This window comes from Camellia sinensis, chromosome 3, assembly GCF_055761805.1.
Source record: "Camellia sinensis isolate YWXY chromosome 3, ASM5576180v1, whole genome shotgun sequence".
Lineage (NCBI taxonomy): Eukaryota > Viridiplantae > Streptophyta > Magnoliopsida > Ericales > Theaceae > Camellia > Camellia sinensis.
Genome location: NC_138963.1, coordinates 176,989,970 through 177,134,148, shown reverse-complemented (window position 1 = coordinate 177,134,148; position 144,179 = coordinate 176,989,970). Strand labels below are relative to the sequence as shown.

Genomic DNA, 144,179 nt, shown 5'->3' with positions numbered 1-144,179 from the left:
AACTTTACACCTTTTCTTTGTCCATTTTTTCTTTGTCAAACTTTTGCAGGCAAGTCACTAAGATTTTGAATATAAAATTCAATTCTTACTCATATATATATATATATATATATGCATATCATATAAAAACATATATATATATATATATATATCCCTTCTAAAAGTTTTGTAATTATTAAAGAGATTATAAATATACTCAAATAAAAATAACGAATCATCCTATATGAGTATATCAAAAGGAAACAATTCATCAATATTATATTTGTCAAAATAATATAACTAATCAATCAATTTTGTCAAAATAATACAATTAATCAATTTTAAATTTGTCAAAAAGTGAATAGTGACCAACCAACCAACCAATCAATTAATTTTGTCAAAAAGTGAATAATGATATTTTCAAAATATTTCCCTTTAAATAATATTTATAACAAATATATCATACAATGTATATTTTAAATAGATAATATTTTGTGTCAAATAATATAGAATATGCATAAAAAAATTTCAAATAATATTTTAGATATCATCAAAATTAAACAGCATAATTAACATGTAGCATGAGTTAGATTTATGATTTCTTATTCTGTAAGATCAATTTAATTAATTATGAATCTGTTTATTTTGTTTAATTATCAAGTCAATTAATAATTTTTAATGATATCAAAAATATATTTCAATCAATAATTCATATAACTTTATTGTTGTATAGGAAAGTAATCAAAAATTTCGTATTTTTTTATTAATTTTGTTAAATAAAAAAAGGTAAATTACACTTTGCCCCCTCTAAAGTTTCACCTATTTCCCACTTTGGCCCTTTAAGTTTAATTTTTCTCCCTTTAGCCCTTCATGTTTGCAATGCTTCCCACTTTGGCCCTTCAATTTTAATTTTTCCTGCTTTAGCACTTCATGTTTACTATCCATCCCACTTTAGCCATTCATATTTGCAATCATTCTCACTTTATTCCTAGGCTAACTTCCATCCAAAAAACTAACAGAATCTGTCACATCACTAACACATCAGATCCATGTATGATATAAAAACTTCACTAAAAATGAAAAAAATAAAAAATAGAAAACAAAAAAATTGAATTTACATTATAGATGCATCTAGAATAGATACAGCTAAAAAAAATAATTAAAAAAAGAAAAAAGTTTGCTAAAAATGAAAAAAATGAAAATATATTGACTCAAACACCTGTATTGTTAATCTTCAAATGAAAAATTTACTATCGTTTTTTTTGCTTATAGTGAACTTTTTTATTTTTTAAGTTAAATTTGTTTTCATTTTTTTAGCTAAATCTAATCTAGATGCATCTATAATGTAATAATGTTTATAAAAAATTTGGGGAAAAAGTTCACTAAAAACTAAAAAAAAAATTCAATTTTTTTGTTTTTTATTTTTTATTTTTTATTTTTTGCATCTTTAGTGAATTTTTTACATCACATATGGAGCTGATGTGTTAGTAATGTGACAAATTTTATTACTTTTTAGATGGAAGTTAGTCTAGGAGTAAAGTGAAAAGGATTGCAAACATGAAAGGCCAAAGTGGGAAGGATTACAAATATGAAAGGGCAAAGTGAAAAAAATTAAACATAAAAGGCCAAAGTGGGAAGGATTATAAACATAAAAGGCCGAAGTAGGAAAAATCAAACTTAAATGGCCAAAGTGGGAAATTGGTAAAACTTTAAGGGGGCAATATGTAATTTACCTAATAAAAAATTATAACAAGAGAGCTTATAATTGCAAAATCACATAAAACAATTTATATTTTAAATAAATCTTAAAAGATAGACCCTCTAATTAAAAAATCTTAAAAGGTATTACCCTTTTATTTTAAGTAAATCTTAAATGGTTTTACCCTCTTATTTATAATTTACCCTCTAATTAAAAAATCAAACAATTATTAAAAAAAAGTCACTTCTCAAACCATTCTTGTCTTAGTGTTGAAAATTAAATAGTTAATAAGACAAAATATTATATTTAAATTATAATTATTTTATTTTTTCTTAAAAAATCAAAAAAATCACAAAAAAAAACAATCCAAACGAATTTTTTAATCCCAAATTAAAATAATCAAAAAACGAAAAAAAAAAAAAAAAAAAAAAAAAAAAAAAAAAAAAAAAACATTCCACTTCCCAAACCAACACTTAATTCTTTAAGAAAAATGTTTGAGGGCCCGAAATCAAGGCTCAAATTTGGCTCGAAACGCAAAACGACGTTGTTTTGCGTTTCAATTTTTTCTTTTCTTTTCTTTTTTCTTCCTTTTCTTTCTTTCTTTCTTTTCTTCTTCTTCTTCTTCGTTTGAACACAGGCGAGAGAGAAACAGAGGCAAGAGGCAAGAGAGAGAGTCGTCGTCGTCGTCGTCGTCGTCGTTGCAGCTCATCGACCGAACGTCGCTCGTCGCTCGTCGCATCGCAGCCCCGCCTCCGCTTCTGCCTCCGGCCCCATTTTTATGGCCCCCTCCAGTTCTGCTTCTCCTTCTTCTTCTTCTTCCTCCTTCTTCCTTCTCAAATTCGAGCCAAATTCGAGCCCCGGTTTTCGGGCTCTGTACCGGGGCTGATTCTTTAATATTCACAAATGAGTTTGGTAATATACTAACCCATAATACACCGAATATTCGGTGCCACATAAGACAACTGGGTCCCGCCACTTAAAAAAAATTAATAATTATGCTACGTAATTTAAATAATCTATCAAATTTTTTATTAAACCTCTCCCATCGCACACATGTGAATTTGTATGGATCTCACACAGATGTGAGAGATTTGATAAAAAATTTAATAAATTATTCACGGTGTAATATTTTAAAAAAAATTGTAAATAAATAATAAATTTAATAAATTATTTACGGTGTAATATTTTAAAAAAAAAATTGTAAATAAATAATAATTTTATACACATTAATAATTAAAAATATGATATTGTTAATAATTTTGTAATAGAGCCACTAGTAAGTAGTTTTTTCGAAGAAAATCCCAAATCCCATCTTCGTAGTCGTGACAAGGCACGGAACAGTTGTAGGGTTCCTCTCAACATCTCTGAAAATCCTTCAATTTTTGTGGAAGATCACAATATTGAACATGAAGAAGAAGGAACTAACCAATCTCATGATTGAACAAACAAAAAAAAAATAGCAACTGAGGTTTCTCAAGTAGCAGCACAATGTACATGTTTTAGTTAGATTTCCACGAAAGTTCTCTGAATCCCTAATCTTTCTCGGCAAACAAACAGAGTTTTGACACAACGCCAAAAGAAGACAACACACAAGAAGATAGATAAAGCGAGAATGAGTTCCATTCTACCCAGTATTAGTGGCTCAATCAATTGATGAGTGAGAAAATCAATTAAAGTTGTACACAAAAATCAAAATATAGATTAATCTGTTACTAATCACAACAAATTAAAATTAAAAACATTACAGAATTGCAGATACAAACTCCTACCAACAATCAAAGCCGACAACCGATTAATCATATGAAAGCTGATTTCGTAACAGAGCCCGGTGGAGCTCCTGCCGGGTGAATTTTCTTAAACATGTTGGGAAGACAACCACTAGAATTTTTTTCATCATGATCAGCAGCAGCAATTTTATTAATAATGTTCACTTGTTTTTCTTCTTTTTCTTTTTCCATTCTCTTGATCATCTTGTCCTTGTAGAGCTTTCGCATCACGTAAACTTCGACCAGACCAGTTGATCCTGACATGGCTAACCAATATGTTATGTTGTGATGAAATTTAAGGTTGGGTGTTCTTAAAACAAGGTTGTATGAGCTTTCTTCAAATTGAATTGGAAAAAAAATTTTGAAGGTTGGGTGTTCTTAAAACAAGGTTGTATGAGAATTTCTATATTTATAGAGGGAGAGAGGGGTTTGTGTTTGTGTATGAATGAATGGGCTTGGAGAGCAAGTAAACCTGAAGGAGACTAGAGAAGTTTCTGGGTTGTACATGGATGCTAACTACAAGTTTCAAGATTAGGAAACACACATAGAAAGAGTTGTGTTTTTCTTCCAAAAGCAAATTTTGACCGAGTCTTTCTTAAGTCCATGACTCATTCTAGTCCATTAACAACGTTTGCTTTTTACTTGGGAAGAAAAGAAGATTTTTAATGGTTGATAAATACACATGGGACCACCCACACTTAGAAAAAAATATAATTATAGGGAGTATTAGGAAATCTAAAATCCAGATAATAATAGGTTTGGCTAACAAATGCCTTGGGAGCACAACAAAGATAAAATAAGTGTAGAACTTAATGTATTTTCGATTAGTTTTATCACACTTTTCACTCATTTTAAAATAATTTTTAACTTTTTTATCATTTTCAAAACACTTTTTACACTAATCCCAACATTAAACAATGCATATGGGGCACTTTTTTTTTTTAAAAAAAAAAAAAACATTGCATATGGGGCACTTTTTAGCATTTGTTATTTTTAATTACAAATTCTAAACATTTTTCTGATTTAATTACTAAAACTACTGTGTGTGGTATTTTCCTTGATGACTGGGTTCAATAAAGGCAAGAGTTCCTTTTTATTTTTATTTTTTTCTTTTCCTTTTGGTTTTTTGCCCTCATAGTTTCAAATAGTCAATAAAAAATTAGTTGGGAACATGTGATAGAATTGGGTTATAGAAACAGCTAATTTGAGCTCAAACTCCGCTCTCAAGCAAGGTCAATTTTCTCCAATGAGAAATTTTCATTTTATCCTAAATTAATTATATTCATTTTACACTAAAATTATTTGAATTGTGATCAATTTAATTCATGTCATATTTAAAATAGTAAGATAGAATGACTTGACCCTAAAATGTTTTCTTGTACACAACCACCCTACATGTGAGAGGCAAGTGACTGTCATCTTCCTTTAAAAAAAATATTTTGGGTCCAATTTAAAAAATGTTTTCCTTTAAAAAATATATTCGTCTAAATAAACAAAGCGTAAGTGGAAAATTACCACTCCATACAACATTCAATCAATTTTGCACCCTTAAAAATACCAAACTTTTATGATTTTTTTGCCAAAATTATGTAACGATGACACTTTTATAACTAAAAGACAATCTTAATAAGTTATTTGTTTTAAAACAATAAGTTCACACAACTCAATCACATTATTTTGTATATATTTTCTTCCCTGTTGTTTATATAGTGATTATTATTCTTCTTCTCTTTTCATCCGAACAAACCAAATTTAATTCTGCTTAGTCCAAATACCAGTATTGCCAAAGAAATCAAAACTGAAATTACTGAAGTTGACATATAGAAGAAGAAATTTATCAGGAAAATGTAAATTTTATTTATTTGAAAAGATTTCTCAGTCTCCTTGAAGCTTCAAGTACACCATTTTTATCTCCAAATGCACTAATTCTGATAAACTCTTCACCACCAGGACCAAAACCTCTGCCTGGAACAGTGATTACATGTGTTTTCTCAAGAATCTCAGCAAATACATCCCAGGATCTCAATCCTGGAAATTGTACCCAAATGTATGGTGCATTTTTGCCACCATATACCTTGAACCCGAGTGAAGCGAACGTGTCAAAAATTATTTTTGCATTTTCTCTGTAGGTGTCAATTACACCATTCAAGGCCTGCAAAACAACCACCAAAAAATAATAATAATAATAATAATAAAAGAAGAAGAAGAAGAAGAAGAAGAAGAAGAAGAAGAAGAAGAAGAAGCTGCATGCTGTAACAAATTGTAAAGGGAAACTGGTTGGATAGAAGAACATTATTGTCGCTTGAAATGGTTGGGAAAAATATTGTGCAAAGGGGAATTTTAGTAATGACAAAATTCACATCTTTAAGTCCTAGTTTCTCTTCTGCCGACTAGATTGGGATTGGAACCAGTGGACTAGATCCAATTTACTAGAGCGAAGCAAAACCCTCTTTAATTATTTTTAAAAAAAAAAAAAAAATTCAATCAGAGATTTTGTTTTAAATTTTTTTAATGAAAAATGTTGCACATAAATTGATTTTTTACATAATTTTTTTGTCACTAGACACAAAGGCGGTATATTTCAATGTATTTATAATGTGAGCTCTATTATATTTGTGTCTAGCAGCATAAAAATTAAGTAATAAATTTAATTTGTTTAATATTTTTTTAGTCAGGAGCCTTGAAGACCATACAAATAGTGAAATGTTAAAAAGACACTAGGAAATAAAAGTTTTTGAAGCTGGGCTCATCTTCAGTTTGAAACATGTTTTGAAAATTAGAGAAACAGAGATAAGAAATGAAATATTTATGTTTTGAGAAGTGAGAGAGAGAGAGAGAGAGAGAGAGAGAGAGAGAGAGAGAGCCTAACCAGGTAGCCCTCAGGGGAAAGGCAAGCTAGGCCACCAGCCTGGGCAATACTGGAAGCACCATTGAAGCAGGTGCACACTACCCTATTGAAATCCTTTATTACTGGATACTGGTTCGAATATAACAGCTCCTCAGGTACCACTGTCCAACCAAGTCGGACCCCCGTGAACCCGGCAAACTTGGAGAAAGATGAAATTTCAATTGCAACCTGTAGTACATGAATCAAATTCATTGTTTGGTCTTCTTCTATTCTCCATTATTAAAAATAAAAAATAAAAAAAAACACTTGTTCGACCAACGGTTTAGACAAAATTTCTGAAAATACCCTTTTTAGAAAACAAGGGCAATACTAGGTACAAGCATATAAGCTTATATGGTCACCTAAGGCATCAATTGAAAAAAAAAAAAAAAAACTAAAGATCTTGTGATCAATTTGATTTATTTTTTTATTCATTTATCATTCGAAGTCAATTTAATCTTCTTCTTCTTTCACTATTTGGGAGTCAATATAAGAAACAAACAAAATGACAAATTACGGTTTAGTTTTGTGAAATTGGAATTAAGTTGAAATTAAACACTTTCATGAATAATTTCATTCAAAAGATTTGAATGACCCTTCTAAAAACTGTGAATGTTTCCAAACTTGCACTTGTTTTTAATTTTCAAAAACACAAAAAACAAAAATAAATTTTTTTAAAACAATAACATATACCTGTCTGGCACCAGGAATTTCAAAGATTGATTTAGGGCTATCATCAGTGATATAAGCAGCATAAGCAGAGTCATAAATAATAATTGACCCATTAGCCCTTGCAAACTCCACCAGTTGCTCCAGTTGCTGTTTTGATGCTGCATTACCGGTTGGGTTATTTGGCGAGCAGAAGAAAATTATATCGGTCCTTGGCGTGTTAGACAGGTCGGGGAAGAAATTATTTTCTGGGTTACAATTCATGTACACTATGTTTTGGTATTTTCCAGTTTCCTCCATGAATTTTCCAGCTTGACCTATTATAACTCCGGTGTCTATATATGCCTGTTGCATAAACATGTTTATAAATGAAATTTGAAGCTTTTTAGTATTGAAATTGAGAACATGTCATGAATCTAAAAAAATAAGTAAGAACAAAATGTTTCTAAGATTATCCAAAAATGTTTGGACATTTCATTGGGCTTGTTTGATATTGTTTTCATTTTTATACCAAAAAATAATTTTTAAATTTTGGTGTTTGCTAAAATGTGGATTGTTTTTATTTTTAATTTTTAATTTCTCAAAAAATAATTTTGGAAAATAGTTTGTCAAACAAGAAAAAAAAAAATTTTACCGGAAAGGATGGGTCTTGAACTGCCATCATTACATCACATCCCATGAGCATCTGCTTGCCCAAAATGGGGAGAAAAGGAGAAGACAACACCAAATTAAAACCCAAAAAATAAATAAATAAATAAATAAATATCAGGATTCTCTACTTTTTTGTTTTTATTTTATTGAATATTCTACAAATTTTATAACAACCTGAAGGCGAGATATGTCGCATTGTGCCCCATCTGATACAAAAATCTCACTTCCTTTTACACCCAAGTCATTGTAGAATGTTTCTGCAATTGCCTTCCTTAATTCCTGGAAATTTTAGAATAAGATCATAGTAAAAGTTATATCAACACGAATATAGAAACTTAAAACATAAATTATGAAAATTAAGTGTCATTATATATTTTATATGTACCATGTTGCCTTGCTCGGCTCCATACCCTCTGTAACCTTGGACAGTTGATAATCCATAGACATGCTACAAGCGATAAAATGAATAAATAAATAAAGAATAATAAATAATCATATCCATCAATATAAGTATTACGTATAAAAATAGGAAAAATATCAAATAAGTGGTGTTTACAAAAAATAATTATAAATTAGTGATAAATTTTATAAATATTAATAATTAAAATCATAAATTTTTTCATGAATTTGTAATTATTTTTTGAGAAGTAGACTGAATTGAAATTTTTCCAACAAAAAAAAGCCAGATTATTCAAATAGAATTTATTGTAATTATGTTTAAATTGTAGGATTTATTATATTTTTCAAAAAACACAAGGGTGACGATTGTAATTTACCCATAAGAAAATTAGCTTGAAATGGGCCGGGTCAATTTTCAAAACTCTCGGCAGCTTTATTGTTGTGAAATTTTTCCCCAAAACATCTGCCCGAGGATGGGCCAGGCCCAAAAAAACCCAGACTATATTTGGGCTAAGGACAGGACCTGTGCTAATCGATTCAATCCCTAATACTGTGTTTAGTTGAGAGATTTCGTAAGAAATTTGGAAAGAAAAAAAGAAAAAATGTGAAATTATATGAAATATAAATACATTTTATTCATATTTTACTTACTTTTTTCATTTCTCTTTCCAAATCTCTCAACCAAACACAGAATAAAATTCGAGCTAAAAAGATTTTGGAATTACTATTTACCGAAAAAATATATACTTCTGTTTGATTTGATTTTCAAAATCAATTTTCTAATTTTTTTTAAATATTGAAAATTAATTTGGTGTAAAATATGAAAAGAAATTTATTATTTTCACATGATTTTATCTTTTGGGATGTGGAAATAAGTTTTTAAAAATATCTTTTAGGTGCTTTTTTCTATCAAACTAATTTCTATTTTTATGAGAAAAAAAATTCTGAAAACAAATATAAAAAATGAAACCAAACAAATTTGTAATAATGCTAATTTTAACAATTTTTAAACTTCCTATATAAATCGACACAAGGTCAAGATTTTGGAATTACTATTTACCAAAAAATATATACTTTTGTTTGGTTTGATTTTCAAAATTAATTTTCTAAAATTTTGTTAAAATATTAAAAATTAATTTGGTGTAAAAAATGAAAAAAAAAATATTTATTATTTTCACATGATTTTATCTTTTGGGATGTACAAATAATTTTTTTAAAATATCTTTTAGGTGTTTATTTCTATCAAACTAATTTCTATTTTTCAAAAAAAAATTCTAAAAACAAATTTCAAAAATGAAACCAAACAAATTTGTAATAATGTTAATTTTAACAATTTTTAAACTTCCTATATAAATCGACACAAGGTCATATGTAATGTAAAATTTATCATATTCTAAATAAGATTTCATACGCACCATGACGTTTTTTGGAACTGAAAAATGAAATTTATTTGGTATATCATTTTTGTTTTTAAAAAAAATAAATTCAATTCCATTTTTTTTTTATTTTAAAAAGTGTTTCTAATTACATAATTTCAAAAAACAATTTCACTCTCTTCTCTCTCTCTCTACAACCACCTCTAACCACTACCAATTACTACCAATTGCCTAACAACGACTTCGGTGACCTTGTGGCCACCCTCATTGCCCTTTGATGACTACTTAAGACCACCTCTACTATCAGTCACCACATCTATTTGCCTTATAACTTCCAGTCACCACCCCTAGCAACTCATTAAATATTATTTTTATTTTTTTTTAACTTATTTTCATAAACATTTGTATATATATATATATATCAAACATTATTTTTTTTATTTTTTTTTAAACAAAAACTTGTTTTCTTCTTTTTTATAAAGAGTGACTGGAAAATCATATAAAACCACTAGGCCAAGTTTGGCAACCCAAAATAAGTACACACTTTTTATCTTTTTATCTTTTTTCCATCACATCATCTCTTTATTTTTCTGTGCATCTTTTCATAAAAAGACAAAAAATACACTTATTTAAATCATTCCAAACAACCCATTAATTGAACTAGTTAAAGGAAGCCACACTTATTGGTAAGATACCTGAGCCATAGCAGATGTAATGATGGGTGGTATAGGGTGGGTAGTATCACCAATTCCAAGTCTTATCAACTTTGCATGTGGATATTTCCTATTGTGCTCCAACTCTCTCATGCATATCTTCGTTAAAAAAAAGTTTTTTAAAAAAATTGAAATAAAAAACACCAAAGGAACTTAATTATATGAGATTTCCTCAAATTTTTTAATTTAAACACAACAATATACTAAACTTTAGTAGATTTTAGAAGCTACTAACCTCAGGAAACAAGTAGTCATTTTGTAGACTTTCCATATTCACGTTACGCGGCACATTCGTGCAATGACCTTTATGTGATCATGTTCACGCATGTTCGTCATAATGAATCATAATAATAATAAATGAAAATTATTCACGTTAATATTTATAAATTTTTTTATTTAAAATGAAATGACTACAAAAGGTGAGTTATTATGAGCAATGGCTTTTACTGAATGTATTCCAAATACGTACCAAGTCTTCTTTCAGTGTCCCATTTGTTTGAACTGAGGGGAAAAAGATATATGTAAAACATATGCAGTGAATCAAAATGATGAAACTGAACAGAGTGAAATATAGATATGAAAGTCAGTGAGTCAGCTCACCTGGTCTGGTGGGGTTGCAAAAGAACAGCAAGAGGCATGCAAATGCTGGACAACATTTGTGAATGATACATATTATATGTATATATATGATTTCAAATAAAGATAGTGTTCCCTCGGTTTTAAGAAGCTATATATATACACTCAAGCACTGGGTAGTGAGTAGTATTGCATGGCGTAAAGCGTTTCCAAAAAGCAAAGTCATTTTCAAAAACATGGATGAATGGAAAGATGGAAAGATGGATCACTAACTAGAAGACACTTTCTAATCACATTCTCAACAGAACTTTCTATGCCACTTCCAACATGTAGACAAATATAGCCAACAGGCTAGCTGCCCATGCAAGTTTTATATAATCTTTTAATATATATATATATATATATACACACACACATTAGAAGTGGGCCCAAATGCAATGCGTTTGTTGTTTTAGATCTAAATTTTTGGACAACTCAAAGAATGAGAACTGAGGCCTCGTTTGAAAATAGGTTTTTTTAAGTAATTTTTTAATTTTTTGATTAAAATGTGATGTAAAAAAAATTAGTATATTTGGAATGATTTTTTGACTTTTTACGAAATGATATGCAAAAAGTAGAGAGAAAATGGAATCTTTGACTTTTTTGTATGAGTTATTGGCTTTTTGATTTTTTTAATGACTTTTTAACTTTTTGGTTAAAAAAGTCACTTGCCAAACAAGACCTGAATTAATAAATATTAACATTGAAGTTTTAACAGTTACCAATTTTAGAAGTATTTTGAATAATAAGAGCAAGACTTCTCTCCAGAGGTCCAGTTTTATTCACTATGAGCCCATTTTGACAATTCAAGACGTATATCTTATGAAATCTATTGAATAAATCATTTATGTAAAAAAAATGAGGTTAATATGATGTCAATAGTCATTTAATCATATCACATTTATTTTTAAAATAATAAACAAATATTTTTAAAATCATATTTGTCATAATCACATCCAATAATCCCATACATAAGAAAAAGTAGAAAAAATATATATTTCCATATGTGAAACGAATTTGGCTTAATCCAAACATATTAGTGCAACTTTAACTTCAAATAGATAGTTTTCTAAAAAGAAAGTGAAAGTCAAATTAGAGTACAGTATTCCCCAGATAAACCTTTCTTGGATGCTCTTTTATCTCTCACAAGAATAATGTTTGAGAGCCACAATTTCTGTGGCTCAAATGGCTCAAAAAATGACGTCGTTTTGGCATGTTTTGTGCTTAAAACGACGTCGTTTTTGCAGTTTTGAGCCATTTGAGCCACAAAAATTGTTACTATTCATATTGTCTCTTTAAAATTGAAAGTATAAAATAACAATAATTTGCTCAAATTAATGAAAATTGAAAGTATAAAATTCAAATTGTTCAAATTAAAATTATAATAACTAAAATAACAATTTAATTAAATTATAGAAACTAATAGTGTAATTTATTATCCTATTTAGTTTAAGACACCCTGTGACAATTCTTTGAAATTATTGATAATAAGATATTTGCCACAATTGAAAAGATTTTATCAATAAAATCTGCATTTATTTGCCATCTAGGGGTCGGTAGCAATCCATTCTATGAAAAAATGATATCACAAAGAAAAGATTTGTACATTAGAAAATAGGAAAATGCCACACACCCATTAAAAGCCTATGTAACTGATTTTTGTAGGTTTAATTATTACTGCGTCATAATTCAATTTTATAACAGTTATAACTAAAATAAATAAATTATAACCAAACCATATAAGGTATAACCAAAACGTTTTTGGATTATAACTAAAATAATATCATAACTAATATCACAATAAGGGGTTGTTTGGGGTGTCTTAAATAAGTGCACTTTTTATCTTTTTAGACTAAAAAGTTGAGGGAAAAAATATGGATGTTTAGGTTAACTTTTTATGAAAAAATGTGTAATAAAAATTTGTAAAAATTGGTTTGTAGAAGAAAATTAGGATTGAGAGTTGTACAGCCGTAATTGTTAACTTTTGGTGAATAGTGTTAACTTTTTAGCTTTTTGAGTAATTTTTTGACTTTTTGACTTTTTTTAAGTATCCCAAACTTGGCCTAAATCATAATCAAATATTACAAAAGTCATAATTAAGAACACATAGTGTGTTTGGTTTGAGTTTTTTTAATTAAGTTTTTTTAAAACTCAGTTTTTGGGTTTTCGTATTTTTTTGTTTTTAGTGAATATTTTTAAATTTTTAAATATTTTTTTTACTTTTTTAGATGCACCTTACTTAGATGTATCTAAAAAGTAAAAAAATTGTGAAAAAATATTTTAAAAATTTAATAAATACATAAAAATATAAAAAATGTATTGAATTCTCGTATTTTTGATATTTAGTGAATTTTTAAAAGGTTTTTTTCTCAAATTTTTTATTTTTTAGGTATATTTATGTTAGGTATGTCTAAAAAGTTAAAAAAAAAATTACTTAAAATATTAAAAAAATTCAGTAAAAATAAAAAAATACGAAAAATAAGAAAGTAAAATTTTTTGAAAAATATTTTTGAAAAAGCACAACTAAACAAGCTGTATAGTATTCACTCAAAATTTCCCTCAAATATAACAAAAAAGCAGATTAAAATGGACAAAAGAAAAAAGGAAAGAGACTTTCTTTCTACTCAAATTGTTCTTTTCAAAGCAAGAATTGATCAAAATAAGAGATATCAAATAAGTTGTACACAACCTAATTTTCTTTATTAATCAAAGGGAGGAGTGGCAATCAAAAGGTTTCATGCGTAAGAGGTTATAGTGTCGAATCTCATGAAAGTCAAACATTTCAAACTTTAGGATTACTGAAAGTTTGCTCCGTTATTAACTTCAAAACTCCAGAATTAATTGAAATATGCATAAATTGACCCCGACAATCAGTTTTAAAAATTTTAAAAAAAAAAACATAATTTTTTTTTTTTTGTTCTTCTTTCTTTCTTTATTTTGTTGTGAATTTGGTTACTTTATGAGCTTTCTCACGAATCAAGCCAAGGACTCCCGAGTTTCCCAAGAAGGTGTCCACGATACGTTTTTCCAATACAAAGAGAGATATGTGTATAGCCGCGGAGTCAAAAAATTAAGATAGAGCGGGTATTTTATAATTTAAATTTGTTTTGATAATTAACAATAAAATAATAATGATTTTATGAGTTAAATTTAAGCATAAAATTTTAATTATTTATTATTAATAGCAACTAATCAAAATTTTATAATAATGTAGAATAATTCGGACACAATAGTAATGTAAGTATGTAATTTTAGCACAAAAAATTACAAATTAAAATTCTTAATTTTAGAAAATAGAAGCAAATTATTTATAGCACAAATCATTATAAAATTTCTATAATTTTTATTTGATAGAAAAATATTACAGATATAGTATTGATTATAAAAATGTGTTTTGAATAGAAATTATTCGATAATCTCAAAATATTATGTGGTGTTGATGACGTGGTATTTTGGATATAAGAAATCGCAACTCACACTAAATGATTCACCTATTATCTTCTAATTACCTAACAATAATGAGTTACTATGTTCTATTCATAAAATTTGGCACTATATTATTGATTTAGACTACCACATAAATAACATCATATGACGCTCCAAGAGTACTAAATAAACTATATATTGTATGTGAACAATGCAACAACAACAACAACAACAAAAATATATATATATATATATATAGCAAAAAAATATATCAACCCCACTCGTCCTGCCGTGGCTCCGCCAGTAGTAGTTATAGTAGGACTCAATGACAAAAACAACAACAAAAGCAAATCACTATCTGTTGAAAGCAACAGATGCAATAATGATATGTGGAATTGGAATGGGAATGGAATGGGAAAGACATGACATAGCTTTCAAAAGGATAATTCTCCACGCAAACATATAAGAGAATGACTTGGGCAGAGAAGCCCATGTGATAGTGTGGAGTTGGACTACTGGCTGCTTCTCTATGAACCTTTTTAAGATTATATATCTTACATGATTTATTATTATTATTATTATTATTATTCATTTTAGTAAGGATAAATTACACTTTCAACCCTTAATGTATGGATTTTGATCACTTTGGTCCTTAAAAGAAACTGTTTTTTTCCATTTTGACCCTTAAATTGTTTGTCGTTTCCCACTTTGATCCAATTATCAATTTTCATTATGGTTAAAGGGCAATTTAAGTTTAATGGTGGGTTAAGAAGGAGGTGGTCAGGTGTGTAGTGGGAATGTAATGTGCATAAAGGACAGGAGAGTGGGGAAATTCAGAGGGGGAGAGAAGGTTCTCAAGGAAAATTTTACTCAAAATTTTTTAACATTTATTAAAAAAAATTATTTTTCAAGTTCTTTTAATTTAGAAGGATCTGAAAAAATAAAAAATAAGTTTGTTAAAGATAAAAATAAAAAATAAAAAATCTCAAACTATAGCTAAACTTTGTCAATAACAAAAAAGAAAAAAAAAAGAACAATTGTCAAGCGAATCAACTTTTTAAAAAACAACATTATTCTAATTAAGTGAAAAAATAAAAAATATTTACCAAACCATCACTCATATTTAATTATATTATAATATGACAATCATATTTTGATAGTGTAATTTTTTTTTTAGTTTCATATGATTCCATATAAATAATCTTGCCGACAATGCTATAGTTTGGAAGCAAAAGTTGAGCTTTTGACAAATTTTAACATTGATAGCTCAAATTGTAGATTACTAAAAATATTCTAAGAGAAATTTGAATGATGCTCCCATCGAAGTCAACCGGTTTGGGCGTTGTTACCTTTGGTGTTAAATTTGGCATAAGTTTTAGTATTTATTAATAATGATTTCATTTTATAAAGATCTAACGATGATTAAAAAGATGAGACGATGATTATATCAAAAATGACACAAATGTTGGAGTCAAATTGCTAATTTTTGATATTTGTATATTGTAATATAATTAAAATTTAATAATAACATATTAAATTTGACATTTAACATTGGAAATGCTACGAGGAAAGAAAGTTTGAATATTGAAGGAGCCAAGCTGCCATACTATTGGGGGAGAAAACAAATTTCTCCATGATCACGTGGGTTCAAAATGATGCTGACTGAAGAGTAAATTGGCCGAGAAAATTTATGGAAATTTTGAAAATCAACACCCCTTATACAACATATTTTGAAATTGGATGTTGTATATATTCTATTCTAGAATACCACCCAAATAATTTTAAAACCGAAATTTCTCTGCACCCACATACTAGTCTCAAAGCTAATTTCCACGAAATGGCTTAAGTTCTAGCGGTACTGGTGCAAATTTATGTGGTGTTTCAATTAATTTTTCGGCGGTGCTACATATACTAATTAGTCTATTAATTAGTGTACCAATATTAGTTATGACATTATTATTAACCCCACTCATTAATTACATTACAAATACCAAAAACCTTTTAAATTATGTCACATCATCAATTGGTATACTAGTTAATATACTAATTGATGCATACAACATTATTCTTAATTTTTTATTTGATATTGATTGAAATAATAAAATTTATCACTATCATGTTAACTTTTGAAAAATAACTCAACAAGTATTATTTATTGAATAGTGTAAAGTAATACTTTAAGATTATCAAATAACTTTTATGAGTTATGTGTCTTATATCAAGGCACTAAATATAATATCATAAAGATCAGGCACTAATACAGTAGTTCTAGATCCACAGGGAAAATTATATAATAGTCTCGAAAGACGACGTGACTATATTCCCTCACCAATCACCATTCAATATGTCCATTCATTTTCCTCAATCACTAAACACAAATAACCAATACTCACTTTCTCCACCAATCATATTATCATGGACCACTACGTGACCGTACTCCCGAACTATTGAATAATCACAAATAAAAAAAACACATAATGGAACACAATTTATGTTGTACATTTTATGTTTTGCTTACAAACACCTAATTTTAAATAAAAAAAAAAGCCTAAACAAATAGGGATAACCTCTAGGACTAAACCCTAAAAAGAGTCCAGACTTTAGAAATCACTCTTAGATGATGCTACATAGCATAACTATTAAATCTTATAGCAGTAAATTACAAACTCGCACATAGACAAATTTAAAATCACACTCAGGTACAATTCCCCCAATCATGGAAGGTTAGTCTAACCAACCTTATGTGCTAAGTAGTTTTCATGATTTTCCAATGAATGGTCATTTTCTGTCATTAGGCACCATATTGGAAGAAGTAATGGCTTTACTCTGTCAGGTTGTAATTAGTCCACAATATGCTGAAGGTAGAATAGTCTTGGCTCTCTAGTTTTCCACAAACAATTTTGCATCCCCCAAAATTACTTTCACCTCTTTTTCTTTATTTTTGTGGAAAAAACAGATTAGCCTCTAACCAAAAAACTTATAAAAAAAATTAGGATATAACTCTTTCATGTGTTAAAAAACACAAGAAAAGTTGTACCCCAAAATATTATCACCTTCTTCTTTTTCTTTTTTTTTTTGTTCAGTAAAGAACAGAAGAATAAAAGAACAAAGCAAGAACAATATAGCAAGAAAAGATAGGGGAGAGAGAGAGAGAGAGAGAGAGAGAGTTAAACAGTACCCTGAAATATAGACCATTCATACGAAAATTACATCAACTAATTTTTGCAATCTTTATTCACTCACTTGGCAATCTTGTGTCAAAGCATACTCATTAGTTGCACTGGAAAATTGTTTAAAAAAATAAATAAATAAAAACTTTATCAGGGGCCATCCATCCCTCCCTGGCCAATTTCAAGTGTTATAAAAATTCGGAACACAGGTTTCTCCTTTCCTTTTTCATTTTAGGCCCCAACACACAGTATGCACAACTGAACAGCAAAGGAAAACAATCCGTCACAATAGCAATTTCAAAATGAATAAAAAAACAATAGCAATTTCAAAAACAAAAACAAAAAAATCATCACAAAATCTTACCAAGGCAATCCAGTTACAAAATTGTCATAGAATTTAGCAATTTCCCTTGTGATGTGTTATACATTCATGTTATAAAAACAAATAAACAAAAACAAAAGGCCGATGCATGGTAATGGTACAGAGAAAATAAGTTGAAGTACCTCTCTGTATGTAAAAGCATCACAAAGAAAACAGAAAGGAAAAAGGGAATTAAGTAGAGACCAATGTTATCACTAAGTGAACCCCTTGATATTCGAGTACAAGGCCGCCATACCTGACAATAAATTCTAGCATGTGCCTTTGCCGGCCAAGTAATCTGCATAATATGAGCCGCCTTCTCTTGAAAATATTTGCAGTGCCTATGCCTAGCCACTAAAGATTGAACCATCTTGCACAAAAAATAAAAATAAAAAAACACTGGTATTGGCAGGTCCAATATCTCATATTGTTTTCTGAAGAACAATACACCAGTTTGATTTGTCATAAAATCGATCGACAACAACTGCATTACCCATATCAGACACTAACCTGCAAAGTGTGATGTGGACAAAAACAAGAGGATAAGGACAATGAATTTATAGCATAGACAAAAGCATACTATTCATAAACCAAATCCTTCCCCCTTCCCCACCAAATAAGGTTAAATAAACAGACACACATTCACAGTTGAGTGCACACAACAAGAAGCCAAAATTAAAATTAAAATTATTCATTAAGCAGCCCTTGCCTCCTTGAGCACCCTTGAGAACCTAGGAGAACTAGTTCATGTTGATTCGGATAAAAAAATTTGTTTAGCTGATGCTATGGAAATGATTTGAGAAAACCCTTCTATGATATATTGGAAAGCTACATGCACTTTCATCAAGTTCATTGTACATCAGTTATCCTTGCCAACTGGTTGGTTACAATTGGAACCACAAAGAACGAAGATCTAAACAAGAGAAGACAAAAAGCAGTCTCAGGGCCACTTGTGAGTGTGGTTCGAGCTTGCAAGTTTGAAGAGAAGGGTTGACAGCTAAACGCATCTAGAATCAGTTTATATGTCATTTTACTTGATCTTGTATTTGAACTCTTGTTTAGTGAATTGTTTCACCACAGAGTGACTCACTGTTTTTAATCCAAGGCAATTATTGTTTCCAAGGGTTCTCCACATATGTTGTTGTGTCCTATTATCTTGATTTATTTACTGTGATATTGAGTGGGATTGCTTCTGTTTAATTGATATATTTGAACTAGCTAATTGAACTGATTAATACACTTGGGCTAAGTTTGGTTAGGATGAAAATGGGGAAAGTGAGGGAGATGGAAAAAAATAATTTTTTGGTGGAGTTTGTTTAGCATGAAAGTGGTGGAAGTTACATTAAAGTTAATTTTCTTGTACAACTCATAATAGCATGATAACTAAACTTTTAGTTTCTTGCAAAAACCACAGGAAAATAAAAGAAGGTTTAAGGGCTGGTTTGGCAAGTGCAAAAAAAGCCAAAAAGTTACTAAAAAGGTTAAAAAGTTATCACTATTCACCAAAAAAATATAAAAAAATTAATATTAAAATATAACATCAACTTTTTGGCCCATCAATGTCTGACGTCAAGCCAATTGCAGGGAAAGGGAAAAAAAAAAATTTATATGTGTACATTCACTAAGTTGGATGGTAAAATTGGGCCCGTGGGGCCCACCATGGGTCCCGTTTTGATAATCCGAACCGTTGAAGATGTAGAACTCGTCTAGTACTATATGCTTGTAAAAAATCACGTCTATCGGACATCGCTAACTACATGATCAAATCAGTTTTGTATAAAAATTGAATAGTGTTATAGTTAACAGTTGACCAAAAAAACTAACACGATCAGATAGTTATCGATATCCAATCAACGTGATTTTTTACAAACATATAGTACTCGACGAGTTTTACATATTAAACAGTTTTGATTAGAAAAACGGGACCCGTGGTGGGCCCCTACGGGCCGAACAACACCGTCCAATCAAAGTCCAAAAATGAGGCAATTTTTTCTCATGTATTCACCCAGCCGACTGACTGCCAATCCATACGGTGTACTACACTATCTTCTCCTACACACTTATTTATACAATTTTTTAATACACATTTTTTCATAAACAGTCAAAAAATTAACCCAAATATCCATATTTTTTTCCTCAACTTTTTAGTTCAAAAAAACAAAAAGTACACTTATTTAGGACACCCCAAACAACCCGTAAATTTGTTATAAAAGTTGTTACTTATGATTATAATTCCTATTTTCTTGTAAAATTTTCATCATAATCAAATTCATACAATAAATTTTGTTTTGCTTTTCTTTTCTTTTTTTTTCATTTCACTTTCTACCATTTTCACTTTCCATCATTTATTTCTTTCTAATCAAACAGAGCCTTGATAAATTTTAATTGGAAACATAATCAAGAATTTGGCATATACATGCCCTCTAGGCACAAATCCACCAAGCACCCTTTTTTAAAAATAAATTGTACATATGTGTTTAATTGGGGAAAAATGAAAGATGTGCAATAATAAAAGAAAGAAAATTTTTAGTTCATAGTACATATAGATTTTCTTTCCTCCAAATTTGTTACCCCACAAACACAACTGAGAAAATCCCATATGTACCACTACATTGTGCCCATGAATAAAAAATCTTAGTTTAAAAAAAAAAAGGTTTAAAAAAATGTGTAGCACTACTCAAATGTACATATAGATACATATACAATATGTATATTTCTCTCCTTAGGTATATATTATCATTCATTGTAGATCAATGGATACTAGTTACAAGACTGGATCATGCTCCATAGATTCTCAATTGTTCAAAGGAGGTTTGCATTTGTAAGCTCTCAAAGTTGGATCTTCCCTCTCATTTGGTGCAGATAACTACACAAAAGAATCATCCTGTTTACTCCAATGAAGGTGTTCACATGAAAATAAAAGGGACAAAAGAGGTTCAAGGCTTGAAATCTTTTATCCATCTTTGTTTTAGACAGGGCAAGAGAATTCTATGCATCTGTAGAACCCAATCCTAAACCATAATTTTTCTCCTTGTACAACTCAGAAAAGAATGTCTACACAATACAGACGAAGCAATGCGATGACTCAAATGCCAAGAAAAAGGTCAGTTCAAAATTCAGTAAGAGAAATAGCAGTGTAATAATAACAGTAAAACTAGCACTCGAGGAATCCTCACCATTAATAAGTGGCCACTCAACTCAAGTTTGATGGATGACTATGTCTATCAGCTACCATTGTAATCCCATAGGGTGAAATATAATTCCCACTGATATGAATGCTTACTGGGAATTATCTATAGCTCCACCTCTGTATGGCCTTGGCTGTATGCTTTTGTTGCAGTTTATATCTGACCAGTGTCAACTCACCAAAAGTAATAACTTTTATCCCAGCCTATCCGTATATAAAATATTTCATTGTCCACAAGCATGGTCAACTTTGATCGATGAAGCACGGGTACTCTATAAATGTTGCCCTAAAATACAAGGTACCAGGTACGGGGTATGCGTACCAAGTATAGCAAAAACGTACCTTACATTTTATAGGTCTGTATACGTCTGGTACGCGGTGGGTACTCCATGGGTACGCAGTTGGGTATGCCGGGGTCAAAACCAAATTTTGAGAATTTTTTAGGGGCACCGGAGCAATTATTTTTGCTCATTTTGAAAAATTAAATAAATATGGGGTGTTTAGTAATAATGAAAAACATAAAAGCAGATTGTATCTATCATTTGAAGAAACCATATCATTCGACGAACCAGAGAACATTTAGACTTCCATTCAAAGAACAAAGTTCGTGGAATCTGCTCTCCATCGAAGACGACACTAAAGCTCGAGATTCCAGTGAGTCCCTCTCTTTCTTCTTCGATCTTCTTCCTCTTTCTTCCTATTCTTCGATTCCTTCAGATTTTTTTCAAACTTTCTTCGATACTTCTTTCTCTCTTTTTATTTCAGATTATTATTTTTTTTTTTTTCAGATTCTTCTTCCTTTTTTAGTTCTTTTTTTTTTTTTTTTCAAATCCCCAATTCGTTTCAGATTTTTTTTTGATCTATTTTTTTGTTTTTTTGTTTTTACATTTTTTTTCCACAGCAGCAGGAATTTGATGCAAGCCACAGCCTTATCCCTTTTTAATCATCTTAAAAAACAATTAGGTAATGCAAAATCACCCACTCTGTGCCTTTTCTTACTGTTATAGACTTGTAGTCTATAGTAGATATTCAGAATTATAAAATAAAAGATAAAAAAAAAAATATTTACTTTCATCATAAAGTATTGATGTTTTTAAAATGTTATTTGAATATTTGAAAATTAGTATTGGTGGTATTGTTAAAGATTGATTTATCTTTTGGTTTTGTAATTTCTCTTTTTAATTATGATATTAAATTTTGATGCGTATGTTAGATGTTTAACTATAAATTTATAAAATTAAAAAAATTAAAAAAAAAAAATTGACGTACTCTAGCTGTACCCACACACCTTACTTTTTTTAAATTTTGCCGTATCGGCGTATCCGTATCTTACCAGTACCCGTATCTGCACCCGCACCCACACCTGCACCCGTGCTTCCTAGACTTTGATTCACATAGGTCACTGGTCAGTATCCGATATTTGATCCAAATTTGATCAAAATTCTGCCAATAAGCGTATATGCTTTTACTTCTTTTTTTTTTTCCCCCTTTTTGGGTTGCTACAACCTACATCACATAAATTAGCATGTCTCCAAAACTAACACCCCCACCCCCACCACAAAAGAAAGAGAGATCCCTGATGTTAGTAACAAAGTAAAATACACAATGAGACTAAAGCAAAGTTGCCACATATTACATAATAAAAGCATGGGGGAACATGTAATATTAATGACTATCAACTTCAATTATTTGAGAGCTACCATTAATAGCAAAGCAATGAAATAAAAAATGGCTTTATTGCAAAGGCAACAATTCAAGAAGAAATAACATGTTTACCTTTCAAGCTCGCCTTCACTAAACACGTGGTAATATCTGTTGTACACTACTGCACCCTTTTTATCATCTTTCTTTGCCAAGCCATTTGCAAGGGCGCAAGCAGAAGCCCCACTGACTTCAGCACGATGATAAGGTAAATGCCAAGGGACAAAAAATTCTTGTTGGTTTTCAAGATTTTGTCCATTTTCAGAAGTGACCAAAGGATCTTGGCTTTGAGAGGTTAAGTCCTTGAAACCTTTTACATGTTCCCCCAAACTATTTTCCTCGGCTTCTGGGATGCTTTCCAGGGTGATAGATGGAGAGCTGCGTGCATGGGGGCTACTTGATCCTATCCACTCCTCAAAATATTTTTCAGTCAGTGGAGTCCATTTGTCAACCAATGACCTATCCTCTTGTTCCACAGCCCAAACAGTAATCAGAACAAGACCACCCTTTTTAACAACCCGAACTAATTCATCTATTGCTTTCTTCCTTCTACTCCCCGTGCTTAGGTGATGTAACACAGCAATAGAAATTGCAGCATCACCGTAACCACTTCGGTAAGGAAGATTTACAGCATCAGCGACCACAACTTCATGACCTCTATCTGCACAAATATTGATAAGAGGAGCACTTATATCACATCCTATAAAAAAACAGCCAGAATTCAATCCCAAGTACTTTCCATTTCCACACCCTGCATCCAAGACAAGAGACCCTGAAGGCAAAGAATTCAAAAAAGTAGCAACTTTTGGCCACTTAGCATACCGTGTGGAACTGAAATGGGGGGCAATTGCATCATAAACACGATGAACATACTTCTTCTCAATTTCTGGGGTGTATTGAACACTTGAAGATGAACACCTCTGGTCTGTGCTTACTAATACAGATTGCGGAATGTGAGATTCTCCATCAGAAATGGGTGTACAAAGACTAGAAGCACCACATATTTTGACTTCATTCATGGTACTGAAAATTCTTGGACGATGGACAATATTGACCACGACAGTGGAGAGAGTCAAGCCACAAGTTCCATTGAAACATCTCCTTGCCCTTGTAGCATTAAATCCATTGAAACATCTCGTTGTCCTTGTAACATTAATAAATACCGCCAGTTTGAACCATGGAATCTAACTAGACACAAGCCTGATAAAAATAATAATAACAAAAGGCAAAAATGAGAACAGTGTGTGGGCCTGTTTGATTTGCAGGATTAATAATGAGAGGATTAACAATCCAAGAAATTAGAGTAAGATTATTTATCCAACTGAATTAATGAGATACAGAATTCCCTCTTGTCCACATTTGTTTTGCAATAGATATGAAAATATATAATCTTAATTATATGTAAGTTTTTCATTATTAGGTGTAGGGTTAAAAAATCCGTTAATTTTTGTTGAATAGAATAGCCATTGAAATTTAATCCAAATAATAAAATTTGCAACCAAACAATGGTACGTGAGTCCCATAGATTAATAATCTCAATCCCATACTATAATCCACCCAATCAAACAAGTAATATAAGTACAGCAAGGGTTCACTCAAGATGGATAATAGCAATTAAATAAATAACTCATTTCTTTTTAAATAAAAATGGGCCAGCTTTTACATAATTTAGATCCTAAATTGCAACCAACCACTACTTAAAAATAAAAATAAAAATAAAAACTAGGTCGCAATTTTCCTAAACACAGAGACAAGTAAAGTGCTCTATATTCACATTCATGACAAAACAATTTAAGCTTAAGCTTCTTACAATTGCGAACATCTTATCGATTTCCAATAGCAAACACACTAAAAACCGTGCTCATTCATCGAATCTACGCATACCATGTGATTTATTGCAAAGTTTCACATTTTCTTTTATCTCCACCCTCTAAATTTCCAACAAAAAAATTTTAAAAATTAAGCCATCGTTTGCCCTATCATTAAGCTTCATTCTGTGTCTTCCAAGCAACAATTGAAGCTTAAATAAATAGTATTCAAGACTTACTAGGGATAAACATAACAGCAATCTGGGTTTGAAACACATGTATGTATGAACATATAGATATACAAATATAAAAATCTATATATATACAGAGAGAGAGAGAGAGAGAGAAGGAGGACCTTCAATGCCGGAGTCGTCACGGCGCTGCTGCTGAGAGCTGGAGTTGGCGTTCTTGGCAAGAGAAGAGTGAAAAAATTAGGGAGGGTTTCAATGTATATGGGTAAAATATTTTGAAAGGTTAGGAATATTTAAGTAAAAACAGAGGTCCCTTTGGGGAAATTTGTATTTCCACAAATATTATACTTTTTAAGTGTATTTATATTAGGTGTTTTTAAAAATTTAAAAAAAATATTTAAACATTAAAAAAATTCATTGAAAATATGAAAAATAAAAAAGTAAAATTTTCTGAAAACCATAACCGAACAAGCTGTATATATTTTTTAAATTATTAAGGGTATGAACTGAGTAATGGTGTGCCTTGAGACTAAATGTGATGTGTAAATAGAAGTACCCTAATGACAATTATATTCTAATTAAAAATCACTATAATAGCCATTGATCAACACTCTTAATATTATATACATAAATTCTCTATACACATCTTTTAGGAATAGAAATATCTCAATATACACCTTTTGAAACAAAAAAATTAAACTCTAATTTTTCTATTGTGGTCATTTTACTTCTTACACACTCTATTCCTCTATGTTACTTGCAAACAAAACATCTCTCATATTGCTTTAATCTTTAAGTTTATACTCGATTATTAACATCGTTTAATTATTACTTCAACAATTTTTACTTGATTTTGATATGGAAAGTTGCAAACCTATAGAAGTTCAAAATCAAGCAATGGTGACAGCAAAATCAGTGATGAAAAAGTAAAATTGTATTTTTTTTTTTTTTTTTTTTTTTTTTTTTTTTTTGGGTTTTCTAGTCGGAACTCAGTGCCGAATTTTGCAAATTAGCTCGGAAATCAATCACCGGAATAACATGAATATTTCGTTACAAAAGTACCCATTGTTTTTACATATTTCGAAACTTTAACTATGATTTTTTTTAATTTATTTCGATTTTTAAGGGCCGAATAAAATTAATATTTTTGGACATAGAGTTCCGAAATTTTTTTGTTAATATTTTTTAAAATATTTGAGTTGTATTTTTTTAATATTAACAATTTAAAAAAATGTATATTTTTTATTTTAAATATTTTATTTTATTTTATAAATTCCTTTTAAATATTTAATATTTTGAATTTAAAAAAATATATATATTTTTTTAAATATTTAATTTTTTATATCTAAATCATAACAAATTATTTAGTCAATACTTTAAAAAATAACAAATATTATTTTTCAAAAAAATATAAAATAAAAAATAATTTTAAAGAACAAAATAAAAAATATTTTTTTGAATTTTTTTTAATAGAATTTTGAAAACAGATTGTTTATGAGTTTTGAATTGAGTTTTGAGTTATGTGTTTAATGAATTTTGAAAATAGTTTTTGAATTGAGTTTGAATTATGTGTTTGGTTATGATTTAAGTGTGGAATTGTGTTTTAAATTTAAAATATTAAAAAAATAAAATATTTAAAATTCAATTCAAAAAATTTTCTAAAATTCAAAAACTCAAAATTATTTTTAAAACTTGTAACCAAACAAATTTTCTATTTTTAAAATTCAACTCACAACTCCACACTTAAATCACAACTTCACACTCAAACCATGATTTTAAAACTAAATCAAACGGAAGCAAAAAGATTGAATACCGGGTGCTTCTATTTACACACCACATTTGGTCTCAAGGTATACCACTATTCAGTTCACACCTTTAATAATTTAAAAAAACATAATTTTTCTCAACACACAACACAACGTTCCATTTTTGCCCTTAGTCCCACACCACTTGGTACACACCTCAAATTCAAAAAAAAAAAAAAATCTAACTATTAGACACTTACCACCGACGGCAGCAGCCATCACTAGCAACCACCATCAACACCAACCATGGCCACCGCTGTCAACCCTTCCTTCCATCTTCGCAACGTCGCTGCCCACTTCTCAGTCCCATGAGTCGCCTCCATTCCCAGGGACCCACCACTTTGCAGATCGCCACCACACTCTTCAACCACTCTCTCCTCCCTTACATTTGTCGCTACTTCCCTCTCAGCCCCGTCGTCGCCTCCTTTTGTAGATCATCACCGCTATCAACCCTTCTTCTCACTTGGCTTCGCCGATGTGCCCTTCCTAGCCTAGTCACGCCTCCCTTCCATTACCAACCCCACAACCCACCACCTTGCAGATCGCGAGAATACAGATTGCGAGATAGAGAGAGAGAGAGATCGCCGGAGAGAGTTTGTAGTGATGGGGATTCACCGGAGCTAGAGAGGAGCGACGAGGCAGCGGCGGTGAAATGGCGACGACTGCAACAATGGTGGCTAGGGTTAGGGTTTGGATGTTGTGTATTCAACTAAGGTATGTATTGATATTCTTTTGTGGTCATTTTGATCATTTTAGGTAATATCATTATTGTAATAAAAAATAACCAATTAATTGTGTGCCTTGAGACAAAATGTGGTATGTAAATAGAGACATCCTTAAATACTTCATTCTAAAATGGGAAATTCTACTTACTCCACCAATTTAACTCCTTACACTCTTAAAATTTAAATTTTTTTATGTTTTTATTTTATAATTTCTATAATTCATGTATTACCTTTATCCCTAACCTTTCTCCTTACACTCAAAACCTAAAAAACCCTAACACCCACAACCCTCCCCCCCCCCCCCCCCCCTTAAGATAAAAATTCAAGCCATTAAAATGTGCATAATCAATAACCAGACACTTACAATTCTATGAACTAACTAGAACAATATTATTGTTTAACACAAACTTGGATTGCTTCCAAATAGGACGAGATCCTCACATATGAATTAAAATGAAATTTAACAATGCCAAAAAAATTCAAGCCATTAAAATGTGCATAATCAATAACCAGATACTTACAATTTTATGAACTAACTAGAACAATATTATTGTTTAACACAAACTTGGATTGCTTCCAAATAGGACGAGATCCTCACATATGAATTAAAATGAAATTTAACAATGCCAAACCACCAGCTTCATTGGTGCTTTGTGCCTTCCCAAATAATGAAAACAAAATATTTTCCCGTTTGATTGCCGAGAATTCATAAAAAATAAAAAAATAAAAACAAAACAAAACAAAACAAAATCTGAAAGGAATTTGAGTCTCGAATAATCATGTACAAGTATCATATCAGAAAATCGATTGATTTGATGAAGCTAAATTACCTTTTGTGTGTAAATCTATGATTAGATCCCCATTGGCAATCAATTTAAAAGCAAAAAGACATATTACAAGAACATGAATTTCAAGAAAAATACAAGGAATTGCGTAGTCCTTAGGAGATCTTGGATTTAGAATACAAGGTTAGGGTTTTTTAGATTTTGGGTGTAATGAGAAGGAGAAAGGTTAGGGATGAGGGTAACAAAAGAATTATATAAATTATAAAATAAAAAAAATTTTAAAAAAAAATTTCGACGGTGTAGGGAGTTAAATTAGTGGTGTAAGTAAAATTTCTCTTCTAAAATTTAATATTTATTATATTATTTTCAACACCTCGAATAATATTTATTAGGCTCCATTTGATTAGGAAAAAAAATAAAAAATAAAAAATTGATAGAAAGTGAAAGTGAAAGTGAAAGTGAAAGTGAAAAAAAATGAAGTGAAAGAAAACAAATATAAAATAAAAACTAAGATGAAAGTTTTGTAAGGAAAAGATAGAAAAATTTTAAAAATTTAGTTATGAATAACTCACACATTTAGCCAGCGTTTGGTTGTGTTTTGTAATTATGATTTGAGAGTATAAGTTGTATTTAGAATTTGTAGAGTTTGTAGAGTTTGGAATTATGATTTGAGTGTAGAAAATTTGTTTGGTAAAGAGTTTTGAAAATAGTTTTGAGAAAAGTTTTGATTTGAATGGGAAATTGTTGATGTGACATTTGATATTTGATACAAAAATTTACAACTCATAACTAAACATACAACTCAAAATTATTTTAAAGCACATAAAAAATTTTAAAAATTTCAGAAAATATTTTTTTCGATTATATAAAAACTAACATATCAATTGCAAAAAAAAAAAAAAAAATCACTATTCCGGTCAACCAGCCAGATGTCCCGTTAGGCCAAATTTTGAAAAAAAAAATTCTGAAAAGCGCGACTGCTGCGGAGAACTCTGCAGAGTTTTGGAAACGTGTTTCCAAAACACGTTCCAAACACTATACTGAAAACACAGTGTAGAATCATATTTTAAAAACACAAACAAACAGAGTTTTTCTTGTATTTTTTGCATGAAATAAATAAATCTCATTTAGGGGTGTTCTAATCCAATAAGTTCATGAAGGAAATTTATAACCTAGTTAATCCCATGTGTTTATACTTTTATTCCATAAGGTCCCTTTTTCCTAATTTACATTATTTGTTGAACTATTATACCCTTATATTTATTGTTAATATATATTACAGACAAAAAGAATACACACGTTTCTTTTTTAACTATCCTTCTATTTTGACAGTTACCATGATTTACACTTTTGATTGTGATTTAGTTTCACTCTCATTGTGGTGTTGTTTCGTTGTGCTAGGTTTCGTTGGTGTTGGAGAATGATGATGAATCAAAACTACATTAGTATTGTCTGTTTGTACTCTCTTTTTTTTTTTTTACATAATTTTGCAAAGTCAGACATTGATCAGAGGGAGAGAACAAGTAGATAATTTCATCACAATGTTAGTATTATTTTGTTTAAGAATGCATGATCATTTATGTTTGGATTTTTATGAAAAATTATATGCTCTGTTTTTTGCTTTCAACTTCATTTTCTAAAATAGATGGAGATGGAAGTTTATTTTTGTTGAATGAGGTTATGATTTTTATTTGGTAATGCATTCATATAAGGCTCTATTTTTTTGGATGTTGTGAATGTTCACATTGCGTGAACAATGTGAACGTTCACATATTATTGGTTATATTATTATAGGGAAATGTTTACATATTGTTTATTGCCATTATATTTGGTGGTGTGAATTTGAACTTGTCTAATCTATAATGATGTGTACTGATGGCAATAAAGTTTTCAATTTTGGATTAGTATTGCAAAATATGGACGTAGCTATATTTTTTTCAAAATGTGAATATTCACATATCATTGGTTATTTCATACTTATGGTATTATGTAGTTATAATGTGTGGGTTTCACTTTCTTATTTTTGTATTTTTGCAACAGATGGGTACCTTCATGTGTATATATGCTTATTGGGTGGGTATTTTAATGAATGTGAACATTCACATTCACATTCACATTCATTGAAGTTATTATTATTATGAATGATCATATTTTAATGGTTTGCATTTTATGATGTGAATTTCAACATTAGAAACATGTGATGGTTGCATGACGTGCAATGTAGATTAATGATTGCATGGTTATTGCATAATGTAAATATTTACCTATCACTGATTATTGTATGAGTTTTGCATGATTATTATATGTTGTGAATATTCATATTGTAATGAGTCATTGATTATTGTGAATTATTACATTGTAATGTGTTGCAATTAGTGTTGTGGCCATCACATTATTAATCAATGTTAATATTCACATTCAGATATAGTCATACAAGCGCAAACAACATTAATGTAATATTTTACCAACATACATTTGTAATGTGAAAATTCTCATCAACATTTATCTACCACAACTCATATTAAGCCAATTGTTATATGTATACAAATATAATCAACCGCCAGCAATGTAGATGCTCACAGTATCTACACTTCGATCAAAGTGAATGATCACAACATTGCTTCTTTACATCAGAGTAAGGTAGTCGATTTAGGATTTTGGGAATGTGAGAGATTTTCTCCTTAGAATGAGGAAGAGATTTTTTTTTCATAGAATAAATAAGAGATTTTCTCCATGAAATGAGGGAGAGATTTTCTCCCTAGAATGAAATAAATTTTCTCTATAAAATGAGAAACTATTATTATTTGTTATTGCATATTGGTTTTAAAATGAAAACACACCCAAAAAGTTTGCAATGGTGATTTGGCCGTATTACCTTAAATCGGAACTAATAAAATATTAAAAAAAAAAAAAAAAGGGAGGGTTAAATGGAACATAACATTTAAAAATAAGACTATGAAAAATGATCCCACTCTTTTTTCTTCTAATCTTTCCAAATATTGGAGAGATTCAAAAAGTGAGTTATGAGAGAAAATTCTGTCCATTTCTCTTCATCTCTTATGTTTAGTAATCCAAACATGTGATTATCATCCAGAGAAATTAATTTCTTTTCGTTTCTCTGCAAATCATTTAATCCAAACGAGGTGTAAAGGAATGGAAATACATAGACAAATACTTTTATTTTTTTCAGATACTCAATACCAAACAACATTAGATTTATTTGGAAATAAATTTCCAAACATATGTAATTGTTTGGAGATATAATACCGAATATTTCCTTTTGTTTGAAATTAGAATATAAAGAAGTTTTAAAAATTAAATGTCTAGAAACATAGAGCCGAACCTAAACAATTTGTTCAGATAGTAACTATTGAACAATGTCAAATAATTCGGATACACAGTGTCGAATATATGAAATCTCTTTGGAAACAAGTTTTTGAATAAATGTAATTTATTCGGTACGAATTTCCATACAAATTCCATAAACTTATTGACCAAAAACGATGAAGATGAACAGAAAATCTACATTCTCTATAAAAATAAAAATAGTTTGAAAATGTCTTCTTTATTATTCATTATTGACTTTAATATGAAATAACAATGTAAAAATGATGAATTCAAGGAAAATAAATATGAAAATACAAAGTGAAAAGAGTGAGAAAAAAAGGAGAGAATGAAAGATTGAGATTGATTATTAGATGTGGTATCCAAAACATTATAATTTATACTTCTTTTTTTTTTAATATCAAATACTTTTTAGTCATTTTAAGTAGGAATATAATCACTCTGTTTGGTTTCCAATTTCAGAATTTACTTTTCAAAAAATTTACTTTTCAGAATTTACTTTTCACTGAATTTTTTTAATATTTTAAACAATTTTTTAAATTTTTAGACACACCTAACATAAATACACTTTAAAAAATATAATATTTAGGAAAAAAAATCTTTAAAAAATTCACTAAATACCGAAAATATAAAAATATATATATATACAAAAATTCAATACATTTTTTTCTTGTATTTTTGGGTATTTATTAATTTTTTTTAAAAAAATTTACAAACATTTTACTATTTAAATACATCTAAGTAAGATATATTTAAAAAGGTAAAACAATTGCTTAAAATTTTAAAAATATTCACTAAAAACAAAAAAAAAATACGAAAAATAAAAAACTCAATTTCTAAAAAGTTGAATTCAGAAAACTGAAATCAAACACGAATAGTAATAAAAATATTTCATAAAGTTAGGATGTCCAACCAGTCTCATAGGGCCCAAATAGAATCACCCTCCTTGTAAGCTGAGATTCAGAAGTACCCTTGAGCTGATTCTGAAAATCAGCTTATTTAAGTTGCTATAAGTTTAAAACAAAAAAAAATAAATAAAGAGGTTGCTATAAGTTTAAGTTGAGCATTGCCTTCCAATTCCGCAAAGTCCAGAACTTGATTAAACCAATTAACAAAACCAAATTGAAAAAATATATATATAATGCCAGTTTGCATTTAACTTTAATCCTCTTTAAATGCATAACAGCTCAAAACAGTGGGATGGTGATCTGCTCCATAACAGCACAAAACTGCATTCAGAGCCATCAAAAGTCACAGAACAACAGCTTACAGCTGAGAACATTTACAGTATGTGAACTACCCATGTTCCATCGCCCAGCTAAAATAATACAATATACTTCAACATAGTAAATCATTCCATTTTAGTTATGAAGATCCCAGAACGAAGCACCCGCCACTGCGAGGTCTGCAAGAGGGTCAGAATGCTTTGAACAAAAGACAAATGATATTTCACATTGCAGGAAACAGAATCAGGTGCACGAAGCCCATGGCAAAAATGAATATGAATGTAACAACTTAACATTTCCTTTAGTGTTAAAGCCCACTAACCAAAAAGAAATTACATGTAAAATTACCACTAAAACCAAGTCATCTGTGATCAAAATCACTTGGCCCTTACAAGGACTATATAGGTGGAATGAAAATAAGTACATTTACACCATTATCACTATTTGTTCATGTGGGTTTTCTTCTAAAGCAAGGGAAGATGTATAAAGTTATATGATGCTCTAATAGGAAAGTTGAAACCGACTGCTAATAGTTCAGACCCCAATCATAAGGCTGATATACCACCTTCAACTGAGTCGTAGCAAGCAACTCCAGCAAAGCTTCAGACTCAACTGGCTCCAGGTAGTTTGCTGCGTGCTTCAGTACCCCTACCTCGTTCTTCCCAAAATCAATACTGTACCTGAGTGTTCATGAAGGAAATAGCAAAAGACAACAGAAGTTAGAAGCTAAATTGATAAATAACGAACGTATATAGTCCTCTTTTCAGCATAGATGCAAAACATGGGTTTACCAACACCACCGTGTTGTTAGTCTTTATCTTCTAGACTTAGCATAACTTTACCATAATAATCACTGCCGAAGTATCCAATTAATCCAAAAAAAAAGTTCAAAACCAAATCTTCAATCATAGAAATGTGATTTTTACAAGTTCAACTTCATCTTGAATTCTGGTGACTGGTAAGGTTTGTTAACTTATACAAGGTTAAAAAGCTTATAAGATCTTTTACATGGGAGTTACCAATAATGCTTTTAGACCAGAGTGGCTAGCATGATTCTTTCTTTCATACATTTGGCACCTAACTTAAAAGAAACAGTTCAATGAACACATTCCTAGAAAAACCTACCATTTCAGTATCTTACTGACTGACGCAACCTTTGTATTCAGATCTACCGTGAGTCCTCCATTTCTTAAGAAATTACAAGCCGCCTCCGCTAATTCTTTATCAACGTTCCCAGGTGAGTAGCATCTAAGGGCTGGCTCAGATCGGTTTCCACAGACTAGTGCAAAGTGGATAAGGGGCTCTGGGTAAGGAAGAGCAACCTGATCCAAGAAAAAAGAGAAGCTTAACAAAAAAACAAAACATGAGTTCCAAAGAACAGCCAATCAACACACATTAATTCAACATTGGTAGATAAAATTTTGTCAATTCTGCCCCTCATAAGTCTAGCAAGAATCACCTATACTTTGGTCATATACAGCTGGGCACTTATAATATTAAGCAAGCATGGTTTCAATTCCCCCACTCTCAGAGAGAGAAAGAGTCATCCCTACAATAAATAACTCACCTTCAAGTGCACCAAAAAAAGAAAGTATAATAGTTTACACCAAAGAATAGTTTCATCCCTGGGATAGACATCAATAATCAGGCAAGGTAGTGTGACCGTCTCACCTTAAAACGTTTATCTTTCACACCAAATGGTTTAGTAAGATTGTATGGGGGTCTCTGATTGGCCCTTAATATGCCATTTTGAATTGCTGAAAGCGAATAGGTGCACCCACCAATAACATACTTAAAATCCCCCATCAGTTTCCTACGCTCTAGAGCTCCAGTAGGATGACCCCAAACCAAAATTGCGTGAATGGCCATCATATTGAAGAGATTTATAAAAAAAGCCATCTTCTCCTCCCTTGCCATATCCTGTAGATCTACTCTTTGAAGCTCCTCAACTATTCTTAAATACCTACAAAAGATTTTTTAATTCAATGGCCACAAGTTCTTGAATATACATCCATGTTCATAAAAGCATACAAGTTAATTAAAATACCACAATAAGTTTATCCATATAAATCAAAGGTTCCCACAAACCTTGCAAATTCCTCACTCCCATGGATACTTCTGTAATCAACATGTTTTTCATCTTCCGATGCATAAGCTTCAAAGATTGCATAAGACAAAAATCTAAGCCTTGATGAAATTTCTATTATCGGCTTTGGCTTTACTTCTGTTATACCCCTTGGAATGTTGTGACATTGAGACATCACAATAGGATCATGATCCAAGAAGCGGTACAAGTGATTGCCATCTTCAAATAAGTTCTCGCTAAAGCAATGTAAAACCAGCACAGATAATGAAAAATATAAATTTCTATAAGAAATATGAAATCAGGTGTGTTTGTTTCTCTGTGTGTGTGTGTGTGTGCGTGTGTGTGTGTGTGTGTGTGTGAGAGAGAGAGAGAGAGAGAGAGAGAGAGAGAGAGATTAACACATTAAAAAAGTTGAGTTTAGTTACTCACTCAAGAACATGCTGGAAGAAGAGTTTGCTTGCAAGGTTTCGACCAAATTCTGTAGCCTATTTGCAACACAGGAACAGATAGAAAAATGGTCAGCAATGATAAGGCAGAAAAATAATAATACTAAATGGCAAAAATGGAATACTAAGGTGCTGTTTGGTAACACTTACGTTTTCAGTTTTCTGTTTATATTTACGAAAATTTTAAAAACTCAAATAAAAACTTGTTTGGTAAATTTTTTGATTTATAAATCAGTGGTCTCAGTTTATAAATTTGGCCAAAAAATGAAAACACAAAAAATGTGTTTCCATTTTGAGTTTTCAGTTTTTTTTTTTTTACCACCCAACACTAGCCACCACCCGCTACCATTTTCCACCACCGTCTTCCACCACCATCACCCACCACCCACACCCACCACCACCTGCCACCACCCACCACCCACCCGCCACCATCACCCACCTGCCACCCACTCGCCACCACCACCCATCCCTCGTTACCACCACCCACTTGCCATCCAACCACCACCAGCCACTACCATCCGCCGCCCGCCACCACCACCCGCCACCTATCTGCCACTACCATCCACCACCTATCTGCCACCACCATCCACCACCTGCTTCTACCAGCCACCCATCACCACCAGTTACCTGCCACTCACTCGCCACTATTACCCAACACCACCACCACCACCATCACCCACCACCTACCCGCCACCTACCACCACGCACCACGCACCACCCACGCACCACGCACCACCACCACCACCACCACAACCACCCACTCGCTACCACCTACCACCCGCCACCGTCACCCACCCACCCACCACCACCACCACCCGCTACCTATCCGCCAACACCCACCACCACCCGCCACTCACCTACCACCACCACCCGCCGCCACCACCACCACCACCACCCGCCACCGTCACCCATTTACCCACCATCACCACCCGCTACCACCCACCACCACCGGCCATCCGTCACCCACTCGCTACCACCCACCCACCCACCACCACCACCACCACCCGCCACCATCACCGGCCATCCGCCACCCACCTGCTACCACCACCCACCACCCGCCGCCACCGCCACCGCCACCCACCACCCGCCACCGTCACCCACCCACCCATCACCACCACTAACCCGCCACCACCCGCCACCACCCACCACCACCAGTTACCCACCACCCACCGTCACCACTTTTCACCACTGTCTTTTGCCGCCACTTGCCACTACTTGCCATTTCTCACTCTTTTTTATATTTTTAAATTTTTTTAAACATTTTGTCAATTACCAAACACGTTTGTAGTTTATGTTTTTTCTGAAAATAAACAAAAAATAAACAAAAACCAGTTTATAAAATTTTTCTAAATATAAACTGAAAACGTAAACGTTACCAAACACACCCTAAGATGGTCTCAATAAACAATTAGCCAATTACATTTAACATCGATTAACATTGTTCTTTCCCAAAGTGAACTATAGGCTATAGCTTTAGGACAAAGGGAACATAAAACTATCTCTGTGATCAACAATCTGAAGTAATTGTGGCATTGTCTCAATGATCAAAACTAATCAAGGTTTCTTTGGTATGACTTAGCTTTAAAAAAAAAAAAAAAAAGGAATTCATCACTCTCCAAAAGTTCTTTGGCACAATTGGGAATACATAAATGATAAACCCAAAAAAATTAAAGGGAAATTCCATAATTTTCTAAAGTAGGACCAAAGGCAAAGTAACAAAAGATAAATCAGACTGCAGTCCCTGTAGAAAGGCCTTTAAAACCCCATATGTGTTCAGTTGTCACAGAATCTACAAACAGTAAGAGCTAGAAACCTCATCTACAATATAAAATGAAGTTGCATACCAGACAGAAAAATTCAAATACAATGTTTTCACCAATCAAGCAGCACAAGATGACCAAAGGAGACTGTTCTCCAGAATTATGTGGACCAAATATACAGTAGCTAACAGATGGATTGCAAATAGAGATGGCCATGCACATCAAATCAAGCATGAGTTCTGTGGGATCTACAATCTCATCACCCACTCAGTGGCATTATCCTGGCCAAGGACTTCACTTTCATAAAACACATAGGTGACTATGGTCTGAAATTTGCAGAATTCCAGAACTTAAATAACTCCTAGAGTGAATGATACTCAAATCAAACCATAGCTCAAAACCATGAACACTTGTAATACATATTCTAATTTTGGGAAATTTTTACTTCAAAACGAATCAAAAATTAAGCAAATCTGTTTTCAACTTTGAAATAAAGCTGAACCACTCCAAAATGGAACTAATTCATGCAATTCAGCAAAAAGCTTAAAGTTAAGACATCCAGAGTCTTTTAAATCGCCAATTAATGGAGATTGGCCTTGTCTTGCATTCATGATACATGTGCTCTAACCTGTGCATATGAGATGCTTAGGACTACACAGGCCGTGAACCACCAACCACATAAAGTAACCATCTATTCAGAAAGATTGAAAATGCAAATGCAACTAACCTCTTCCCTTTCCAAGTACTGATCCTCTGACAAGAAATCCACAGCTTCAGAGCCAACAAAACAATTGGTGAACCTGCGCATTTTGTAAAATCTGTCCTTGAGAGGAACAGATTCTTTCATTTTGCGGACTATGACAGCTAGCTCATCAATCGCCCCAGAAGTGGACATATCATCCTCACCAGAAAGTGGTGGTAAAGGAGCTTCAAATGCAGGCACTTCTGCAATTACATACTCAATCTTCTCATCAAGTTTGCCAGCCTCCTCCAAACCCTTTATCTCACTCAATCCTCCAATAAGGATTTCATTGAAAAACACTCTAGGAACAGCAGAAGACCCAGCAATCTTCTCAAGCTCCAGCTTTCTGCTGGGATACACATCAATGTTAATCTCAAAGTATCCGAGTTTTCTCCTATGTAGAAACACCCTAGCTTCTCTGCAGTCCTGGCATCCTAGCCTTGTATACAATATGATTCTTCCCTTCATGGGTAGTGGCAATGATTCTTCAATTAGCTCTTCCTGCTGTTCGGCTTTGTTTTCTGCATCAACATCACGTGAAATCTTAATAAGGCTTAGGGGATTCCATCCAGACTTCTCTCCTGCTTTCTGAGAGGCTTCTTGGGCTTCACTTTCTTTGGTACAATCGACAACTTCCTTAGTATTTCTATCAATGTTGTCGTTCTTACCATCATCATTAGGAATGTCCTGTCCACCATCATCACTTTTTCCTGAAAGGCGACGCAGAACACTCGAAACAGCAACAACACTCTTCTCCCTGACAAAGTTCTTAAGAGCCACTGCTTTCTCAGGCCAAATAGACCCTTGAGTATCTGGACCGAGGTCCAAAGAACGAGTGGATGTACTCCTGTTAGCTTCCATCCCAGGAACCTCCGTTCCATCAAAGACAGGCTCTACCTCCTTCTCACCATGAATTTCCTCAAGATATTCATTTGTTCCTTCTTCATTTCCAGAAGCCAATTCCTTACCCTGATCCATCTTTTCATTTGATTCATCTAGACTCCTTGCATTGACGATCTTGGGATTTTCCTCAATGACATTAGATGATTTCATTTCCCTAGCAGGTCCCACTAGATCTTCTTTCTGAACATCAACTTTATCCTCTGGATTTTCCGCAGTTGAAATATCCAACATAATTTTCGCAACAGAGTCTTCCTTTTCCTGGTCATCTTTCTGACAATCAGGTATGTCCCCATCCTTTTTATCAAGCAAAGCGTTCACATTTTTCTTCTCATCATCTCCTTCCTGACCATGAGGTGTATTTCCCTCCTTCATTTCATCAGGCGGAGAAATCACTGAGTTTTTCTCAGTAGAATCTTCCTTTTCCTGGTCTTCCTTCTGAACATTAGCTGTGTCTGCTTTCTCTTTAGAATTGAAGCTCTTTGTCTCAATAGAGTCTTCCCTTTCCATTATGCCAGCAATATATCTAGTACAGAACCTGACCCACTAAAACATGGCTCTCAGGTAACACGCAACTAGAATCTAGCACTGAAATAATGCTTAACCTTCCAGTTCTCGTAGTCAAAATTTAAAAAGTTTCAGATAGCCTGCAACAAGTTCACATATAAAAGCTTAAATACATGTAAAGTTTACAAAACTACATGCCAATTTAGTACATCTAGTTTATTTTTCTTTTCTCACACCAATCAGGGTTAATACTCCAATTTCAGAAGATAGAAAAAATTCAAGCATTAATAAACCATGGGTAACAGATCTAAAGGAATGTTTTCCCACATTTCACAAAGATGTGAATGGTATTTCAAACTACCAATCTAACAGAAAGTATGATGAATTTAATTTTTCAATCAAATATTTTACCAATTCCTTATTTGATATAGTTGTGCAAGGAGTTGGCCAACAGAACTATATCCATATCTGGGTCAAATGACTTTGTATAAGCCATATGCTTGCTCCAACCTCCAAATTGCGAAGGCAACTTCTAATACAGTAACTTTGATACCTAAAAAACTAAAGATTTACTCATTAATGAGAATGAAAGCAAGTAATGTGGAAAAATGATAAAAGGAGACAACAAATCATATGGATCGTTGTAATGTTCTTTTCTTTCTGTCGATCAACAAGATGGCCCCAGTGCACACACAAAAGACCAAGAACTCCAACGTCCAGACCCCCTTTGTGCTTTGTCATAACTCATAAAGCTTGGGGTATTCTACAAGAACCACCCTTGTGGGGATTCTAGTTTTGTCTTTTATTTGAAACGTAATCTATCATTGGACTGGGAAACAAACTGGTTAAATACTGCTAAATTCCATGCCATGCTTGCTTAAATTGCATCAAAAGATAAGAATATGAAATGGTCATCTGCAGGAAAACAAACAGTAGACTCACCAGTGATATCGCTGTGAGTATCTCTGACAAGTGGCAATACCTTATCCACTAAGGGTGTGTTTGGTTCATGGAAGGAAAAAGGTGTGTGAACCGTAGGCAAAATGAAGTTATATTTCATTCACATTTCACCTACCTTTTCCCTTTCCCTTCCAAATCACTTTACAAATCCATGAACCAAACACAGCCTAAGGGTCATGCTTAAAGCCTCTACACCAAGAGTAGGTGCACACAAATACAACAGCAGAGTTCAATAAATAGCAAAAACCATAGGAGCTACTGCATAAAATTGATCTCCCTAAATAGAGTGAATGAAGACAAAGATTAAAATAAATAAATATCTTCAACAGAAATCAGTTAAAACCATGGTCACAAAAAACCCTCGAGATGTTATACACATTACAACAACGTGAGCATACCATATTCAAATTCAAGCAATCTTTCCAAATATCTTATATATATATACACACACACATTTTAACATTAAATAACACAGACAAATAAATAAAAGTATGATGGTAAAAGGGTTAACTTATAACGCTTGAAATTGCCCAAAAATAAATCCAAAAAATTGAAATAAACCAAATGGGTACACATCGACACACTTCAAACCAAACATAATATTTTTTATGAAAATAAAAAAATCATAAATTGCAAATTGTAAATCCAAATTAATCTCATTAAAGCCATTGGAAACGAAGAGAAGACATTAAATCATGAAACTAGTTAGAAAACAAAAGGGTTTCTGAAAATTTTGACTTGGAAGCAAAATCGCAAAGCAGCTCGAACCCAGATAAACAAATCCATATATCTTATAGTATCCGATTCAAGAGTGGAATTTTGTATACATATAATAATGTAGATAAGATGTGAGAAATAAAGGGAAGAACTTACAGATCTGAGTTGGAGAAAACGAAAGAGGGGGTTGAACAAGATATCGATCTAAATCGAAAAGAGAGAATGGGAATGCATGAATGAATCGTAATTTGAAATTAATTAAGGAGTGAATTGGATTTGAAACCGTCGTGAAATGGAGGACTCGACGCGAGAGAGAGAGAGAGAAGGAGACCAACGCGAGAAGCGGGAAGTTCTTTTCACGCCTTCTTCTTTCAAACAATCAAAACCCTTCGTTGTCCTCCTCGGTTATCTTTAAAGGAAAATATTATAAAGGAAAATATTATAATTCTAAATAAATTATCAAAGATTTATACTAGGGGTTATAGAAAATTTAACAATTTATTTAAAATCTCTAGCATAACTCATATTTAAATTTGTTAATGAAAAAGTAACTTTTAATATACACCCTTTTTTTAATAGGGTGTATTTTTTTTTTTTAATTATGATTGATTTTTTTAATTATAATATTATTTTAATTATGAATTCTTTAGTTAGGTTACATGTTGTATTTATCTATGATATTTTTTTTAATTATGACTTAAAAAATTAAAATTATATTATTTTTTAAAAATTATAAAGTATATATGCACCAAATTTTTAATATACACCAAATTTTAATATGCAACAAATTTTTTTATTACATTTAATTGATCGTGTGAATTGCCACTGTTATTACATTGAAAATAAATATAAGTGATGGGACATCTAAACTTGGTTTCGGGTGAAACATGTTCTTAAATTTGTGATATTTTATCTTATTTTTTCATTTATAATGTTTGATAAAGCAATTTGATCAGGATAAAATGGGTCGAATTGATCCAAATGCTTCACAGGTTGACTGTCATTCGTCTTTCAAATTGCACCTGCAACAAGTCCAGTAAGAAAGTTTCGAAATGAGAGTAGATCTTTCCCGTTGACCCTCCGACGAACAAGTTAGAGGTGAATGTGGTCGGAATAGTAGTTAGAAAGAGAAGGTGGAAGGAGGATAGAGAGAGAGAGAGAGAGGGGGGAGATTACTTGTCCCTTGAGCATTCTTCCTCATATCACTTACTAATCATTTTCTTGTCCCTTCCAGTCTACTTGTCGAAGTGGTTTCACCATGCCCTGGAGTGAGGTCATGTAGCATTAAATGTTATGACAGTCTCATTTAATGCTTGGTGTATAGGTGCAATAACTTTGTAAAATCTTTGTCATGCCACGTGACTAACTCCTTACCTAACATATGCCTAACTGATGTTTGTGTGTGGGCCTGTTCGCTCAGCCTCAACCGAGTGATTGTTCAGGTAACCCAAACACAATCGTGGATTTGGCCATCCTGGCTATGGCCATCAATGTCAATTAATTTTTTTATATCAATTAATAGAAGTTGTTGGCTACATATTTTGTACAAGCCAATCACAGTTCGGTACGGAAAGACAATTCAAATCTTCAATCATAATCACACACGTGGCAGTCAGCATTGGTTTATTATAGATCTGCGTAACACTGAATCAGCAAAGAGATGCAAGATGACGTGGCTTTAACGGTTACTCACATATTTAAATTCAAAATCAGAAGGGAAACCTAACTGCATATGACATAGTGGAGCTAACTGCAAGGAAGCATAATCAGTGATCACGGAGGGATGGTTCGACGGTTAGAAGTCCATTGACGGTTGTCATTAAGGCCTCGTTTGGGAAGTGGCTATTTTAGCCAAAAAGTTACTAAAAGTTGTCACATCACCTCTCTACTTTTCTGCACATCTTTTCGTAAAAAGTCAAAAAGTTACTAAAATAGCCTGTTCCCAAACGAGGCCTAAGAAGTATAAATAGCAGAAAAGGCCTCAGAAAACACCCCTAGACTCAGATCCGAAAAATTAGTTTTATCTACTTTATTTTTCCTTCCAGTTTTTATATTTCTTGTTCTTTACATTTATGTACTTTAAATTCCTGCACTGCATTTCATTCATAGAAGTAGTTTTCAAGTAGCTTGCTGCTGTAAACCACTACGAGGTTGATTTAGATCTTTGTAAGTCTTTCATTTTACTTAATGAAATGCTACAATTGTTCTTCATTTAATCATTGTTTGCTTAATTCTCTTAAACAAAGCAACCAGTAAAAGTCCTCTTTATTGAGGCTGAAAGAACTAAAACACAATCGTCTGATAATTGGTTGGCAATTAATATTCTGTAAGGACTGATTGATCCTTGCTGGCACGCTCACAATTACAAAAGTAACCTTCGAAAGCCAAAAAAGCCAACATATATTTTTGGCATGCCCAGTGAGACTAATTGAAATGACTAGACGTAGGAGACAATGAGAAAATGAACGTTTGGAAGAAGGCGTAGAAGGAGAGGTAAAAATACCTAATCCAGAGGATAATGTAATAACACATCCTATGGAAGCACCTATTTTATCAGAACCTATGGTCGAACAAACCAGCACTTCGGAACAAGTACCACATGTTCATAATATTGGACGAGGCCAAGGAATTGGACCATCCACTGTTCCATCTACTCATCCAATGAATCCATGGGATAGCCTAGTAGATGCCATGGGAAAGCAGTTTATGAACACAATGGAAAGGTGGGCAACATCCTTTTTGGATCGAATGAATACTCATCAACCAACTAATGCAAGACATATAGAGGAAAATTCAAATGTCCCTCAGCAAAGATTGGCTAGAGATAAACAGCCTATGCAGAGTAATAGTCATACTAATGGTCAAACTAGTAACCAAACCATGAAAGACCATTACCTCAGTCTTGGTATAAGCCTATTTCGAGACATGTGGCAAATCAAAATGCCTTATTACTCAACAGTGAAACCATGCAAATTAGTGGATCTGGTCCAACACAAGAAAATGGCATAAGGATGTTTCCAAATCCCATGTTCGAAGCCATACCTGGTACGAGTGGGTTCACTAATCCTTTGTTCGAATTTATACCCGGGGGGTTGGAAGGGTTTCCTGCAATTGGAAGAGACACAACACCTGTTCCAGTACCTTTCGCAGGACAGGCTCAAAGGGGTCATTCATACCCTCAACAATAGCCAGCAACCAGCACCACGAGGACAACCAGTCCCAAACATACCACCCTATGGACCAAGAGGACCCCAGGCACAAGGTTGTCCATCAAATCCCGTGTTTGTTCCTCTAGTAATGGTTCGACAAGCACAAAATATGGTCCTTAGAGACCAAATTGCTGATATTGTTAGAGAGATGTGTGGATCAATGGCTCGGGGGGTTTAGACTCCTGTGTACAGGAAACCGTACCCAGAATGGGTAGATAAGGTACATGAAAACCCAAGAGGTTTCAGGAAACCAAACTTTGTCCTTTTTATGGGAATGGAAACTAGTCAACAGTTGAGCATATTGCTAGGTTCATAGCTCAGCGCGAGGAATTTACCAATAATGACTATATGAAGTTAAGATTATTCCCAAATTCTCTAAGGGTCGCGGGGGGTAATGTTGGCACCATAAATTTGCAATTTTTATTATAATTTATTATTTATATAATTGCAGGACATGTGACATCATTTTACTCATTTGGAGGTTATGAAAAGTTACGAAATGTGAAAAGATGATGGAGAATAAAGTGGAGAACATGGAGCATGAATTGGAGGTTAAAGGAAATTATGAAGACATGGCATTGTGGGAATGAAGATGGAAGAGTATGTAGTTATTGCTGGAAGTTTTTTCCTACAAATATTTGCCTATAAATAGTCATTCATCTCTACATTGTAAAAAGATCCAGAATTCAAATCAAAGACAATTGATTTCAATATTTCTTATCATTTTCCTTATCTTATGAGTAATTTAACATAGATTTATATTTCGAAGCATTTATTTTCAGCATTTTCTTTTCAAAACATTTTATGCACTTCATTTTCAAAGCATAGGAGTAGAGATAAATAATTATTACTTTGATTGTTCACTTAATCGTCTTTCTCCGTCCTTCTTTCTTCTTTTACTTTTTTTTTTCTCTACACTTGACAATTTTGAAGTCCTATTCGTTGAGGCAAAAGAACCGTCAACACAATCGCTTGATAATTGACTTGAATTTAATCTGTAAGAATTTTTCAATCCTTACTGGCATGCTTGCATTTATGATATTTTCCTTCGTAAGAAAAATAAGCCAGCAGAAGTAAATTCCAAATATCACATACAAAAAAAGGTCAAAAACCCTTTTTTTTTTTTGGGAGGGGGTTGTTTAAGTATTTTTGAATTTTTAATTAAAATATAAAGTGAAAATATATATATTTATGAAAAAAAATATAATGAGTGGAAACCCCCCTCCCCAATACGTCACGTTTGAATGGGCTAAAAAATGGAGTTTTTAACTTCTTCCTTTTTTTTTTCTTATTATTATTTTTGTAATAATATATATATTTTTCGAGGAATTTAGGATGGCCTTTGACTCTTCCTTTTTCTTTTTATTTTTTTTGTTGCTTTCCTTTTTACCAAACCTTGAAACTAAAACCAAGTAAAAATATTTCAAAAGATGATTAAAAAGTTGAAAAACTGATTCCAAATGAGATTAGTGCATTTTTGTCTCCTCAAAAAATAAAAAGAAAATTCTCTTTACTTGTTTTTGGAGCAACTTATTACGAGCTAAAATTAATACTAGTTTAAAAGTGGTGTACTGGTTATGACAAAAAAATTTATCAATAAATAGAGGCACACTTCACTCAAAACAAGGTGTGAGGACATGACCCTAATAAAAAGAGAAAATTACTTGTCAGAGAAATGGTAAAAAAAAAAAAAATTAAATTAGTGATATTCTTTATAAACATTAATATATAAAATCATAAATTTTTTCATAATTTTGTAATTAAGTTTTATAAAAACACTGACAAGTAATTTCTCCTAATAAAAATTGACTAATTTATAAGCAAATTCAAAAACATTATTCTTCAAATTTCTTAATAACCAAATTTAATTTTAGTTTATTCAAATTATTTTTATAGAAATTTGTTAATTGGTACTTAGTATAGATGCTTTTATTTTTTATTTTTTATTTTAAGAATTGAAAATAGATATATTTAACATACTCCTAAAGATTCCAATTGTTTTGCATGGCATCCATTGTTTTCAACCATCTTCACGAGGAAGTTAAGTGTAACCTTTGTACATCGCCATTCAATAAATTATAAGTAGGAGGTTTCTTTTAGTCACTATTGTAGGCTCATATTACATTTATATTTAAAAAATAGATGATAATTATAATTTCATACTAGATCGTCAATTTTTAAAATATATATAATCCAATCAAATGGCAAATTTAAAAAAATAAAACGATTTACATCACGAAATTGCCCAAAATGGGTCCAAATCACCCAAAATTGAACCTCCAGTTGAATTGTGGGACTTTGAATGGTCAAGTGGGGAAAAACTTTCAGAGTCTTTTCTTTTATCTTTGTTTTGCTCATGTTATAAATACAAAGGATTACCCTAAGGATAGGGTTTGTTGAAATTTGAATTAATAAAATATTAAAAGTATCTCCCACTTTTTTCTTTTGTATTCTTTTTTTTCCTTTGTAGATTCAAGTAACCCTAGGGCAATTTAGAAAGGGTAGACTAGGTCTCGTTTGGGAACAGACTAATTTAGTAATTTTTTGGTTATTTGGTTAAAATATGAGTTAAAAAAAACTAGTATGTTTGGGATGACTTTTTGACTTTTTACGAAAAGATGTGCAAAAAGTAGAGAGAAAAGAAAATATTTGACTTTTTGGTATGAGTTGTTGGTTTTTTGACTTTTTTAGTAACTTTTTAACTTTTTAGCTAAACCGGCTTGTTGTCAAACGAAGCTTAAGATGGGGACTTTTTAGTTTCTCTCCTTTCAGCTTCTCATTCTGCATCATAAATTGAAATTTAAGTTAAAAGTTAATTTTATTTTAATTTAACATATGAATTATATATGTTAACTTGTGCTAGTGTCTCAAAAAAATCTTGAATTTCTTGCAATATGAGATTACCATGAACTTTTATTTATATTTTACTTCTTATTAGTGATGTTAGGAAATCTGCATAGATAATATTTGCCACATACCTTGCACCATCTTCACCGTATAAATTTATAGGAAAATGATCCGTAGCTCGAGAAAGTGAGGCTCGAATGGCGCGAATGGTACGGAAAATATTATCTTACCGGTAAGAGAATAAAAAAACATCCTAAAACGACGTCGTTTTGGAATTTTGAGCCACTCGAGCCACGGAAAATTCGAGCTACGAATCGGAACCGAAATTTATATTATGCAATACAATAGTCAGAGTTGGTGGCTACTCAATCTAAGCCTATCCAAAATTAATAATTTTATAATAACATAGAATAGGTAGAACTAAAGTTCCAAATCTACTCACAATTTATGACACATAAAATAATAAAAAATTTATGATTATTATAACGTTAGATTAATGCTTCGGACCCCACTGAGGGTCGACCCCCAGTGAGGTGGCAGGTGCTGATTGAGTAAAAAAAAAAATTTATTTTATTTTATTTTATTTTTTTTTAAGTTTCGGCCAGTGAGGGTGCGACACCTCACTGGGGGTGCGACCCCCACTTGGGGTCTGTAGCGGTGCTGTATAACGTTATTGCTTGGATTATGTGTGAGCAGAATTTGTTGAGCTGGGGCTGTAATTTTTTTCCTCTTTGTACAAAACTAAATAATAGAAAATTACCAAGAATAATATACTGCATGATTAAGTTCACTAGAGGTATCTTCATTTGCTGGTATTCTAATTGATTTTATAATCTATCGTGTTGATGTGTATATTCTTTTTTTTATTATAGTTTTATGTAGTTTATTTTTGTATGACATAAATACATCTATGATCATAAAATTTATAATTGAGTTGAATTAAACCAATTTCAAATGTCTTGTAAATAACATTAAAATTCACCCATGGTGCCTAAAATATAACAAAATTAAAAAATAATAATAATAAATTTAAGATTAAAATGATGCGGACCACAAACTTTGCGGATTATAAGTATATTTTATTAATAATTTAGATGACCCATTTAAAAATTTTAGAGACCATATGCAACGTATGTCTTTATTTTTCTTTTTCTTTTTTTTTTTTCTTTTTTCTTGGTGAAAAAAAAAGAAAAAAGGAAAAAAAGTGCCATCCATGGGACTAGTTTCCAAGGCTGAACAAAAAAGTGCTTTGGATTATCTGGTGAAGTCACATGGAGGCATGTACAGATCTCATGAATTTTCTCTCCATTTCTACTTTTCTATGACTAGTTCAAGGTCACAACACACAAGTCTCACAATTCAGACCCCACGGGTCTCTCATTTTCACAAGGGTTACTTATACCTAAACAAGATCTATAATAATAGCAGGAGGATCACAACCATATGGGGAAAATAAAAGATGTATCACAGGGTGGTGTTTTGCCAATAAACAGGTCAATAAACTTCAACGAAAAGAGAAAAATGTCAACAATTTCACATATTTTTTACATTTTCAAATATTTTAGATATATATTTACACGACAATCGAAATTAATAAAAGCTTTTTGGATAGTCATAACATTTTCCTCAATATTATAGGTCAAATAAGTCAATGACTTTGGCTAGCAAAGCACAAGGCTTTATGTGTTTGTAGTATTAGTTGGCTTGGCCCCCACACGACGAGAACAAATGCAGTGCTAACATTGCTGAATTATGTATAAATTTCTATGAAAATTTTGTGTTTGTAGCATTCCTACGTATTTGTAAACATCTGTGCTTGAGGGTAAATTTCTTGGTTGTATCGATCCAATTCCAAGTGTGAGATTTATCCATGTAGAACCAAGGCATACTCTTTGATCCATTGATCCCTTGTCCTAAATTACCATTCAGTCTGTCGTCTGTCAACTAGGAGCCATAATCAATTGCCTTTAAAACAAAAAAACAAAAAACAAAACAAAACTAGGCAGAATGGTTTTGGATGTCATCTATCTCGTCATTGTTATCCAACAAAACAGGATCCAAGGCCTAACCATCTTAGACATAATGAAATTCATATGTTGATCGCAAAGAAAAATTCTTTCAGCAAAAACAAATACTTTGTCCAAGTTTTATCCCATCAACATAATCAATTGTCACTCTTGAAAGAGATGAATTTCAGCTGCTAATCATTTTCTTCTCGTTTATGTATCATTCACTACCCAAGAGTATGAATTCAAGTGCTCACAAAGGATATAAATAAATAACTAGTGCATATTGTAACAATAAGTTCCCCCTCCAAACAGAGATTACATATGAAACTAAAGAACAAAGGTGTTGTTATCAAATCTGTGCTATACGTCAATCACATTTTCAACTGAGAAACATTCAGGCAAAGGTAAACGGTATGAGATATTCACAACTGAGGATGATATTGCCACTGCTGTTTGTTGGTGATCTCTATACAGGCAAAGGTTAGCATGGAAACACGTGCACTCAAGTTGCTACTAAGGTTTGTTCTATAACAACTCCGGCTTTTTTGAGTTCACATCTGTGTATGTTTGTATTGTTTTTGTACTTGTTAAGCACTATTGTGTTCCGTCTGTCAGCAGGTTCCAACCTATGGGGTTAACTCTATTACGGGTGCTCTAGGTTGTCTTATGTCATTTGATCTCTCGTACTACAGTGATGAAATGAAGTTTTTATAAAAAAACAAAGACGCAAACCTGAGCATCCAAAATGCAGCTAAACTGGATAATCAGTGTTCTGCAGAGACTTCTTCTCAAAAGGTATCAAATATCTGTGAAGGATGAAATGAGACGGGGTTAAGAAATAATTTAATAAGATAATTTGTATCATAAGTACAACTCAACATAAAAGGAAGCAGATCTAGATCTATTTCCCATAAGTGCAATACTTATTTCTGGACAAAATTTTAATGTGATAAATATTTCAATGATAATACATTAACATGACTATATACCGATCTCCATGTTACAAGTGACTTTGGCATTCAAAATCCTGAAGGTTTGTCATGTCACAAGATTCTCAAAAAGCAATGTTGAACAGATCACCGCAATGAATGAGGAGAACTGAACTGACATGTTCTGTTTTTGTCTTCCTTCTCGTAGGAAGGGGGCTTGGCCAATGTAATTAGATAAGCTAGAATCTCACAAAATCTCTGGACCAGGGAGACACTTATACTAATTATTAAGGGCACAGCTTCTCCTATAGATTCAGTGTTCTATTTTTCATGGCAATATTTGATCTATATTCCACAATTTAGTGAGTAGATCTTGATCTGGTCAGTCATCAATGATGTCATTTAGAGTTTGAAACTGAAACTGGAATTTTGTTAGGATGATAGATCAAATTGACTGCAAGCAATGCTCAGGTGAATGCTCCATATCCCAGTGAACATCTCCACATGCAGTAAGAACTGTTGCAAGTATGTAATCATCCACCTCAATGCCTTCTGCTTGCATTCGATACATAAGCTTCAAAGCCTCTCGGCGTAGCCCGTTCTTTGCATAACCCACAATCATAGACTTCCAAGAAACCAAATTCCGTTCTGTCATGCTATCAAAAACTTGAAATGCCTCTGAAATATACCCACAATTTGCATACATAAAAACTAACGCGCTGCCCACATACACATTAGAGAAAGCTGGGGTCTTGTTTAGAGAGGAGTGAATCAATCTCCCTTGCTGTATATTTTCTAATCTAGCACAAGCTTTCAAAGCAGATGAATAGGTAAAAGGGTTTGGCTCGACACCTTCACCTAGCATTTCTTTCAAAAATTCAAGAGCCTCAGGCTCATGCCCAAGACCAGCACAAACAGAAATCATGGCAGTCCACGAGACAACATCTCTAAAAGGCATTTCTTGGAGGACCTAGGATGCAAGAGAGTACTCCTTGCATTTGCAATAGAGCTACACAAGAGTGCTTCCTACATAAATATTGCTTTGAGTATAATTCTTGAAATTGAGCATGAACTTCTTTTCCCAACAGTAGACCTCCAACTGAGCCGCATGCCCTGAGGATGCTTACCATGGTTAAGTTGTTAACATATATGTTACGTCTTTTCTTTATCCGAAAGAGACTTATGGCCTCCTCACCAAGTCCATTCCGAGCAAGCCCTGCTATAATGGAAGTCCATGTAACCGTGTTTCTCCTCCTCATTCCATCAAACACTTCCGTAGAGTCAGCAATCTCCCCACATTTTGCATACATATCCACTAACGACGTCCCTATAAACACATCATTTTTAAATATCTTCTTAACTATGGTCCCGTGTAATTGTCTCCCAAACTTCAATTCCTCCTCATCTCCACAAGCATTCAAAACACTACAAACTGTAAACTCATTAGGGGCAAATCCTTCTAATAGCATCCGTGAGAACAACAAAAAAGCATCCTCACCCCACCCAAGTTGTGAGCAAGCAGTGATGATTGTTGTCCAACTGACAACATCATGATTCGGCATCCGATCAAATACACGAAATGCACCAACCAGGTCACCACATTTGGCATAAAGATAAACAATGGAACTATCTACAACTAAATTACTACAATTATCTTTTATTATACAGGCATGAATTTGTTTCCCAAGCTCATAATCTAACTCCTACTACATAGATTTAATACACACACAAAAGTCTCACAGTTCGCCCGAACTCCACTCTCAATAAATTCCCTGAAAAACAACAAGGCTTCATCATCTAACTCAGATCTCAAATATCCATTAAGAATAGCAGTCCAAGAAACAACATTCCTTATAGACATTTCATCAAACACCTTACGCGCTTCAACTAAATCACCAAATCTCGCATAGGAACTAATCAAATTATTATCAACAAACGTGCCTGAGCTCTTCAAACACTTTATAGCAATCGCATGCAACTTTCTAACTTCTTTTACAGTACAACAAGCCTGAAGCTGAGAAGCAAGCACATTGGAGTCCCCCAATTGAGTGCTCGACGAATTGTCCAAGAAAGCAGAACCCGGGTTTTCTTGGGAGATTGAAACATTGGGTAAATGGGTTGTTAATGATGGGTTTTGGATGTACTTTTGATCACAATTCTTCGTTGTTTTGAAGTTTTTCCTGGGTGTTGATGGTTTGGGTAGTTGAATATGGTAAAGATGAGGAGGTTGAAACAGAGTGATTTGGGGAGAGATAGTGTATGTTGGTGAGAGCATTTCATTCACTGGTCGGAGTTCGGAGCTGGATATTTGTTTGATATGCTTTCTGCTGCGCTGAACCAGAACTGTGGCCGTTGGAGGATGAATAAAAAGCTTTGGTCCGAGGCAACTGCCACAGCATTCTCTTTGCACAAGTATAAATGGGGGTAGCTTATTTTAGGTTAAAATTCATTAAAAAAAATAGCTAAAATATGTTAAAATAATTAATAAGATAAAATGTTATATTAAATTTATAATCATTTTATTTTTTCTTTCACAAATATTTTATCTAACTATAAAAAAATCTTATCATCTTTTCAAACACACAAATTTTAGACTATTAAAATAGTCAAAAATTAAAATAGATTACTAAAATAGCAATTTCCCAAACACCCACATATACTTCTTTGAAAACAAATAAGTTTGATCATATAAATCTCATAAGTTGATTATAATTAGCGCTAGGGGTGAGCAGCGGATATATCGATCTGCCAAAAACGACCGACCCAAACCGATCCGCCGCATTTTGGACGGATGCGTGATGACGAGCGAACGGTTGCAGATTGATTTTCTCCAATCCGCCAATCTGGCGGACGGATGGCGGATTTGAGATTTCTTTGGCCGCAACCGAGCCGCAACCGAACCGTCAAACCGCGAACACCCCTAGTAATTTATAAGACTTTGTGTTTTCAGTTTGTTTAAATATTTTGTTTGTATTTTCAATTAAAAAAGAGTTTAAATATTCTGTTAAAAAAAAAAATTCAACTTGAATATCTTTTTTGAATTGAAAAAAATAAACTTATTATTTATCTATATTTTTTGGTTTTTAAATCTATCTCTAAAAATAATAAATAGAAAGTATGATATATGTTGGTTGGTTTTTGTTTTTAAAAACATATATAGATATAACAATACAGAGACATACAATCTCTACTAGTGCTCTGTTCATGATTTTAGTGGTTTGAATTGTTTTTTATATTTTAAGAACCACAGATTGTAATACTTTATGTGGATGAGGCATGCTGTGCTTGTAGTATGTGGATGAGACATGCAGTAATTGTGATATTATAAAGTTTCAAACTTTCTTGCTTTTGATGAGACATGCAATGATTGTAAAAAAATTTTAAGTCATTAACTGTAATACTTTCTTCTTCTTTTTTTAAGGAAGTGCACAAGTTAAATTATGTTGAAAATTTATAAAATTTTAAACAGCCAAACCGATTTGCATCCATCCGCCAAACCGCCAATCCGCTCAATCCACATCCGCCGAATTGGTGAACGGATGCGGATTGATTTTCTCTAATCCCCCAATCTGGCGAACGGATGGCGGATTGGAGGTTCCGTGGCCACAACCGACCCGCGCCCACCCCTAATTAGCGCATCTCCAATGTTTTATCTCTTATGTCATTAAATTTGAATAAGAATTTGATTAAAAGTTTTCTTTGATATTAAGTGCTTTAACGGAGTTTCATCAAATTATCAGTCAACCGAGAGGATGTCCGGTCGATCAACCGGCCAGTGTAAATTTTTCACAAATTTTTACCTTGAGGTGATCATTCAGGAGACATCTGATGATGAAAATCCAATGACAATGAACAACAATTAGATGAAAGGCACATCCGTCCTCAATTTGATTGATGAAAGATTTGAAAAAAATCCTAAATTTGATGATCTATTTGATGAATGGTTGGAGCTTAAATTTGATGATCTGTTTAATGAACAATTGGAGATGGTCTTATATGAGAAACAATATCAAAGGATGTGCATTATTATAATTATAGGGAAACATTATCAAAGGGTGTGCACCATATGTACCTTATAATTAAAAAAATGATATAATTTTAATGTTTTAAGTCATAATTAAAAAAAATATCATAACTAAATAAAACATGAGGTATAACTAAAGAATTCATGCGCCGTAACTAAAAAAATGTCAAAACTAAATAAAACATGAGGTACAACTGAATTCATGAGTTGTAACTAAAATAATTTTATAACTAAAGAAGAAAATTAATTATAATTAAAGAAAAAAATTACATAACCAAGATGCATATGGTACATCCTTTTTAAAGGGAGTACATATTAGAATTTCTCAGATTATAGTGAGTTCTATTAAAATTTTAATTTATATAACATTTTATTATTTTTTTTATCAAAAATTTGTTAATTGTATAAATAAATAAAATAATGTTATCATTACATTTTTATTAAAATATACATTTTATCTTATGTATTTTTGTATTTTCATACAATCTGCATTAATTTCCATTTATTTAGTCTTATTAAAAATAAATTATTATAATTATTTAAAAATTAAAATTTTTCTTAAAATATTTTTTCCCAAACATCAACGGTGGGTGGCCAGTGTAATTTACCCACAACATTAAGGAAAAATAACATGTGTTTTTTTTTTTAAAAAAAATAATAATAATTACAAATGCATGATAAAATTTATAATTTTATTTTTAATATTGTGAATATTTTTATAAATATACACTAATGCATATTTTTCTACAATTTGTATGTGTTTCTTTAGTTTGATTTTTCAAATTTTGTTTTTAGATAAGTTTTTATTTAATTTTAATGATTTTATTTATATATGTTAATCAATTCTTTGTACTTTTTAAATGCATCTAATTAAGATGCATATAAAAATTAAATTAAATTGGTTAAAATATTTATTAAAAAAATCACTAAAAATATATAAAAATTTGAGCAAAAATCTGAGTGCATTTTTCTTTGGATTTTCGTTTTTTTTTAGTGATTTTTTTTCTTCATATTTTAGTTAAATTTTTTTACTTTTTAAATGCATTTAATCTTGATATTTCTACAAAATAAAAATAAAAAAAACTAAAATATGAAAAACAGTTCAATAAATACAAACATTTAAAAATAGTTTCTGAAATAACCAATCAATTTTTCTAAATATACAAATGCATCAGCGGTGTTTTTTTTTTTTTTTAATTATACAGGAATGAATTTTTTCCCAAGCACATAATACTAGGGGAGGGCATAGGGTTAACCGACTTGCACAAACTACACGATACTATTCTACCCATACATTTTTGGGCAATTTCAAGAGCTACATATGGGCGGGTGTAGTTTTAGTTTAGTTTGCGGGTTGCAAACGGGTTGGGGTTTATGTCGTACAAATCCAACCCGCCCACACAAATGGATTTTAAAAAATTGGGTAAATTACACTTACACCCCTTGAGGTTTGAGTTTAATATATATCACCCCTGACGTTTAGGAAATTACACTAACCCCCTATCATTATAATTATTTAGACAGAATGAAAACATTGAACTCATGCACTCTCTCTTTTTTTGCTTTGCTTTGCTTTACTTTATCTTTTTTTTGCCTTTCCTTTACTTTTTTTTAAAAAAAATGTAATTTTCTCTGTTTTCCTATTAGAAGTTGTTACCTTTTATATAAACAGAGAGGTTTGTGAAATGAAACTATTAACCACAAAGGTGGAAATGTAATTTCCAAAACGTCAAGGGGTGGGTAGTAATTGGACCAAACTTCAAGGGGTGTCAATGTAATTTACCCAAAAAATTTATATTTTTTTGTTCTTACCTTAGCACAAACAACACAACAACAAAGCAATCCAAGAGTCACTTTTCATTCTTTTCTCTGATGTGTTTGGTTTGTGTTTGTAGAGTAGTTTTTGAGATAAAAAGTACGAAAACTTGTTTGGTTTGCCTTTTTTCAGAAATGGTTTTGGAAAATTGTTTTGGGGGAGAGAGTTTTAAAAAAAGTGATTGATTTGATGTGTATGAGAGATAAAGTGATTTTGGAAAGTAGGTAACCAAACAAAATTTTGAGATTTTTTTTAAAAAAATTTGTTTGGTTTGATTACTCTTGAAAATTTGTTTGTAGAGAATTTTTTCCAAAACTTTTTTTGAAAAACAAACCAAATAAGGCCAGCAAAGCAGTAACAGTCCAATGCAACAACAATGTGAAAACCTACATTTAATTATTCTTGAAAGAAAATAAATAAATAAATTAATTTTATCCAGAGTTTATCTAAATTATATATTAGTGTAAAAGTTAGTTTTAAATTAACCAAATTTAGTCACTAACAAAGACATTATTAAAATAATAATTTTGTGGATGTTCAATATTTGTTGTTTATAAATTATTTTAATTAGAATTCAACATGATGATTATTCTTACTAAATACCTTAGTTAAAAACCTTAGTGAATCAATTTTGAGAAACCCATACAAATACAAATACAAATACAAAAAATAAAAAATAAAAAAAATCGGAATCGAATTTCTTGGTGGCAGAATAATGCCATCTGTTTGTTTGCATGTAAATATAAGAACCCTCACCTCATCATGCTTCTTGGAGTTAGGAGATACGAAGTAACCAGAGAATAATGAAGAGAGAGAGAGAGAGAGAGAGAGAGAGAGAGAAAAGCCTCAGTCCTCAACCTCAACATGTTTGTATGTATATGCATACTACTCTTTGATTAGAGAAGGCAAAGGAGACTTGAGAAGAAAAAAAAAAATCTCTGCGAAGTGGAGTAAGTTAACAAAAAGAGGAGGTTAAGAAGGTTGTTTATTTTCCTACCATTTCGCTATCCCGTTTCAACCCTACAACTAAGTAATAAAACCCTCTCAACTCTCTCATTTTTTTTAATTGTTGAAATTTTCAGATTATATTCATATGATGAAATAACTAAATTTATAGGTAAATATATATATATATATATATATATATATATATATATATAAATTTTGTGATGTGTATATCAAATATTTGAAGATATTGGCAGTCTTAAAGTCATGGTATTATTGTGGAAATAGGCTTGCATGTATAGTTTATACCATTAAAAAGAGGATTGAAGGTTTTATTTGGCCCTTGAATCAGCCATAACATTTGTACGAATTTTTAGATAATTTTATACTCAAAATTTTGAGATGATTTCTTCTACAAAGTTGTTTAGAATGATGTCTACTTCATCCATGCATTTTTTCAACAATTATTGAATTTTGTACGAATTTATACGGATTTTTAACCAAATCTAGAGCTATAGGCAGATTTTACTGTGTTTGAAAAATCATTCAAAATTTTATATTAAACCAAATCTAGTAATCTCTAAACAAAAAATGAAATTTGACAAGTCTAGTTTCATAATAAATTTTATATTATGGAATTGATTTATAAATTTAAGTATGGATCTAATTTAAGAAAATGTGATAAATCTGTATCATAAATTTTATTGGAATTTTTAAGAATTATTTATAATTTATTTTTGAAAAATGCTTTCTGAAAAATGACCATAACATGTTTATTGAGTATTCTATAGATTTATATTAATTTTAGAGTTGTGTAAGTAATTTATTTCTAATTTTATTTGCGAGATATACATTCTAAAAATTTTGGCAGATTCGGGAGGAAAAAAAAATTATCTCTTCAATTGTTTATTTGGACTAAAATTTAATATTATGATAGTCTAATCTTCTAGATTAAAAATCCATGCATGTGTGTGATTATGATTTATTTCTTTTTGGTATCTACATTATTATTTCATACCATGGTTTAAATTAATTGTTTATTTAAATTTTGTACATTGATTTATTTTTGGTGTGACATGTGTAACATTTTATGTTGGGAATTTTAATGAGTTGGTACAACATTATTGATGAATAAAATTGGAATTATTTGTGATTAATATAAAAACTAACTGAAACGATTAACAACTTATACAAAGTTAACAATTGAGGGTTAATATCGGTTGTTCAGGGTGAGCTCTGGTTTACGTAAATTGTGTTGCGAAACCCTAAGATGGCACGGGACTTATTTGAACCCTTATCGGTATTTGGTTTTGGAATAATGGTGGATGTGTGGGTCGTATGTAGGGAGGTTACATACCCCCTGGCAGACCGTTCCCTTGGGGCAGACCATGGATGCCACAGTTTGGGTATATAACTCTGGGTGTGGGCATCTTTGGTAATTCTTTAATATTTGACCAATGGGGGGTTTCCAAATTAACCGTGGCCATGGCTTAGCGGTTAGTAAGAAAATCTCTTTGGTGAGATTTTGAGTGTCACCTAAACTATTAAAATTGTCGAAATTATTATAATGGTTGTTACATTTATCATGCTATTGAATTTTACTATTATTTTAATTGTCATGATTTGATTATTTTCTCTTAAAAGAATGGCATGTTGGTTACGTTTTCTTACTGTGTTGCAAAACTCATGGCATATATTTTGTTGTCCTGGCATTTCATGCCAGATTATGTCGAAGAAGGGACTGAAGCTGAATTTGGAGCTGCTGCTAATATTGAACCTTGGCTAACTTAAAATCAAGACTCTATCGAAATAAAATTTTATTATTCGTGGTATTAGTAATCACGAATGCTATAAAGTTGTTGTAATATTGTATGTGGACTCGTAATTTAGTTGTTAAGCTTTGACTATGTGAAAATCTAAATTTCTCTAATTAGTTGTTAAAATTTTTATTTAGCAAGTTATTTGTTATTTAAATTTTATGATGTTCCAAAAGAGAATTTGGGGCGTCACAAACAAAGTATGACAACCCTCACCACTGTTTACTGATAATACCACTGATTACTGCTAAACTGTGACAGAACATGATTAAGTAACTGATTTGACTGACATTCTGAACTAATTGATTGAGTGTATTAGTTTAAACGCATTTCTATCTGTTTGACTGTTAATTGATCTGTTCATGTTTTAAGTTTGAACTGTAAATTGAAGGCCTTATCGGCGGCCGAATCTGAAATCGATTAATGTTTTATGTTAATTAGAATTTATGTGATTTTATGGTATGTTTAATTGAAATTTGATTTGGTATGATTAAATTGGATTAGAAAATATTGAATTACATTAGTTGGCTTATTTACCCTTTTGCCATTAGTGGGCCACTACCTACAACATTGTTTAGAGCCTTTGATATATCATTCTTGTTCATCTCTAGAGGCAAAACCGAGAGAAAGAGTGAGAGAGGAGAAAACTTAGCTTCAATTGAAAATTTCTTGGAGAACTAGAAGAATTGAAGAGTAGATTGCATAATTGAGCTTCTAGACTTGAATTCAAGACATAAGGTAGGATGTTCATCTTCTTGATTGTGAATTCTAGTTGTACCTTGCATGGTTAATGAGTCTTTAGTGATCTAAGTCTAGAATTGGTTCTAACATGTTGAATTAAGGCTTAAATCATGCATGCATGTACACATTGTTGAGTTTTGAGGTTGATTTCATGGAAATCCTCACATGCATGTCTTTATTCTAGCTATGGTCCATGAATTCATCATGTTTTTGAGTGAATTGACTCATTTGATCAAGTATTTGAAGCTTTGATTCCAATTGAACACTTGCATGTTACATATACATTATGTTCATAAAGTTTTGTTTGGATTTGTGTTTAATTGAACTACCTTTGGGCTTTGATTTTGCAAATTGATCTTTGAAACATGTTATACTATGAGTTTTAAAGTGTTTTCCAGAAAATTAGCCCAAAAGAATCAAATTTGATGTTTTAAAAGTTGGATTTGAGCTTGGAGGTTCAATTTGGAAATTCCAGATTTTGGACCCACGCTCGAGCGTAAGACTTCACGCTTGAGTGTACACTCTGAGTACATGCATCCTGCTCGAGCGGGGAAAGTAACACTCGAGCGTGAAATGCGTGTATCCAGTACTTTTCATGTGTTTACAGTCCGCTCGAGCAAGAGAGTTCACGCTCGAGCGAGGACCTGTGTCTCACGCTCGAGCGTGGATCGAGCGCCCATCGAGCGTGACTTTTGTGCATCCAATACTTTTGCTTGAGTTTACAATCCGCTCGAGTGAAGGAAGTCATGCTCGAGTGTAGAAATCCATGCTCGAGCAAGACCCCTGTTTTCTGAAAATTTTGAAAAGTGTTTTAAAAGTACATCTTTGCATCCTCTTTCCATCCTAGGCATTCCTAGGCCATGTTTAAGGCATCTTAATGAGGATATTGATATAGAACTACACCGAGTCAAGTTAGGGACTAAGTCATTGATTCCCAAGTGTGTAACTTAGTGTGTGTTCATTCTGTAACTGTGTAGGGTTGGCATCCGAGGATGCTCTAGCCTATCTGTAGCCCAATGCTCTATGAGTAACAATGTTGTAAAGATATATTCAATCATGAATATTTTCTGAATGATCAACTGTACTGCTTTCTAAAATGATATTTCTTACTGAATGAATGCTTGTCCTATTTGCAAATTGTATTCGTGGCATCCATAGCAATTTATTGTTACTGTACTGTACTGCTACTGTCACAGAGATCTCTGTCGGTTCCCATGTTTAGAACCACTACTGTTTACTGATATGATGGTCATCAACTGACTGTTCGGTCTGTTAAGACCTACTGTACTATTTGCTATTGGATGTATCACTTATGACTGCTATGATCGAATAACTGATATACTGTTCAAATGACTGTTTTAAATACTGAAAGGACATTCATTCCTAACCTTTTTACGCATATGTTATTCACTGGGCTTTAGCTCACTGTTATATATATATATATATATATATATATATATATATATATATATATATATATATATGTAGGTGTCCAGGCACCGGATCGGAGCTAGGAGCGTTGGGTTAAACTCCCTTTTTGTCAAGCCAACCAATGTGTCTCACTGCGAGGTTCCAAGTGTGTTCAAGCTTAGGCTTTTTGGGGTGTCTCAGTTCACCCTTCTGTCTCTGTTTTGTAATACTGTATAGACTTGCACTGTATTCTTATGTTAGGGATTTGGTCCCTAACCTGAATGCATGTATATGATGTATGTACATACTGTTTTTGTTCCGAATGTGAATGACTTATGAAAAGTCTTTTTGCATATAGACTGTCACAGCTTATTGGACATCTTTTATTACTGTTTTGGCTTCCGCCAGCCCCCGTACTCTGTATTACTGTTAAGCAAGCCTTCGATAATCACGGATTACTGGCCGGTTACGGTGCTAAATCCATAGGGGCGGGTTTGGGTTGTGGCACAAAGCACGTAATATTTATATATATTCATATTGATGTTAACTATATTTTTCTTGAAAGCAAATATTCAACCTATCAAACAATACTTTATATATATATATGTGTGTATGCGTGTGTGTGTGCGCGCGCGAGCGCACATGTTTTGGCCATTAAAACATAATAGTAGACAAGTCCAAAAAAAAAAAAACAGAATTAAAAAAAAAGTACAAGCCTAACCCTGCTCAATCGATCCACACCCATCTATATAGCCGATTAACTCACTTGCACAAACCGCAACCCACAATTTGGGCAAGTGTTGGCCCATTTTTTCATGACCCACACCCAAGCAAAAATGGCCCCGCGAGCAACCCTATGTAATACATAGATTATACACACAAAAGTCTTACAATTCGCCTCCACTACCAATAAATTCCTTAAACAACAATTATCTAACTCAAATCTCAAATACCCATTAAGAATAGCAATCCAAGAAACTAGGGGTGATTGCGGATCAGGTTGGGTTCGGTGACATCCAATTCGTCATTCGTCCAAAATTAGACAGATTGAAAAAAATAATCCATATTCGTCCATCGGTTTGACGGATGCAAATTGAGCGAGCCATACAGGTTAGCAGATAGATGCAATCGGTTTAACGGTTTGGACTTTACAAATTTTGGATTTTTTTTTTTGAATTATAATTCATAACTTTTACAACCTCTAATAACTAGTAATCTAAAAAAATATGCTATAGTCTATAATAGACCATGGCAACATGTATGCATATTTTTAAGTTATTGTTTTTCATTTTCAGAAAATACATATTTTATTATTTCTACCCTATGTTGTTATTTGTTAGCATTTTTTAATTTTTTTTTGAATTTTATCTATGCGTGGATCGAGTTCATGCAGGTATGGGATGGTTGATCTGCCATCCAAACTGTATCCGTATATTTTAAAATATTTCATCTATACCCGTCCAATGAAAGACACGTATCCATTCAAAAAATCAATGGGGATGGGTTGGTTCGGTCAAGTTGTACAGGTTGAATGGATCCATAATCACCCCTACAAGAAACAACATTTCGTTCAGACATATCATCAAACCCCTTATGTGCGTCAATAAGTCACCAAGAGCTTGTTTGAGAACTACTACAATAGCATTTTTTTTTAATCTTTTTTATTTATTTATTTTTATCATATCACCTCTCTATTTTTTTATATATATTTTCTTAAAAAGTCAAAAAATATACTACTTATTTAGCACTTTCCAAACAACCCTCAAATCTCGCATGGGAACTAACTATACGTGGTCATTTAGATTCCAGCTCCAAAATATTTATAAATGTTAGAATAATGTGTAGAGAAAGAGAGAGAGAAATATGTATCTCAATTATTATATTTTGTATCTGTGTTGTTAGCTCCTGTATATAGGAGAGAAGTTACACAATTTCGAGGAGCCATTAAGGAGCAGCTTACCGAAAGTGGCCGAAAGGCTTACAGAAAGGAAACACTAATGATGAAAGCAAGCAATCACTAACCTATTATAATACTAACATATTATAATAGCCTATTATATAATATTATACATTAACATTTGAATAACATATTATAATAGGTTATTATATAATATTAACAGTCCCTAGCAAACTCAAGGAGGATAAACATCAACCAACTTGAGTTTGGAGAGAGTAAACCGGTGTAGAAGACACTGTATGGTCATGTCGACCCGTTATAGAAGACACGGTGTGGTCGTGGCAGATCGATGTAGAAGACACTGTATGGTTGTAGTAGACTGGGGTAGAAGACACTGTGTGGTTGTGTCGAACTGCTGTAGAAGACATTATATGGTCATGTCGGACCGTTGGAGAAGACACTGTGTGGTCGTGTCTATATACATACAAAGATATATATATATATATATATATGTCTCGCCTTTGTAGAAAGTTGCGCTAGACACGCGGTTTCAAGCGTCGTGTCTGTCGTGGTTCACGTGACCGACAGAGTGTCGTGTCTGCCTCGGCTCTCGTTCCCTCTTTGTCGTCTTCGTCTCTTCGTTCTCGTTTTAAACCGAGGCTAAGGCTGGTTAGAGGGCAGACTAAAACAAAGCTACGAACCATTCTGCAATCCTTTTTCTTTGCATCCTCTGAACTACTCTACAACCCCTTTCTGTTTACACCTCTAATATGGCCTCTTTTTCCCGTGGTTCGCTCATCCTCTTTCCAGATCTGAATGAACCAATAAGCGCCCCTGGACAGAGTACCCCTGCCCCTGCTCCGTTGAACTGGCCTACACTGTCAGTGGAGCAAATAATGGCAGCTCAAACGGACATTAAAGCCAATCACTATACACTAAAGTCGTGCATGGAGACAGTGACTACGGTCACCAAGTTGTCATACCGGCTGCAGAATAGAACGAGTGAGGTACACCAGTTAACTGCTCAACTTTCACTGCTCCAGCGCATGTACAAGAATGCGCAATCAGTGATTAGCACACTGAAGGCGAAAAACAAAGTGCTGAAACGGAAGGCCACCATCATGGTCCAATTCGGAGTTCTGCCGTACTCGGTTTTTGATGAGCAGCGGGGAGTCAACTCGCTCGGCGGGCTTGGAGGCACGGATGTAGGGCCTTTAAGGGTCGCCCAAGACGGAGGCAAGAAGAAGAGATCGGCGGGAGAAGCGAAGAAGTGAGGTCAGTGTGTGGCTGTCAACGGAAAAGAAAACAAATCCCTTGTTGTTGTTGTTGTTGTTTGGTGTGTCTTTTGTTGTTGTTGTTGTTTTTTTTTATTTTATCATTTTTTTTTTTTGGGTGTGCTGGGGTGTCACGACCCAAACCCGCCCTTATGGGTTTAGTATCATAACCGGCTAGTAATCTGTGATTACCAAAGGCCTGCTTAACAGTAAAGACAATAATACAGTATGAAGGGGCTGGCGGAAGCCAATCAGTAATAAAAAGATGTCCAATGAGCCGTGAAAACCTAAATGGAAAAGACTTTTATGGACAAAACCACATTCATAACCAAAACATATATACATATCAGATGCACATAACATCCAAGGTAGGGACCTAATCCCTTTACCATAATTGTACAATCAAGTCTAATTCAATCGATACAAAACTGGGACAAAATGGTGAATCTGAAGCACCCCAAAAACAGCCTTGGCTCGAGAAGACTCGGAACCTCGAAATGAGGCACAATGGTTGGCTTGACAAAACATGAGCTTAACTCGACGCTTCTAGCTCCGGTCCGGTGCCTGGATACGTACATATAAATATAAACAGTGAGCTAAAACCCAGTAAATAACAACTGTGTAAAGGGGTTAAGAATGAATGTCCTTTCAGTAATTAAAACAGTCATTTGCATCAGTAGATCAGTTATTCAATCAGTGACTTATATTTCACGACATATCAGTCATTTAGAAATCATATCAATCATATGTGGTACATCCAATAGCAGAACAGTACAATAGGTCTTAACAGACTGAACAGTCAATCGATGGCCATCGAAACAGTATACAATATTGGTTCCAAACATTGGAACTAACAGAGATCTTTGTAACAGTAACAGTAACAGTAACAACACAGTACAGTACAGTAGCAGTAACAGTAACAGTAAGTTGCTATGGATGCCACGAGCACAGTTCATAAAATAGGACAACATTCATTCAGTAAACAATATCATTTCAGAAAGTAGTACAGTTAATCATTCAGAAAATAATTGTAATTGAACATAGCTTTACAACATTGTTACTCACAGAGTACTAGGCTATTGGCAGGCTAATCAGCGTCCTCGGATGCTAACCCTACAGTTCCAGAATGAACACACACTAAATTACACACTCGGGATTAATAACTTAGCCCCTATCTTGACTCGGTGTGGTTCTATAACATTATCCTCATTAAGATGCCTTAAACATGGCTTAGGAATGCCTAGGATGAAATGAGGATGCAAAAATGTACTTTAGAACACTTTTCAAAATTTGCTGAAAACAGAGGTCTCGCTCGAGCGTGGCTTTCCCCGCTCGAGCGAGCTTACCGGAACAGAGGGGTCGCTCGAGCATAGACTCCCTCGCTCAAGCGGTCTGCAAAAACATGAAAGTACTGGTTGTTGAAATTCTCCGCTCGATGCTTGCTCAAGCGTGAGACACGGTTCCTCGCTCGAGCGTAGGTCTCGTCGCTCGAGCGTGCGTTTGCATACGTAAAAACCTGAGAGCTTGCAATTTACGCTCGAGCCAGCATTCCGTTGCTCGAACGAAGCTCTGAACGCAAAGGTGGTCGCTCGAGCGTGGAATCCTTCGCTCGAGCGTGGAAGCCAAAATCTGGGTTTTCCAGATTTGCTCCCAAAGCTCAAACCAAGAATCAAACATGCCAAAACTCATCCTTTTGGGCCAATTTTCTGGAAAGCATGTAGAAACTAATAACACAACATGTTTTAAAGATCATCTCATAAAATGAAGCCCAAAGGTGTAATAATTGAACACAATTTGAAATGTAAACTTAAAGAACAATGCAAGAATATGACATGCATGAGTTCTTATGAACTCTAATGCTCCAAAGTATGATCAAATGCAAGATTGAGCTAAAAAACATGGTGAATTTCAAGAGTACAACCAAAATATGGACATGCATGTGGAAATTCTCATGAAAATGATCTCAAAACTCAATGATATGGACATGCATGCACACATTGCTTCTCAATTCAACTCCTTAGGCTATATCTTGACTCTAATCTCCAATATTTCCATGAACCATGCAAGAAACAACTTAAATTCATAATCAAGGGAATGAATTTCCTACCTTAAGTCTTGGATTCCAAGTGTGGTAGCTCAAATATGCAAGTCTTCTTCAATTCCTCTAAATTCAAGCAAAATTTATTGTTGAATCAATTTTTCTCCTACTCTCCCTCTCTCTCGCGGTTTGGTCTAAAAGATGGATGGAGAATGATGTGTCAAACATATGAATTAAGCCCCAAACAATGACTCTAAAGGTGGCCCACTCAATGGTAAAAATGTAATAAACTCAAGCTAATGTAATTTAACTTCATTTATTCTAATTTAATCATTCCAAATCAAATTTTAATTAAACCTACCATAAAATCATATAAATCCTAATTAGCATATAACACTAATCAATTTCTGAATCGGTCGCCGATAAGGCTTTCAATTCGCAATTCGAAAATTAAAACACAAACATATCATTCAGTAACAAACAGATAGAAATACATTTAAAACAACACATTCATGTAATCAATTGAGGATTTCATCTTAATCAATTACTTATCATGCTTAATCACGTATTAACGCTAATCAGAGGTGAGGGTTATCACATGGGGCACCCATAGCTTCAACTCTCTGATGTAGAACTTTGAGCGGGGTTGATCCCTGATACGAAGAAAACGAGTTTGTTGTGCAAATCCAGATGGCATGAATGGAACAAGACGGAGCAGAAAAATGAGGTGGTGTGGAATTTTTTTTTTGAGTGGGAACAAGTCCGAGTTATACAAGAAATAAAATAAAGAAATGATGGAAAGAAAGATGATGGTAGAGTGGAAAAGTAAGATAAGAAAGATGATGTGGGTGGTGGAAAGAAAAAAAGGAATAATGGGTCAAAAGGTGGATTAATATATATATATATATATATATATATATATATGTGTGTGTGTGTGCGTGTGTGTCTGTGTGTGATAAGTGTTGCTGATAGTATAGATACAAATTGTCATAAAGTGGGTCAAAGAGCACATGGGTTCTGATTTTGTTCATAATAATAATAATAATAATAATAATAATAATAATAATAATAATAATAAAATGAATTAAATTTTAGAGAGAAGAGATCATAGTGAACTGCTTTGGAGTTAGAGTTTACTTTATAGGTAACCTTAAACTTTTGAGCAAATCTGTGAGGTTGGTAGCAGAGAGGGCTATGACAGCCACAACCAGTAACTCCAAGGCAGTGCTGTCGATCTGTGTTGCCTACACTTCCACTGATGAGATGTGCATTCTGTTCAAGAATCTTGCCAAGAAAAATGGGATGAACTCAAATTACTTGAAGAAAGTGGTATTGGGTATGGTTTAATTGGACTTGGAGCTAATGAAATGAACAAAGGAGATGATATTATTAGTGTGCCAGATGTTGATAAACCTATGTATATGGCAGTCACACCCGACCCTGATATTTTGATCCGTACTTTTGTTAAGACCCGCTTGAGTAATTTTCTTTTGTGGCCACATTGCCATTTATATGCAGGAGATGGATTCATGAACGCAGTTATGAAGTGCATCAGAATCAACAAGATCGAGTAGTTGAAAGTAAGACTGAGTTTAGATGGGAATGACATGGATTCGAATCAAGTGAGTTGGAAGATGCAGCGGAGTGAAGGTATGTGTAGAAAACTCCAGAGGACAACGGAGGCAAAGTTGTCGGCCGACTGCCCGCCGGTGAGAAAGAAATACAGACCTAAATCTTATAGTTTTGATGCCATTTAGAATAATGTATAGAGAAAGAGAGAGAGAAATATGTATCTCAATTATTATATTTTATATTTGTGTTGTTAGCTCATTTATATAGGAGAGAAGCTACATAATTTGGAGGAGCCATTGAGGAATGGCTTATCGAAAGTGGTTGAAAGACTTATAGAAAGGAAACACTAATGATGAAAACAAGCAATCACTAACCTATTATAATCTATATAATAAAGCAGAACGGTTTTCGAAAATATATAAAATGTATCAGAGATACATTTCATTTAAATGGTCTAGATCAATCCTAATTAATATCTAACAGATCAATTTTTTTCCCCCCAAACACTCTCTACTCTCTCTCTCCGATGTCTCTTCAACTACCTTTTTACACGTTTTCTCTCACGTCTCTTCAAAATGTATCAGAGAACCTGATCTTTGCGGTCATTGGCGGAAGTAAAAGAAATCGAAGCGGCAACGGAAGCCACTGTTCTTACATTTTCCCTTCTTCATCCTTTACCAACCGGTACCCACTAGGGCTGGGCGTAGGGTTATCCGAACCGCCCAAACCGCCCTACCCGATCCAAACCGCGCACGTATGGCCGGTTTCGCAAACACATTAGGGTAGGGTGCGGTTTGAATTTTATCTAATTTTTGGGTTGCGGGCGGGTTGCGGGTTTAACCCGCACCCGCCTAACTCACCCACATAAAACTCTTTTTTTGGAGGGGGGTCAAATCTAACCGTTAAAAAAAAACTGCCTTTTTTTTTCCCTTCAAATCTGACCGTTCAAAAAAGAAAACCCTAATCAATCTTATCTATCTCTCACTCTATCTATATCATTTTGTCTCTCATTCTCACGCTCACTCTCACTCTCGTGATTTTCATCTCTACAGCCTACACCCACTGATCGACTCTCTCTCTCATCGCAAGATGGACTAATCGACCGATCAACCGATCGACCTCATCACACACCTCACAGGTAAGCTCCTCTCTGAATCTCAATCTCTGTCTATGTCTCTCTCTCCTCGATCTTTGGTTTTTTTTCCAACATATCAGATCTTTGTGTCTCTGATCTGTTTTCCTCCTTCACTCTCTCATTTCACAGTCTCTCACTCTCTGGTTTTGCATCTACACCGATCGACCTCACAAGTAAAGTAAGCCTCTCTCTCTCTCTCTCACTCTCCCCGATCTTTGATCTGTCTGTGTTTGGAGTAGCAGTTCATAGATCTGTCTGTGTTTATTTATTTATTTTTTGTTTGTTGCAACAGAACTGTGTTTTTGGAATGAATTAAATCTGTGATGAATCTGTATTAAATTCAATCTGTGATGAATCTGTTATTAAAATGTGTTGAATCTGTATTGAATCAGATGTTTTTTTTGGGAATTCAATCTGTTATTTTTTTGAAATCTGTTTTGAATCTGTATGAAATCTATTTTTTTGGGAATTCAATCTGTATTGAATCTGTATTAAATCTGTTTTTTGGAATTAATTTTTGATTTAATTTGATTCAATCTGTTAACTTTTGGAATTAAATATGTTATTAAATCTGTCAGTTATTTAAATCTGTTATTTAATTTTTGGAATTAAATCTATCTGTGTCTGTATAATTTTGGAATTCATAGATCTGTCTATGTTTATTTTTATTTTATTTTTTTGTTTGTTGCAACATATCTGTGTTTTTTGAATTAAATCTGTGGTATTGGATTGAATTAAATCTGTGATGAATCTGTATTGAATTCAATCTGTGATGAATCTGTTATTAAAATTAAAATAGTATTCAATCTGTTATTAAAAGTTTTTTGGGAATCTGTTATTAAAATAGTATTCAATCTGTGGTTTTGAATTAAAAGTTTTTTGTTATTCAATCTGAATTCAATTTGGGAATTCAGATTTTTTTTTTGGAATTCAATCTGTTATTAAAAGTAAATCTGTTTTTTGGAATTAATTTTTGATTTAATTTGATTCAATCTGTTAACTTGAATCTATGAAATTGAATCTGTGAAATTGAATCTGTATTTAATTTAATTTTTTGAATTACATTTGCAAAATTGAAAAAAATAAATTTTTGAAAAAAAAGTTCAATCCGCAAACCGCCTGCACATCCGCGAACCCTATCCGCACAAACCGCAGACCGCATTGCAGGCGGTTGCTGATTGACTTTTCTCCAAACCGCAAAGATGCGGGCGGGTCCAAACCGAACTGCAAACTGTCCCAAATCGAACCGCGGACACCCCTAGCGAACACCCTAGGTAATAATGCCAAAGCATGTAAAATTTAGGATCTTATCGTATGAGGATTGCAATAAATTACACTATTTGAAAATACTTCTTTCTAGTGTGGTCAGTTAGTAATTATTGCAAAAGATATACAATCGCCCACAAAACCCTTTTCTTTGGCCCCAAGACTTGGCTATTTTATTCTTCGCCCTTCGGTTCTCGCTTTCGCAGATCTTCGTCTCTTCGATTCATTGATCTCTTCGATAATCTTCGCATCCTCACTCACCGTGAGTTTTAGATTCATTTGATTATATATGTGTATTGTAATAACCCTCATCACTGCTTACCGATAAACATTGATTACCGTCAAACTGAACTGATTATGACTGATAATTGAACTGATTAAAGTACTGAACTGACTGACTGAAAACTGGAATTGAATTGACTGAGTATGTGTGTTAATCTGTGTTCTATCTGTTTGATTGTTTACTTGATCTGTTCACATTTTATGTTTAAACTGCTAATTGAAGGCCTTATCGGCGGCCAAACCGGGAATTGATTGATGTTTTATGATCCTCATAATTAATGTGATCTTATGGTGTATTTATCTGAAAACGATTAGGTATGATTAAATTAGATTAAATATTGATCAATTGCTTAAGTTTGACTTAATTACCATTAGACCACTTAGTGGCCACTACCTCACGCATGTTGAGCCTTGTACACACTTAAATCAAAACATTTGCTCAGCCTTCCTCCTTGCCATAGCCGACCAAGAGAGAAGAGAGGGAGAGAGTGAGAAAAATTGGATTCATCTTGAAGAATTGCTTGGTAATTGAAGTGTAGATTGCTATTTGAGCTCCTAAATCTTGAATACAAGACCTAAGGTAGAGTAATTGCCCTCTTGTTTATGAATTGAGCTAGTTCTTGCATGATTCATGCTTCATTGTAGAACTAAGTCATGTTTTGGTTCATTGTTGTTGAATTGAAGCTCAATCATATATGAGCAGTGAGCTAAAGCCCAGTGAATAGCATATGCGTAAAGAGGTTAAGAATGAATGTCCTTTCAATAGTGAAAACAGTCAATTATCAGTATATCAGTCATTCAGTCATAGCAATCATAAGTGGTACATCCAATAGCAAAAACAGTACAGTAGGTCTTAATAGACCAAACAGTCAGTTGATGGCCATCATATTAGTAAACAGTAGTGGTTCCAACATGGGAACCGACAAAGATCTCTGTGACAGTAGCAGTACAGTATGGTAACAGTAAATTGCTATGGATGCCACGAATACAATTCGCAATTAGGACAAGCATTCATTCAATAAACAGTGTTATTTCATAAAACAGTTCAGTCATTCGTTCAGAAAGTAATCTCAATTGAACATATCTTTACAACATTGTTACTCACAGAGTTCTGGGCTACAGATAAGCTAGAGCGTCCTCGGATGCCAACCCTACACAGTTACAGGATGAACACACACTAAGCTATACGGTTGGAAAATAATAACTTAATCCCTAATTTGCCTCGGTGTGGTTTTACATCAGTATCCTCATTAAGATGCCTTAAACTAGGCCTAGGATGAAATGAGGATGCAAAGATGCACTTTTAAACACTTAGCAAAATTTTCAGAAAAATAGGGTCCCGCTCGAGCGTGGCTTTCCCCGCTCGAGTGGCCATGCAGACAAAGGCTCCCCGCTCGAGCGTCACTTTACCCACTCGAGCGGACTGCAAAACATGGCAAAAGTACTGGATGCACGAAATTCACGCTTGATGGGCGCATGACCTACGCTCGAGCGTGAGACACAAGTCCTCGCTTGAGCGTGAATTCCCCCGCTCGAGCGGACTGCAAAAACATGTAAAGTACTGGATACACGCATTTCACGCTCGAGCGTCACTTTCTCCGCTCGAGCGGACTACATGAATTCAGTAAGTACGCTTGAGCGTGGAATTCCCCGCTCGAGTGTGAGTCCAAAATCTGGAAATTCCAAATTTGAACGTCAAGCTCAAAACCAAGTTTTAATACATCAAAATCGATCCTCTTGGGCTAATTTTCTGGAAAACTCTAGTAAACTCATAGTATAACATGATTCAAAGCTCAATTTGTTAAATCAAAGCCCAAAGGTGAGTCAATTAAATACCAATTTCAAACCAACTTTCATGAACATGATGTACATGCAACATGCAAGAATTGGAACAACTTCAAAGCTCAAATACATGTCCTAATGAGCTAATCCTTTCAAAAACATGAGGAATCCATGGTCCAATGCAACAATGTGAACATGCATGTGGAATTTCATGAACAATATCTTCAAAACTCAAGAATGGCAACATGCATGCATGATTTATGCTACAATTCAACATTTTGAACTAACTCTTGGCTAGAATCTCTAATTTCTCATGGATCATGCAAGACAATACACAAATACATCAATGAGAGGTTGAATTCTCTACCTTAGGTCTTGTATTCAAGTGTAGAAGCTCAATTTTACAATTATCTTTAATTCTACCAAGTTTCCAAGCCAAAATGAGATAAAATCAAGATATCTCCCTATTCTCTCTCTCCCTAGTCGGTTTGGCTCAAGAATGGGCTGATGAAATGTTGTAAACTAAGTCCCAAATGTTGTAGAGATAGGCCACTAAGTGGCATTTTGGTAAATAAGTCCAACTCTTGCAATTTAGCATTATTTAATCTAATTTAATCATACCAAATCAAATTTCAATTAAACATGCCATAAAATCACATAATTTCTAATTAGCACAAAACATTAATCAATTTCAAATTCGGCCGCCGATAAGGTCTTCAATTCGCAGTTTAAAGCATAAAATACAAAGAGATCATTTAAACGACAAACAGATAGATATGCAAATAACATAATATATTCATGCAATTAATTCAGGATTTCAGTCTAATCAGTTACTTATCCAGTTCAGACACAATTTAGCAGTGGTCTTATCAGTAAACAGTGGTGAGGGTTATTACAGTCTCCCCTCCTTATAAAGAGTTTGGTCCTTCAAACTCGAATTACCTTCATTCTGGAAGAAAACAGGATTCAGTGGGAACAATTTAAGATATCTCTTGGCCATGTCATCTTCCATTTCCCAAGTGGCATACACACCACCATGGTTTTGCCAGTCAACTTTTACTAACGGAATCTCTTTGTTCCTTAACTTCTTGATCCGTCTGTTTACAATCTGAATAGGCCGTTCTTCATAAGTGTAGTCATCACTTAGCACTACACGGGTAGGCTCAATCACATGGAAGGGATCCCGGAGGTACTCCCTCAACATTGAAATATGGAACACGTTATGCATATGCTCCATTTCAGGAGGAAGCGCTACTTGATAAAGAGTTCAGACACAATTTAGCAGTCAGGGGCAAACAGAGTACCTGAGAAACCATCAGTTGCCCAATCCTCGCACTTACATCAACGAAAGAGTTTATTCATTCCCAAAGAAGACTGGTCAGTAATTCTGTCCTAAACATTACCTTCATGTTGGTATTTACAATTTTGCTTCATATAACTCTTAGAACTGTCTTCTTTTTGTTGTTTCAGGGCTTTGTACTATTATTTTTTATACTTAAATTAAAAAGAAAAAGAAAAAAAAAGAAAAAGGAAGGCTTATCTTGTTTGATTTTGAGATTGTTATCATGATAACATTATTTATTGAGCATTTTAGCATTTATCTGCCAACTGACCTTGTACTGGACTCACTTCTTAAACTATAATGCTAGAATATTATGAGACTGGTGATTTTTGTCTTCTGCTTATTCTAATATGGATGATTAATATTTGATGGTCAATGGATAAATGTATATATATATATATATATATGGGCAACAATTCATGCCGAAAACTTAAGTCTGATGCTATGGCCAAGTCTATATATTTCTTGGATTGTAGGGAAATATTTGTAACCTCACGGTAACATTTGGTTGTGATTGTAGAGGTTTTGTTGACAAGGATTACACCGTTGAAACAGATGGTGGAGGTGACTGAAGCAGGAGATGCGATGGAAGAATGAGTTACTGTGGTTGAACCATGCTCGGTATTTTGTATTGAATTCTTGCCATTTATGACACTGTTTACTCTCATATTGTATCAGGTGTGACATTAAAAATTTAAAACTAAGTTGTTTCCTTTCTGCAATTAACATTTGTTTAGTTCCTTCATTATGTTATATACGATCTTTGTGGTGGTATGGAATCTCATATGAATACTGGAGATTTAGGAGTGGCAATTTCTAAGAAGGATCATTTTGTTGTTGTTTTTTTTTTCTTTTTTGGTTTTTCTCTATTTTATGCACAGAACAAACACTGTTTAAATTATCTTGTCTTTTTTGTGGTTATGTGGAAGCTGCTGAAAATGATGAAAATGCAGAACAAGGTCTAGCGATATTTGGAAACATCATTTTTTCCCCCCTATACAAGGATAGAGAAGCTTCAATCAAAATCTCTTATGAAATACCAATCCCTGTTTTAAGATTAAATTTCTGAATCCCAGCATCTAAATGAGCAGAGTCAATTAGAGTAATAAGTTATTTAAATTTGGCTCGTAAACTTAAGGAGTTTGAAAATGTGTGTAAGTTTTGCTTGTTTGTCTTTTGAGCCAATCTCAAAAGAGTTTTAATGAGCCAAGGTTGATTAGTTTTATTTTTTATAATGCATATAACTGAGTCAAGTCAAGTAAAGATTGTTTAAGTTTAGTTTAAAAACTTAACAAGTTTTAAAATGTATTGAAACTCAAACATGTTTTTAACAAGCCAAATAAGAGTGAGCTCAAGTAGTTTGATTTGTCTTGCAACTCTAGTTGAAACTCATTGCGAATCAAATATTAGAAGACCAAAGAAAGACCACAATAAAATGATTTTATTGCTTAAACAAACTAAAACAGTACATGGAACTTCATTAAACTTCTTTAATAAGGCTGTATTTAGATGATGAATTTGCGTAACGATTTGGAAAAAAAAAAGTGATAAGTTGAGTAAAATATTATTATATTTCATTCACATTTCAAATATTTTTTCTTTTTGTCTTCTCAAATTTGTAGTTAAATTCATGATTTAAATACAGCCTAAATGGTTTCTTATATGTTTGTTCTTAAAAAAATGATATACAAGTCTACTTTTTAGACTTAGTGATGTGTCAACCAATTATTTTCTTGACACATCACTGGGTCTAAAAAGTAAGTCTAACTTTTGAGACTGAATAACAATACTTTTGTTCTTTTCACATATTTCTTCCATATGTATAAATACATCACTATCTTCTCTATCTCATGCTAAAACTACGAGACTCCCAAGCATGTTCTTTCTGAAGAAATCCAACACTGAGTTGAATCGAGGGAAAGGTGTGGTCACATTCAAACTTCTAGTACTATTAACAATTTTGAACCACTGACTTGCTGGGTCGCACCTGTGACGTATTTTTAAGCATTTACAAGTATTCGTGACGATAGTATTGCTATTGAGGTCCACATCCAAGCACACGTGGGCGCCGTGGTGGGCAAGCTTGGATGAGAGGTGCATATTAGAGTCTGAGATGGGCTCTCATTTTGAAGTTGAGCCACTGCAAATCACACCAAGCTTGACTGGTTTGTTTAGCCCATCTGCTTGTAAACAGAAATAAGTCCCTTTTATGGTTATTGTCTTTTGCTGTGTGTTGTAGATCCAAGCCTCAGAGTCTGTGCATGGATCTAGATTCAATGGCTCCAATAGTGATTTTCTTTGGAGACATTGACCAGTTAGTGGGTGGAATATTACTTTGTGTTGTTTGGCTCCTGGTTGGCCTGGTTGTTGTATTGGTCCTGCATGCCAAACAGAGCATAAACAAAACCATTTATATATAGGCAGTTACAAATCTGTAATATGATTGAATTTAACAGTTAAAGTTTTCCCTTGCAGTTACAGAAGGGCATTTTCAGAAAGTACAAAATGCGACATTTTTTGTTAATACCAACTCCAGTATTTATTCACTTAAAAAAGCTCAAGTATTCGATTTACATGTAAAGAGATTTAAAAAAAAGTGTACAATTTTTTATTGTACTCATTCATATATATAATATATAATCATTTAAGTTTCTTAATATGTACTCGAAGGATATAGGTTAACAAAAAATAAATATGTAGATGATATTCAATTCCAAGCTCTCAAATTAAAGTTGGTATATGTTTGTAAGGGATGCACATAAAATATTCTTGGGGAAAGATAATAAATGAAATTAAAAAAATAAATTATACACTAGGCTTCCTTCACGAATTATTTAAAAAATTAGTTTCTAGAAAAAATTGTTTGTCATATTTCTAGCTTTTTGACTTCTTGGACTTAGAGTGACTTAAGTAAGTTTTTTTTAGCAGGAAATGAGTTTGTTGAGTTTGTCAAATAAGTGAAGGCTTCTTAGACTCACGAAATTTGTTAATTTTTATGAAGTATTTTTGAAATACCAACTTAATATGCTGATGTGATACTCACAAATCAATAAGAGCATTTTGTGTGGAGCCAACTCAATCTACCTTGGTCAACTAGGTGAAGACAAAGTCAGTCTATCTATCTCATATTCTATCAATCAAGAACACTGCATCCGCATAACACTGTGGTGCTCCAAAAATAATATATATATTTCTAAAAAAAGTCATGAATTCAATACCTTGAAAGGGTAATTGGATGCTAGAGATCCTGTCCAAGAAGCTTGAATTCCTAGCCTCAGACCAATTTCAATTGAACAACCCATAAACCTCGTCGATCCTACTCACCCCTTCTTTCAAATAGTAACTCCCAGCAAGAGTCCACAAAGCCCAATCAAAGTCAAGTTCAGCTGCCACACCCAACAGACAATTTAGGTACCTATTGTCAATGACATCTGTACCCCTTAGGTCTACCCCAAACTCACTCAGAAACAAGGGGTACCCTTGCTCCAACACAAACCCCGCCTTCCTCATAAATTTATGCATGGCTCGCCCACAAACGTGGTTTGGGTTGCCCCTTTTCCATGGCAATCCATCAGAAAACCCATACCAATGCACCTCGAATACTAGCTTTCCGGTGAACGATAGGCTTACCGGACGTTTGATGAGAAAGGATAAATCTTTGTCGAAAATCAATCCAGAGAGAATGACAAGAACATCTGAGTTTATTGCATGAACTGCTTCTGTTCCTTTTTGCATGTACCTAGCATGTTTGATATAGATTATTTACAAGTTAAATTAAGCATTGTGTATGATCAAAATTATTTTTTATGGTTGATTTTGTGTTCTAGACTTACACCTAGAATTAATATGATCTACCCATTTTAAATTCTCAATTTTTTTAAAATATTTTTTTTGAACATGTAATGTTGATGATATATCCGGTAACAAGTACAATTTTGTTCAATTGATAGATTTTTTAAAATAATTATTCGATAGTTTTAGAATATCATGTAGATATGGCATTCTCCACATAATACTCTATACTAGTGACATAGCAAAAAAATTATGAATATAACTTGAGAATAACCTATATATTTCGTGATTATTTATTTTTTTGAAATACCATATAAATAATGTTATGTGATACTCAGGAGATTAATCAATAGTTTTTTAATTTATTTTTTTTGTAATAATAGAATAATATTATTTATTACCTGTACCAATCATTGACATTCTGTTTGGGGCCACGAAGTTCATTCCTCAAGCTCATCCCAACAACATTTGTGGTGCCCTTAAACAAAGTGGCCATCATGGTCAGGCCTTTGATCCAAAGGTCAGGATTGAAGTACTGGTCACCAAAGAATCCACTACCATCGAATTTGCTGCAACACCAACCAGGCTTGCTTATGTGATTGTCCGATATCAACATTACATTATTCTTCCCAAGGTTTGACACCACGGCCTAATATATTCACAATTCATACACTCTTCAATAAAAAATATTTCATAATAATATTATTATAAATTTAAAAATCTTATCCAAAAATATAAACGTAATATAAATTTAATTTATACATGAATCTCACATTTCACCCTTCAAACCCCAACCATTTCCTTACATTTTGGGTTATTTTCTTGCCCTAATTTCTAGATACTTAAAAGTATGTCAAAATACAACATTTGGACAAAATAATATGTTAAAATATAGCATTAACACAAATAAAATTAAGATAAATTATACTAATCCCCTTTGAGGTTTAAAAACAATACAGTAAGTTCTATAGCTTTAACATAATTATATTGAATTCTCTTTTAATAAGGTTAAATAAATTGACTTTTTTGTAATTTGTAATTATTTTTTAGCTAAATTTGATGTTTCTAAAATAGGTGTAAGTATATGAATTAAAAGTTTTAAAAAATTAATATAATTATATTGAATTTATAAAATTTATTTGTATTTTCTAAACATTAAAAGTGATTAGTGTCGTCTACTCTTAAAATTATTCACAATATACAATAATAAAATAGGGGACTTATGTATAAGTCCTAATAGGTGGAGTTATTATCTAATAAGTCCTGTGATAATTAATAATATTTTTTATCAAACACTATTAAAAAAAGTCAATAATTATTAATTTTCAGCGACAGTTTAAAAATTGTCACAAAAAATGTCATTAATTAAAAATTTTAGCGTCAGGTTAAAAAAAAGTCACTAATTTTTAACTTTCAGCAACAATTTGTAATATTTGTCACAGAAAAATGTCACTAATTGTAAGTTTTAGTGACAATTTATAAAAAATCGTGACAAAAAAAGTCACTAATTATTAATTTTTAGTGACATGTAAAAAATTGTCAAAAAAAATATTTTTAGGTATGATTTTATTATGACTTATTTTCAATAAGACTTGATAAGAATTAAGTCAAACTATTAAGAACTATTAGTAATTTAGTAATAAGCTTTTTGAGGTCATGTTCATACAAGACGTTCACCCTAACTTTAAATAAAATTCACATAAATAGACGATAAGATTGATCTCTTAAAAATTAATTAAAATGCGCGTAAACTACTTCAAACACGTAATTGTAAAATAAAATGAGATAAGAAAAACAATCCAGTAGCGGGGAAGCATAGTGATTACTACTATATTATACTTTAAATGTCATTGTCATGACTCACCATAATTTTTGTCCAAAGGTTATCCATCATGACAATGCCAATTTCCACAAGTTATATTAACAAACAAACAGGCGAACAACTTTTGACTTGTTAAAATCAATTTGAATATTCTTCTATCGGTTCTGATAGGTCAAGTTTGTCATGTTTTTGAAAAAGATATATTTGAGTCATATCATCTTATTTAAGTTATATTATTTTTTTAACACATCACTTTAAATTTAATTCAAATCTAACTCATATTTCATAAAAAATTAAAAAATATACTCATTTAGATTATCCCAAATGTAGCATATATTATACTTTTATAAGTCCCTTCTATTAATAAATTTATGAACTATTTGTGCTTTCAATTAATCATCCAATGACATGTATGATTTAATCACAACCACATCCAACAAGAAGGTTAATGTCCAAAAGTTGGAAATTTCACATCAAGCATGAATTCAACCATGCAATACTTGAATTATATAGAAAAATAAGTTTATAAATCACAATCATGAATTTTAAATCTACACTGTATATATCACTTTATAATTGTGTTTGGTTTATTGATTTGGATAAAAATTTAAAAAAAAAAGAAAGAAAGAAAGAAAGAAAGATAGAGATAGATGAAATATGAATGAAATATAATTACATTTCATTTCATTTATTTTTTTCTTTTTCATTTTCAAATTCCTAACCAAATCGATAAACCAAACTGAGCGTTAAAATAATTTTCAAGATAAAAATTCATAATAAATAGCATTTTTCCATGCATATTTATTACCTTTTTTTAACTGGACCTTATCACTCAACATAATTTTTTATATAATTATTTAATAGTTTCAAAATATTATATATATAATATTAATTATTTGATATTCCTAATCAATAGCTTATTAAGATCTTTTAGGAGTATTAAGGTACCGTTTGGTAACGTTTACGTTTTTGGTTTATGTTTACAAAAATTTTATAAACTGATTTTTGTTTATTTTTAGAAAAACATAAATTATAAATGTGTTTGGTTTGAACAAAATGTTTAAAAAAATTTAAAAACATAAATTAAAAAGTATGTTTGTTCAAGCCTAAAATATTTATATTTATTTTTATTATTTATGACAATGGGATCACACACATTATAATTGGAAAAAAAATTAATAAAAAAAATAATTGAAAAAAAATTTAATTGGGAAAAGAAATTAATTGAAAAAAAAGATTTGAAAAAAAAAATTAACTGAAAAAGTAATTGAAAAAAAAATTAATTGAAAAAAATTTATTTGAAAAAAAAATTAACTGAAAAAAATAATTGAAAAAAAAATATTTGAAAAAAAAATTAATTGAAAAAAAAAATTGAAAACTGAAAACGTAAACTTATTTTTTGAGTTTATGTTTTTCCTCAAATTTATAAACTGGGACAACTATTTATAAATTAAAAAAATTATTAAACAAGTTTTTATGACAATTTTAAAAAAATTTATAAATATAAATTAAAAATTAAAAACGGAATGGTTACTAGGTTGGTTTGGGGTGTCCTAAAAAAGTGTACTTTTTATCTTTTTGGACTAAAAAAGTTGAGAAAAAAATATGGAGGTTTGGGTTAACTTTTTGGATTTTTATGAAAAAATGTGTATTAAAAAATTGTATAAAAAAAATGTGTAATAGATGATTAGAGAGTGGTGGGCCCCAGCCGTACACAATGCAGCCATGTATTGGGGTTGGAAATTATTGGCTAATTTTTGTACAAAGCATTGGACGGTTTTGTTTGGCCCGTGGGGGTCATCACGGGTCCCATTTTAATAATCTGAACCGTTCAATGTGTGTAACTCGTCGAACACTATGTACCTACAAAAAATCATGTTAATCGAATATCGATAGCTATCTGATTAGATTTATTTATTTTTCAATTATTAATTATAACACCATCCATTTGTTGTACATAACTGATTTGATCATATAGTTATCGATATCCGATTAATGTGATTTTTGGCAGACATATATTACTCGACGATTTCTACATATTGAACGGTTCAGATTATCAAAACGGGACCCGTGATGGCCCCATGAGACGAACAACGGTGTGTATAAAAATCACATTAATCGGATATCAAAACGGGACCCGTGATGGCCCCATGAGACGGTTCAGATTATCAAAACGGGACCCGTGATGGCCCCATGAGACGAACAACGGTGTGTATAAAAATCACACCCAATCATTTCTTTTGCTTTGCACTGCCGCACACAGCCGCTGACTATTTGTCAATTCCGTGTGTACCTGTTTTGAAAGAAATTAATTTTTTAATTTTTTTTTGGATGAATAGTGATATCTTTTTGGATTTTGGAGTAACTTTTTGACTTTTTAGCTGATTCAGGTTACCCCCAAACCAGCCCAAATAACTCACGGCGTATTTTGTAATTATTTATTTGTTGGAAACATCAATTGATAAGGTCACATAACAACTATCTAATATATTTCTCTTTTGACAGAACTTCTGGAGGATTTGCTTGGTTTCATATTTAGAATCAATTTTCTATAAAAATAAAAAATTAATATAATATAAAAAATACTCATCATTTTCTCATAGCTTTATTATTTTTTTGACAGGTAAAAATAATTTTTAAAAATTTTGAGAATATCTTTTAATTATTTAATTTCGTCAAACTAATTTCTATTTTCAACAATGGTGCTTGATGGTAGCTTTGCTGTAATTAATGGGACTGGCTGTGCGATTGGGTTCAGCAAGAGTATGCTTAAAATCCACAGAAGCAGTATCAACAAGGATCTGCTCATATATGTATCTGTACTGATCAAAGTGAGGTAAAGAATGTTGAGTCGTCAAATGCCTCCTTTTAATTTCCTATGGATCTTTCATCCACTGGATATCTGTATTTTCAATATAGAGGACTGTTTCCTCAGTAAGGAAATTCTGGACATAAGGAGGACATCTTTAGCCGTGTGGCTAGATTTCCCTTTTTTACTAGAAAAGACATGTAAGCCTGGAAATTCTGTATTATAGGAATTACCCCGTCCACGGCCCCTTCTGTCGGAGCCTCGACCTCTATTCTGCATGAGAACCCTGCAAATATTCACGGGTTAAAAAATCAGGAAGAGAATTAGTCTTACCTTTGATATATTCAATATCAAAATCAAATACTGAAAGTTAACCCTGCCATGAGGCAAAAATTTGTTTTTGAGCCAGATTTTTCACATCGTTTTTGAAAATTTGTTTGGCTGCAGAACAATCAACTCTTATTAAAAAATGTTGATTTAATAAATCATCCTGAAATTTTAAGACACATTTAACAATAGCTAAACATTCTTGTTTAATTGTCGGATAATTTTTTGCAGCTTGGTGCCAAATACCAGAAGTAAATCTTAAAAGTTATTGTTTTTTACTGTTAAGATTAAATTGTTTAAGTATGCCACCATATCCAAGATTAGAGGCATCAGTTTCAACAATTTTCTTCCAATCTGGAATTGGTAAAGATAAACAAGGTAGAGTTTTAACTCTAGCTTTTATCTTTTGAACAGCTTCTGTATGTTATGGACCCCAAGGAGGAGGATGTTTTCTAAGTCTAGAATATAATACTGCTGCATCAGTAGCAAGGTTAGGATAATAATCGTAAATATAATTCAGACTTCCTAAAAATCTCTGTAATTGGGTTTTATCCTTAATTTCATTTGAAAATTTAGATGCAAATTCCATGCTTCTATTTATGGGAATGATTGTACCATTATGAATATTATGGCCCAAAAATCTAATTGTAGTCTGAAAAAGTTGCATTTTGGGTGCAGAAATTACTAATCCATTTTTAATGATAACATGCTTAAAAATATTAAGATGTTTCATATGTTGATCAATTGATGAAGAGAAAATTAAAACATCATCAATATGACAAATGAAAAATTCTGTATAAGAATTGAAAATATTATTCATGATATGCTGAAATTCAGATGCTGCATTTTTCAAACCAAATGGCATAACATTTCATTCAAAATGCCCAAAGGGTACTATAAAAGCAGTTTTGTATCTATCTTGTTCAGCGATTTGAACTTGCCAATATCCTGATTTCATGTCAAATTTAGAAAATATGACTGCATCCTGAAGGCGATCTCAAAGATCTTTTTTATTTGGAACTGGATACCTTATCCATTGTAAGGCTTCATTTAGAGGTTTATAATTGATGACCAATCTTGGCACACCTCTTTCAATTTCTGCATTTTTATTAACATAAAAGGCAGTACAACTCCAAGGAGATCGACTGGATCTAATGAGTTTTTTTCTGGAAAAGAGTATCAATTTCTGTTTTACAGAGTTCTAAATACTCTTTTTTCATTTGACTTGGTCGAGCGCGAGTTGAAATTTTCCGCTCATCATAACCTGGTTCATAAGGAAGAGAAACTATGTGTTTCTTCCTATTCCAAAAGCATTTGGACCATCACTGCAAATTTCATTTTGAAATTCTTGTTGGAGTGATTTAATCTTTTGCTGGAAAGAAGTCTACTGAAGTCTTTGTTCTGTAGTAAGAAAACTAATTTCCTTTTGTAAGAAATTAATTTGTTTTTGTTTAAAATTAACTAGATCTTTGATCTGATCTAATTCTTTTGTATAAGGTTCTGTAATAAACTCAAAAATAATCGGTTGATTATTTAAGGTTGTATGTATGCCTATGGAATCAATTTTAGAGATAGGCATAAGTAAGCAGAGAAAAGGTGTACCTAGGATTATGGCCTGCAACATGTTCTTTATGAGAACAAAAGAAGTGGGAAGACATAATCCTTGATTACAGATTAACACTTCTGGAAGCTTATACTGGATGTATAATGAATTACCACTTGCACTTGTAAGTGATTGGGTTGTTTTATGAAAGTATTTAGTAGGAATTAATCATTCCTAAATACAATTCATATCAGCTCTACTATCCACAAGGGCAATGGCATCTTTGATGATAAAATCAGGTTTTATCATAAAGGTTATTCTGATATACCATTTCTGGAAAGTAACGGTGTTCATTAGCATAAGATAATTAGGTTCTTTAACTTCTGGAATGGATTTAGAGGCGGATTCATTTATAATAATCCCTTTATTCTAGATTTTACTATTAATCTTTTTAATTTCAGAATTAATAGCAATATTAGAGGTTTGTAAATGCTTAACTTCAACTTTTAAAGCATTAACTTCCATTTTTAAATCCTGAATTGTTAATGGTTTTTCTTCATTAACCGGTTGAAGTCTCTGAAAGACCTCTTTCATACTATAATGTTGAGAAGGAAGAACATCGCTTTGCTTTTGTTGCTGTAAACATAATTCTAAGAATTTTAGTTTCATTTCTAGATTAGAAATCTGATCAACAATACTAATCATATTCTGTTCATCTTCTGTAAGAACATTGATACTAGGCCCGCCAATATCAAGTCCATTCATTTCAATTATGGCTTTTCAATAGTTGACTTCTTCGGAAATTTGGTTGAGATTTGTTTTACAATCACAAATTTCTGGAGTGTCATCAGATTCATCACCAGTACCTGATGAATATAAAGCAACTATTTCATCTTCATTCTCTGAAGAAGTGCCTGATTCATCAGAAAGCATTCTGAGAATCTGTTGCTAGATTTCATTATCTAATGATAATTCATTAAGCTTCTGTTGTATTTTAGATTTACAACGATTGGCATAATGACCTATCTGTCCACACTTATAACATTTAATTGTGGATTTAGATTTTTTTCTGGAATATTTTGATTTACCTTTGGAAGGTGTTTGTTGTTGAAATTGATGTTTATTTTATCTGGATTTTTTTGAATAATACTTGGAGGATTTCCCAGTTTTTTGTTTCTTCTGTTTGTGAGGATACTGTAATTTTGTATCATAGGCAAATTGTTCGCAAAACTCGCCTAATTCTTTTCTTCCTGTAAGATGTTGTTGTTTCATCTGTTACTGTAATTTAAGATCATTGCATAAACCAAGACCTTCATCAATGATAATACCTACAAGTTGGCCATAAGTATATCGATGGTATGGAATGGCTAATTGATTATGACGATCACGAAGTTTCTTTCTAACTCTTTCAGCAAAAAGAGTAGGAAGACCGTCAATGAATTTAGCTTTTCAATGATCTGAATTAGCATCAGCTCGGCGATGCACTTTCATCAGGAAGACATCTTTATACCATCTAAAATAGGACAAAGAGGGGCATCTTAATTTCTGTAATAGTTCTCTACTACGATCTTCGATACCTGTAACAGTACCAATGAAATGGAGAACTATGGTATTTACAAGAGTATAAACAGCATCTTGTTCTGTAGTTTCAGCTCTGGTGTCTGTATCAACCCTAATTTTGGTAGAATTTAGGATTTCAGTGTTTTGGGTTGTACTAAGGATGTTATCCCACCATCCTTTAAGTAGACCAGTAAAGCCACTAACAATAAACCTGGCTACTTGGTGATCTGTATTCTCTTTTTGTTTACAAACTGTGGCAAACATGAGCATGTGCTGAAGAACTTCAAATATTTGATATTCGGAAAGACCATCAATATTCCATTCATAAATGGTTCTACTGTGGTAAGACTTCTGGCTATGGAGGAAATCTTCTTCATAAAGAATATCCATTGGACTAGGTCTGGAGTAGTAATATCTACTTGGTGCAAGATAAGCTTGTTGTTCAGCTCTAGTTCCATAATGGACCTTATTAACAGAAGAAGGTTCATTTTGGAAATTGGCTTGGATTTCAGAAATTTGATGTGATTCCAAATTATGATAATTTTCATCTAATTCCTGAGTATGATTTCTGGATAACATATTTACTTGCGAGGATTCTCCTGTATGAATATTAAGGTTCTTAATCTTATTAATAAGAGTATCCATAAATTTTGTATTATCTTTTTTGGGCTTTAAATTAAAATTTGTTACTGTAGGAGTAGGCTTAAAAGCTACAGGTTGGATGTCAGGAGTCTTAGGTTAAAGATGACAGGTGTTCTTAATTTGAACAACAGTCTCTTCGATTCGATTTAACTATTTGCCCATGGTTTGACAGTAAAGGTTAGTATTATTATTCTGTTTTATGACAGGAATAATTTCCTTGGCTGTCAAAACAGTATTGTTTTTTGCTGGAGGTTCCACAAAAGCTGTGATGACTAAAGGTTGACTGGAAGTAGAATCACTTGGAAGTAATTCTAGAGATTTTGGAGGAGGATGTACAGATGTAATAATATTACCATCTGTGGTGACCCAATTTTTCTTAATATTTTCTAAAACATTTATTTGAAAATTCTGGATATTTCCTTTTTCTGTAAACCATAATGGAAAAGATTAGAGTGACTGGCTTTCTTCCAGACATTGATAATACTGGATTTTAATTTCTTCAAGCTGTTCTGGATCATGCGAAGCAAAATACCATTTTCTGAATTTTGCATATTTTTCCTGGTAGAAATCCTGATTAAGGATTTTCCTATTTTCACTTCTTGGACTTAAATCCATTAAACATCGAAATTCATGTCACTAGCAGTAGGACTATAAGGTCCTTTGCTACTGGATTCTTTGGGGTTATAAATCCCATGAGGGATTTTATTTCTAGAAAACTGTAATCCTTGGACTTCTGGATCCATAGGATCTATGTGATCTGGATTACTTGGTGGCCTAGAGGGCATACCTTGTATTTCGGATTCAAAAGGTTCAGGTGTAGAATGTCTGGTGATTCTGGAAAGTCTACTCGGTAATCTTCTCTAAAAGAGGGAGTAGATCTAATACTAGCAGTTGACATACTTCTAGAGAGTTGTCTTTGAGGTTTCTGGAAACGAAGGTAAACATTACCTCCATCAGTTTGAATAACATCATCCAGATTTTGCTGGACAATAGGCCTAGGTGGAACTGCATTATTTATTTGCCATTTTTCCGGAAAAGTAATGTTTTGCCATGCAATCATTTTTGGCATAGCTACCTGACTGTTGTAAAGATTGGTATCTATTAGCACTGTGTGACCTTGATCACTTTGCTTTCGAATGTAAGGGTTTAATGTGGATAAAACCTTTAAATATATTCTGGAAATTACCGCAAAGGGTGGTGATCCTGGAAGATACTCATAACCATGAGATAAAACTCTTAATTCCAAAACTTTAGAAAGATTTTGGTCTGAAAGGGCTACACTCAGGTTTGGATATATATCAAAATACTGGACCATGAGCTAGACTAGTTTCTATTGCTCCCATGAGCGAAGCTCTCCAGTCAGTACATCTACCATCTCGTAGTGCACACTGGATACTGGTATTTTGACCTAAAAGTGTCATAGGTTTAATGGCAACTTGGACAAGTCCGATATGGACATATTTGTATTTCTGTAGAAAAGGGTAAAGATCCTGGATATGTATTAAATACATTAGTTCATCATTATTCTGTACTGAGACTGCATGCTCAAATGTTTTGATGATTTTTCAACTGGAAAAGTCTAACATACCTATCTTATAGATGGTATCTGGTTTTACCTTTGGTATTGTCCATTTATCAAGTGCTTCCTTAACATCTTGATAAGCAACAAGTTTTCTAGCTTCTGATGTAGAAGCTACTGTATTGGCCACTGTGTTGGCTACTGTAGGTGCAATATTTTCTGTAGGAGCGGTAGACATAGAGGTGTACATTGACCATATATGTATAATTAAAATTAAATAAAACTAACTATAATGAACATTAAACATGGCTCTGATACCAACAATGGTGCTTGACACAGGTGAAAGCTAGCACGTCTGTCAACGGTTTACAAAGTCAAAGGTCCTAACCGCAATCTCTGCTAACGGACTAACTCTACGCGACTTAGGTGATGTCCCACTAACCCTAACACTAATCTAACCATCATTAAGCACAAACCCAGGAATAATATTAATTATAGTTTTATTTTATTTTATCGTAATTATGCCATATATGGTCTAATGTGCTGGAGGGGGAGACCGAATGGCCGTAGCCAAAAGGCAAATCTGCTCGTGCAGTTATGTCTGGACTTGAATAATTTTTTGATTACAAGTGTCTAATTCTTGGAGACCCCAAGAATCATTAGGCCAAATAGATAAATAATATACAATATTATTTTTTCTTGTTTGATAATAATCTAATAATTCATTCAATATAGAAAGAGAATAAACAGACATACATTAAAAATGAAATACTTACAATCAATACTTACTCTCAATATGACAATCTTTATTATACTTCAAACTTTAAGCTTATAATATTACACACTGAGAGAGAGAGAATATAAAACTGAAAAACTTAAAAATATTAATGCGTGCCTACAACAAGGGTGTGGCATCCATTAAATAGAAAAATAAAAGTAAAGGGATAAGATGGAGGCAGACAGGTGGCGTGTCCTGGATGGCTTGGAGTCGGATAGCCTTATCTCCTCGTGATTCCCTTATCTTTAAATGTCGGTAGATGGGGACTGGATAGACAGCTAGGCCAGTTGGTATGATAATGGACAAAGCATCTCTCAATAGCCGAAAGTTGTTTTGTCGTTGGATTAGTGGAGGACAAAGAGGTGAATTATTCCTCTTTTCCTTTTCCTTTTTTATCTTTTTCGCGGGCCATCTTTTCTGTAATAATGCCCGTGAGTGAATCCCAAAAATCTCCAAGATTTGGATCTTCTTCCGCTGGATCTTGTGATTCACCTGCCAATACTGTGAATGTATTTTCATCATCATACGGATCAGTATGGCCTTCTTCTTCTGGATCTCCATGACTGGTATCAGATTTCATACTGGTATCATCTATGGAAAATGACTGGAGAAATTGCTCCTTCATACAGTCCATGCTTTTGATGACTAAATCCTGTTCTGAAAGTGCAGGATATTTTTGTCTTAATTCATTTTGAATTTGGACAAAAGGATTCTGAACTGTTGGTGCTGCTGGAATAAGCTTAGGAGTAGCATCCCAGCATGCCTAAGTATGTCCTTTAATTTTCTGGAGCAGTTCTTGATGGGGTTTTGGATCATCCATCTTATTCCACCATTTATAAAAGAAAACTCTTTTTAAATGAGGAACTTTATTCTGGAAATCACATTGGAAATCCCATTTCCAAATCCAGGGAATACCAAAGCGAATTACAAAATGGACTGTAGATTTAGACATAGATATGTCCTTATATCCTGGAGGTGACTGTATGCAATCTGCCATTCTTTAAAGGCGTTGCGAACATCTTCTGGAAAAGCGTCAATCTAGATACCAAACTTATTCCACCAAACGAGAAACCAAGTTGGGAGATCGTTTTGTAATAGTTCGGGAATGACACGGATAAACCAAGAATGGTTCCATTGGGGATTCATATAAAAGAATGCCTGAGAAAAGGCATCAATATAATCCCAGTAGCTGTAACGAGATTCCTTGGAACGGATCTCAAGAGTGCGGGTAACATGGGGATGCATACCCCAAGTGGGCATAGGCATGATAAATAAAAATATACCCTGCAATAAAAATATGAAACCAAAATAAATAAATTACTTTTTTATCGTTGGAATAATATTACTAAAATAAATTATTTTATTGCTATTCATGGTACAATAGTGGGTCAATACCTAACAGGCAACAAAGTCATCTTTCATGCTCTCTCTCTCTCTCTCTCTCATTTGATTCCCACCCAAACTTCCCACATGTAGATAATACATAAAATTTTCCCAGAAAAGAAAAGAAAAGAAAATTACCTGGTAAGCATTAATAAGGCTGAGATCAATGATAGAAGGGTTGTTGGCTTGAAAACCAGCAATGGAATCTGATGTTATAGTTAATATACAACGGGTACCTGGCAGAATGGGTCGGACTGATCCACGCTTCTCGTGCCAATATCCGAGTGATCAAACCCACCAATGAACCTGCAGGTAAGTTCAACGGGGAACGGGAAGTCCCCCGGTGAACCCTCCGACGAGTAAGTTAGAAAGAGAAGTAGAGTGTAGAGAGAGAGTGAAGATAGAAAGCTTAACTATCTTCTTGTCTTCAAAGTCTACTTATATCCTTTGATAATTATTTCGCCGTCCCTTCCGACCTGCCACCTTGGCCGAAAGTCTATGCTGTAGCTTACCTTATTCAGGGTGAGGGGGTGTTGTTTCGACGGAGAGGTGTTGTCGTAATAAATGCTGTGACGGGCCGCATTAATGGTGATGTGTAGTGGCAATAACTTTGCAGATCTTTGTCTGCTGATGTGGCTTGTACTTTACTTGCCACATGTCTGAATATCATTGGTTCTTTGTGTCGTGTTGGCTTCCAGCTGTTTAGGATCTCATCAGTTGGGTTATGTGTTGGGCTCTAAGTGATGGGCTTGGGTTGTTCATAGTGGGCTATGACCTTTGTGGGCCTAACCACGTCAGTAGTCCTCCATTCCCAAGTGCAGCTTTAGCCCAACAAAAGGAATACTAAATGGCGAAGATGAGGAGGACCGACTGCGAAGGGTGGCCGAGTGAAAGGACTGGCCATGAGGGGGACCGACCGCGAAAGGTGGGGTGGGCGGGGAGGCGCGAGGCTCAAGAGGCGGCATGTCACGTGATGACTTGAAGTGGAAAAGACGGGTTAAGGGGGGATGTAGTAAATCGTGATCGTATACGTGACAGCATCTCGTGGGGAGGGAGATTAGGCGTTGGGCCAAAAATGAAACGATAGGTCATGATGGGTGTTGAAAAGACAGTTTTGGCGGATGTTTTGAAAAGTTTTCAAACTGGCGAAAATTAATTGTGACCCTCGGAATACGGGCAAGCTTTGGGCGTTTGGTATTATTCGATTTACCTACTTCTTTGCAAAAAATCAAAACATTTCAAGTGTTAACTCCTTTGTTGCTGACGATACACCTCTGCAGCATTTCTTGAATTTTTTTACACCCGCTTCCGAAGCTATTCGTAGGTGCACCACAGAGATGGCTCAAGAAGAAGCTGGAACCGCCAGGGTTGATCCGTTTGGGGATGACGACGCAGTGGAGCTGGCGGAGCAGTACCGGACGGAGAGACAAGCGGAGAGGGTAGGGGAGCAGGTGATACAATCCCATTCTTCCACCATGATAGTGGCTCCGAAGCCAATCAGCCAGGCGGAACCAGATCACTGGCATACGAAGGCTGACAAATCAACGGTTACTGCGGCGGACTTGGAGGTTATGCACGAAAAGTACCAAGTTCCCACTAAAATAGAGTTACGATTGTCGTCGTCAACGGAGAGGCCATACGACGCCCGGCCGGGGGAGTTTGCCCTGTATGAGGAAGCATTGAAAGGAGGACTGAGGCTGCCGCTTCCGCAAGTGGTGGTCGATGTCCTAAACCGGTTGGAGGTAGCGCCGGGGCAACTAATGCCCAACGCGTGGAAGATTGTGTTAGCCTGTGCAAGCGCATGGCCAAAGGCAACTGAAGGGGCGGCTATGACGGTGGACGAATTTTTCACGTATTATAAGGCCTCAGGAAAGAGACGTGGGTGACGTTGCAGGCGGCGGTAGGGAGAGGTCTGGTGACGGGGCTGCCGTCATCCATTAAGGGTTGGAGGCCGCGGTGGTTTTACGTGTCCGCGAATGGGGGGGTTGGGGTGCGTATGATGTGGAGAGTACCCACCAAATCTGTGGAGCCAAAACTGGGGGCGGCAGTAGAAGAGAGGATAAAAAGGGTGAAGTCATGGAGGGAGAAGGAGGGAGTCAGGTGGGACGAACTCGTTCAACCTTCAGTCTTGTTTGCAGCAGGATTGGGCCCTCAGCCGAGCGTTGGAGATCTGGGACGGGCTGAACTAGAGGCGAGGAGGAGAGCGCAAAAGGCTGAGGATATGGCCATCCTCGCCAAAGCCAATAGGTTCAAAGAGTCCCAGGTAGACCGACTGCCAAAACTGATCTTGAAGGAGAGGATCCGACCTCGCCCTAAACCTCTGGGGGAAAAAGACCTAAGTGGATTTGAGCCACGACCACCCCCAGTTGATCCTTTGAAGGAGAGGTCCTACAAGGAGATGGAGGCGGGGGGTGTGGTAAAGAAGAAGAGGAGAGTGAGGAGGAGTGAAGAAGAGCCTGCCTTAAAGAGGAGGAAGGAGGTGACAGCAGAGGAGACCCCCATGGCCAAGGAGGCAGGGGAGGAGGGGGTGGGGGAGATCCCAAGAAGGGTGGTGGCCCCAGAAGTGGTGGAGGTCGCCTCAGAGGTCATGGAAGTTGTCCCAGTAGTGGCGGAGATCGCGCAAAAAGTTCAAGTAGAGGAAGGGTCAACTGGCCTTGAGCGAAGGGGAGAGGAACAACCCCAGGGAGGTCCGGCGCCCCAAGGAGGGGGGGTCAGGCTGACCACTGTGATCTACCATGCCCGCGCGGTGTCCGGGCGACTAGAGGGAGAAGAAGGCCCAGCCAGGGCAGCTGCAAATTGCCTTGTGGGTATAGTGGATGATGCAGCCGTCCGCTCGGTGGCTAGGTTCAACGAGGCTGAGCTACTAAGGGGGTTATGCTCTGCCCAAATGGAGGTAACCACCTTAGCTAGGGCTCTGCTAAGAAAGGTGGCGGCTGCAAAGGTCAAGTCGGATGAGGGCAAGGCTCAACTTGCAAACTTCAAATGGGAGAGTGCAGGGTGGAAGAAAGCTGCGCGGAGTGCGTGCTCCAGGGGTTGGTAGGAAGCTGAAAAAGCTAAAAAGATGCAAGTGTTGGCCATTATTCACCGTAATGTTGCCGATCGTGCCCACGCTGAGCTGCTCGCGGCGAAGTTAGAGCTTGAGGACGAACGCTGCAGGGTAGTGTTGCTCGAGTTCCAGCTTACTGGCGAGCAGAAGAAGCTAGGGGATGCTGAAAAGGTCTGCGTAGTTGTCGTCGAACGCTTTGAAGAGGCTATGACCAGCAATGAAGATCTGCGTGCGCAACAGATCAAGGAAAAAGAAGACGCAGACCTGATAATTGTTGGGCTGCAGAAGGAGTTGGAAGATGAGCGTGCCAAGTTGCTGGAGGAGAGGGCGAGGTTGGAGAAAGAGTTGGAAGAAGAGAAGATCAAGGCAGCCTCTGAAAGGGCGGCATGCCCAGACCTATGCGTCGCAACGGTTGAACAGTTTAAGGGGTTTGCTGAATTTCAGATGGCGATCGATGTCGCGGTCGCCAGCAGCTTGGCGAGGGAAGTGTCTGAGGGGGCGGGCTCGTCGGGAACGACCGCTGGGGGCAGGACTGAGGCAGAAGTTATTGAGAGCTTCCAGTGGTCAGACTTCTATAAGCACGAAATGGCTGAGTTCTAGGACAGTGGCTGGAAGATGTTCAAGCGTAAAGCTGAAGAGCTGTTCCCAGACTTAGACCTTAGCAATGTAAAAATTGACGAAGACGATGTGGCCCAGACCCCCCTAGATGAAGGTATTGAAGAAGAAGACCTCATTTCCAGTGAGGAGGAATAATTGAAGTGAACAAAATTTGTAGTTAGAGTTGTTCTTGTGTGTTTGTTTTTGTTTTTTTTTTTTTTTTGAAATGTTGTAATGAATTTATGTATAAGTTTGTGAATAAATAAAATTTCAGTTGTGTTTTCATTCGATTGTTTTTGCTTGTGCATCTGAAATGAATGAGAATGGTGGCAAAGACTTCATGCAAACCTCAATGTAAATTGGAGTCGAGCTTGTATTAAAAACTCAATGAAGAGTGAAGGTTAGGATGTAATAAAATTACAAGTGTGTGTCTGCCACACTGTTGAAGTGAATGAGAGTGGTTTAGTAAAGTTAGGCTTGACTTGTAAAGAGAAAGGCTGACTAGCAACTGTTGATTAATAAGGAAATAGTTTGACTTGTAAAGGAAACATGTAAGAATGTTAGAGATATGAAGTTTCAAATTATGCCCAAAAAATGGAGTCGTAAATCATGTTGCAAGAGTGTTGGTAAATAAAAGATTAGTTTGGAATTTGACCAAGTAAGGTGTAAAAACATGGACCGGGAATTTTGGCCAAGTGAGTCTACTAATGCCACAAGCATGAAGTTTGCTTGAATGGCTTTGACCGAGCTCTGCATGTGTGCTCAGTCGGGGTTAAGCTATGATTCACTGACTTTGCAAATAATTCAATAGCTTGAAGTAGCTCAGTCTTGCTCTGACCGAGGCGTTTCATGCTCAGTCTGGACGAGCTGTTCCTGGTTGGTCGGGCTGAGGCTGTAAGCTTTTGTCGCTCGATCTGGGCGAGGCTTTTAGTGCTCAGTCTGGCTGAGGCTTTTTATGCTCAGTCTGGCTGAGGCTTTAGATGAGCGGTCTGGCCGAGGCTCGTCATGCTCAGTCTGGCTGAGGCTTGTTGTGCTCAGACTGGCTGAGGCTTTGTATGCTCGGTCTGGCTGAGGCTCGTCATGCTCAGTCTGGCTGAGGCTTTGGATGCTCGGTCTGGCCGAGGTTTATCATGCTCAGTCTGGCTAACAATTGTAATCAATTAGACAAAATTGAGACAATATTATAAATTCATAGTCAGAATCAAGCCAACTAGAATTTTAAGAACTAAAAGGACACAAAAACCAAAATATAGGGACTATTGATGTAGTTTGCCCATGATTTATTACTTCAACAATATGAAACTTGATTAAACTTCTTCAATAAATGATTTCTTGTACGTACTGTTCTTTTCACAAATTTCTTCAATGTCTAAATACATCACTATCTTCTTTTTCTCATGCCGAATCCACCAAACTCCTAAGCATGTTGTTTCTCAAGAAATCGAACACTGAGTTGAATCCAAAGAAAGGTGTAGTCACACTCGAACTTCTAGTATTATTAACAATTTTGAACCACTAACTTCCCGGGTCGCACATATTATCCCTGTTTAAGCATTTACAATTATTTGTGACGATAATATTGCTACTGGGGTCCACATCCAAGCAAACGGCGGCGCCATCGGTGGCGAGCTTAGATGAGAGGTGCATTTTAGAGTCTGAGATGGGCTCCCATTTTGAAGTTGAGTCACTGCAAATCACACCAAGTTTTGCTGGTTTGTTTAGCCCATCTGCTTGTAAGCAAAAATAGGTTCCTTTTATGGTTAGTGTCTTTTGTTGTGTGTTGTAGGACCAAGCCTCAGAGTCTGTGCATGGACCTAGCTTTAGTGGCTCCAATAGTGATTTTCTGTGGATACACTGACCAGTTAGTGGGTGGAAGATTACTTTGTGTTGTTTGGCTCCTTGTTGGGCTGGCCCTACATGCCAAACAAAGCATAAACAAAACCATTTATATATAGATGATTGTTAACGTGTGTTTTTAAGGCACACATCAAAACTTTATAGGCATACAAGTTAAGACTGAACTCTCAAACTAAAATTGGTATATGTTTAGACTGGATGCATAATTCCAACTTGGGGGAGAATATAGATGTGAAAACTAAAAATTCATCGGTACCACTAATATTCTAATATTTTCCAAATAAAATTGTAACCGTCAAGTTTTTTTTTTTAAAAAAAAAAAAATATATATATATATATATATACTCAGGGCCTAAATTATATAATTTGAAAATATTCTTAATTAATACTACTATAATATGGAGATTTTCAAAACTTTTTGGGAGGGGCATTATCTCCATTTATCCTTGTCCATTCCGATTATGTTCGTATTTTGTCTTTTCTTATATTTTGTCTTCCTAGAACAAAATTTATTATCTTTTTTGAAGTACTTCAGAAATACCAACTCAATAGGTTAATATGAAAGTTTCAAATTAATAAGAGCACTAGTCATGAATGTAGGGAAAAGGATTCGCTCCAACAATTTTTTTATTCAATCATTATTTAACAATTGATTCAAAGGCCAAGTCTAATATAATGACTCGCTGTTAAATTAAATTGTGATATTTGGATAAGCTATGGTAATGACTAGTTGTAAAATTGAATTGTGACCTTTAGATCAATTGATGGATGATGATAGCTAGATGAAAAAAGTGCTGGAGGACCAACGAGATAAAAGACAAATGAGATGACCTTGTCTCCCATCCAACTGACAAAAGTGAATTAAGTTAGGTCGACGCATTACGATAGTGAATATTGAATAATTTTCACAAAAAAAAGGCATAAAATTGAATTTTATGAATTCAATACCTTGAAAGGGTGATTGAATTGTAGAGATCCTTTCCAAGAAGCTTGAATTCCTAGCCTCACACCAATTCCAATTGAACACCCCATAAAACTCCTCTAACCCAATCACCCCGTCTCTCAAATGATAACTCCCAACAAGTGTCCACAAAGCCCAATCCAAGTCAAGTTCAGCAGCCACACCCACGAAACAATTTAGGTACCTATTGTCGTTGTCATTTGTAGCCCTTAGGTCCACCCCAAATTCACTCATAAATAAGGGGTACCCTTGGTCCAACACAAACCCTGCCTTCCTTATCATTTGATCTACCATTTGCCCACAAACCTGGTTTGGGTTGCCTGTTTTTTATGCCGACCCATCAGAAACCCATACCAATGCACCTCAAATACTAGCTTTCCGGTGAACGTTAGGTTCATTGGGTAGTTGAGGAGGAAGGATAAATCTTTGTCGAAACTCAATCCAGAGAGAATGACGAGAACATCAGGGTTTACTACATGAACTACTTCCGCTCCTTTCTACATATACCTAAATTGAGCATCTGTAACAACCCTTGTCACTGTTTACCGATTAACCACTGATTACTGCGAAACTGAGACTGATTGTGATTGATTACTGAAGTAATTGAACTAATTGAAATACTGAACTGACTGACTGAAATCTAAAACTGATTGATTGATTGTATCTGTCTAAATGCATTTTTATCTGTTGCTTGTTAATTGATCTGTTCGTGTTTTTATGGTTAATTTGCGAATTGAAGGCCTTATCGGCGGCTGAACCGGAAACCGATTAGTGTTTTATGATCATCGTGATTTATGTGATTTTATGGTGTAATTACCTGAAAACTGATTAGGTATGATTAAATTAGATTAAAATGAGTTAAATTGCATTGTTACACTTATTTACCATTTTGCCACACTTAGTGGCCCACTACATGAGCCATGTTTGAGACTTATTATATACTTAGGCAACTCTTCATCAGCTCATTTTCATTGTTTTGCCGACCAAGAGAGTTAGGGGGAGAGAAATTGAGTTCTAGATTGTGTTTTGCTTGGAACTTGAAGAAATTGTAGAAGAAATTGCATATTTGAGCTTCCCTTCCTTGAATTGGAGACTTAAGGTAGAAATTCATCTTCTCATTCTTGTGTTTAAATTGTTTCTTGCATGGTTTAGACCTAGGTTGGAGACTAGAGCCAACTTATGGCTCAAATTGTTGTGTTGAAGCTTAATTGTTGCATGCATGTATATATATTGAAGTTTTGAGGTTGTAGTTCACATTCTTCACATGCATGTTCATGTTTTAAGAGTAGTCCATGATTTCATCATGTTTTTAGAAAGAATTGGCTCAATTGAGCTAGCATTTGAAGCTTTGAGGTGTTTAAATTCATGCATGTTTGCATGTTCTTCATATTTATGGAAATTGGTTTGAATTGGATTTATTTGAACCACCTTTGGGCTTTGATTTTACAAATTGAGCTTTGAATCATGTTAAAGTATGAGTTTTGATGTGTTTTCTGGAAAATTGGCCCAAGAGGATCGAAATTTATGGTTTAAAACTTGGTTTTGAGCTTGAGGTTCAAATCTGGAATTTCCAGAATTTGGACTCATGCTCGAGCGGGGTGATTGGCGCTCGAGCGTGGAAATCGTGCTCCCAGTATTTTGTTCTGTTTTGAAGTCCACTCGAGCGGAATAATTGACGCTCGAGCGGGACATTGTGTCTCATGCTCGAACGGGTGTCGAGCTCCCAATCGAGCGTGATTTTCGCCTATCCAGCACTTTTGACTGTTTTGCAGAACGCTCGAGCGGGTAAGTCTACGCTCGAACGGAAACCTTTGTCTGCAAGTCCGCTCGAGCGGAGTAACATACGCTCGAGCGTGACCCCTGTTTTCTGAAAAGTCTGAAAATGCTTTTAAAGTGCATCTTTGCATCCTCATCCCATCCTAGGCATTCCTAGGCCTAGTTTAAAACATCTTAATGAGGATATAGACGTAGAACCACACCGAGGCAAATTAGGGATTAAGTTATTATCTTTCCCAACTGTGTAGCTTAGTGTGTGTTCAATCTGTAACTGTGTAGGGTTGGCGACTGGGGACGCGCTCTAGCTTTACTGTAGTCCAGAACTCTGTGAGCAACAACTGTGTAAAGATATGTTCAAAATGATTATCTTCTGAACAATTGAGCTGTACTGCTTTCTGAACTGATACTGTTAATTGAATGAATGTATGTCCTATATTCTGAACTGTATTGTGGCATCCTTAGCAACTACTGTTTATTATTGCTGTTACAGAGATCTCTGTCGGTTCCCTTGTTGGAACCGCTACTGTTACTGACTGATGGCTATCATTTACTACTCGGTCTTTTAAGACCTACTGTTTACTGTACTGTTATGCTAGTGGATGTACCACATATGACTGTACTGACTGAACGGCTGAAATACTGATTTAATGGACTGTTTTCATTACTGTAAGGACATTCATTCTTAACCCCTTTACGCATTGTGTTATTCACTGGGCCTTAGTTCACTGCTCATATATATATGTAGGTGTACAGGCACCAGACCGCAGCTAGGAGCATCGGGGTAAACTCTAGTTTTGTCGAGCCAACCTATGTGCCTCAATGCAAGGTTCCGAACCTGTCAAGCTACGGCTTAGGGGTGTTTTTGTTCCCCCTTCTGTCTCTGTAACCGTTTTGTTTACTGTACTGTACGGTACTGTTTAATAGGGATTAGGTTCCTGAACTGAATGATTGTTTTTATGTATATACTGTTTGGTCTGACTGTGTATATATATATATATATATATTTGAATGAAAAGTCTTTTTGGCATACAGACTGTCATAGCTCATTGGACACTGCTATTTACTGTATTGGCTTCCGCCAGCCCCTGTACTCTGTATTACTGTATTACTGTTAAGCAGGCCTTCGGTAATCTCGGATTACTGGCCGGTTACGGTGCTAAACCCATAGGGGCGGGTTTGAGGTGTGACAGAGTGGTATCAGAGCGATACTTACCATGAGTTATACCGCACACACGTGTCCAACTGAGCTATAGGATGTCCTAGGAAAGTGATTAGGGCATTACATGAGCATGATAAGTGTGTGTGGCTATGACATGACTGAATGTATGCTAATGTGTTAATCTGTTTAAACAAATGACTGCCTATGTTGATAATTGTTATAACTGCCTATAGTGAAATGGATAATGCGAGAACTGCAAATGAATCTGAAACCTCATCCTCTGAGGCAAGAATGGCAAGACTGGAAAGAATGATGGAACTCATAACTGAAAGACTGGACCAACAACAGAACCAACAACCCCCACCTCCTCCTCCGATACAGCCGGAACAGAATGTGAATGCTAACGATGGGGACATAATTGCTCTCACCCACAAGTTCAGCAAAATGAAACTGCCATCCTTTCAGGGAGGCCTTGAACCGTTAAAAGCTGAAGCATGGGTCCTTGAGACTGAAAAATTGTTTGAGGTTTTTCCGTGCTCTGAAGCATATAAAGTGTTATTGGCCACCTTTAATCTGCAAGAAGAAGCCAGAAGGTGGTGGATGCTTATCCGTGATGACAACACCGCAATGACTTGGGCTCAATTCAAAGGAGCCTTCTTCGAGAAGTATTTCACTCAGTGTGTTAGGGATAGAAAGGTGACTGAGTTTGAACAACTGAAACAAGGCACCATGTCGGTGGCTGAATATGAGACAAAATTTACTAAACTTGCCCGTTATGCACCACATATGGTGGACACTAGCTACAAGAAGGCCAGAAAGTTTGAAGGCGGCCTTAATGTTGCAATACTGGACAGAATTAATGTTTTGAAGCTACCGAATTATGTAAATGTTCTTGATCGAGCCTTGATGGCTGAATCGAACATCGAGGCACTGAAAACTGAAACACCAGCATCTGAATGGCGTGGTAAAAGGCAGGGTTTTAAATTCAAGAAAGGCAAGCATAACCCATTGAATAAGAAACAGAATACGGGGTCAACAACTAGCCCCAGCCAAGGAAGTGATTTCACACCACCCTGTTCTGAGTGTGGCAAGAAGCACAAAGGGGTCTGTTACAAAATATCTGGAGCCTGTTACAGGTGTGGCAAGGTGGGCCACATGGTTAAAGACTGCCCCTCTGCTCCACAAGCCAGTAGTAAAGTGCACCAAGCGTGGCGGCATCAACTGTTGCACCAAAACCGAACCCCAAAACTACCGGGAAGGAGCCTATGAGGCAGGGCCGGGTGTTTGCCCTAGTAACGGGAGACGTGCAGAATACCGAGACCGTTGTGTCAGGTATTCTCTCTATTTGCACCCAAAATGCTTATGTACTGATTGATTCGGGGTCTACGCATTCATATGTGTCGCATGCTTTTTCGCGAAAACTGAATAGACCATTAGAACCCATGAATTATCTGTTAGCTGTATCATCACCCATTGGGGAATCTATGACCTGTGCATATATGTACCCTGCTTGTGAAATTATTGTTGGTGATGCACATTTGTTTATTGACTTACTGCCTCTGAACATTGATCATTTTGACGTAATATTGGGAATAGACTGGTTAACGAAATACCATGCTACCATAGACTGTGTAACGAAACAAGTAGTTTTCCGTCCACCAGGTTTACCCAAATTTGTATTTAATGGGGTTGGAGTAGTACCCCCTCCGTATTTGATTTCATTTGTGAAAGCTGTTAAATTGATTAGAAAGGGGTGTAAGGGCTATCTGTGTTCTGTATTGACTGTATCTACTGACGATGATGCTAACGTGAACAATATTCCTATAGTTAGAGAGTTCCCAGATGTATTTCCAGATAATCTGCCAGGGGATTTGATTGACAGGGAGATCGAATTTACCGTCAATGCGATTCCGAGAACGCAGCCAGTGTCGAAAGCTCCTTACCGAATGACTCCAACTGAACTGAAAGAATTGAAAGTGCAACTGCAAGAACTGCTGGATAAGAAGTTCATCAGGCCTAGCACTTCGCCATGGGGCGCTCCTGTTTTACTTGTGAAGAAGAAAGACGGCTCACTGAGACTGTGCATTGACTACCGTGAACTGAACAAGGTAACTGTGAAAAATAAATACCCATTGCCACGTATTGATGACTTATTTGATCAGTTACAGGGTGCTCAAGTGTTCTCTAAAATCGACCTCAGATCAGGATACCATCAGTTGAAAGTTAAATCAGAGGACATTGACAAAACTGCTTTTCGAACGAGGTATGGACATTACGAATTTTTAGTTATGCCTTTCGGAGTTACCAATGCACCTGCTGCATTTATGGACCTCATGAACAGAATCTTTAAACCATACCTTGATGACTTTATTGTAGTATTCATTGATGACATACTAATTTACTCCAAAAGTATAGACGAACATGAACATCATCTGAGACTTGCCCTACAGACCCTAAGAGAACAGAAACTGTATGCTAAACTGTCTAAATGCGAATTTTAGCTTGATCATGTTATGTTTTTGGGGCATGTTGTTAGCAAAGATGGAATTTCTGTTGATCCGCAGAAAATTGAAGCTGTAGTAAACTGGTCTAGACCAACAAATGTGACAGAAGTCCGAAGCTTTTTGCGACTAGTCGGATATTACAGAAGATATGTCAAAGATTTCTCCAAAATTGCCTTACCGTTGACTCAACTGACACAGAAGGGGATATCATTTGACTGGACTGACCAAAAGAAATCTGCTTTCCAGGAGTTGAAAAATAGTTAAAAAATCGAAAAACTAAAAAGTCAACCTATATTCCAAACGAATCCATTGTGTATAATCAAGATTATTTTTTGTACTACCATATTATTGTGATTGTTATAGTGAACTAAACTAACTTGTTGGGGACCAATTTCAACTTTAGGCCTAAGGCCACAACATCATTTGTGGTGCTAAGTCAAAGTCAGCCCAAGGTACATTCGGGAGTTGTTTGGAAAGTATTATATTAGTATATTTTTTGACTTTTTATTTAAAAACATAAAATATGAGTTAGGTTTGAAATGATGTGGCAGAGAAGTAATATAATCCAAATAAGATGATTGTGACCCAAATATGATAATGTGCTAAAATAGCATGCTATTTTGGCACATGCTAAACAAAACCTCAGTACAGTTTAGACCAAGCCCATTAGTAATGAGTTTAAACAAAAGAGTTAATTACACCCAGACTCCCTCAATTGTTAACCTTTTCATTTATAAATCTGTACATATTAGCCTCCTCAATTATGAACACCGTACTAATACACCCCTTTTAAATATGGTCTTAAAAAGTGAAAGTGATACAATTTTATAATTAAGAGAGTCAAAATGCATGGATTTATAATTGTGGGGCCAAAATGATATTAACAAATAGGGGAAGGAAGGGGTCTTGATGTAATTAACCCTTGAACAAAATTCATGAACAGTTAATGAAAAAAGACAAAAATAATAATGTAACGAATACTATGCATCACCAAATACGTTTTACTATTTCTCACACAAAATTACTATGAAAAATGATCCGTTGCTCAAAATTGTTGACTCGAAATTGGCCAGAATATCCAAAACGACGTCGTTGTCGTTTTGGGTTTTTTTTTTTTTTCCTTTTCTTTCTTTCTTTCTCAGTGCGTTCAAATACAGAGGGAAGAGACGAGGGAGGGAGAGAGAGAAGAGAGAAGAGAAGAGGAAGAGAGAAGATGAAGAGAGAAGAGGAGAAGGAAGATCGGCGGTGATGGCGGTCTCTCTCTCGGTGATGGCGGTCCCCTTTCCAGTAGATCTGGATTTGAGGATGAAAGGGAATTTTTTTTTTTTTTTTTGTTAATGAAGATGATGATGATGTTGAAGATGACGATGATGTTCAAAATCTGAAGATGAAGGAAAAACAAAAAAAACAAACAAAAAAAAAATTGTTGATGAAGATGTTGATGATGTTGACCTGGATCTGCAGACCCAGATCTTGTTGATGTTGATGAACAAAAAAAAAATTGTTCAGAAAAAAATTTGTTCGTGTTGATCAACAAATTTTTTTTTTTTTTTTGTTGATGTTGATGAACCCAGCAGCGCAGCAGACCCAGCTCCTTCTTCTTCTTCTCTTCTTCTTTTTCTTCTTCTTCTTCATCTTCAAAAAAACGCGAAGAAAGGGGAACAAAAAAAAACCCCCAAAACGACGTCGTTTTGGTGTCGAGCCACTCTTGAGCCACACTCTTTTGAGCTACGAATCGAAACTGAATTACTATTTACCAAAAATAACCGTAGGTTTTACATACATACTTCTTTATTTTGTAGATCGAGAAGTGAAAATAATTTCAAAATTCATAATATTCAAAAAATTATTTAAAATTTTAATTTATAATATAAATTTTAACTTTATTTAAACGTTGCACTTATAATTAATATAATCAATCCATTTTAAATTCTCAACTATTTTTAGATATTTTTTGAGTACGCAATGTTGATGATTCATTGGTATGGCATTGTCCACGTAGTGCTCTATGCCAATGACATAGGGAAAAAATTCACAATCTGATAATGTTGACTGTTAAGGGTGTGTTTGGTAACGTTTATGTTTTCAGTTTATATTTATAAAAATTTAATAAATTATTTTTTGTTTATTTTTAGAAAAACATAAACTACAAACATATTTGGTAATTGATAAAATGTTTAAAAAAATTTTAAAATATAAAAAAGAGTGAGAAATGGCAAGTCGTGGCAAGTCGTGGTGGAAGACGGTGGTGGAAAGTTGTGACGGTGGGTGGTGGGTAGCTGGTGGTGGTAGGTAGTGGCAGGTAGTGGCAGGTGGGTGGTGGTGGTGGTGGGTGGGTGGGTGGGTGACGGTGGCGGGTAGTGGGTAGTAGCGAGTGGGTGGTGATGGTGGTAGTGGTGGTGGTGGTGGCAGATGGCAGGTGGTGGTGGCGGATGGTGGTGGTGGATAGTGGTGGCGAGTGGATGGGTGACGGTGGCGGGTAGGCGGGTGATGGTGGCGGGTGGTGGGTGGTAGCAAGTGGGTGGTGATGGCGGGTGGTAGGTGGTGGGTGGTGGTGGCAGGTGGGTGGCGGATGGCGGGTGGTGGTGGCAGGTGCGCGGGTAGGTAGTGACGGTAAGTGGGTGGGTGACGATGGCGGGTGGTAGCGAGTGGGTGGTGGTGGCGGGTGATGGGTGGTGGTGGCAGGTGGGTAGTGGTGGTTGTGGTGGTGGGTGGGTGACGGTGGCGGGTGGAACGAGTGGGTGGTGGTAAGTGGGTGGTGGGTGATGGTGTTGGTGGTGGGTGATGGTGGCGGGTGGGTGGTAGGTGGCTAGTGGTAGTGGGTGGATGGTGGTGGCAAGTAGGTGGCGGGTGGTGGTGGCGGGCGGTGGATGGTAGTGGCGGGTGGTGGTGGGTGGATGGGTGGTGGGTAGTGGTGGTAGCGGCGAGGGGTGGGTGGTGGTGGCGAGTGGGTGACAGGTGGGTGGTGGTGAGTGGTGGTAGCAGGTGGGTGGTGAGTGGTGGTGGCAGGTGGTGGTGGGGGGTGGGTGGTGGTGGCGAAAGACGGTGGCGGAAAATGGTGGTGGGTGGTGGCTAGTGTTGGGTGATAAAAAAAAAAAAAAAAACTCAAAACTCAAAACTCAAAACGGAAACACATTTTTTGTGTTTTCATTTTTTGACCAAATTTATAAACTGAGACCACTGATTTATAAATAAAAAATTTTACCAAACAAGTTTTTATTTAAGTTTTTTAAATTATTATAAATATAAACAGAAAATTGAAGACGTAAGTGTTACCAAACAGTACCTAACTAATTGAGAATCCAATGAGACTGACTTAGGCCAAGTTTGGCTAAACTAAAAAAGTGCACTTATTTCATCTTTTTATCTTTTTTAGGTCACATCAATCAACATATCCTCTCTATTTTTTCTACATATAATACAAAAAAAGTCAAAAAGTACACTTATTTATTGTATTTCGTCATTCTTTATTTTCCTAGAGCACCACATAGATAATTGTCATATGATATTTGGAAACTAGTTAATAGTTTTTCGAATTTTTTTTGAGAAATTATAAAAAAATAAAAATAAATAAATAATAATAATAAATTAAGGATTTGACCCTATAACAAAATAAACATTTATTTTTAAATTTTGCCAAATTAAATCCAAATTTTTTATTTGTTTTCAATCTAAATTAGTTGTCTATTTTCATTAAGTAAAATCTACGAAAAAAATAATAATTTAGTCATTAAGCTCAACGAAAATGATATTTTAAATATTTTATATATACCTACATTAAGTTTATGAGTAAAATATTCTTTTTTATCGATTTTACTTGACGAAAATAGTTAGATTGAAAATAAATTAAAAGATTAAGATTTAAATTGACAAAACTAAAAATTCAAAATTTATTTTATTGTAAGGTTCAAACCCTAAATTTTTTTCTTTTTTTTTTTAAATGTAATTTTGCCTTTTTTGGAGTAATAGAATATTCTTATTTAGGATAAATTACAAATACACCCTCTGAAATTTGTTTAAAATACAATTTGTTTCCTGTAATTTTAAAAACTATAAATATTTTTAAAAAAAATTTATTTAACCAAATTAATAAAAAAAAAAAATTCATAACTACTCTTTTATAATACAATAAAATTATATTAATTATTAATTAAAATATATTCACGATATAATTAAAAATTATTAATAAATTTTATGATTTATTAATAAAAAAGACAATTTCTCATATGTGATTAGAAATTTAAAAAAATGGCGAATTACACTAACAGTCCCTATAATTTGGAGCTCATGTCACTTTGGTCCTTAACTTTTCAATTGTGACACATTTGACCCTGAATTTTGAATCTTGTTCCAAATCAGGACAATTGAAGATACCATTACTTAATTTCAATGGCAAAATAGTTAATTTGATAAAATATAAACTAATCTGACAAAAATAAATGTCAAAAAAAATATTTTTTATTTTTTAAAAATTATTTCTACTCACTAAAGATAAAATTATGTAAAATTGATAAATCTTTTAAACATTTTTTTTACTAAATTAATTTTTAATATGTATTTGGATGATGATCATGTAATGGGTGCTTGTTAGGATGTAATGTGTAATTGATATATAAAATGTTTTTAGTTTTGAATTTTTTGATTTAATGGATTGGTTTAATAATGATATCAAAATTATCTCCATATTTGGCTTTTAGAAAAATAAAAGTTAATGTAATGAAAATAAAAATAAAAATAACCACCCATCATCCAAACATATAATAAAAATAAATTTGGTAAAATAAATAAATGTTTAAAAGATTTATCAAGTTTATATAATTTTATCTTTAGTGGGTAGAAATAATTTTCAAAAATTCAAAAATATTTTTTTGACATTTATTTTTGTCAAATTAGTTTTATATTTTATCAAATTGACTATTTTGCCTTTGAAATTAAGTAATAGTATCTTCAATTGTCCTTATTTGGAATAAGATTCAAAATTCATGGTCAAATGTGTCACAATTAAAAAGTCAAGATCAAAATGATATAAGCCCCAAACTATAGGGACCGTTAATATAATTTACCCTTAAAAAAATAAAATGTAATTTTAAAAAATATATGAGATAATCTATATTTTAAACCACTGAGTGAGTGAGTATATTTGTAATTTACTATTTATTACCTGTACCAATCATTGACATTTTCTTTGGGGCCACGAAGTTCATTCCTCAAACTCATCCCAACAACATTGGGGTGCCCTTAAACAAAGAGGCCATCATGATTAGGCCTTTAATCCAAAGGTCAGGATTGAAGTACCGGTCTCCAAAGAGTCCACTGCCGTCGAATTTGCTGCAACACCAACCAAGCTTGCTGATGTGATTGTCGAATATCACCATTACATTGTTATCCCCAAGGCTTGATACCACTGCCTGAGAAATTCAACAATCCAAACACTCCTCAATCAAATATATTGCACAAAGTTATAGAGTTAATTATAATTACACTTTCTCAAATTTGCCTAAAAAATATTGATTTGTCTCTTTGTAGTTTTGAAAGGTACATAATGTCTCTTAAAATTTTTAATTACTTTTTATTATGATGTCAGTAATATATTTTAATTAACAGTTCTAATAATTTTATTATTATATAAGAAAATAGTTATAAATTTTATTTTTTGTTAAATGACAAATTCTCAAAATAGAATATTTATAATTTTCAAAATCAAATGAGATAATTTATATTTTAAGTAAATCTAAACACGTATATTTATAATTTATCCAAAATTATAAGATGGTTGTTTGTTTGGTCTCCGTCTTTTCACATATACAGCAATGCTAACGATTTAGAAAATTTATTCAAAAACATATCTTGAAAAGAAAATATTATACATTTGAAATTCATTTTATGTATGGATCTTGCTGTATAATCATTTTTTCCGATAAATTTCTTTACCGTTTTTCTAGATTTTTATAGTTGGTTTAGTCCACTTCTTTTCACTAAAAAATATTATGCACCTGAGATTTATTTAAAGTTTGCATCCTTATTGTACAAACTCTAAATTCGGGCCACGTCATTTTTTGCAATAAATTTCTTAACTGTTTTATTTTTAATTAACATATTAATTTAATTTTTATCATATTCATTTTACTTTATTTTTTCAAAAAATTAATTTCATCCTAAAAAATAGTGTGGGATATATATTTCATTAGTTTGGATTAAAAGACCTAACGGTAACATTTTAATTTAAAATTACATAGGAAACTTTCTAATTATATTCAAACTATAAAAATAAGATACTCAACCTCAAACTACAAAAGAATAAAATAAAATTTTACCTTTAAATTATTCATAATATATTATACAAGGAAATTTTTTCGGTATGCAATGCATATTTATGTAAATTAAATATAAATTATTATAAATTTATAAAAAATTATGTGATTATGTGAATTTATATTTTATTTACATATTTTTATATTATTATTTATGTAAAGTAATAAAAATTTATATTATTTTATATAGAATTATATAAGGTGCATATGAGAGCATTTAACATTATGATTTCAAGTAACGTAAAAGAATATTATCTATAAGATCGTTGTATGTCATTGTCGTCACCCATCATCATTATTGTCAAGGTTGAGGTCATCCAAATTAAAATTTTTATAAAAAAAAAAAATTAAAAACTTTTGGTCATTTCAAATAATTATCCAATCAATTACATCATTTATCCACATCCAAGATCCAACAAGAAGGTTAATGTCCAGAAGTCTCAGCAAATCTGGACTTTTAAGACAGGGATGTTTCGAGAAGTTGGTAAAAAATTAACTTTTGATATTTTATCAAGTTTTTTGATTTTTTTGAAAGTGATTTGAGAAGTTGGTAAAAAGTTAATTTTTTGCTTTTTAGTTTAATATTTATTTATGGTGTCAAATCAAATTAAAATGACCAAAATACTCTTACCCAACATAAGAGATTTATTTTTTTATTTTTTTTTCATAGGCCCTAATTTGTAATTTTACGACTGCATTTTTGACACTTGCCAAATGGCTTTTCTGGCGTTTTTGGCAGCCACGTTTTTGGACATTTTGTTCAAAAATGTGACTTTTTACCATGTTCTCAAAATGGCACACAGTGTTTGGTTAGAAAATTTTAAAAAAAAAATTTAAAAAGAAAAGAAAAAAGTAATTAAAATTTAAATAAAATATATTTATACTGTATTTAATTTTATACATTTTTTTCCCTTTTCAAATCTGTTCATAAATTTTTTAATCAAACACAACCTAACACTCAGAATATTAAAGAGTCAGAATATTTTATAGTGTTGCTATATATTACTCATAACAAGCAGTAAAATAGTGAAATCTTTACGATGGGCGATAATATTGAGTCACTGTACTAGGTAGCTCACAGACATAAATAACCAAAGTTTATTTTGTAATTTATTATTTATTACTAAAATACAATAGGCACTTCAATTTTTTTTACCAGTTTGAGCTTTATTGTTTAAGGTTTGTTTTCAATTATATTTTCAATATAATTCTTTACTATTTTGAGTCCAAAAATTTTTATTCTTCATTTTTTATAACAAAAATAACGGTACAACTTTTATATTTCATAAATAACAAATATAATTACTAAATAAAATATCTTATTTTTAACACACAAATTATAAAAGTATAACATCATTTTCTTGGCAGTTTGGCGGTTTCTTGGTTAGCTTTTTTTTTGAACTATTTTTCAATAATTCTTTATTATTCTGAGCCCAAAATTTTTTATTCTCCATTTTTTATAACAAAAATAAAGTACAACTTTTATATTTCATAAATAGTAAATATAAGTACTAAATAAAATACCTTATTTTTAATGCATAAATTATAAAAGTGTAATATCATTTTCTTTAGAGGATTGATCGATCGAGTGATCTCTCATCTGTTATCCGTTTAAATTTAAACATATTGAGAAAAATCTATACACATTCACCTGCTCAGACAATTAAAATTGTCCATTTTATATGTGTCACGACCCAAACCCGGCTCCATGGGTTTAGCACCGTAACCGGCCAGTAATCCGAGATTACCGAAGGCCTGCTTAACAGTAATACAGTAAAACAGAGTACAGGGCCTGGCGGAAGCCAATACAGTAAATAAATAATGTCCAATGAGCTCTGACAGTCTATATGCCAAAAAGACTTTGATACATATATACGTAAACAGTACCGAACGGTATGTACAATATTTACATTCATTCAGAATAGGGACTCAATCCCTTATATAGTAGTACAGTACAGTGCTATCAGTCTATACAGTTCACAAAACAGATACAGAGACCGAAGGGGGAAATAAAAGACCCATAAGCCATAGCATGGCAGACTCAGAACCCCGCATTGAGGCACATAGGTTGGCTTGACAAAACTGGAGTTAACCTCACTGCTCCTAGCTGCGGTCTGGTGCCTGGACACCTACATATATATATGAGCAGTGAGCTAAAATCCAGTGAATAACACAATGCGTAAAGGGGTTAAGAATGAATGTCCCTACAGTAATTAAAACAGTTCATTAAAGCAGTATTTCAGTCGTTCGGTCAGTACAGTCATATGTGGTACATCCATTAGCATAACAGTACAATAAACAGTAGGTCTTAAAAGACCGAGCAGTAAATGATGGCCATCAGTCAGTAACAGTAGTGGTTCCAACGAGGGAACCGACAGAGATCTCTGTAACAGTAACAGTAAACAGTAGTTGCTAAGGATGCCACAATACAGTTCAGAATATAGGACATACATTCATTCAATTAACAGTAACAGTTCAGAAAGCAGTACAGTTCAATTGTTCGAAAGATAATCATTTTGAGCATATCTTTACACAGATGTTACTCACAGAGTTCTGGGCTACAGTAAGCTAGAGCGTCCCCTCAAAAAGCCAAACCTACACAGTTACAGATTAACACGCACTAAGCTACACGGTTGGGAAAAATAATAACTTAATCCCTAATTGCTTCGGTGTGTTTCTACATCTATATCCTCACTATGATGCCTTAAACTAGGCCTAAGAATGCCTAGAATGGGATGAGGATGCAAATGTGTACTTTTAAAAGCATTTTCAGACTTTTCAGAAAACAGGGGTCACGCTCGAGCGTAGATTGATCCGCTCGAGCGGACATGCAGACAAAGGTTTCCGCTCGAGCGTAGACTTACCCGCTCGAGCGTTCTGCAAAACAGTTAAAAGTGCTGGATATGTGGAATCTCCGTTCGACGGACGCTCGATGCCCGCTCGAGCGTGAGACACATGCCTCCGCTCGAGCGTCCAATACTTCGCTCGAGCGGACTGTAAAACAGTGCAAAAAATGCTGGATGCTCGAATTCCCCGCTTGAGCGCCACTTTCCCCGCTCGAGCGGGAGTGTAAAATCTGGAAATTCCAAATTGCACTTCCAAGCTCAAAACCAAGTATAAATGCATCAAAACCGATCCTCTTGGGCCCATTTTCTGGAAAACTCTTATAAACTCATAGTTAAACATGATTCAAAACTCGATTTGAGAAATCAAAGCCTAAGGGTGTTTAATTCAAACCCAATTTCAAACCAATTTCATGAATATGGAGAACATGCAAACATGCATGAATTCAAACCAATTCAAAGCTTCAATTTGATGCTCTAAGGAGCCAATTGTTCCAAAACAAGATGAAAACATGGACTTAACTTAACCATGAGCATGCATGTGACAATTCTCCATGAAATCAACTCAAAAATGAACAATTCAAACATGCATGCATGAAATGAGTTCTAATTCAACATGTGAAGCTATTTCATGCCTTAATCCACTAAATTTGACAATAACCATGCAAGAACAAGTCCAATTCACAAACAAGAGGGTAATCACACTACCTTAGGTCTAGGAGCTCAATTTGCCAATTTACTCTTCAATTCTTCAAGTCTACAAGCAATTACCAATGAGGAACTCACTTCCTCACACTCTAACTCTCTTGGTCGGCAAGAACAAGGGAAATGAGCTGAGCAAATGTTTGATCTAAGTGTGTACAAGGCTCAACATGTTGAGGTAGTGGGCCACTAAGGATGGCAATATGGTAAATAAGACAACTATTGCAATTTAACTCATTTTGATCTAATTTAATCATACATAATCAGTTTTAATGTAAATATACCATAAAATCACATTAATTCTAAGGATCACAAATCATCAATCAATTTCGGATTCGGCCGCCGATAAGGCCTTCAATTTGCAATTTAAACATAAAAACATGAACAGATAATCAAACAGTCAAACAGATAGAATTACAATTCAACAGGTATACTCAATCAATTCAGTTTCACTTTCAGTCAGTCAGTTCAGTAGTTTATTCAGGTCAATCATCAGTCATAATCAGTTTCAGTTTAGCGGTAATCAGTGGTTAAACGGTAGACAGTGACGACGGTTGTTACAATATGACAAATTGATTCAAGCGATTTAGTTTTTACAAATTATATTGACATTTGTCCAACCCTAAATTCTATATTTATCATGGTGGGACCGACATATAGCTTTTCAATTTGATATTTATATTAAAAAAATGAAGAAATAATATATTGCCAAAATATGACACTTAGTTTTCGTTTGGAAAGAGCTAAAACAGCTTGATTTTTTGATTTTTTTAATTATTTTAGCCTGACTTTTTTAATCTCGCTTAGTTTTTATTTTTGGCTTTTTTGATTTTTTTGTGAGAGAAAAAGTATAAAGATTATGATTTAGATGTAACATTTAATCTTATTGACTTATGTAATCAATTTTATATTTTATGCTTTTTTAACTAGAAAACCAAAACCAAACATAGCTTTAAATCATTATCTATTGTAAAAAACTTAAAATCTAGCAATAACTAATACCTATTTGGTTTTCGTTTTTAGTTTTCAGTTTATATTTACAAAATTTTAAAAAAATTCATAAAAATTTGTTTGATAATTTTTTTGTTTATAAATGGTTGTATCAGTTTGTAAATTTCAAGAAAAAACGTAAACTCAAAGAATGAGTTTACGTTGGTTTTTAAATAGAAAAATTTGACTAACAAATTTTTTTTTTCAATTAATTTTTTTAAATAATTGTTTTTCAATTAATTTTTTTTTTCCAATTATAATAATGTGTATGATCCCATTGTCATAAATAATAAAAAAATAAATATAAATATTTAAGGCTTGAACAAATATATTTTTTAATTTATGTTTTTAAATTTTTTTAAATATTTTATTCAAATCAAACACGTTTATAATTTATGTTTTTCAAAAAAATAAACAAAAAATCAATTTATAAAATTTTTATAAATATAAACCAAAATCCTAATCGTTACTACCCAACACTACACTAGTGATTCAACTGTGGGAGATGGCTTTTATGATCAGTCTCTCTCAGCCATAAATAATAGGTGTCAATGTCATGATCAAACAAGCAATAACCCAATCAAAATTGACATGTATAAGCCCATAAAGGCCACGAATCACCTATGGACAATCCAAGCCCATCACTTGGAGCCTAGTGCATAACCCAGCTGGTGAGATCCAGGACAGCTGGAGTCCAACATGGCATAAAGAGCCAATGACATTCAGACACACGGCAAGAGAAGGACGAGCCACATCAGCAGACAAAGATCTGCAAAGTTATTGCCATTGCACATCACCATTAATGCAGCCTATCACAACATTTATTACGACAACACCTCTCCGCCGGAACAGGACCCCCTTACCCTGAGCAAGGTAAGCTACAGCATAGGCTTTCGGCGAGGAGAGCAGGTCGGAAGGGACAGCGAAATGATTGCCAAAAGATATAAGCGAACGTTGAAGACAAGAAAAAGGTTAAGCTTTCTATCTCTAATCTCTCCCCATATACTCTACTTCTCTTCCTAACTTGCTCGTCGGAGGGTTCACTGGGGAACTACCCCGTTCCCCGTTGAACTTGTTTGCAGGTTATCCGGTGAGCTTGATCATTTGGGCTTGGGCTTGAGGAGCTTGGACCAGTTCGCTCCATTCACTGGGATAAACTGTATCAACAGTTGGCGCCGTCTGTGGGAACACTTTGCTCCTCGCGCCAGTTGTGTTCACTGTCGCCGGAGACCCCGTTCCAACAACCTTTTTCTCCTACCCGTCAAAGTGCATGGTCACGACTAGATCCATGGCTTCTCACAATAATGCTGTTGACCATCAGGCCGACCCCCCCAATCCAAACAACCCACTACAGTATTTTATCGAGTTTACCAACAACATTAACCACATGGCCGAGCAAAACCAGGACTTGATAAATGCTTTACTCTATAGAAACCTTCCGATGCCTCCTCCACCACCTCCAAATATTCCCCCCAACCAAGAAAGAGCCCTGAGCCATACTGCTCCACCTCCATCTACCCAACATAGAAGGTTTGCAACCTCCCCATCCACATATAAATCCACCACCCCCACCCCTACACCCGTCGGTCTTAGCACTAGCCCCTGAAGGAGAGGCCAGCAGTGTCCAGCCTCCATTGATTGACCATGGTGACCACGTTCCCCTCTAGGACGCTGAGGTCCGAGCAATGAAGCTCCAACTCCAAGGGGTCATGCAGAACATTCAGCATAAACCCTCTACCACGGCAAATTCACCATTTGTTGCCTCCATCCGGGACAAACCTTTGCCCGCCAAGTTCAAAATGTCCACCATTGACTCCTTTGACGGTACGACGGACCCAGTCGACCATCTGGAGACCTACCGTACCCTCATGATCCTCCATGCCTTCCCTGACGAGATCATGTGTCGGGCTTTGCTCGTGACACTAAAGGGGTCAGCTTGACTGTGGTTCAGTCAGTTACCAGCAGACTCTGTCTCCACTTTCCAACATCTCAGCGACTCCTTCCTCAGCCATTTCATTGGAGCCCAGCGCCAACGCCGCCCTGCAACCCAACTCCTCAACATCCGTCAGACCGAAGGGGAGTCGCTGCGCAACTTCGTTACCCGCTTCAACACCGAAGCCCTACAAGTAGCGGAGAATGACGATAAGGTCATCCTCACGGCTTTCATGGCCGGGCTACGATTGTCCGATTTCCTCTTCTCCCTCTCCAAAAACCCCCCGACCTCCATGGCAGCCCTATTATCCAAAGCCCAGAAATACATGAATGCCGAAGATTCACTAGCCGCTCGGCAGGATCCAATATCCAAAAACCCGGCCCCCAGAGAAAAGAGAAAAGGCTCGGAACCCAGAAACACCCAGTATAACAGCCAAACACCCCAATATATCGACCGACCTCTTCGCACTGATCAGTCGGCACCAGCCCGACCGCCCGATCGGTTCGAGCGGTACACGCCCCTTAATTCTTCCATGGAACAAGTCCTCCACCAGATCCAACGGGATTACCCCCTCAAATGGCCCCTACCCTCACGGACCCCTTCCAACCGGAAAGACTAGTCCAAATATTGTCGTTTCCACAAAGACCATGGCCACAACACTGATGACTGCATCAACCTCAAGGATCAGGTCGAGACCCTTATTCGTCATGGGCGTCTCAGCCGATTCACGGACACCCGCCCACAACAGAGGCAAAGAACCGAGCCCCTCAGAAACAACCGCCGGCGTACCCCACCCCGGCAGCCAGCCCAACCTAACTAAGGCCATGACCGCCCCTCACAACAGCCTCGGCCCCCAGGTAATCCCCCTCTGCCAGTTGGTGAAATCCGAGTCATTTCTGGCGGCCTTGCTTGTGGCGGACCATCCCACTCCACTCAGAGGGCAGAGCTCAAGAAGATAAGGCAAGGCTCGGACATAGCAATGGACATAGTAGACCGACCCCCCAAACAGCTCAAGCAGGGGATAGAGCCCATCACCTTCACGGACGCCGACTGTACTGGCATCCGTTATCCTCATGATGACCCTCTCGTCATCTCCGCCCTTCTCTCCAACTATAAGGTCAGACGGGTTCTCATCGACAACGGCAGTTCTTCAGACATCATATTCCTCAGCTACTTCTGCCAGCTCAAAATTGGAGAGGAAAGTCTGTCTCCCCTCAAAACCCCTTTGGTCGGTTTCACTAGTGACCGCGTGACCTCCATCGGCTCCATCGATCTCCCCATCACCATCGGCGAATACCCACGGCAGACTACCAAGTTGTTCACCTTCCTTATGGTCGACTGTCCCTCTGCCTACAACATTATCCTTGGTCGCACCGCCCTCAACGCTTTCTAAGCTATCACTTCAACCTACCACCTCGCCATAAAGTTTCCCACCGACCAGGGCATCGGGACAGTACGGGGAGAGCAGACCATAGCCAGGGAATGTTATGTCACCTCACTCAAGGAAGTCAAGCTGAAGGAGGCCATGATCATTGAAAGACTTGACGCCCGAGATGAGGACGAGCTGGTCAGAGGCGAACTGGTAGAGGAGCTCGTTGAGATTCCCATCGATCCCACCAACCCAATGAAAACTGCTAAGATCGGCAGCCAACTATCCCTCCAAGCTAAGGCCGACCTTATTACCCTTCTGACCGAGCACAATGATGTATTTGCCTGGACTCATTCAGATATGCCAGGCATTGACCCTTCTTTCATAACTTATCGCCTCAGCATTGAACCTCATTTCCGACCTTACCGCCAGAAGCAACGCATCTTTCATCCGGAGCGCAATACTCTTATAGCCGCAGAGGTCGACAAGCTCCTTGAGGCCCAATTTATCAAAAATGTCGACTACCCTAAGTGGTTGTCAAACGTGGTCCTCGTCCGCAAGAACAATGGCAAATGGCGACTCTGTGTCGATTACTCTGACCTGAACCGAGTTTGCCCCAAAGACAGCTATCCTCTTCCCCGCATAGATCTGTTGGTCGGCGCCACGGCCGGTCATCAAATGCTCAGCTTCATGGATGCTTTCTCTGGCTACAACCAAATCCTGATGCACCCGTCCGATCGGGAACATACATCCTTCATCACCGACCGAGGTGCCTACCATTACCGAGTAATGCCATTCGGATTGAAGAACGCTGGGGCCACCTACCAACGGTTGGTCAATGCCGTCTTCCATCACCAAATAGGTCGGAATATGGAAGTATATGTCGACGACATGCTAGTCAAGAGCAAACTCTCCACTGATCATCTGACCGACCTGCGGGAGACCTTCGCCACCCTACGTAAGTACCAAATGAAGCTCAACCAAGAGAAATGCGCCTTCGGCGTAGGATCCAGGAAGTTTCTGGGTTTTATGGTCAGTCAGCGGGGTATTGAAGCTAACCTTGAAAAGATCAAGGCCTTGGTCGAGATGCAGTCACCCAGACCGGTTAAGGAGGCCCAAAGACTCACTGGCCGAGTTGCAGCCCTCAATCGTTTCATTTCCCGCGCAACAGATAAGTGCCTACCATTCTTCAAAGTTCTTCGGCAAACTTTTGAATGGACATCTGAATCCGAAGAGGCTTTTCAACAGTTGAAACAGTGCATGGCCAACCCTCCCCTCCTTTCACAGGCAATCATGGGCGAACCCCTCTTCCTCTACTTAGCCGTATCAAACACCACCGTTAGTGCAGCACTTATCAGGGAAGACGGCTCTGTCCAACGATCAATCTACTACATTAGTCGGGCCCTCCAGGGAGCGGAACAGAACTACCCACTGTTAGAAAAATTGTCCTTGGCCTTGGTCATCGCCTCCAGATGACTCCGTCCTTACTTCCAAGCCCATTCCATAGTGGTCCTCACCGACCAACCCTTGAAGAAGGTCATGCAGCAACCAGAACTTTCCGGCAGACTCATGCAGTGGTCAGTGGAACTCAGCCAGTTTGACATCTCATACCGACCCCGAACAGCAATTAAGGGGCAGGCTATAGCCGACTTCATCCTGGAATTCACTAATCCCACCCCAACCACTGCCTCTCCACCCCCACCAGCTCCCATCGAGCCAGAAGACCCTCACTCTTGGACCCTCAACGTCGACGGATCATCCCACAAGCAAGGTAGTGGGGCGGGCCTCATCCTCACTACCCCTGAGGGTGGTTATTTCAAATGTGCACTCCGTTTCTTGTTTGAGGCTAGTAACAATGAGGCCGAATATAAGGCACTGATAGCAGGCCTACGCCTAGCCAGGGACATTGGTGTCAGCCACATCCGAGTGCTCAGTGACTCCCAGCTCATCGTCGGACAGATCACGGGAGAATTCGATGCCAATGAGGACACAATGCGGGCTTACAGGGATCTTGCACTTCCCCTTGTTCGCCTCTTCAATACCTTCCACATCAAGCACATTCTTTGGGCGGAGAACTCTGAGGCAGATGAGATGGCCCAGTTGGCTTCCGCAAACCAGTCCGACCTCAGCAGTGGTGTCCACCTCAAATACCTATCCCACCCCTCCATTTCCCCCGACCAGCATGAAATACAATTCCTTCAAAATGAGCCCATCCCTTGGGCGTCGGACATCTTTCTATTCCTGACAACGAGGGAACTTTCAAACGACCAACAGCAAGCCACCAAAGTCAGGGCCCGGTCGTCCAATTACATCATCGTCAGCGGTATTTTGTACAAACATGGTTTCTCACGCCCTTATCTGCGGTGCCTCAATCCGACTCAAGCAACTTATGTGATGCAAGAAATTCATGAGGGTATCTGCGGCAATCACTCGGGCGACAGGTCCCTGGCCCACAAGATACTTCGCACTGGATATTTCTGGCCTACTCTCAACCAAGATGCGGCTAACTTCGTGCTCAAATGTGATAAGTGTCAGCGTTTTGCCAATATCCCCCGTGTCCCTCCTACTGAATTGATCACACTTTGAAGTCCCTACCCGTTCGCCAAGTGGGGGATTGACCTAGTTGGCCCCTTACCCACCGGCCGAGGCCAGACCAAATTTGCCATTGTCACCATTGATTATTTTACTAAGTGGGTAGAGGCAGAACCGCTTGCCACCATTACCGAGCGAAACACAACCAAGTTCATCTGGCAGTTGATCGTTTGCAGATTTGGCATTCCCCGGGCCATTGTTTCCGACACCGGCAAACAATTCGACAACGCCAAGTACAGGAAGTTCTGTGCGGACCTCCAAATTCAACCATGTTTTTCTTCCCCTGGACATCCCCAAGCCAACGGCCAAATTGAGGTCACCAACCGTTCTCTTCTGAAGATCATCAAAACCAAGCTAGAAGCTGCCAAGGGACTTTGGGCCGAAGAACTGCCAAATGTACTTTGGGCTTACCGAACTACAGCACGGACTCCCACTGGGGAAACTCATTTTCGCTTAACATACGGCGCTGAGGCGGTTATTCCGGTAGAAGTCAGTCTGCCTACCCCTAGAGTTTTACATCCGGATCCAACACTTACGGAAAAGCTCCGTCGGGCAGACCTGGACCTAATTGAAGAACTCAGAGAAACCACTGCTGTCCGACTAGCCTCATACCAACAGAAAATGAGAGCACACTACAACTGCCAAGTCCGACCAAGGGAGTTCGCCGTAGGGGACCTTGTCTTGAGAGAAGCAACCCTTGCTACCAAAAATTCGACCGAGGGCAAACTGGCACCCAAATGGGAGGGACCCTACGTTGTGAAGGCCCGACCACGTCCGGGCACTTACCAACTTCAGGACATGGAAGGTCGAGATCTCCCCCACCCCTGGAACGCTGAACACCTGAAGCGCTACTTTCAATAAGTCCCTACTCTTGTATTGCTCAGTTGTTGTATTTTCTTTTTACTTTGTTACATAAAGTAAACTTGTATCGACTGAATTACACTGATCATGACAACAAATCTATACCTTGGCTATCTATGTGTTGTCTCAATAACATTCTCATTTGCAGCACTTATTACAAGTCTCAGCCAGACCGACCGTCAACAGCCTCTGCCAGACCGAACATGAAGTACTCGGCCTGCCTAAAAAGCCTCAGCCAGACTGAGCACTAAAAACCTCAACCAGACTGAGCACGAAAAAGCCTCGGCCAGACCGAGCACTAACAGCCTCTGCCAGACCGAACATAAAGTACTCGGTCTGCCTAAAAAGCCTCAGCCAGACCGAGCACTAAAACCCTCAGCCAGACTGAGCACGAAACAGCCTCGGCCAGACCGAGCACAAACATCCTCTGCTAGACCGAGCGCCACAGTCTCAGAGTCAGACTCAGTTACCTACAATGTCTTGCCCCAAATGAGCACGCAATGCAAGACTCGGTCAAGACCACCCATGCAAATTCCATGCTCATGGAATTAGTAGACACACTTAGTCACAATTCCAGCTCCAAATCTCTAGACCACTTTTTGCTCAATCGAATTCCAAAACCGTTCTTACACAAGTCAGGTTATGCTTTTCTCAATCACACTCACAAACCAAGCCTTACTCCGTAAACCACTAACCTACTTGAGCAGTGTGGCAAACGCAAACTTGTAATTTTACTGCATTTTAAATTTCACTCTACATTGTTACCAGTTCAATTTCACTCTGCATTGACGAGCTACTAAATTTACCCTGCATTAAGTTTTTATTACAAGTTCACCTTTACTCTGCATTGAGTGTTTATTACACGTTTACTCTGCGTTGAGTTTTTATTACACGTTTACTCTGCATTGAGTTTTTATTACAAGTTCACCTTCACTCTGCATTGAGTTTTTATTACACGTTTACTCTGCATTGAGTTTTTATTACAAGCTCACCTTCACCCTGCATTGAGTTTCTATTACACGTTTACTCTGCATTGAGTTTTTATTACAAGTTCAACTTCAAACGCACAAGCAAAAATAGTGAAATGCACAACACAACTGAAATTTTATTTATCCACAACTTTATACAAAAGTTCATTACAGCAATTCAAAAAACAAAAAAAAAAAAACAACAACAACAACAACAAAAACAATGTCAGTACATAGTCTCTTTCTCCTTCCTCCCCAGTTACTCCTCCTCACTGGAGAGGAGGTCTTCTTTTTCAATGCCCTCATCCAGGGGGGTTTGGGCCACATTGTCTTCGCCAATCGTTACACTACTAAGTTCTAAGTCTGGGAGCAGCTCTTCAGCTCTACGTTTGAATGTCTTCCAGCTACTGTCCCAGTACTCAACTATTTCGTGCTTATAAAAGTCTGACTGCTGGAAGCTCTCAATAACTTCTGCTTCAGTTCTACCTCCAGTAGTCGTCCTCGATGGGCCCGCCCCCCCAAATTCTTGCCTAGTCAGGCTGCTCGCGACCGCGGCATCAACCGCCATCTGAAATTCGGTAGACCCTTTGAATTGCTCCATTGCTACGATGCTTAGATCGGGATAAGTCGCCCTTTTAGAGGCTGCCTTCGCCCTCTCTTCGTCCAGCTCTTTCTGCAGGGTCGCCCTTTCTGACGTAGCCTTTGCCTTTTCTGCCTCTAATTCCTTCTTCAGGCTCTCCTTCTTTGCCGTCACCTGCGCTCTCTCTGTTTCCAACTCCTTCTGAAGCCTCTCCTTCTCCTCTACTGCCTTGGCGTGCTCGCCCTCCAGTTCCTTCTGGAGATCGCCCACTTTGCCATCGGCCTCATCTTTTGCCTGACCAGCTCTTCATTACTGCTCATGGCCTCTTCATGTTGCTCGACTGCGATGGCACAGGCTCTTTGGGCCTCCTCCAACTTCATCTGCTCGCCAGCAAGTTGGAACTCGAGCGACATAACCTGGCGGCGTGTGCTCTCCAACTCCACCTCAACTGCTTGCAGTTCAGCATGGGCAACTTTCCAACTCGCCCTCTCCCTCTCCCTCTCCAACTTCGCAAGCTGGGCCTTGGCCTCATCTGCCTTGAGTTTGGCAGCCCCTGCTAAGGTGGTTACCTCAATTTGGGTGGAGCATAACCCCCTCAGCAGTTCAGCCTCGTTGAATCTGGATGCCCAGCGCAGGGCTACCTCTTCTACGATCCCCACCAGGCGGTCTGCTCCTGCCCTAGCTGGGCCTTCTTCTCCCTCTAGCCGCCTAGCCACCGCGCGAGCGTGGTAGATCGCTGTGGTCAGACTAACTCCCCCTTCTTGGGGTGTAGGGCCCCCATGGGGCTGCTCTTCTCTTCTTGAGCCAAGGCCGCTTGCCCCATCTTCTCCTTGCCCTTCAGGGGCGGCCCTCGCGACCCCTGCGACGATCGCCGCCACCACTGGCACCACCTCCATGCCCTCTAAAGCAACATCCACCGCTTCTGGGCCACCTACCCTTCCTGGGGTCCCCTTCACTTCTCCCCCCTCAGCCCCCTTGGCAGCACTGGTTTCCTTCACACTTGTCTCCCTCCTCCTCTTCTGGGCAGGCACTCCCCCACTTCGCCTCACCCTCTTCTTCTTCTTCCCCACGCCCAACGCCTCTATCTCCTTCAAAGACCTCTCCTTCAAAGGGTCTGTTGGGGGCGGTCGTGGCACAAAATCGCCTAAGTTTTTCTCTCCCAAGGGTTTGGGACGAGGTCGAATCCTCTCCCTCGCAACCGGTTTTGGTGGTCGGTCGGCCTGGGACTCTTTGAATTTTTGGGCTTTAGCAAGGATGGCCTGATCCTCCGCCTCTTGAGCCCTTCTCCTCGCCTCCAACTCCGCTCGTTCGAGGTCTCCACTACTTGGCTTTGGACCCAACCCTGCCTCAAACAATGCAGACGGCTGAACGAGCTCGTCCTATTTGGCCCCTTCTTTCTCCCTCCACTCCTTCACCCTCCCCTCCGCGGTTGCTCCCAGTTTCGGCTCCACAGACCTGATGGGTACTTTCCAAATGGTACGCACTCCAAACCCCCCATTAGCAGACACGTAGAACCATCGTGGTCGTCATCCCTTGATCGACGACGGCAGCCCCGCCACCAACCCTTTCCCCACTACTGCCTGCAGAGTGACCTACGTCTCATGCTGTCCTGAGGCTTTATAACATGTAAAGAATTCGTCTACTGTCATGGCCTCCCCTCCATTCGCCTTTGGCCATGCACTTGCACAGGCCAGCAGGATCTTCTATGCATTGGGCATTAGTTGCCCCGGTGCTACCTCCAGACGGTTGAGCAGATCCACTACCACCTGCGGCAGTGGCAACCTCAGTCCACCCTTCAGAGCTTCCTCATAAAGGGAAAACTCTCATAGCCTGGCGTCAAACGGCCTTTCCGTTGATGTCGGCAGCAATAGCTCCACTTCCCCAGGGATCTGGTATTTTTCGCGGATAGCCTCCAACTACGCCGTAGTAATCGTGGATTTGTCATCCTTCGTGTGCCAATGATTTGGTTTCGCTTGGCTGATTGGCTTTGGAGCTGCTATCATGGTGGAACCATGGGATTGTACCACCGACTCCCCCACCCTCTCTGTCTTATACTGCGCCGCTAGCTCCACTGCATCATCATCTCCAAGTGGGTCTACCCTGACAATCGCATTTCCTTCTTGGGCCATTTCTGTGGTGTGTTTACGAATCGTTTCGGCGGCAGGTACAAGGAAATCGAAAAAGTGTTGCAGATGTGTATTGTGAGCAACAAAGGAATTCACACTTGGAATATTTTGAGTTTTCGTAAACAAGTAGGTGAATCGAATAATGCTGAAAGCCCACGGTTTGCCCGTATTCCAAGGATCCCAATTAATTTTTGCCAGTTTGAAAAATTTTCAAAATCATCTGCCAAAACTGTCTCTTCAACACCCATAATGACTTACCGTTTCATTTCTGATCCAACGCCTAATCTTCCCCCCTACGGGATATTGCCACGTGCACGGCCACGATCCACTGTCTCCTCCTCTTACCCTGTCTTTTCCCCTTCAACTCACCACGTGACACGCCGCGTCTCGAGCCCCACGCCCCTCCACCTTACCCTTCGTGGTCGGCTCTCCTTGCTGTCGACCATACCACTCGGCCAATACCGCGGTCAGCCCTCTCGCTCGGTCAAACGCCGTAGTCGGCCCTCCTCGCGGTCAGCCCTCCCGCTTGGCCAAATGCCGCGGTCGGCCCTCCTCGCGGTCAACCCTCCCGCTCGACCAAACACCGCGGTTGGGCCTCCTCACGGTCAGCCCTCCTGCTCGGCCAACCACCGCGGTCGGCCCTCTTTGCTGTCGACCATCCCACTTGGCCAACACCTCGGTCGGCCCTCCCGCTCGGCCAACCACCGCGGTCGGCCCTCCTTGGTGTCGACCATCCCACTCGGCCAACCTTGCGGTCGGTCCTCTCCGTGATCGGCCCTTCCACTCGGTCGCCCTCTGCAGTTGGACCACCTCCCGGTCAGTTCACCCCCCTCGATCACCCCTTCCGGTCGACCTCCATCCTGCCAATCCCTAACACACTCATCTACATCATTAATATTCCCTTCGTTGGACTAAAGCTGCACTCGGGAATGGGGGACTACTGACATGTATAAACCCATAAATGCCACGAATCACCTATGGACAATCCAAGCCCATCACTTGGAGCCTAGTGCATAACCCAGCTGGTGAGGTCCAGGACAGCTGGAGTCCAACATGGCATAAAGAGCCAATGACATTCAGACACACGGTAAGAGAAGGACGAGCCACATCAGCAGACAAAGATCTGTAAAGTTATTGCCACTGCACATCACCATTAATGCAGCCCATCACAGCATTTATTACGGCAACACCTCTCTGCCGGAACAGGACCCCCTTACCCTGAGCAAGGTAAGCTACAGCATAGGCTTTCGGTGAGGAGAGCAGGTCGGAAGGCACAGTGAAATGATTGCCAAAGGATATAAGCGAACGTTGAAGACAAGAAAAAGGTTAAGCTTTCTATCTCTAATCTCTCCCTATATACTCTACTTCTCTTCCTAACTTGCTCGTCAGAGGGTTCACTGGGGGACTACCCCGTTCCCCGTTGAACTTGTTTGCAGGTTATCCGGTGGGCTTGATCATTTGGGATTGGGCTTGAGGAGCTTGGACCAGTTCGCTCCATTCACTAGGATAAACTGTATTAACAAAAAACAAAAAATCTTCTTTCATGCTCTCTTTCTCTTTTGATTCCCTTTCCAAGTATACCACCATGTGAATATATACAATTTTCCCAGAAAAGAAAAGAAAAGAAAATTACCTGGAAAACATTGATAAGGCTGTGATCAATGATAGAAGGGTTGTTGACTTGAAAACCGGCAATCGATTCAATCAAACCAAGGTTCCTAAAAGACTGTCTAATAGTTGTGTTAGCCAACGAATCATTGGTTGCCAAGAAAAGAGGCCAAGTGAGCCTAACACAGTTGAATCCCATTAACACAATCTTCTTTGAGATTGAATCAATCGGTTGTTTGCTAAGTCCCTCTGCCACCACAGCATCGAGATGAGAAGCCCAATTCACACATGAGAGTTTCACGCGCCGCCCTGTTTCGTCCACGATCCACCACGAATCGGTGGAGAGTGGAAGCACCGCCGCGGGCTGTGGTAGTGCTATGGTGGTGCTGAGGAAGATGACTGTAAGAGAGAAAATGGGTAGGAGAGAGAAGAAATGTGGGAACCTACACATGTTGAGTTCTTTTGATTTGGATATATTGCTCTGTTCCAAGTCTTATTTATATCAAGGGCTTGTTTAGTTCTTTCTTTATCTTTTTATTTAATTTTATTTTTTTATTGTTTGTTTACTTTTGATATAAACATATTTGGAGATGTCGATGTCATGATGAATTAATGTAATAATTATAAATAGTTAATTTTAAATTATAATGATTATTGTGACCTTATCTATGTTTTGAAATAAAGATAATTTTTTATAAGAAAGCACCATTATTAATATAGTGTACACACGATAATAAATCATTTAATAAAATAAATTAAAATATAAAATAGATTTCAAAAAATCTAAAGAGAACATCTATACAAGAAGGATTCTAATTTTCACACAAGGGAAAAAATAAACATCCATACAGTGAGAAGAAAACCTCTATAAAATGAGGAAATCTCTTCACACTGACATATAATTGTGGGGGCCAAATATTGGGAGTCGTGAAGAGGCCGAACAGTTGAACTAAAAGAGTCGGAATACATAGCACTCAGCATCGTCTCGTACGCTCAGATCCAACCCTACTCGGCCAAATAGCCGGTTGAGCAAGGGGTCGAGTGAAAGGCGGTTTGCTACGAAAGAGGCCGAATGCAGAATTGAAGATGGGTCCAATCCTGAGGCCCAAGAAAGAAGAGATATAAATAAAAGAACATCAGCCATAAAAGAGGTATGTGAGAACCATTACGCTTAACTTAAAATACAAGTAATCCTGAGTGCAGAAACTGACTTGTCCGTCGGAGTGCTAATCCCGGCACCCCCGATCGGAGTGTTTATTCTTTTTCAGGTGACTTGAAGAGGATCACGAGTGTCCCCCAAGATTAGAAGAGTATTTCCAAACCGTATCCCCACAATTGGCGCCGTCTGTGGGAATACTCAAGCACATCCATGGCGGGCGTAACGGAAGATCCTCCAGTAGTCGCTGTAGACCCTACGACCCAAGATAAAACCACTCCAAGAAATATGCTTGGGCCAGACAACATTATCGCAAGAAGGGCCTTGAACTTCGGTTCACCATCGACATCAGCACATGATGCAATGCCAGCGTTTATGGAGCAAGAAAAGCAAAATGACTAGAGGTTGGAGAACATGATCGCTGAGAACGAACGTCTCCGTCAGGATTTGGCTTTGGAAGTGGCGAAGTCCAAACAAGCTGTACACCAGGATCTGGAATGATCCCTGAGGGCAGGTGGTCGACGATCTCAAATTCGGAAACAAGACAGTAGCAGTGATTCTGACTCGTCCTCCCTAGATTCCAAAAAAAAGGGACGAGTAGCAATCTCCAATTCTTCTGAAAGGAGCCCACGTCCAAGGTCTAAACGAAGACGAGATGACTCGGACGACGAGAATCAACATAACCCCTTTGTGCAACGGATCGCAAGGGCGGCTCTTCCCAAAAAGTTCAAAGCTCCGTCATTCACTCTCTATGATGGAAAGTCAGACCCCACCGATCACATCCATCACTACAAGCAAGCCATGACATTGTATGCAGACGACGAGGCCCTAATGTGCCGAATATTTCCCAGCAGTTTGGGTCCATTGGCTGTCAAGTGGTATTATAAACTGGAGCCGGCTTTGATCAAAAGCTTCCACCAACTCCAAAAATCCTTTAGGGCAAGGTTCATCACTAATGAGGTCCAACCGAAGCAAGCCGATTCTCTGTGGGCAATGTAGATTCAACCGGGGGAAACCCTACGTGCTTACTCGGCATGATATTGGGAATGTTTCAATCTGGTAGGTGATGCTTGCAATGACTCCATGGCCATCATCGCCTTTAAAATGGGGCTACATCCTGGCAGTGCCCTCCGCAGTTCCCTGACTAGAAGACCCCACAAAACAGTATGGGCGTTGATGAAGAAAGTGGAGGAATACTACAAAGCGGAAGATGACGCCTTGTGGGTTAAAGCTGGACTCATGGCCAACAAAACAGCCCCTCTTGAAATTGCTCAGCCGATAAGTTTCGTGCACCTCAGAGCCCTGAACTGCTGCAATGGGCTAAACGAGACAAGCAACGGGATTCTCGCCGATCAAGCGATCAGTGCTCTCACCGAGCAAATGAACAATTGCAAGTCGAAAGTAGGCGCACAAAGCGCGCCGACAAGAAATATACGGAGTTTTCAGAGCCAATTAGCTCAGTTATGTCCAAAGTCCAACACCTTCCGTTCTTTAAATGGCCGTCCAAAATGATGGGACCTCCCGACACGAGAAGACGGGATAGGCGGTGTGAATATCACAAGGATCACGGTCATGATACTGACCGTTGCTATGCTTTGAAAGACCACATTGAGGAGTTAGTGTAAGATGGTCGGCTCCAGCAACATGTCCGAAAGAGCGCAACCAAAACAGTTGCCCTTCGGCAGGATTCACCTCCGCTCGGCGTTATCCATATGATCTACAGCCTGCCAACGCCCCCAATCGTGCATGCAATTCAGTCACATCTAGTCCCCCAAAAGCAACTTACACCAACAAAACAGCCCCATGAAGCTCCGAATATTATCTTCGACGATTCTGATCTGATCGGCGTAACACTCCCCACATTGATCCATTGGTCATTGAACTACATGTAAACCGATTTACCGTTGAACGCGTTCTCATAAACCAGGGGAGTACTTCGGAGGTTATGTATTACAAGATCTTCATTAAGCTCGGCTTCAACGAATCAGACCTGTTTCCGGCTCCTTATCCATTATTTGGCTTCAACGTAAATCCAGAGTACCCATTGGGGAAAATCACACTACCCGTTTGAGTGGGCTCCCGAACAGTGGATGTGGAATTCTGGGTCGTCAAGCTTCCTTTGCCATATAATCTCATCATGGGGCGAACTTGGTTGCATACTATGCAGGCCGCGCCAAGCACTTATCATCAGCTGCTACGCTTCCCGACAGAACACGGCATTGAGCAAATCTGTGGCTCCCAACAATCGACATAAGCATGTTATCTCTTTTCTGAAAAAAGGCCAAAGGAGTTGCAAGTGAACTCTATTGAAGTGACGGATAGGGAGAGCCTCGACGATGTTAGGCGGCTCCCTAATGAAAAGGCCATGGAAGCCCTAGATCGAGTTGAAATCAACGGAAACCCAGACAGGATCTTCATGGTCGGCGCCTCCCTGAATCAAGCCAACAGACAGCAGCTAATATCCTTCGTGCTCGGCAATCTTGATGTATTTATGTGGACTCCATATGAGATGCCGGGTGTAGACCCATCTGTTTCGTAGCACCATTTGAATGTTGACCCTAAATGCAAGCCGATCATTCAGAAGAGCCGGCGATCAGCCGCAGAGCACACTGTCGCCGTCGTTGAAGAGGTTGACCGGTTGCTTGATGCCGGAGCAATCAGGGAAGTGACCTACCCTAAATGGCTCTCTAATACTGTGGTTGTGAAGAAGAAAAATGAGACTTGGCGAGTCTGCGTCGATTTTACGGACCTAAACAAAACCTGCCCCAAAGACTGTTTTCTTCTCTCCAGGATAGACCAACTTGTAGATGCTACGGCGCGTCATCAGCGTATGAGTTTCCTCGATGCCTACGAGGCTATCATCAAATCGCTATGCATCCGGAGGACCAAGACAAAACTGCATTCCTCACCCCAAGAGGAACCTATTGCTAGAAGGTTATGCCTTTTGGGCTGAAGAATGCACGGGCAACTTACCAGAGACTAGTCACCACCATGTTCAAACAGCAACTCGGTCACACTATGGAAGTGTACATTGATGATATGGTGGTCAAGTCCAAGGAAGAGCATAACCATATAGCCGATTTGGAAGAGACATTCGGCATCCTACGTAAGTATGGAATGAAGCTGAACGCTTCCAAATGTGCGTTTGGTATCAGCTCTGGCAAATTCTTGGGTTACATTGTCAACCACCGAGGAATCGAAGCCAACCCTAGGTTTGATATGGATTACTTATAAATAAAATGTGGACCTAAAGTCATTCTGTTCCTGTTATAAGTGATGGGTCTGAGCTTGTTATGTTTGATATGGATTGCTTATAAATTATAAGCCTAAGGCCGTGGGAAATGGAGGCATGTCGATATTCCATCTTCTCTATAATAAGATATGTTTGGACTCAAGGTCGTTTAGAACAGCTGTTACTATGCTGGGCCTGAGGCCGTTCCGCATTATATTAGGCCTGAGGCCGTTTTGTTCTATGTGAGAGATAGAGACATGTCGATGTTCCATCTTCTTTATGATAGATATGTTTGGACCTGAAGTCATTCTGAACAACTGATATCATGTGATTGGGCCTAAGGTCATTCTGTTACATGTGGATCCGAGGCCGTTCCGCAATAAATGGGCTTGAGGCTGTTCTGAAAATGTGATTATGAATAACGTTATGCTTAACGTGACTATGGTGGATAGTCTAAATGTTGCACTTTGGACAAATATTGGGTTTATATCACATGCCTTCATTAAATTTACTTTACTATTATTCATTGAGCTTCGCCCACTCTGTATTTATATATATTTATGTAGGTGTTCAACTCGGAGGTCAACCCTACGTCAGCTTCAGGAGTTTTTTTGGTGGACCTGCTTTGATAAGCCTCCCAAACCTTTTGTCTTTTGGGATTTTCTGTGATGGCAAATTTTATCAAGTCTTTGGTAACTTTTGTTTGGACACCTTGTTAACATGTAATTTTTGGATTGCTAACTCCTTGTATATACCTGCATGACTCGTATTTGTATGTATGAACTGTGTATATGAACTTTCTGTATATGACATGATGTTTAAAGTCCTGGCATATAAGCACTATTTAATGGACGTTCTGTTATTTTATTTACTTCCGTTTAGGCCCCGTTATTATAAATTCTCTGTAATCTGTCTAAGGCTATAAGTAATAAAGAAGTTACTAGCCGGTCATAATCCAAACTTTTAAGGGTGGGTTTGGCTCGTGACAGGTCCGACAACTTGCCTACACCCACTTCTAGCCTCCATGTCGGCATTAATCCACTGTTCAAACAGGTTTTGACTAGGGCAACCCAAAACCTTTATAAATACTGCTTCAAAGATTTTCACTAGGTTATACTCTAAACCTCTTCCACAATAGTACAACGGGTTTATGCCCACCAAAAACTGCAACCTCCAAATCAAAAACCGAACATTTACTAGATTTACAAAAGCTAGAACATGGACTTGAAAGAGGAAAACCAATACCCTTAAGCCCAAACAAAGTCCTGTAGGTGAGAGATTTGTAGTGTGTCAACAATAGTGTATAAACTACACTAATGGGATGATGTTTATGCCTTTCACAAGTTAAGAACTTGGAAGATTCCCATGGAGTAAACTCTTGGAAGCACTTGTGTAAGGAATAAAGGCTACAACCTCTATCCAAGGTTGGATTCACACTCAAAATGTGCATGAAATTTTATAAAAGTTGAGGTATATATAGCCCAGCTACCAACGGCTAGTTAATGATATTTTTATTTTTATATTTTTTTGTTTTGAAAGTGTATACTTTGTTCTCCAACTTCCACCAACTCCACGATTTGGTGATATGCATTTAATTACATCACTATCATGCCAAATCTAATGATTTTAAAAGTTGTTAATGGTCTAATAAAATTGTTCTAAAATTTCAATACTGAGAAAATAAATATCTACTTCACATGAATGATATATTTCTATAAATAAATAAAAAAATTTTGGATCACATGAACTGTGGTGTAGATGCCCATGATTCTCACTTATAAGGCATGAATCCCTCGTATAGTAGATTCAGTTCACTTCACAGAACTAATGATGATTTCGATTAACAAAACATTATTTAATTACTATAAAATCAACTCAAAGGTTATGGGAACAAGTTTCACAATTTCCCAATAATCTGCTGTGACAACTAAAATCTATCAGATTATACACCTCGCCATAGTGAAATTCGAATCAAATCAAACCTGGAAAATATGTCCGACGATAGTAGTGCCGGTCTTGAGAAAAGACGGAGATTGAAGGTCTTTCTTTATGAGCATTTCATTCCTTCTACAAAGGTCGAAGCTAAACCCACCCTTCATCGAAACATCTACAGCTGCCTTAGACATTTTCGAATATGCACTACACCAGCCTACTCATACGGAATACATAAACAAATTTATTGATCAGATTAACCTAATTTGCATCACAAATCGCGTAATTGCATTGTTAATACACCATCATTAGGGAAAATGAAGTTCTTGAAACAAAATAAAACAAGTTTATAGAGAATTTTGCAGTAAAAAAAAAAAAACACTGACTTAGGGCTGTTTGAAGCTTGAATTTTGGTATGAAGATTAAGAACATATATTTAGATATACACATATATAATCAAATGAATCTGAAACTCACGGTGATTGAGGATGCGAAGATTGTCGAAGAGATCGATGAATCAAAGAGACGAAGATCTGCGAGAGCGAGAACCGAAGGGCGAAGAATAAAATAGCCGAGTTTTGGGGCCAAAGAAAAGGGTTTTGTGGGCGATTGTATATCTTTTGCAATAATTACTAACTGACCACACTAGAAAGAAGTATTTTCAAATAGTGCAATTTATTGCAATCCTTTTACGATAAGATCCTAAATTTTACATGCTTTGGCATTATTACCTAGGGTGTTCGAAGTTCAGTCGCAGTTAGAAAACCTCTAATCTGTCATCTGTTTGCTGGATAAGTGGATTAGAAAAACTCAATCCGCATCTGTCAATTCAACAGACGGATGTGCATGAGCTCAATTCGTAGTTCAGTTCCAGTGCATGAGCTTCAGAGGCCGAATAGGACTAGTTCGCAGAATGATCCGATCGGCATCGGGCCTAGAAGCTTGCCCGATCAGCTTAATAAATCTGCCCTTGCCCCAGCCAGTGCATGAGCTTCAGAGGCCGAATAGGACTAGTTCGCAGAATGATCCGATCGGCATCGGGCCTAGATGTTTGGCCGATCAGCTTAATAAATCTGTCATTGCCTCAACCAGTGCACGAGCTTTAGAAGCCGAATAAGACTAGTTCATGGAATGGCTGCGGCATAAATCGATCGGCATTGGATTTAGATACTTGGCCGATCAGATTAATAAATCTGCCCTTGCCCGTTGCTGATATTAAGATTAAGAACATATATTTAGATTAAGAACATATATTTAAACCTAATGCGGAAGAGGATTGCAATAAATTGCAATAAATTGCACTATTTGAAAATACTTCTTTCTAGTGTGGTCAGTTAGTAATTATTGCAAAAGATATACAATCGCCCACAAAACCCTTTTCTTTGGCCCCAAGACTTGGCTACTTTATTCTTCGCCTTTCGGTTCTCGCTCTCGCTCTCGGAGATCTTCATCTCTTCGATTCATCGATCTCTTTGATAATCTTCGTATCCTCAATCACCATGAGTTTCAGATTCATTTGATTATATATGTGTATATCTAAATATATGTTCTTAATCTTTATACCAAATTCAAGCTTCAACGGGTAAGGGCATATTTATTAATCTGATCGGCCAAGTATCTAAACCCAATACCGATCGATTTATGCCGCAGCCATTCCATGAACTAATCTATTCAGCCTCTGAAGCTCATGCACTGGCTGAGGTATGGGTAGATTTATTAAGCTGATCGGCCAAGCATCTAAGCCCGATGTCGATCGGATCATTCTACGAACTAGTCCTATTCGGCCTCTGAAGCTTATGCATTGGTTGGGGCAAAGACAGATTTATTAAGCTGATCGGCCAAGCTTCTAGGCCCGATGCCAATCAGATCATTCTGCGAACTAGTCCTATTCGGCCTCTGAAGGTGTCACGACCCAAACCCGGTACTCCAAGGGTTTAATGTCGTAACAAGATAAATGAAATACAATAAGGAAATTCGGAAAATTTTACAACGCAAACGGATAATTTAAATAAATTAGGATAAGTAACTGGGTATCAACTGTTTATTTTGAAGGTAATAAACATAGTCATTGGTGCTTCATAGTATTACAAGAGTTTAATAATAGAAGACAGAAAAAAAAACAAAATAACATAGCGATTCATTTTCCATCTTGATCCCGCTAAACCTCGTCACCTGAAAGGGGTAACAGCTATAAGCACATAGCAGAGTGAGAAATATTATACTATGAGGGCACAAAATAGCCATGGATATTTAAAACATTATAGATTGAGTTGAATTGAATACATAATTTAATTAAGTGCCAGAAACTGAAATAATCACTATAACCACGGTACATCACTAAAGAAACTGAAATAATCACTATAACCACGGTACATCACTAAGTGACTAGCACTACACTGGTCAATGGATCCCTGACAAACACTGGGCCACAAAGTGGTCAATCACTAAGCCAATGGTTATTTAAGTCCCCCAAGGCATGGGACTCCCGTGGTGGTATTCACAAAACATATTTTCACATAAGGTTATAGCCAAATATTCTTTAAAATAAAAACAAACATATCCATGGGTTTCCTTTTAAGCAAATAGGATTCAGAAATAAAACCACGTAACTGAAACCTTTATAAAACATAACTTTTATAAATGTACTAATAAAACATAACTTTTATAAAATAGATTTTGGTAAGTCAAAACATAAGTAAAATACATTTTGGTAACTCAAGGTATAATATAACTCACCTTAATAGTGACCCTTAGCCTTACTCCACTAACCCAACTTATTTACGTATTTCTTCCACTCTCTTTTCTTTCTTTCTTCTTTCTTTCTTTTCCTTTCTTCTTTTCTGTTTCTTACTTCCACAGATTGAACAACTTCACTATTTATAGTGAGACGAGTCCACTGATTGGCCGACACGTGGCCGATTCGAATCGCTCCCCAGATTATTTCTGATTCACCCGAGATTCATTCCTATCTTAAGAATTAATTAGGATAACAATTAAGATAATTACATTTGACCCAATAATTAAGATAATTACATTTGACCCAATATTTTAATATAATTATATAAGTAAATTAATTTTTTTAATTAAATTACACATTAACACATACCAACAGAAAATTAATTATTTATTTTATTACCATACCCATTATTATTATTATTTATTCCCTCTTTTTTTTTTTCTCTTTTATTTTATTTTATTTTATTTTATTTGTACTATAAATTTTATAGTTAGCCTCAAATAATAATCCCTAATTAATAACCCAACGCCATTCTAGATTTATACATTTATTCATGTAATAATCTATTATCACGTGCAACCATAATTATATATAAATATAAATATTTATATGGACTTGACTAAACGTTCGAGGTGTCACAGAAGGTCATGCACTGGCTAAGGCAAGGGCAGATTTATTAATTTGATCGACCAAGTATCTAAACCCAATGCCGATCGATTTATGCCGCAGTCATTCCATGAACTAGTCCTATTCGGCTTCTGAAGCTCGTGTACTAGCTGGGGCAAGGGCAGATTTATTAAGCTGATCAGCCAAACATCTAGGCCCGATGCCGATCGGATCATTCTGTGAACTAGTCCTATTCGGCCTCTAAAGCTCATGCACTGGCTGAGGCAAGGGCAGATTTATTAATCTGATCGGCCAAGTATCTAAATCCAATGCCGATCGATTTATGCCGCAGCTATTCCATGAACTAGTCCTATTCGGCTTCTAAAGCTCGTGCACTGGCTGGGGTAAGGGTAGATTTATTAAGCTGATCGGTCAAGCATCTAGGCCCGATGTTGATCAGATTATTCTGCGAACTAGTCCTATTCGGCCTCTGAAACTCATGCACTGGCTGAGGCAAAGACAGATTTATTAATCTGATCGGCCAAGTATCTAAATCCAATGCTGATGATTTATGCCGCAGTTATTCCATGAACTAGTCCTATTCGGCTTCTAATGCTCGTGCAATGGCTGAGGTAAGGGCAGATTTATTAAGCTGATCGGCCAAGCATCTAGGCCCGATGCTGATCAGATCATTCTGCGGCCTAGTCCTATTCGGCCTCTAAAGCTCATGCACTGGCTGGGGCAAGGGCATATTTATTAAGCTGATCGGTCAAGTTTCTAGGCCCGATGCTGAGCAGATCATTTTGCGAACTAGTCCTATTCGGCCTCTGAAGCTCATGCACTGGAACTGAACTGCGAATTGAGCTCATGCACATCCGTCTGTTGAATTGACAGATGCGGATTGAGTTTTTCTAATCCACCTATCCAGTAAACAGATGACAGATTAGAGGTTTTCTAACTGCAACTGAACTGCGAACACCCTAGGTAATAATGCCAAAGCATGTAAAATTTAGGATCTTATCGTAAGAGGATTGCAATAAATTGCACTATTTGAAAATACTTCTTTCTAGTGTGGTCAGTTAGTAATTATTGCAAAAGATATTCAATCACCCACAAAACCCTTTTCTTTGGCCCCAAGACTCGGCTATTTTATTCTTCGCCCTTCGGTTCTCGCTCTCGTAGATCTTCGTCTCTTCGATTCATCGATCTCTTCGACAATCTTCGCATCCTCAATCACCGTGAGTTTCAAATTCATTTGATTATATATGTGTGTATCTAAATATATGTTCTTAATCTTCATACCAAATTCAAGCTTCAAACAGCCCTAAGTCAGTGTTTTTTTTTTTACTGCAAAATTCTCTATAAACTTGTTTTATTTTGTTTCAAGAACTTCATTTGCCCTAATGATGGTGTATTAACAATGCAATTACGCGATTTGTGATGCAAATTAGGTTAATCTAATCAATAAATTTGTTTATGTATTCCGTATGAGTAGGCTGGTGTAGTGCATATTTGAAAATGTCTAAGGCAGCTGTAGATGTTCCGATGAAGGGTGGGTTTAGCTTTGACCTTTGTGGAAAGAATGAAATGCTCATAAAGAAAGGCCTTCAATCTCCGTCTTTTCTCAAGACCGGCACTATTATCGTCGGACATATTTTCCAGGTTTGATTTGATTCGAATTTCACTGTGGTGAGGTGTATAATCTGATAGATTTTTGTTGTCATAGCAGATTATTGGGAAATTGTGAAACTTGTTCCCATAACTTTTGAGTTGATTTTATAGTAATTAAATAATGTTTTGTTAATAGAAATCATCATTAGTTCTGTGAGGTGAACTGAATCTACTATATGAGGGATTCATGGCTTATAAGTGGGAACCATGGGCATCTACACCACAGTTCACGTGATCCAGAATTTTTTTATTTATTTATAGAACTATATCATTCATGTGAAGTAGATATTTATTTACTCAGTATTGAAATTTTAGAACAATTTTATTAGACCATTACCAACTTTTAAAATCATTAGATTTGGCATGATAGTGATGTAATTAAATGCATATCACCAAATCGTGGAGTTGGTGGAAGTTGGAGAACAAAGTATACACTTTCAAAACAAAAAAAAAAAAAATTAAAAATATCATTAACTAGCCGTTGGTAGCTGGGCTATATATACCTCAACTTTTATAAAATTTCATGCACATTTTGAGTGTGAATCCAACCTTGGATAGAGGTTGTAGCCTTCATTCCTTACACAAGTGCTTTCAAGAGTTTACTCCATGGGAATCTTCCAAGTTCTTAACTTGTGAAAGGCATAAACACCATCCCATTAGTGTAGTTTATACACTATTGTTGACACACTACAAATCTCTCACCTGCAAGACTTTGTTTGGGCCTAAGGGTATTGGTTTTCCTCTTTGAAGTCCATGTTCTAGCTTTTGTAAATCTAGTAAATGTTCGACTTTTGATTTGGAGGTTGCAGTTTTTGGTGGGCATTAGGGGTGTTCGCGGATCGGTTTTGTGCGGTTTGCGGTTCGATTTTGACCCGCTCGCATCTATGCGGTTTGGGAAAAAGTCAACCCGCAACCGCCCACAGTGCGGTTTGCTGTTTGTGCGGATAGGGTTATAAATGTGCGGGCGGTTGCGGGCGGTTTGCGATTTATACTTTTTTCTTTAAAAATTAATTTTTGAGTTTTTTTTCCCATAGAATTTAGGTATCAGATTCATTTTATATATTTGTGATAATAATTTTCTGATGAGTTTACAAATAAAAATAGAATATCAATGCATTAAATGAAAGTAACCAAAACAAAGAGACCATACATTAGCATTTTTGCCATGAAAAAAATGTATATCAATGCATTAAAGGTTGTACTCAATTAGAATTGCCAGTTCAGTAATCAATAATCAAACTAGAAGTTCCATTGATCACCAGAAGGAAAATTTTATTAGGAAAAAGTGGATGAATCATCAATGAAAATTATATAAGAAACCAAGTTTAGGACTTGATAATTCTATGGCATTAAGAAAGTTGAGAAATACTTAAAAATAAGAATCCTAGTGTCATAAAGAATATAATGGTGTTCCTGTAAAAGTTACAAAGTTGGTATATAAAAAATAATAATAATAATAATAATAATTAAAGTGCGGGCGGTTTTTGCGGGTTGCGGGTTTAAACCGCGACCCGTCTGCAACCCGCAAATTTGTCATATTTCAAACCGCATCCACCCGCATTGTGTTTGCGAAACCGTCCATTTATATGCGGGTTGGGCGGTTTGAGCGGTTCGGATAAACTGTTGCCCACCCCTAGTGGGCATAAACCCGCTGTATTATTATGGTAGAGGTTTAGAGTGTAACCTAGTGAAAATCTTTGAAGCAGTATTTATAAAGGTTTTGGGTTGCCCTAGTCAAAACCTGTTTGAATAGTGGATTAATGCCGACATGGAGGCTAGAAGTGGATATAGGCAAGTTGTCGAACCTGTCACGAGCCAAACCTGCCCTTAAAAGTTTGGATCATGACCAGCTAGTAACTTCTTGATTACTTACGGCCTTAGACAGATTACAGAGAATTTATAATAACGGGGCCTAAGCGGAAGTAAATAAAATAACAGAACGTCCATTAAATAGTGCTTATATGCCAGGATTTTAAACATCATGTCATATACAGAAAGTTCACATACACAGTTCATACATACAAATACGAGTCATGCAGGTATATACAAGGAGTTAGCAATCCAAAAATTACATGTTAACAAGGTGTCCAAATAAAAGTTACCAAAGACTTGCTAAATTTGCCATCACAGAAAATCTCAAAAGACAAAAGGTTTGGGAGGCTTATCAAAGCAGGTCCACCAAAAAGACTCCTGAAGCTGACCTAGGGTTGACCTCCGAGTTGAACACCTACATAAATATATATAAATACAGAGTGGGGGAAGCTCAATGAATAATAGTAAAGTAAATTTAATGAAGGCATGTGATGTAAACCTAATATTTGTCCAAAGTGCAACATTCAGAGTATCCACCATAGTCATGTTAAGTATAACGTTATTCATAATCACATTTTCAGAACGGCCTCAGGCCCATTTATTGCGGAACGGCCTCGAACCTACATGTAACAGAACGACCTTAGGCCCAATCACATGATATCAGTTGTTCAGAATGACTTCAGGTCCAAACATATCTTATCATAAAGAAGATGGAACATCAATATGTCTCCATCTCTCACATAGAACAGAACGGCCTTAGGCCTAATATAATGCGGAACGGCCTCAGACCCAGCATAGTAACAGCTGTTCTAAACGACCTTGAGTCCAAATATATCTTATCATAGAGAAGATGGAATATCGATATGTCTCCATTTCCCATGGCCTTAGGCTCATAATTTATAAGCAATCCATATCAAACATAACGGCCTTAGACCCATCACTTATAACAGGAACAGAATGACTTTAGGTCCACATTTTATTTGTTCGTAAACATTCGTCAAGCATCCTTTACCATTCGTAATAAGGCATTCTATAACGTTCGTAGCACATTTATATCATAATCCAATCTCATATATATATATATATATATATATATATATATATATCATTTAATCGTTCCAAAATAGCAATTAGCCACATTGTTCGTATCAAAATAAAATAGAAAATTAAGTAAGAACAGATCTTTATAATACAATTACACACTGTGATTCGGTCGTGCAACGGTCTCTTCTGGCGAGTGACCTACATATTACACACACACAACTTGATAAGTGATTCATTCTTTTCTTAGCTTCTTCTCTTTGCTCATTTTTCCGTTTCATTCAATTTCTATTCATCTTTAAGCATTTCGAGAGGGATTATATACACACATTAACAGATTCAGAGGGTCAAAAAGATAAACAAAATACATCAATTTCCCTTCTTGTTTCCCACACGTGCGGAAAGGTGTGCCGCACGTGCGGCCCGCATGTGCTTTTATTTTAGAATGTTCAACTTGCTTGCCCTATTTTCCACACATGCAGTTGTGAGCCCCGCACGTGCGGCTGTGAGTCCCGCACATGCAGTTGTGTATCCCGCACATGCGGCTATGAGCCCTGTACGTGCGGTGCTGGGCTCTATTTGTGCAGTCTGAAAATCCAACTAATTCAAGCCTTCCAAAGGCATTTCTAAGGCCCAATTCAAGCACTTTCACTTCAAACACATGACATATAAACATAATAAGCATGAAACTCAAGCTCAAAGAGATCATAACTTACTTTAATTTGATATATAGAACCCTAATTTCCATATTTTCTTAATTTCCTTCATCGTTTCATGTTATACTTGTATATGCTTACATATATGCTTACATGAGTTCAAAGCATGCAAAGACTCAAGATTAAATCACAATTTCTCACAATCCAACCCAAATCAAACTAAAAATAAAGGAATTAACTCTTTAATCACATAACCTAAAGATTACATGTTCATTTTTATGAAATATGTTCAATCAAGATCATAATCCATAAACTCTAACTTTTATGAGTGTCAAAACTTCATTTTAAGTCTTGGTTTTAACCAATTGAATCAAGATTTAGAGTATTCTAGTTGATTTACACTTGCCTTGAGCTATAATCTTGATTTTCCACTTTCAATTCCTCAACCTCAAGCTGTAGGTTGAGTTCTCCTCTGCTCTCTCTCTCTTTTCTCTTCTTCCTTTCTCTAGAAGCTCTCTCTACAAGAGATATTTTGAGTTGTGTTGAGTCCAAGTCTCATAAGGCTCTTATACATATTTGTAGACCATAAATTTTGAGTCTAAGTCTCATAAGGCACGGATAGGGCACCCTACTCAGTTCCATCACATTTGTAGACCACAAATTTCTCCAAGAGGCGCTTACATTTATCACAAATTATTGTGTCTTTCAATCCTTCAACAAATTGTATAATATTAGAGTGACTGCAAGGCTCAACAAGAAGAGGTGGTTCGAGTGCAGTTGTAATCGCACCCACTAACCCTAACATGGCCACATTTTCTCCCCACACTGGAAAAAGATCCAAGCATTCCATAATTTTTCTCCCTTAAAGCTTCAAAGTCTCTGTCGAAGACCCTTTTCCCAGTAGTACCCAACCTTTTTCACTCTCATCATTGGTGTCTAGTAACTCCGACAACTGTTTTAGAATCTCATCTTCATGATCATCTGTATGTCCTAATCGGAGTTTTGATCTTCTCATGCTTTCCAACCGAAGCCAAAAGAAATAAATCTTCGTGCAAGTTAAAGAACTTGTCAGCTTTTCCTCATACATGGTGGCTAAATTTTTTTTCATATGATCATCACTTGAATTTTTCTTGCCAACATAGACCATCTTAAGCTGCAGTCCTGCACTTGTCATGTTCCTCATCTTAGCATTGAATTCTCTAATCCAATCTATGTTGTTGCTTCCATAAATGCAAAGGTTTTGGTCCTCTTCTACCAGAAATTAATGTGTGATTGATACAAAATTATAAAAAAAATCTTGAATAAATCAAATCTTTGTTCGAAGTGTTGATTTTACTTTTATTTCATAATCTGTTGCTATTTTTTCTATTTCATTACTAAACTATAGATTTCGTCTATTACAATTTCTTATATCAATTCATAGAATCCAATTGGAGACTGTCCGTCTAAATTAATAATGGAAAGAAACCTAACTTAATGAGCAAAAAAGTAATTTTACAATTTGGATAACTTAAATTAGACAACCAAACACACATCTTCTTACTCACATTTTATTTGACTACTTACATCCTACAACCAAACACTCACCTTCTTTTTCACCTCTCATTTCAAAATAGTGAATAAGAAAAGTGAGTATATGGTTAAATGGTTTGAGTTAGTCAAATTTTGAAATGACTTTTTTGCCTATCAAATTAGGCTTTAACGGTTACTGATTTAGACAACTGTCACCAATTGGACCACATCACCTAATATTAGAAACTCTAGGGAATAAATAGATTAAATTGATAGTTTAAGGATGAAATAGAAAAGAAAGCCATAGTATGGTAGAAAAAAGTGAAATTAACCCTTGTTTGAATTAAGGATGCCTCAATATAAAAGTTGAATCAAAAGCATACCCACTTTGCTACCAGAGGATCAATTCCGTCAAGTAATAGTTGGAGATTCCAAGTTTTTTCTTCCCATACCTCATTTTCTCGTGAAGTAGAAAAGAGAAAGGCCATGGCAACCCAGATCAAGGCCATGTCAATTGCATTTAAGTTTGTAACCATACCTTGTGTATCCAATACTACCATTAAGGGCTTCTCTTTGAAATCCCATGCTTGTTTAATGGATTTCACCACTATTGAGCAGAGTAACCATGGTCGCTGAATTGAAAACCATGGTAATGAGTTTGATAAAAAATCAAAATTCTGTTCTTCTACATCAGTCCACGTATCCGATGATGGAATGAGAACCCATACAATTTCATAGCTTCCTTGTAAATTCACACGGTAAGGATGATCAAGCATCTGTTACACCAGCAAGAGTAACACTTCTATAGGGAGGAGTTTTGGCCTTGAGACCAAGAGTATCACTACCTTGCTTTTCAGTTCAGACAACGCAATCTGTCAAATAAGTCCAAAGCCCATTGTTATTTAGTGAAGTAAATGGCTAATGAAGGATTAGAATGTTTCTGTTTTAGACATCCCAAATATATAGTTCTATTGTATACAACAAAAATTACAAATGAGCCTCTGAGGCCACAACCACCATGTCAACTTTGATGCCGACCACTCATGATTGGTCATATAGGAAAAAGTGCGACTTGACGTGCCAGGAGTGACAGTGCATTAAAGCAAAAATGGTTTTAGCTAAAGCAGGACAATCAACTGTGAACGATACTAGAAATTTCTAGAGAAAACCTACCTTTGCTTGGGAGGAAGAATCCTTCAGAGGCAAGCTATCCTTCAAAGCAAACAACATCTCAAGCACCTCTTGGTTATCAATGTGGCTCTCCTTAGAGAGATCCAAGAGCTTGTTATGCATCTTTGTCTCTATATGACACAAAAGGGTGAAAATATGAAATTCAAAGTTGATAGTGTTAGGAATCGAAGAACACCTAATAAAGATCGGTAAGATACAAAAACAAAGAAGAACAAATAAACAAGGATTGTAAATCACATGCACACACAAGATTTTTGTGGTTCACCCCAAAATTAGGCTATAGATCACAAGTGAGTAAATACCCTTATTTCAAAATTCGAGGTTAGTGTCCAATACTTATCATGTTCCAGATTTTCCAACAAGTAGTTCATTTTAACATTGAAAGGCTTCCAAAGGTTTTGAAGAACATTTACCTATCAACTTATAACAAGCATCCACCTGCCCTGAGGTGACTGCTTATGGTGCTCAACCTACCCACCAAGCTTGAGAGCTCCCATGAAGCAATGGTTACTGAATTTGAATGCCTGTAAAAAAAGCAAAAAATAAAAATAAAAATAAAAACATATTACTTCATTATAGCATACAAAATACCAGTCACAAAAATTAATATTCTTCATTGGAAATAAATTGAATTCATCACATTCATAATTATCTTATGATCCCTTGAATATTCAATAGAAACGATAAAAGTAGACAACAAAATTCAGCATGTGGTGACCAGATTGAAGAGAAGGAACATGCACTTGCACATTTTTCATGGCTCTCAAGTCTTTGATTTGGGAAGAGCATATCAAGGCACTTCTAATGATCCAGTAAGTAGCCATGTAGATCTGAAAGTTTGTAGTGCCAATTGCCTCACAATCCAGGATCACATGATTCACCGGCAATTCTTCGAACTCAATGATGCACTTTATCAAATCTACAATCGTTTTCATCAACACATTCAAGACCTTAAAAAGATGCTTCAACAAGCACAAGTCCTTGGGCAACTGCTTTAGCAATGCAATAGATGCTGCCAAGGGATTACAAGGGTAAAGCTGCATTATGAGCCAAAATTCACCATAGCTTGTTGCAAAAGCTGATAGCACTAAAACTGCTTTTGCATCCCATTTGTAATGCCCTAATATGTCAAACAAGACCTTTGTCTTTTCGTGTGGATTCCCACCCATGGAGTAGTTGAAGAGTATCTGCAGTCAAAATTGGTATTATGCATCCATGATTCTATATGACACAGAATCTTCTGTTTCAAATTTTCCTTTTCTCCTATTCCAAAATACTCATAACTATTGGATCATGTTTCAGGATTTCCACATCTTGAGATTCTCATGTGATACAATATTTGTGGGTGTTTTCAGACAAGGAAACAGAGATTTGGAGGTAGAAAATCCTTAGCCAATTCTATATATACATACAACAAAAATACCGATCTTGATCCTCTCCATTACATCATCAATGATTGTGAAAGAGTCACATCAAGATACCTTTATTTCATTCAAAAAACAGTTCAGGAGAATCAAAAATTCAAAATAACAATACAATTACATACTGTTGATTTGACTTTTAATGACATGTTGCAACCTTATGCATTGTAATGGAGATCTCCATTATAATCATGTAATGGAACGATCTAAATCCCAACAACACTATGCCCTGCAAATACTCCAAAAATATGTTCGGAATTTTAAATGTGTATCAGATTTATTGTGTGTGAGCCATATATTCAAATTTTGGGCACTTTTCTGAATATTTTTCTAGGTACATAGAATTCCAATACATATACATAAGAGAGGGAGAGAGGGAGGAAATTACCTTATGTGAGACTTTATAGATGGTGTGTCCCAGTGTTTTTTCTGATCCAACCACCTTAACGTTGCATATGCCACTCTTTGCAATGGCACCATCATGTGCATCGGAAACCTGAAGCAAGGTCTTTGGTGCTAAGTAAACATTCGAAGTGGACTTTGAGCTATGCATCCAATTGTGCTTAGTAGTGTGTAGAATATTTGAATGCTGAGTTTTGTGACGTTAGTTAGTAACAGTGGGCTTGCAATGTAAGCCTTGATGGTTAACAACTTTGATTAATCGTGACCTACCAATTCAGACTGATTAAACAGGCAAACCATTACAAATTTAGAAACTGTCAATCCTCATTTCTTTGAATCAAATGAAAAACCATAGACTTATTCTCGTTTTCTTTGTTAACGTCAGTAGTTCTTCAATCTACTCTCGTGTCTCTAAAGTTCATGATCCGTATCACGGTGCAATATACTTTATTAAGGCACTGAACCCTTGAATGGAACAGTAACTCTTGGACCCTCACATATGTCTTGTCGTTGGCATTTCTGGTGATGCAGTTTAATACACTGAAACAACCTCACCAGAAATGGAGGAAAGGCAATGTATGCCTGTCACGACCCAAACCCGGCCCTATGGGTTTAGCACCGTAACCGGCCAGTAATCCGAGATTACCAAAGGCCTGCAGAACAGTAATACAGTAAGACAGAGTACAGGGCCTGGCGGAAGCCAATACAGTAAATAAATAGTGTCCATTGAGCTGTGACATTCTGTATGCAAAAGGACTTTTCACACATTTATACATAAACAGTGCAGAACAGTATACACAATATTTACAATCATTCAACTAGGGACTCAACCCTACAGAACAGTACAGAAAACATTCCGTCTGTACAAAACAGCACGGTCTATACAAAACAGTAAAACAGTACAGAAGGGGGAAA

The 144,179-nt window shown here is 35.8% G+C and overlaps 4 protein-coding genes, 2 long non-coding RNA genes and 3 pseudogenes across 10 annotated transcripts; 2 read left to right on the top strand and 7 right to left on the bottom strand.

Annotated features, from left to right (window-relative positions):
• Positions 1–5,277: 5,277 nt before the first annotated feature.
• Positions 5,278–10,851, bottom strand: LOC114318244 (putative LL-diaminopimelate aminotransferase, chloroplastic). Its single transcript, XM_028265091.2, has 10 exons — positions 10,740–10,851; positions 10,609–10,640; positions 10,375–10,442; positions 10,122–10,238; positions 8,037–8,099; positions 7,826–7,930; positions 7,635–7,685; positions 7,025–7,345; positions 6,314–6,520; positions 5,278–5,596 (listed from the first exon to the last, which is right to left on the bottom strand). The coding sequence occupies exons 1-10, from the start codon at positions 10,808–10,810 to the stop codon at positions 5,303–5,305; spliced, it is 1,329 nt and encodes a 442-aa protein (XP_028120892.1). The 5' UTR covers positions 10,811–10,851; the 3' UTR covers positions 5,278–5,302.
• A 6,823-nt stretch (positions 10,852–17,674) lies between these two features.
• Positions 17,675–24,889, bottom strand: LOC114318303 (S-adenosyl-L-methionine-dependent methyltransferases superfamily protein). Its single transcript, XM_028265155.2, has 3 exons — positions 24,763–24,889; positions 22,675–23,799; positions 17,675–18,221 (listed from the first exon to the last, which is right to left on the bottom strand). The coding sequence occupies exons 2-3, from the start codon at positions 23,616–23,618 to the stop codon at positions 18,134–18,136; spliced, it is 1,032 nt and encodes a 343-aa protein (XP_028120956.2). The 5' UTR covers positions 23,619–23,799; positions 24,763–24,889; the 3' UTR covers positions 17,675–18,133.
• Positions 24,890–32,683: 7,794 nt separating this feature from the next.
• On the bottom strand, positions 32,684–41,045 carry LOC114318302 (electron carrier/ protein disulfide oxidoreductase). 2 transcript variants are annotated; one of them, XM_082921527.1, is made up of 7 exons: positions 40,759–41,045; positions 37,504–39,065; positions 35,000–35,055; positions 34,573–34,806; positions 34,156–34,447; positions 33,610–33,806; positions 32,684–33,164 (listed from the first exon to the last, which is right to left on the bottom strand). In XM_082921527.1, exons 2-7 carry the CDS (start codon positions 38,926–38,928, stop codon positions 33,011–33,013), a joined length of 2,358 nt encoding a protein of 785 aa, XP_082777653.1. In that variant the 5' UTR covers positions 38,929–39,065; positions 40,759–41,045; the 3' UTR covers positions 32,684–33,010. The 2 variants fall into 2 exon arrangements, with proteins under 2 accessions (XP_082777653.1, XP_082777656.1); XM_082921530.1 differs by lacking the exon at positions 40,759–41,045 and adding an exon at positions 39,337–39,740.
• An 8,446-nt stretch (positions 41,046–49,491) lies between these two features.
• On the bottom strand, positions 49,492–52,004 carry LOC114318300 (pentatricopeptide repeat-containing protein At4g18520, chloroplastic pseudogene; annotated as a pseudogene). Its single transcript, XR_014364807.1, has one exon. The product of XR_014364807.1 is annotated as a pentatricopeptide repeat-containing protein At4g18520, chloroplastic pseudogene (transcript).
• A 16,062-nt stretch (positions 52,005–68,066) lies between these two features.
• On the top strand, positions 68,067–135,256 carry LOC145822941 (uncharacterized). Its single transcript, XR_014364806.1, has 3 exons — positions 68,067–68,268; positions 68,395–68,443; positions 135,054–135,256. It is a non-coding gene; the product is annotated as an uncharacterized LOC145822941 (long non-coding RNA).
• Positions 72,882–73,750, top strand: LOC145822939 (uncharacterized). The gene is made up of 2 exons (XR_014364804.1): positions 72,882–72,972; positions 73,458–73,750. It is a non-coding gene; the product is annotated as an uncharacterized LOC145822939 (long non-coding RNA).
• Positions 74,595–83,995, bottom strand: LOC114318259 (glycosyl hydrolase 5 family protein-like; annotated as a pseudogene). Its single transcript, XR_014362859.1, has 5 exons — positions 83,671–83,995; positions 81,567–81,646; positions 77,131–77,378; positions 76,156–76,676; positions 74,595–75,315 (listed from the first exon to the last, which is right to left on the bottom strand). The product of XR_014362859.1 is annotated as a glycosyl hydrolase 5 family protein-like (transcript).
• Positions 94,059–124,346, bottom strand: LOC145789051 (glycosyl hydrolase 5 family protein-like; annotated as a pseudogene). The gene is made up of 4 exons (XR_014364803.1): positions 123,921–124,346; positions 106,174–106,420; positions 95,561–96,080; positions 94,059–94,668 (listed from the first exon to the last, which is right to left on the bottom strand). The product of XR_014364803.1 is annotated as a glycosyl hydrolase 5 family protein-like (transcript).
• Positions 135,257–139,600: 4,344 nt separating the features above from the next.
• Positions 139,601–143,415, bottom strand: LOC114318257 (protein SIEVE ELEMENT OCCLUSION C). The gene is made up of 7 exons (XM_082918629.1): positions 143,251–143,415; positions 143,020–143,091; positions 142,185–142,628; positions 141,920–141,965; positions 141,424–141,551; positions 140,789–141,026; positions 139,601–139,989 (listed from the first exon to the last, which is right to left on the bottom strand). The coding sequence occupies exons 1-7, from the start codon at positions 143,413–143,415 to the stop codon at positions 139,601–139,603; spliced, it is 1,482 nt and encodes a 493-aa protein (XP_082774755.1).
• Positions 143,416–144,179: the final 764 nt, after the last annotated feature.

Coding starts and splice junctions, on each gene's coding strand:
- LOC114318257 (XM_082918629.1), bottom strand. CDS start 143,415: ATGCATAGCTCAAAGTCCACTTCGAATGTTTACTTAGCACCAAAGACC. Junction 141,966..142,184: donor GAGCCATGAAAAATGTGCAA/GTGCATGTTCCT, acceptor CTTTTTTTACAG/GCATTCAAATTCAGTAACCA. Junction 141,027..141,423: donor ATTCTTCCTCCCAAGCAAAG/GTAGGTTTTCTC, acceptor CTGGTGTAACAG/ATGCTTGATCATCCTTACCG.
- LOC114318244 (XM_028265091.2), bottom strand. CDS start 10,810: ATGTATCATTCACAAATGTTGTCCAGCATTTGCATGCCTCTTGCTGTT. Junction 7,931..8,036: donor GAGCCGAGCAAGGCAACATG/GTACATATAAAA, acceptor TAAAATTTCCAG/GAATTAAGGAAGGCAATTGC. Junction 6,521..7,024: donor AAATTCCTGGTGCCAGACAG/GTATATGTTATT, acceptor CATGTACTACAG/GTTGCAATTGAAATTTCATC.
- LOC114318302 (XM_082921527.1), bottom strand. CDS start 38,928: ATGGAAAGGGAAGACTCTATTGAGACAAAGAGCTTCAATTCTAAAGAG. Junction 35,056..37,503: donor AGTACTTGGAAAGGGAAGAG/GTTAGTTGCATT, acceptor TGTTGCAAATAG/GCTACAGAATTTGGTCGAAA. Junction 34,807..34,999: donor TTCTTCCAGCATGTTCTTGA/GTGAGTAACTAA, acceptor ACATTGCTTTAG/CGAGAACTTATTTGAAGATG.
- LOC114318303 (XM_028265155.2), bottom strand. CDS start 23,618: ATGAATGAAGTCAAAATATGTGGTGCTTCTAGTCTTTGTACACCCATT. Junction 18,222..22,674: donor AGTGAAGGCGAGCTTGAAAG/GTAAACATGTTA, acceptor CACACTTTGCAG/GTTAGTGTCTGATATGGGTA.